The sequence below is a fragment of the Bolinopsis microptera genome, chromosome 1 (genome assembly GCF_026151205.1).
Source record: "Bolinopsis microptera isolate Bmic1 chromosome 1, MBARI_Bmic_1.0, whole genome shotgun sequence".
Lineage (NCBI taxonomy): Eukaryota > Metazoa > Ctenophora > Tentaculata > Lobata > Bolinopsidae > Bolinopsis > Bolinopsis microptera.
Genome location: NC_087072.1, coordinates 17,414,854 through 17,559,032, shown reverse-complemented (window position 1 = coordinate 17,559,032; position 144,179 = coordinate 17,414,854). Strand labels below are relative to the sequence as shown.

Here is a 144,179-nt window from a genome sequence, read left to right as displayed (position 1 = left end):
CAAATAACACTGGCGTTCTATATATTAGACACTATATTGTATCATGCGCACGTATCACATTACACCCCTTCCAATCGGACAGTCGGGCATTATAACTGATAATACTCTCTCACTCTATCAGGCCGCGCAAACCCCCTCACTACGTTCGGGTGTTATCATGCGCGGCCCTCAGAGTGAGAGAGCATTATTGCGTTATACAGGGTGGGCCTCAAAAGTCTACCCATCCTTATCTCTTAAAATTGTAACACTGAGATCTCACTAATTATTTTATTTCAGAATGGAAAAGCGCCATAACTTACGTTCTGATTAATATTTTTGATTCAAATTTTTAGAGAATGTTAATCATAATTAGACACAACTTCGTGCTAAGTTTTGTGTGAGTCTGAGCTCGTCTGACAAAGTTAGCTCCTGAGTGTGCTAGCTTTAATTTCTCACCCAGAACTGTTTACATTGGTTAATAGAAACCACAAAAAAAATCCTGGGTAAAAAAATAAAAAAACCACCGATTTATTTATGTTTTACCAATTCTATTCACCATGATACATCGCACATTCCATGTTATAAGAAGAACGATATAAACAAGCAGGAAGGATCATCTGTGATAGTCCTTATCAGTTAAAATATAGAGAGAATGGAATGTGCGATGAATCCATGTGAATAGAATTGGTAAAACGTGAATAAATCGCTGGTTTTTTAAAAAATATTTATCAGAACATAAGTTATGCCACTTTTTGTTTTACAAATAATTAGTGAGATCTCAGCCTCATACTGTGTTGTGTTAATGCAATGTAAGGATTGACTTATTCCAAACACAAGGAAAGATGTTTTCCTAAACTATAAATTTAAATTTATGTCCATAAATTTATTTCGTGCGACCATTGCACTAACGGTCGCCAAACTACCTCAGGTAGTTGATTTAAGTCAATACTTGAATCATCACCTCACAGTAGTAAATTACTCGGTTTTAATTAGGTCCTCATTTTACGAGGTGCTCTCTCTAACTCTAATTATCTGCCTGAGCCATGATTTACAGCATCTTTCAGGGAATCAGTGCAATTAGTTTAGTAATCGTACCTAATAAGATTTCGGTCACTCTCAAAACAGTGCAATTAGTTTTGTAATCGCACCCCCTGGAACAAAAACCGGTGCTTAATTATGGAATTAATAAATGGCCGCCAAATAGGTCAAAAGTGGAGTTATATCTATAATTTACTTCAACGAATTGCGACCTAATAATTTTTCTGCTTAACCACATGCATTATAAAATTCCTCAATTTCAACAATTTTACTTCCAAATACGGTTGAAATTGAATGGCTGTGACGTAAAATATCAAATTCTATTATATCAAATCTCACTGCATTTATTTAAATTTAAATCGTTGACCACTAAGTTTGCAAATATACTTCAGTGCTGCAATTAGTTGTAATTCTGATATAATCATTTAATTCATTTGAATGCGCCCTATCAGCTTCACTTGATCATTTGAAGGATCCGCTCTTCTACAATTTTGCTGTCGACTTATTATTATAATTCTATGTTTCCACATGAAAATATTCCTCTTATTATAAGCGGCCCACAATCGAATATTGCAAAGAAAAGGTTTACCTAATGTGATTGTCTGTGAAAAGAACTGCGATTTTTAAGGTTCGTAGGTAAATGTTGCCAGAGATCCAGAGGGTTATTAAAATGCCAGGGGCGTTATACAGGTCGATGGTCGATGATATAGGGTGGGACAAAAGTCAGTGTGCAAACGTTGGCCTTAATAATAATAGCTCAGTCACTGAGTGCCCAATTGAAATAATTCTTTCCGGTATGACTTACTACCACCACTGGTTCGACGAATTTGTCAAATCGAAAAATATTCGTGTTCATTTTTTTTCAAATGAAGGTTCATTTTTGCATTTATTTGATAGTTTGGATAGTCGGATCGAGCTAAATTTTATTGAATTGTGTTTGGACATTCAAATTACGTTTGTCCTGAAAAAATGAGAGTTTTAGTTTCTCAGATGACCGAGATACGTAGCATAACGAGTTAATTCATCACGTGATTAGGTGACCCCGTTAACCACCCCTTTAAACATTTCGGGAATCGTTAAGGCTGCCCAATTAAGGTGTCGTGTCACGTTGTGATCACATACCTTATCGGTCACAATTATCACGGACAACTTTTTCACGGACATAATTATTCGCGGACATAATTATTCACTAGGTAGGTAAAAACAAAATGTTATTTAATATCTTCCAGTATGTTCTTATCTGTTGATCCTTAGGTTCAATAACCACAAAAAAAATTTCAAGTTCCAACTCGACCATTTTAGTGGTCCTCCGGCCACACCCATATTTTTCATCAATTTTTAACAGGTAAAATTCGTTATATCGTCAATTTAGTCACGAAGGAGTATAGAAGGATTTCTAAATGTATATTACTTCAATACAAACAGTAGGAAAAGGTTAACTTTGGTCGAGGTTTTAGGTCTCGCTACGATGTCGGGAAGTTTAAGTTCCCGCATGGAGTTTGCGCGGGATTCATTGCGCAAAAACCGAAGGTCGTAGAGACATGAGACCTTGACTAAAGTTAACCATTTTCCACCATGCCATTTGTATTAGCGTATGATACTTTCAGAACCCTAAACACACTCCTTCATCCCTAAATCGGCAGTTATGTGAATTTTGCCTGTCAAAATATGTCATGTTTTAGTTTTACTGATATTGTGGACATTTTTGGTGATTTTTTCCATTTCACCCTTTTGTAAAAAAGCAATAGTGTAGTGAAAGGTTATGAATGGTCGTTTTTGCAGAAAAACGTGGATCCGGATTTTGGAGAACGATCAGGTAGTTAGGTTTAAATATGTTGTCATTCCTTCCTTCCTTTCGTTAGTTACCATGTCAACTTGCCGCGCGCACCGCGCGACGATTGCTTACGGAGATGTGGTGTATACTGTATAGCTAGCCTTTGGTCAATGAATGCGCGGCGCGAGTGTATTTAATGTATACTATGTAATGTATAGTATTAGGTAATAGGCCAAATTTGTACGTGGCACGCGTAGTGTACTGATGTGTATAAAACATGAGTATAGTTTACTTTTGCTTACAATTTTTTGAATCACAGATACAAGTTAAGTTCTACGGCAATTGAATTGAATTTCATTTTCAAGTGTTTCCCGTATTTAAAGCATAATTTATCAATATTATTATTATGAAGTGAGCTGATTAGAGCTTATACTTATAGTTATAGTCAATGGAAATCTAGCGTCCGCCAAAACGAAACAACGGGCGCAATTCTTGTTTAATAAGTGTTTTACTCTTTTTCTGAACTCTAGAATGTGACTGAGGAGTGATTATATTTGTCCTAGTATACTAATAAGCTAATATAGTAATCGGCTACACACATATCTAGTATCTACGCATATGTAGGGACACACACATTAAAATTAATGGAAATAATTACCGAACTTTATTATTTACGGACCTTAATGCCTCAGACATCATTTTCACGGACATAATTATTCACGCTAAGGTCTTCAGCGTGACAGTAATGTCCGTGATAATTATGACCGATAAGGTAATCCCAATCAATTTTTGAACGAGATACACAAAATGCTTCATAACGTCGTCATTTCTAATTTGTTTTGCCTCAGTTTTTCAGATCAGATGCAACATTTAATAATCTACCGTCTCTGAAAAAATTAGGCGTCCAGCATGTTCAGAGAGAACAATATAGGTGTTTTAATATTGAATGGACGTGGTTTAAAATATTCGAATTTTCAAATTTTGGCGACGGCATACTGTACCTTCTTTAACAAGAAGGTACAGTATGCCATTTGCAAAGCAACAGCTCTCGAATATAAAATACGGCGGAGGTATAAGACCAAACGTTTGCACACTGACTTTTGGCCCACCCTGTATATTTCCAAAAAAAATTCTATCATTCTTGTATTGCAGTAACCATATTCTAAATATCTGATATTATTCTGCTCAGTCTAACTAATTTCTGCGCAGGTTACAGGCCCCAAGTTGGTTGATAACTTTAAGTTTTAAAGGTTTAATCTCAAAGATTGGTTGTATTTCTATGGATTTGCCCGTATGATTCTCGTAGACAGAATCTGACGCTGTATAACTATATTAGTTTTATACTGTGACCAGTCCTGACCAGTCTGTTTCGAATAAGTATGGCTTTATGAGCAACGATCGCAAATGATAATGATATTGATTTTTTCAATTTGCTGGGATTTGTTTACAGGTTTTGAGGAGCTTTCCGGCATTAATATGATCAATATGACGGGCACCACATACTGAATACTGATTATAAGAGAGTAAGGAATAGTTATGATCCATGCCTTTAACTGTATTTTCGCAAAAATATTATATCGTATTTATCGTATTAAAGTGACATTGAGGAAGAAAGAGAAGAGTTAAGGAAGAAAGAGAAGAGTTGAGCACATTAAGCAGAATTTAATTCTATGATTATTTCACTGACCAGGACATTTACGTTCTAAAACACAAAGAAATATTTAGTTGGTTATGACAAAGCAGAGAAATTGTTTTGGTCTAAATGTTTCACAATGGAAGAAGGCAACTGTGACCATATTAGCACAAAATACGGCATGTAAAGTTAACCTAATCTTTAAACATTTTTGATATGTAGGCAATTAGTTTTACCCTTCCTCATAAATTTGGTTGAACCTTGATTTTTAAAACTTGACGACAATGACTCTATTGACTGAAGCCACACTTAACGATATTGGTGATACTGCTTGTTAATAATCAACTACAAAAACTGATCAAGCCATCTTATCTTGTTTTAAATTTGATTCTATAAATATTAACTTCTATTACTATTAGTGACTCATACTTAATACTTATTGGGGCAAAACGTTATTTTCTTGGTCTATGCGCATAACTTAAGCTTCTTTACTTGTAACTTAAATCTTTATGAGCTTTTAAATTGCATGACAAATCTTTATGAGCCATGATGTAGTCTTCAGGGTACTTCTAAAATTAGAATATAAGATTAAATATTAGTGTCATTAATAATCCTTATGAAAAGTTTCTAATATAAGATTAAATATTAGTGTCATTAATAATCCTTATGAAAAGTTTCTAATATAAGATTAAATATTAGTGTCATTAATGATCTGTATGACAAGTTTCTCGGGGGACCTACATACATGATGGACACATGACTGATGTATTCATCATACGTAAAGGTTATTATTCAGTATAGGAACGGTAGCTTGTAAACTCCAGCTGTCCTGACCTCTCAATGGAGGCACCAGAGCGTTAGCATTATTGTAGCGAAGTTTCACCACTGACCCCACCTGCCCCATAGTGTCCCACGTGGGATCCAAACTTTACACTTTGTTGGATATGGTAATGGTAGTCGTCCAGGCTTTGACGGAGCGTTTATTCTACTTTTGGTGTTCTTCGTACGTTTATGTATTTACGATTTCTTTGTCTTTATTATAGTGGCATTTGGAACGTACAGTTTATTTTTTACTGAAATTATCATTGATTCTTTATCCTTTCCACTATTTTAACCTTGACGACCAAGACTATACTTCTAGTAATTAACTTCATTTATCAGTCATTAGTGTCATGATCTTAGTGCATGTTTAAATCGTTCGAATTTTCAACATCATAACTGAAACTAACTGAGTAACTGAAACTAAAAAACGTATATAATTATATACGTTTTTATTGAAACTAGCCATAACGGAGTTAATCTTAAAGTAAACAGAACATTTTTATTCTTAGTAATAATTTATCATTAATAGCTTCAATATTCTATAGACTTACCATATAAATTCTATTAAAATAAGTTTGGGATAATAAGATATGGGCCATATCTGACTTCGATACGGCCTTCATACTTTCATAGGCCCCACTACACGGAGGTTTGATATGGAGGCATTATATTGGAACTGTAAAGAGGGTGCATGGACTAGGTATCACGAAGGCCGTTTGGAGGCCGTTCATGGAAGCCTTATGGAAGTCATATGGAGGCCGTTTAAAAGCCGTAATATGTAGGACATATGGAGGCCGTTTAAATCCGTGTGGAAGTTATATATAGAGGTCATATTATAGCTGTTTGCCCATTATCTCCCTTAAGGTTTAAACAGTTAAACTTAAGATCACTCAATACTGGTATTTTTGTACGTGTACGGTGCCGACTCAATTTGAAGAAATTCAAAGCTGAGTCTAATTTCATTTGCGATCGACGCGACATTATAGTTCAAGTTGGTCACCGATTAATATCGGTCCATCATTCTTGTGTGATCACTGTTTGACCGTCTGAGTGACTGCCTTTACTTTAATTATTGCCTCACCAGACAAATAATAATAGCTAATATGCCATCAGTTATTCAAAAATATACTCAGACACACTTGTAGACACACATGTAAATAATTATAATTTAGCACAAATGCTATTCGTTAGACTATTCAGTTATATAATTCAGTACTGAGTGCTACCAAAATAATATTGTGTATTTATAACCCTTTACGATGATATGTTCTGATTTCTGTAGTATTATAGTAACGTCAGAAGAATCGAAAGGACAAAGCTATAAATGCCAATCATAAATCTTAGTGGACAAATGGCGCGACATCACCAGTTGAAATTTAACTCCATAATTCCTGATATTGATTTTACTATTATATTATTTTATCTGGGGAGTCAATATGTCTCTGACGAAGTATAGCAGCTCGGACTATCAAGTATCGCTATGTTAACATTTTTAATTTTAGGTCGCACCTCACCAGTATCCCACCAGTCTATATAGTCACACGTTTTATATATCTGGTGTCATGAAAGTAATACGTTCAGTATTGTGGGATGATAAATTTAGCGTTAATAGTGGGAGTCCTGTATTTATAAACTTGCATTTTTGATAAACGGTGTTGGTTTGGGCGTTTACTTTTACGAATTTATAACATGGCAGTTTCAAAATTTGATTTAAACTGTCAAATTCAGTGTTTCTTTAGAACCTCTTGCTTGAGGTTTATTAGATGTTAAATCATCGGCTTTATTTCTTTACATTAACCCGCAGTGTCTGTCTAGACGATATATTTTCATTTTAAATACAGGACTAATACCTCCATCATATTTCGTCAAGAAATTAGTCGATAAACTTGGAAACAGACATATAATCAGTGGAATGGCTTTAAACGTTAATAAAACTGCAAAAATTTGCATTTCTCGGAAATTTAAAGTAGTACCACTACCATAACTAATTGTATAATATAAATACTAAATACTAATAGGGGGTGCACGATCGATAAAATTAAAAATAAACTTGCTCGAATTTTCAAAATTTTTGTACCATTGTTTTCTAGAGACTGTGAGAATTTTCAAAATTTTTGTACCATTGTTTTCTAGAGACTGTGAGAATTTTCTCAGTACCAAATTTGTCATACCTTTTTGGAATGATCAGTGAGTTTTGCCTAGGTGCCATATTTAATGGTGCGCGGCTTTTGGAGCAAAAGTCGCGTAATTTGACGAAATTCGTTGATTTTTGTCGTATTATTTTGTCATATCTTTGGTTCCTTAAATTAGATCATTCTGAAAATTTGTGAAGACCTTTCAATAGGGCTTTTACAACTGTCCGTAAAATTTGGTGGATATCGGAGTTGATATAGTGATGAAAAAGGGATAAAATGGGGCAAAATACGCTGCTTTTAGCTGTAAATGTAACATAATGTCTCAGTCTGATGGTTTGATATGCTCTAAATTTTTCGGACAGCTTTTTTGTAAGTCTATGAGTAAGCTGACCAATTTTTGTTAAAATTGGATCAAGGGAAGGTTACTCAATACGCATTTGTTTCAAGAATTTTGTGCTGGCCGAAATTAGCGCTAAAAAACCATCCTACAGTCGGTACGCGCGGCTCGAACTGTCGATGGCGCACTACCTAATATAAATAAACAGCGTATAGATCTAATAAACGAGATCACCGCAATCAGCATTCAGCACTATATGACAGTAGTAGAAGTAAATAAGCCTACAGGGAGGAGACCTACAAGCAATGACAGAAACAGGAGAATAAAGATTATCTGTAAACATGCGTTTATCGTTTGCTTCTGTAACACTTTTATCAGCTAATATTAATATGGATTTTTGTTGCTAAACATATCATTCTGAACTGCATTATTACTTGACATTGTAAACCGATCCAGTTTTTCATGGTTTCCAGGTTTCTACCACATGTTCAATGACAATTTACAACTACACAGTCTTCTTCATAATGATAGGTTTGAAGAATTCATATTAGCCATTTTATGCACTGGATATATATTATATGATTTTGATTTGATTTGAGTTGAAACTTTGACAAATAGTACATATTTCAAACTATCGACCTATCTCACTACTCTCATGTTTCTCAAAAATCTTTGAAAAAATTATGCAAGCGCGACTATTAGATCACTTAAAGACAGAGAAAATCCTATTTGACTCTCAATACGGATTTCGGGCTGGGCACAGCTGCGAACATGCTTTACTAGAAGCCCAAAACCATATTCACAGGGCACTAGAAAAAAAGCAGGTCACAGCACTGCTTCTATTGGACTACAGCAAGGCCTTTGACATGGTTGACAGCAGTATTCTTCTGAGAAAACTTGAGCACTATGGAGTTCGGGGGTTGGCTTTATCTTGGTTTCACTCATATCTAACCGATAGAGAGCAATACGTGAGCGTCAACAACTGCAAGTCCTCTCACCTCAAACTTAACTACGGAGTACCACAGGGCTCCATTCTCGGACCAATTCTGTTCATAATCTACATCAACGACCTTCCTCAGATTAGTAATTTAGCTAAACATATTTATTTCGCTGACGACGCAAACCTAATAATAAGTACAGATACATTTGAACAACTTAATGCATTGGTGAATGAGATTCTGACTTTGATAATTGATTGGGCTACTAATAACGGGCTCAAATTAAATGCTAGCAAAACTAAATATATGATCTTTACAAATAAAAAAACTAAGGATATAGAAATCTACATGGGAGGTGAGCGACTAAAGCAAAGTTATCACGAAAAGTTTCTTGGCGTGATCATTGATACTAAGCTAAATTGGGCCCACCACATTAGACATTTAGCCACTAAAGTATCTAGAAATGCGGGTATTCTCTACAAACTCAAAGGCTCGGTACCTAACAAAACACTCAAGTTGATATACAACAGCTTTGTTCAGTCTCACTTGTACTACTGCTGCACAGTTTGGGGAACAAGATCGCTAAACTCCGTTAAAAGAGTCTTCTCGGCCCAGAAAAAGGGCATTCGCGCTGCAGATAACAAATACCACCGCTATTTTTATGACAAAGATCTGAATAGCACACCTTCACACACAAAAGAAATTTTCAATAAACTAGAAGTATTAGCTTTACCGAACGTGATAGCTAAATGTATATTATGCTTAATGCACAAAGTTTATTCTAACACTGCACCACCAAATATTACAAGAATGTTCATTGTTTCAAACTTAAACGCACCTAGAAGAGAACCTGAGTTCTTTGCAGTACCATTTAACCGTTTATGTAATTCAGACAAGAGCATTTCTTACATTGGGCCTAAGTTATATAACCAAACAGTCAACATTATTAACAAGGACATAAAATATGTCACCACTTGCCTACAAGACAAATTCCTAAATTCATTCAAGTCTACAGTCAACAAGCATGTGCTTACTGCACAAGCACATAAACCGGATGACAAGGACTGGGACAACTCAAATTTCGTACTTTTAGAAATTTAAATAATTTGGTACAACATACGTTGATCATAATAACGAGCAACAAAACTTTAACCTCATAACAAAATATGACTATCTTCGAGCATTTTTTACAATGCTATCGAAACCGCGCAATTTCACTGTCATTTACAACTTTTAAAAGATAAAAATATCACCGCGCATTCTTCAGTACCTGTGTCGCTGTTCTAAATTTATGTCAAGAGATAAGAGTTATTTAAAATTCTTAATAGTACTATTTAAATTTGCTAATAGCATAATCATATTTTATACATTATTAATACTTTATACATTGTGTGCATATATTTATATTTGATTGTAATTAAAGATTTTAAGGCGTTAGTGCCGAGTAATGCCTTCGGGTAGTGCTCCTCAATCAATCATATACAATACAGCAAAGAGAATTTAAAATAAATGACACCATGCATGCAATATGCTGTGTAAAAGTGGTAGACCATATCGTAGAAATACTAAAAGCATGTGTAAGTGGTACAAGTTCTGGGGGTATACGTATTACAGGTAATTTTTCTACCCCCAGACTCACTAACACCACCTCCATCTAAACACACAAAATTAATCTAAAACACACAAATTTATAATTATCAAAATAAATAATATACATGTTACCACGATGCGACTGAAGATGCGGTAGCAACAATGCATAATGCGCGGCATTCGTAACACTAACACAGCGCTGAAAAGCATGGCTACACGCTATATTCTGCTTTAATTTCGCGTAATCCAATTTCGTATATTCATTGAGGACCACGCAAGGGCCACATCCTGGCGACAGAAAGTAAATGTGATTTAATAGATATAGTTCTATTATACTTGTTATATTCAGTATCGTGACCGATCTATCAGTGGCAGGTGCCCACCTATAAATATCATTTGCATTCCTGGACTTAGTTGGGGTCTGTCATTTTGTCCCAGAAGTGTTTTGCCAGGTTCGCCTTGAAAGTTCCAGCATCACTCATCTCTTTAAGGTCAGTCGGTAGATCATTCCAGACACTGTGTGTTCTGAAGAAGAAGCTTCTCTTAAAAGGGTGTGCCTTTGCTTCCACAGTACATTTCAGGGAGAAGTTGTCGTGTCTGTTCTGTCGCCTCTGGTTGATATCAGGCATTTGAGATGTATCAGCTTCATTATATCTCGAGGGTTGCCTTATATTTGAACGCAATCTACCCTGTTCACTGGTTGTTATCGGGGTTAAATAGGATGGGAGCTTCAGTACAGATTGGCCATTGTATATCTGGTGAAATAATAGTAAGTCTGTGTATTCAAACTTCAGCTCCATTGGCAACATGTCTAGCTCTCTTAACCGAGCCAAATATTTTATGTAATTATAGTGATGATCCTGTTCGCCAAGGATCCACTTAACTGCTCTGGGCTGGATGTTTTCAACTTTGTTATTAAGAACTACACTTGTTGGTCTCCAGACAACACTGCAATTTTCAAAAAGGCTTCTAACCAGCGCTAGATAGAATGCCATTTTTTGTTTACGGTCCTTAATAAACCGTAGAGTTCTTTTCATTAGACCTAGACGTGAACTAGCTTTCGTACAGAGAGCGACTAAGTTCTCCTCCCACTTAAGGTCTGTTCTAACAAAGACCCCGAGGTCTTTCTCGCTTTGGACGAAATCTAGTGCCATTCCATCTAAGGTGTAGACAAACTCAAAGAGCTGGAAGGTGAAAAAACTCAAAATTCCCTTTTCGCTTATTCTAGATATAGAAAGCACCTTGCATTTATTTGGGTGAAACTTCATTTTGTTTCTTACTGCCCAGCAATACAGGGCATTTATGTCTGCTTGTAGGATCTCATGGTCTCTCCAGCCCAAGATTTTACGCCATATTTTGGTGTCATCAGCGTATAGGGCTATTTTTGTACCTTCACTTAAGCATTCTGACATGTCGTTAATAAGGAGTACAAAGAACAGAGGTCCTAAAATGGAGCCTTGGGGAACCCCTGATTTAACATTCTTAAGTTCTGAGTGGGATCCCCCAATTATAACACACTGTTTACGGTCTTTGAGATAGTTCATTTTACCAAAACCCATAATCATGGGTAGAGTGGACCGCTGCCAGTGTCTCTCTTTCCCAAACAAAAGGAAATGATATTAATTTAATTGACCGTTCTCAAATGCAAAATGATACCGAGAATGAAATCGGTCGCTCGCTTTTCCCATTCATTCACGGCTTACGAATTGTAATAAGTTTCGATTGATTACATCAATCAGATGCTGTTGCGTTCGGGTCGATACCTACTACCTAGTATTTCGGGGTAAGGGTGGTAGTTATTACTTATTGAATTAGCTGAAGTTCTCGGTATCAATATCATTTTGCATTTGAGAACGGTCAATCAAATTAATATCATTTCCTTTTGTTTGGGAAAGAGAGACACTGGCAGCGGTCCACTCTACCCATGATTATGGGTTTTGGTAAAATATCATCTCTTTTTGATTATAATGTCAGGGTACTTTATAAAGTCGAAATATAAACTAATATCTTCATTAATAAGGAGGAAGTTTCAACGATTTCGAAATTTTTCCTTTAAGAACATTTCCTTGTGTTTAGGTAAGCATATCGGTCGATCACTGACTGAATATGCCACTTAATACTCATTCAAGTTGGCATTAAATTCATATATAATGACATTAAACTGTCGTGGCAAAGCAGAATTTGTTGGAAATCACGAATGAGCAAAATTCTCAACTTTCGCACGTGCCAACAGTTCATCTCTCACAATTTTCTCAAAAATTTCATTGCAAGGCTGGTGAGAGCTAGATCATAGATTGGCCGATAATTTTCAACGAAAGTTTTGGGGCCTTTCTTATGCACAGGTACTACGTTAGCCAATTTCCATTCAGATGGTATCTGACCTATGTTATATGAAATTTTTAAAAGGCTCTAGAGTGGATATGCAATACTATCTCTACAGTTCTTTAAAATTTTGCCATGGATGCCACCTGTACCAGCAGCTTTATTATAACATTGACGTCTTTTAGAATTTTTCGGATTCTGCTGGTACTGAACTCAATGTCGTTTACAGAATCATTACTGTAGTCAAAATCAATATCATAGTTACTCGCTTTTGTATAACGTTGCGACCCCCACGGTCGTTTCACTATGGTCTTTATCGTCCTATGGTATTTATCGTCACGTCCTATGGTCTTAATCGTCCTGACGATACAGGGGAAGCCGCGCACTTCGTGCGCGGCGGGTCATACAACGTATGACAAACTCGCTTCAGAAAACTGTTCGGCAAAATATTCATTGAACATTTCAGCTCGGTCTAAGAGATTGTTTCTAAATATGCCGTTAAAGTTTACTGTTCTTGGTATGCGAGTAGATTTTGACGCCGATTTTACATGTTCCCAGAATTTCTTTGATATAAAATCTGGATCATCATCATCATTAAAATTTGAGATCATTTTTTGGTCGACGAAATTTTGAAAATCTCTTCTACATTGCGAGAACTTTTCATAGTCCTCTGCTAGGCCTGATCTTTTAGATTTGTCCCGCAGTTTTTCCTTTTTGAGACACAGCTGATAGGTGTCAGAGTCAAACCAGGGTGGCTGATCCATTATTTATAATCTAATATCGTAATAGTTGGGATTCGGTTGTGTATGTGATGGAACAGGATTTTCTTAAAACGGAACCATCCTGTTTCTGCATCACAGTTAAGGTGATCATCCCATCTAACCGATTTCAGATCATTGTTCAGGCCGATCCAGTCTGCTTTTTTGTAGTTTAGGATTTTACGTTTGATAACCTTCTTTCTAAACTTCATTTCAACGGTAAAGGTTATCCCAAAGTGATCTGAGGAGCATATCTCATTTTTCCCCAGGACCACAGAATTTTCAACAACACCTATCATGTTACAGAAGAGAAGGTCGAGGACCTTCCCTTTCCCATGAGTGGGTTGGTTTATCAGTTGTGTTAAGCCTAGATCATTGAACAGATCTATGAAACGGCCACCAAGAAGTGTGGGGGACACATCATCTCACCAGTTAACTTCGGGTAGATTGAAGTCCCCAACTACAAAGTGGGCCTTAAACTTCCTCCGGCTTACCACATTTCTGAGGTGTTTCTCAATTTCATTAAAATTTTTCTCGCCTAGGGTGCCAACCCTATAGCAGGCAGTTATGCAGTAACATGTGTTATTTGATTTTAGGCTGACTGAAATAATTTCAGCCCTACATCGATCTTGTCATTTTCAATACTGATGCCAGTCTTGACTACAATAAGGACCCCACCCGGCACCCCCCCCCCCCCCCCCCCCCCTTCCTTCGAAACTTATTTGGGTTATCAGGATCCGGGGAGTGGGATCTTTTGGATCTATCCTTCTGATATATCTTGTAGATGCTATCAGGGAGGATCTCATTTTCCAGATGATCTTTTGAAAGCCAAGTTTCAGTAAGAACAATAACATCAGGCTTGTCTTCATAATTCTTAGATTGGAGCTCCATTAGTTTACCAGCATCCAGTGGCATGTTTTTGGATGCTAGGCCACTAAAGGGGACAAGCCCTCTCAGATTTTGGTACATTACCTTGAGATGACTTAAGCTATTGTTATTATCTGGACCTGGGTTAAGTATGCTTGTATTGCAAATTACAAGCAAGACTAAGTTAAGAATGGTTGTCCAGATGGTGAACATTTTATTTAGGTATTGATGTCCACTACACTTAGCAGAAAAATAATGTCTAGGACAACCATACTTAACTATCCATGGAGCTATTCCATTTTTCTTCTTTGAATAGACGATCATTAGGACTACAAGAGTTGCACTGTTCATAAGGTAGTCCCAGTCATTGGTCAGGTGTAGTCCGATATTGTAAGAGCGATCATGCATACGAAATGTTAGGTCTGAGTTTTCACATGCTGTTTCAATGGCCCCCGCCAGTAACAGACAGATCATATACACAAGATCATACATACTGTATATTAAGTTGGAGACCCACTGGGATTTTTGAATGATTTCAATGATCATTGGTGACAATTTGGACGGATCGAAAATTATTTGCGATGTTTTATTTAAAGGTTGAAAAACTACAAAATTCTCAAATTTGGGTTAATGAACCTTGTTTATTTCAATAAATTCGTTTGGCTCCTTAAATACATAGTTAAAAGTGCCATTTGGTTTTCTAATCTGGGTCATATCCCCGTTCACAGGTTTTCTAATCTGAGTTATATTTCTGCTGGTCTAGTAAAAGCACTAAAAACAGATCTCTTGAAGAGTGACAGTCCTGCATGGAAGTGCCATGCTCAGAGATATCTGTGGTCAAGAGACATGTGTAATCGCTCGGACGAAACTGTCATGACAGATGATGAATGTTTAACGTTAATATGCTTCATCACTTCATGTTTATTTCGTAACTTGCATTATTAACATGGTTTAACCTTAGACGATCATTTTAACGTCACTCCAACTAAATTATCCGAACTTTGACATCTTTTATTTATTAAAAATGATAATTTTACGAGCAAAAACTTAAAAGCTTGATAAGTAGTAAAGTAGTATAGTACTTGCTAGCTTCAGACGGATCTGTCATTTTAGTTTCGTACTATTTAAAGTTAAATACAATTCACGAGACTGTGTGTGACAGAAACAGGAGAATAAAGATTATCTGTAAACATGCGTTTATCGTTTGCTTCTGTAACACTTTTATCAGCTAATATTAATCTGGATTTGTTTCCCTACTCTTGCCGAAGGCAAAGCAAAAAGATCGTAGGGAATAAGTAATCGGGTTTGGATATATGAGGTGGACCGACGGCGCTACGTTGATGACAAAAGTCTGCTCCTTCGCAATATTATAGACCACTCCCCTATAATTATGTGTATGGGAAGCGTCTGTTATGCTGCGCGCGACGATAGCCATGTGTTAATTAATTACAGTGAAGTTCCTTTTTCGCAAAGTTGTTTTCCGCAATTTTCTGGATTCATTTATTGTTGATGCGCGGCGCTACATTGGTCAAATAAATCGTCAATTTTTACCATGCACGAATCCCACTCATTTATTTAAAAAAACATAGTATTTTTGTTGTTGCTCAACATACCTATGATATTATGATGACCATGTCTGGACTGCATTATTACTTGACATTGTAAACCGGTCCAGTTTTTAATGGTTTCCAGGTTTTTACCAAATGTTCAATTACAATTTACAACTACACAGTCTTCTTCATAATAATAGGTTTGAAGAATTCATATTATCATGTTAGCCATTTTATGCACTGGATATATATTATATTGTATATACATACTGTATATTAAGTTAGAGACCCCCTGGGGTTTCTGCATGAATTCAATGATCATTGGTGACAATTTGGACCTATAATGAGAAGAACGTACGGTACTGGGCTTAAAGTACGTACGGTACAGCAACTTTTAAAGGTACGTACCGTACGGGCCCTATAGGGAACAGCCTTTTTTGAAAAAAAAATGTAACTTTTTTCAAAGTCAGTGGAGTACTTGCAATGTTCCTTTGGCTTAAGTATTATCATAATTTTATTTGAGGTAGTAGTCGAAGAGAAACATGAATTATTAAGATAGTAAATTAACAGTGAGAGATAAAAATGAGCAGTGACAGATAAAATCAGTATCACATTTTAATGTGCTCATTGGAGTAAATAAATACTAGTTTTTCAGCAAGCTGAGGCTTCAGCCTCAGCCTTTCTTTATTCATAAGATATTCGTAATCTCTAAAGTTTGTTTCACACAATGAGGATGCGCTCAAAATCGCGTAAACAACATCTGCCAACTTGTTCAACCAACATAGTTGATAGTTCAAGCCGCCAATTATCCAATGTCATTGTACAACTGCTCTAAATCTAACTGCCGATGCGTCACTACTCACTAGTATAGTTTTGATTGACTGTAATTCACGCTTCGAAACTTGTTGTTCGAATACACAGTTTCCTTTGTTCTTACCTAACTTAGGATTCGATCCAGTCATTCGATCGTATTTAAAGTTATACGGCACTCAGTAGCCTGTAAGAGTTATACTTATAGTACATTAATTACCGTAACTTGAGTTATCGCCGTATTCTCTATCACAGCACGAGTAATTGCAGAGCTAGAGGTTTGCAGGTATCCGTGTACGACACTTCAATATCGTACCCGTGTATTTCTTAAGTACCGTGTACGACACTTCTTTATCGTACCCTTGTACATTTTAATTACCCGTGTACGCCACTTCGTTTATACCGTACCTTTGTGAGCAGGCAGTATTTACCATTGGTACGCCCCGGGAGGACTGATCTGGTTGCCAATCGTATTTTACACTATACTCCATAACGTCTTCGGGTATGAACTAAATGTAACCCCTTGCGATCTTGGTCAATACCCACGTTGTCGTTAGTTGTTGCGGGAAGCACATGTTTTGGCAATATTCCACCACACAAAGCCAACTATATCGTGAACATTTTGATGCGGGCACGTGATTTCCTGTTCCCGTATATTTGGTATATTTTTTAAATGCGGTAATTTTAGAGAAAAAATTACTGTCGTAAATATACGACAGTTGTAAACTGTTCCCGTCGTAAACAGGACAGTTATTTCGATAATTCTGACGTATTTAGGATCACCTTACGATAATTAAATTTTTGCTTGGAAAGCTTCCAAATAACAAGGTTTAAAATATCATTACATTTGTTAATCTTCTACAGCTTTGAATTATTTGGCCAGTTAAATGTTTCTCCGTAGCTCTAAACATAAAGGTCTGATCAGATTCTTTGCTCTGTCCATCAACTCGAGAATTTTACTAAGAAATGAAAATTTCTAGCGTAAAACGGGGAACATTCCTCCGTAATTTATCATCTTAGATTGATCATACCCTCTCTTAGTCTTACTACACAAGTACTGAAATGAAGAATCTGCAACAGTGACACTTTAAGGAAGTTCAACGGCAACCATCTGCAGTGTTAGTGTGGTCATACAAGCGGGACTGTCGTGCTTGACAATACATTTCACACAATTCATTTTCTTCATTGCATGCACTTATAGCTTTATAGTGACCTAGTCTGTCGCTATCTGGCTTGACATAAGGTAGACGTTTTTAATCTAAAGTAAAGGCTGCATTATAATGTATGAGTAATATTGCATAATGTATAATAATATTTTAGTAATGTGCGGTTTTAGGAGAGGTTTGTAGTCCGTTTAATATAGTTCAGATGGTAGTGTGGGTAAGTGTAACCTATTATATAACCTAACATAACCCATACGGCATACATGTAATCTGATTCAAATCGATTATCGGGTTGGACGGCTTTTTTAGAGCAGATTACATTTACAGCTTAGCTCGTGGGAAAGCGGCGTAAAGTATGTACGTTTTGCAGATCATGTTTCACTTTTTGACGATAAACCTGACAATTTTAACTTCTAAGCAGGTTACTTCATGTAATTTATATACTTATAGGACAACGAAAACTTTATCGACGTTGCCGGTCCTGTTTTTCCGTTTACTGACAAAAGTTCTTAAAGACCATTTTTGAAATTTTAGATTCTGTTATCCGAATTTTTAGGTTAAGAACTGTCCCTGAAAACCATTAGAAACCATCAGAACTAATCCCTGGCCCCAACATGAACAACATCTTTTAGAGAACCCCTACAATGCCAAAATTGGCCAAAAATTTGACTTATCTGTTTAAAAACCTCGAATTTTGGAATGGATTTAAGCAATTTTGTCAGAAAACAACAGTAGCCTTTACAAATGTTACTTAATAAACTTTACAAAACAAATGTTTTACGTTTTCTAATCTACTACAAAAAGTCCATGTTTAATGTTTATTGTCTATTCCTTCACACGTTTATTGTGTGACAATGTTAAAATGTCCGTGCCGGCCGTATTTAGGAGATATCTTATCACCTAATTAAGAAATCGTTATGGGACAAAGTTTGCCTAAAGGATGAAACGATTATCTTAACCATCAAGGCATCAAGTGTTTATGTAATTTCCAAATAAACAAATACCTAAATTTTTGAACTCAGAATTCTTATTCTTATTTTGATTCAATTGTTTTGTCAATTGGGTGTTAAATTGTTTACGCTAAATTATAACATGTTTTATGACTCAGGTTTTGTTATTAGGCTTTTGGAGAATCAGGTGTTAGTTAATAGTTTAACTTACTTCGTCAATATTATATGGTCTATCTTCGTTCAACATATTCTGAAGTAGAAAGTTTCAAATAAAAGTTGATCAATACGTCATGGCGAAAACTTTGGACTATGTATATTTCCTCTAAATTGCATTTGCTTCAGTTTCTGATGCGACATAAGATTCTGACACACATTATCAAAGTGACAACCTTTGCTGCTCAGCATTTTATGATTGTTAAGGCTAGTACTAGTAGGCTGCCTTTCGCTTGTCTAAACACTAATATAACATATAATTGCTATTAAAGATTTTATACCGTGTGATCGGGGACCAGGATCGCATTAAACAAAGTAGCTCGCAGTTACCTGGTTACGAGATTTTATCGAGTATCCAAGACAGGCAGTGACTTTAAAGTGCCGTTTTTATATGCGTCCAGAATTTTAATATTTGAAATCCAGCCGACGTTCCATTAATTCTAGCCAACCTTGTAACCACGAAAAGCTTCAAATGTGCTTAAAATGTCACACCGGAATGCAATTTAATCTACTAGCAGGAACCCGTCTAACCCTAAAGTGGTGTCAAGACTCGAGAGACTAAAATAATTATTACCTATTTAATTCGCGTTTTTGACACCACTTGGGAGTCCAAATTTTGGGCACTAAAATTATTATTCCTTGGCCAATTTTTTATTTTTTCATGCTGATTTGAAGGCCATTAAAGCATTTAACCCAGTCAAAAAAGTTTCTGTTGTATTTCAAAGGATTTCAAAGGATTTCAAAGGATTTCAAAGGATTTCAAAATAAAATGATCATTACAATAAACATTGTGTCGGATCTAAATTTTAAAAAATAAAGATAAAATGAAAGTCAAAAACGAAAAAACCGAAACCTGTCCTGAAATATTCACGGTTGACGGTTATAGTCTAAAGAGTTTAAAAACCGAGCTATTCTAAAAAGGAATGTTCATGACGCGAACAACCAGTCCTTTGTGTCCATGCCTAAGATCCACACATAAATTCCACACTAAATCAAAAGTGTGAAACGCACACGAAAAATAACACACTGTCGGATCCGCGTTTCGCATGTTGAGTCCGTGAGTCATGTTGTAGGTCCTTCCTTTTCTTTTCTGTCACTCGGGGGGAACCTCCGCTTGTTCACTTTACTCAAGAATCTGGCAGTTTCTCTGATCAATAGGATATCCTTGAAGAGGTCGGCAAAGGTCTCCGCTCCAGAGGTGATCATGGTTCTCGCCTGCTGACCTATGTTTCGCCTCAGGTCGTCGTAAAGCGAACAATCCGTGAGAACGTGTTTCTCATCTTCAATGATCGGCTCAAACATTGGTAGTTCGGCCAGTATACCGACAGCTTCAAGGTCTGATGAAGAACAGTGCTTACAAATGCGACTGAGCGGATTTTCACGGTTGATGGCGTATCTACCGGTCTCGATGTTGAACTTATGAGCACTCATTCTGAACTGCGCCAGCCGCTTCACCTCTTCTCCACTGAGCTGCAGGTTCAGGTACGCTTCAGCTGTAAATTCACTTTTGATAGTGTTGTAGAAACTGAGCTTCCGGTTGTTTTGCCGCTCCTCGTTCCAACAGTTAATAAAAGTACTACGTAGTGCTGTTTTGAATTGGTTGGGGTAGGTCAACCTGCGAGATGATACTGACTGAAGGCTTTGTCGGAGATCTTCTATACCTTTGTACCATGGCAGATTGAGTGTGCGTTGTTCTATGAACGCCTGTCTGGCTAGACTTGTGCAACCAGCTCTGTCCATTTGCTCAAGTCGGTTGAAATACCCAAATACTTGCTTTGATGCCTTTATCACTAGGGGGCAGCGGCCTGTATCACCCCAGTTGTATATCTTTTACGGTTTTTGCGGAAAGTTGCGTTAAAGTTGATGCCGTGGTGTCAGTAAAATGGCACAGATATATATATATATATATATATATCGTCTCGCTTTATATATAGTAAGATTTGTCCAACGCCTTTTTTTTTTTATCTAAAAGAATAAAAAAAATTGTGTGCGTGTGTTTTTATATTTATTTTGCTACGGCGCATGTGAAACCCCAGGGCATCCAGCACCGGAGAAGCTGAAATGACACTCTCTGAACCCTTGGTGCCGCTCAGTTTTTGCCTCTTGGCTGGTAAGCCGAGTCTTGATCGATTAACTCAGCTTCTTCGGTACAACACAGACCGGAGGGTACTATTAGCCGCTTTGCCGGTGGTATCCTCCTGGTGTCCTGGGGTTTGGCAGGTTCCTCATTTAAAAAAAAAAAAAAAAAAAAAAAAAAAAAAAAAAAAAAAAAAAAAAAAAAAAAAAAAAGATTTGTCCAACGCCTTTTCGAAACTGTATCTTATTCGAATTTCAATAAAACTGCATGTCAGTCACTGTCATTTAGGCAGTTCTGCAGAGCGTTATTTGATTTGATCGAGCAGTTGCATTTAACTGTAAGACTGTAATAGCCTTTAAAAATTGTTCCGATTTCCATTTTGTTATTTTGCTTATAAAATTAATATAGATGCAGAATGATTTTCACCCATCAATATTCAATACTCGAAATTTCCATTTTTAATCTAATTCTCTCAGGAGATGTAAGAAAGCAATGATAATGAACTATCTGTAAAATAGTACGACAATAGAGCACCACCTCTAATTGTATGCAAGGAATATTCATATTCAATAGAACACAACAGTCGACTTTTAGCGGCGGTAGTTTAAGCCTTTACTTCCTAAATCGTTGTTAGAACTTCGGGGTTTGGAAGGAGGAAGCATATCGATATGGACAACATTACAGTGAATTATTTAACCTTTACAGACGGCCCCACAGAAGCAGGTAAATCTCTTCTATAATTTTACTTTGATTTACTTAGATTTGATTTTTAGTCGAATAAATATTATAAATTGTTACATTTAGATGAGTGCACTGCCGTTCCCTGAGAAAAGGCAGTAAGTCACATCGATGTCATTTTGAGAAAATGGGAAAAACGTGTTTGCTGTTTTTTAGGTAATTTTACTTGCATAAAAGGGGTTAATTTTGACGTTTATGCGTAAATAAATTATTGTCGTATGTCCTCAACAGTAAACATGCTTAAAAGCATAAATTCACCAACACTGATCTATAAAAACCATTTTTCTCCAGAATAACTAAACTATTTTCCCATCCGCATTGGACTTACATCCTTTTCTGAGGGAATTGCGGACTTACTGCCTTTTATCAGGATCGATTTCAACCGATTCCTCTCTAGAAAGGCAGTAAGTCCATTTTTCCTCAGATATAAAAGTCAACACAAAAAATGCAACATTTCTATATTTTTGATCATATCTTTGCAATATCATTATGTGGGCCTCCTGTGCATTGCAAGTGTGTAATATTGACGAAATAGTTTTTACAGCATCGTATTCACTATTCAGCTCGGTCAGACGCATTAATTTGGGTAAAAATATTTGAACATACAATATTTAAAGCACCAAATTTTTCAAAAAATGTTTCAATAATTCACACAAGGGGGGACCCTTGTGTTCAGGTTCAAAAATTTGAAAATAATATTTCTTTAAGTTTTGAAACATTTGTACTAAAAATATTTTTAGTTAGTACTGACCTGAATTAGCCAATGTGGTTTTAAAATGTGGCGGTTTTTCGGGCATCCCGTCATATTTTTAACGGTCAATATTTTACCCACCATGATATTAACGACTAACATGTAATGTAGTTGATCAACTCTACTGACGAATAGAAGTATATTATAACTGCGTTAACCCACCTTAACCGAGTAACTGCACCATTGTGCCTTAACCAGACCTTAAAGTGGCCTTCAACGAAGTTCAACTTGTTAACCGACCTTTATGTTATGAGTTAGAAGGTTAAGCTGTACCAAGTTGCATTTTATACTTCAAGAAAGTTTATACTGGGATTGCGAATAATTTATTTTTGGATATATCTTACTATACTTAAAAATTAAAGCGAGACGATATTTATATCTGTTTCCATTTTACTGCCACCACGACATCATCTTTAACAAAACTTTTCGCATCAAATGTTTTTATTGCCCTTTGAACAGTATGAAGAAATACAAATTGGGTAAGGAAAAGGTCCCGAAATTAGGACCCCCAAATTGTATCAAAATCACTAAATAAATAAATATCATTTTAGCTTAATCAACTTGTTAATACAACTTTAGGGTAAGACGGGTTTCTGCTAGTAGGCATAATTTGCGGTCATAAAAGCATTTTACAGTATAAATAGGTTTTCCGGAAAATAATGCAGCGTAACATAAATAAATAAATGATAAATTTGATCGGCATTAAAGTTTGAAAATCACTGCACTTGCATAAATCCTGGATATAACAATGATGTTGTTCCTATATATAGGAAAAATATAATAAAGTAACTACCTACACACGAGTCAAGACTGTTCGTGATCATGGCCTAATGGATTTTAGAGTGTTTTACAAAACAAAGCAGTCCAAATAACAAAGAAATGAGTGAAACCATTCGTAAGCAAGCTCCTTGTGATAGTGTTATTGACCTCTTTTCTCATGGACTCGTCAAGAAGTTGGAATGACAGGCTAGAAACGCCTACAATTCCATGGTCACACAACTTTTAGAGCTACTTGAATCAATCTGTACCACACTGGAACAATTCTGTGCCGTTGGTAAGCCTACACCTTCTGTAATTATTGAGCACACTAATGGGATGCTGGATGTTGAGCAAGTTGTGGTAAATTCCTGACGAAATACACCTTGGGTGACCTGCATTCCAAACCCTTTGTTGTAAGAAACAGTGATGGTCTCTCCGGGTAGGAAAAATGGTACCGTCTCCTCAAGCGAGATCCTCTCATCTCTTACACTCATATTCTTGCATAGGATATTGTGTAGTGTTTTGAGCTTGTTGCCAGTCACAAGATCAAGGAGGGACATAGGTCTTCTGTTGAGGAAGTTGGTGGAATCTTTGATGGGAATATTGATTGGTTGAAAGACAGGATCATACTCGTAGAGTGACCAAGAATCTCTTCTCTCTGGGCACAGCAGAAGATAACTATTTTCATTTTTACAAGACTTTAAGCAGGCTGATCGGGATAAGCCGTACAGAGCCGAAAGACACATGTTTCCAAACTTTTCCTAAGAAGGGACAATTTACCATTGCTGAGCAATTTCGCAGGATGAACTAAAAAACAACTGATATCCCATGGACGAGGAAGGTTTGGTTTCTGTGTAATTCACCTCAGCACACATCTTCAAATCAGTCCTCAGAAAAACAACAGCATCCTCCTGGCCCATCTTAAACTGACCCTGCATGTTTATATAGGACCATTCAACATTACAGTCCTTCATTCCGAATATAATATGTGATGCATTGCTAGCTTCGTAAACCAGAGTGCTCCTATTTTCTCGGTACAAAAAACACTCGGATAGCCAATCTAGGTCGAAGGAGAACGTCTTACATTCGGCTTCATACTTGCAGTATTCCTGGCATTCGTTTCCGGGGGTTACAATAAATCGCCGAAAGGGCTCCGAATATATAACAGCTGTGTTTATAACAGCTGTGTTTATAACAGTTGTGTTTATAACAGCTGTGTTTATAACAGCTGTGTTTATAACAGCTGTGTTTATAACAGCTGTGTTTATAACAGCTGTGTTTATAACAGCTGTGTTTATAACAGCTGTGTTTATAACAGCTGTGTTTATAACAGCTGTGTTTATAACAGCTGTGTTTATAACAGCTGTGGTTCCCTCTTCAGCGACTACTACCAAAAGGATATTTATTGCTGTTGCAATCATTGTTAATGTTAGTTTCTTAAAAGGCATTTTTAATCCACAATCACAAAGTCAAGGAATCACAAAATACTGAACTGAAAAATGTGGACAGAAAAGGCATAATCGTTCAATTTCATGTTGCCACTTATGTGCGCTTTTTGACTTTCCACGTGGCAATGACATGGCATGTTCCATTATTTTATGATCTCAATATTTTCTGACATCGAGTTGTTTTTTGTTTCAAGATCTCAAAACAGGGGATATAATTAAAATGCTTCCTTGAAGATTAATGGACAAAAAACTGTTTTGGTCTCGTGACAGCCTAGTAAAAGTAAAACACGAGTTTTATGACATGGGTTAGGGTAAGGTTTGTGGTTAGGGTTGGGATTTAGGTAAGACTATTGATTCGTTCGACTGAAAACCCGTACAAACCCGAGTCAGGTGATAATTTTGGGCGATCGAAATAATATGAGCCCAATGAAACAGCAAGAAATCACACCTATCCCCTAAAAACTGCATCAGCTTACCATTTCCACGCAGCATGCTGCTGTATTTTAACTGAAAGAGTTGATAATTTATTCTCAGCTGGTATATCTTATGTTATAAACACATATTCTCCCAGTTACGGACTATCTTCCCCCTGGATGGTTGGAATACATCTACTTCTCCATTCACTTAATCATATTCCTCGCGTCATTGATAGGTTGATAAAACAGATTAATTAAAAGTTTCGATCTAAGTTTTATTAATTAGGGTTCATATTCGCTTGAGGAGAAAGAAAAATGGAGAGTTTTTAAACCTAATAGAAGATGTAGTACTTATATATATAACCTTATATATTAAAGTCACTATTGAGACTATATATAATAATATATATAACCTTATATATAACCTTATATATAACCTTATATATAACCTTATATAATATAACCTATATAACTTTATTGTGGATATGTAGCAAATAATTCAGGTTTATATAATGGCTATTTTCTTCAGGTAATTCCTTGGCAGTGCTGTCACTGATATCCTCAGCTTCACAGTTCTATGTGTGGTTCTTTAACCTCGTGTCAGCAGATCTGTTAAAGACGTGTATATGTATGCCTTACACCCTCTATCTAATATGGTAAGCTATGATCATAATATAATGTATAGAATATAATATATAGAACTCCAATTCAATGCTGATTTAAGTACCTGAAAATGAAATTTCTAAACAATGGCTATGGTGACCATAATATGGTCATAATGATTGCTTTCTAGCGTTGAGTTTTCCTCGGATTAACTTAAATGCACTTACCCATATTAGTGATATTGATAATTCAGTCAAACCATAATGAAAGCTGATTAATTAGATACCTATAACTCATACGTCTTTTGGCAACATGCCAATCTACATTATTTGCTACTATACTCTCTCCTACTATCTATATTATATTTTAAACTTGACGAAATTTCCCCGGCAACGGGGACATAGAAGAAAAAACACCGAAAATCGACCTCAAAATGACCCTCTGGTGATGCCAAACCCAGCTCGCAAATGGAGTTGAAACCTCGCCATTTTTAGCAGGGTTGTAGAAAAAGGATAGGAATAGGCTATAGCATTCTTAGAATTTTGATTTAGGCTTTAGATTTTTTATAATAAACGTCGAAAGTGAGGTTAAATAATCGTTAGAATAATGGCGTTATTTTAGCAAAGGTTTACTGCGCTGTTGCGTAGCAACGTTAAAATGCACGTGCGCGAGCAATAACATTTTAACTACGCGCGTTGTTATGCTGTATGCTACGTCATAACTTTGCGCAGTTAAACATCACGTGCCATTTTAATTGCCTGGCAATAATTCAATTGACTGTCATTCTCGATTGAAATATCTTCCAACGATTAACATATTTTACTCATCTGTTGTTGTTTTTCAATGCCCTTTCTTGGATCTAGACCTGCTAAACGGAGATCTCTGCACAATCGATTTGCTGTGAGAGTTAAAGATATGAAAAAGAACTGCCTAAGAACAGTTGTTATAGTAGACAACAGCTGGATTGTCCCTTATTCTCCGTTTCTCTCACGACAGATGAACTGTCACATTAACGTTGAAATTTGCAGTTCAGTCAACTCAATCAAATATATTCTAAAATATACGTATAAAGGAACTGACAGGGCTACATATAATCTACAAAGTCCGGGTTTGGATGAAATATCCGAATATGAGAATCATAGGTATGTTTACTGTTCTTCGTTGAGTAATTTTCATTTAATTGATCTGGATCTTACACCATTATATGTAAAATTGCTATGATCTTTATAATTTCTAATTTCTAATTTTTAGGTATTTGGGGGCTAAATCTAATGAAGCCACTATGGTCATACTTGGTATGGAACGAAACGGTCACCGGCCAACAGTCGTTACATTAGACATACACCTCGAGGGGGAACACCAATTCATATTCAATCCAGAGACTACTACATCCCAGTCCATGGAGAACAGTAACCCACCCCCTTCGAAACTTGTGGCATTCTTTAATCTCTGCTCAGAGGACTTATTTGCTTCTACTTTAAAATATCACGAATTCCCCGAGTTTTACACCTGGGGAAAAGGAGAGTGGAAGCGTCGTCAGATTGGTGGAAGGAAGATGTATCAGACCGACGATTCTGTAGTAGTCCACTCAAATACTATTGGTAGACTCTACTCGATGTCACCAAAAATTGGTGATCTTTACTACCTCAGACTGTTGTTGGTTCATCAGCCAGGCCCAACGTCATTCGCTCACCTCAAGACAGTTGACGGTGAGCTACTGTCAACCTTCAAAGAGGCTTGCAGAAGACACGGCTTATTGGACAACGATGACCACATTTTTGATGCGATGAACGAGATTAGTGCTACATTGTCTGCTCTAAAACTTAGACAATTTTTTGTTACGGTCATCTGCGCATGCGAACCGTCTGAGTTCTGACCCCCTATCTCTGTGGGAAACATTCGCGGATAATCTCTGCGAGGATTTATAGTGTCCTTTAATAAAATTTTCGACTACAGCGGATTTCAACGCGCGGTGTTATGCTGTATGCTACGTCAGAATTTCACAACTAGCTCACATTTACCCTCATGACGCTATATACCTATATATATTTATAACTTTGGTTGTGATTGAAATTTTTTGATGCGGTAAAAAGTATCGTTTTGGGGCTATATGATGAAGAGAAATTAAAACATAACTGATGCTTAAAATTTCCTCGAACAAAGCTTTCGACTAGCGGCGGGTTTCTAGTACTATATACTGGCAACTTGGTCGTTTAGCTCCGGACAGTCTATGCAACGTCTATGCAACGTCCATGCAACAACAAAAGAACCGTCTATGCAACGTCTATGCAACGTCCCTGCACAATGAACACTCTATGCACACTCCCTGCACGGTCAGTCTATGCAACGTCTATGCAACGTCTATGCAACGTCTATGCAACGTCCCTGCACAGTACCATATGAACACCGGCTACTAGCCGGCTACTAGCCGGCTAGTAGCCACTTTTATAATAACAGCTCCTCAACTTCACATTACCAACCGGCTACTAACCGGCACTTGAAAAGTGGTCACTAGCCGGCTACTAACCGGCTACTAGCCGGCTAGTGACCACAAAGTGGCTACTAACCGGCTACTAAGCGGTCACTAGCCGGCTATTAGCCGAGCTCTAAAGCAGACCTACTAGTAGCCGGTTCCAAACCGGCTACTAGCCGGCACTTAGAAAGCGGTCACTAGTCGGCTACTTACTAACCGGCTACTAACCGGCTAGTAACCACCAAGTGGCTACTAACCGGCTACTAACCGGTCTGCTTTAGAGCCGGCTAGTGACCGGTTAGTAGCCGGTTAGTAGCCACTTGGTGGTTACTAGCCGGTTAGTAGCCGGCTAGTGACCGCTTTTCAAGTGCCGGCTAGTAGCCGGTTTAGAACCGGCTACTAATAGGTCTGCTTTAGAGCTCGGCTAATAGCCGGCTAGTGACCGCTTAGTAGCCGGTTAGTAGCCACTTTGTGATCACTAGCCGGCTAGTAGCCGGTTAGTAGCCGGCTAGTGACCACTTTTCAAGTGCCGGTTAGTAGCCGGTTGTTAATGTGAAGTTGAGGAGCTGTTATTACAAAAGTGGCTACTAGCCGGCTAGTAGCCGGCTAGTAGCCGGTGTTCATATGGTACTGTGCAGGGACGTTGCATAGACGTTGCATAGACGTTGCATAGACTGACCGTGCAGGGAGTGTGCATAGAGTGTTCATTGTGCAGGGACGTTGCATAGACGTTGCATAGACGGTTCTTTTGTTGTTGCACGGACGTTGCATAGACGTTGCATAGACTGTCCGGAGCTAAACGACCAACTTCCCTATATACTATACTCTCTATCTTTAAAATTTTTCTACAGGAATTATAAACTCTACAGAAAGATCGCTCACCAATCTCTCATCGGGGATCCTCCGTTTTGTAGAGAAGAAGGGTGAGTCAAAAAGTGTTAAAATTGTAAATAACTAGTTTTATATTATGTACGACAACAATTGAAAATCATGAGAAGATTTTCAAAAAGCAAAATTTCTGATCACTATTGACTTGACTAACAAAAGATGACGTTCCACTTATTAAAAGTATAACATCGTTTTTATGGAGCTCCGTTTTTATTAGGTCTATTCCGAGAAAATCAGTAACGTTCCTTCAAACGATGTTTTTAAACTAAAATGCTAAACAGCTAATTAAAATATCCAATCAGGGCAATCTTCATGGTATGCATGTTGGTTTCACTGCTGAGTAACATGTCCATTGCCGTGGACAGAGTCATTGCTATAACTGCACCAATGTTCTACGCAAACCTTCAAAAGAGAATCAAGCCCCAAATTCTTTTCCTTGCCACCTGGATCTTCAGCATCACGCTGGCTATAGCTCCTGCTTTACACGTTAACACGTAAATACATATTTTAAAATCATTATTTAATTCAATGGCGAGGATATCATTTTAAATTCTAGACGACATTGTTTATAATCCTTGTATATTTATACATAGATTTTACAAATTTTAATAATCATTTTAACTGTTTAGGTACGTGTACAAGCCATTTGTCCCGAACTGCTCCCTTGAGCTACATAATCATTTGCACAAGTACATGGACGTCTACTGGACTAAAATAGTGGTGGGAATACTGTACTCCCTGCTATTCGGACTCCCTATTGCTGTGGTGTGCACCAGGTAAGTACTTAGTTTAGCGATTATATCTTTAGTTGGAAAAGGAAAAAACCGCTAAAATCACTTATTCTCACTGCAAATCATTGTCACATTAAGAAGATTAAATATTTATGTTTGTGTTCTTCAAAATGTGACATTGATTATCCTCAGTTGTGCTGTCGTAACGTACAAGCTCTACAAGAAAACCATTATACCGTCAGAAGATGGGATAACAAAGAAAAATTTAGGTTAGTGCCAGATAGATATTTGATATTAGTTGTAAAACTTCATAAATCAAAAACTTTAGACTCATTCCAATAACCTGGTAAGGGTAACTTTTAACTCACTGATTTTAACCCTCGATGTCTCTATCTAATCAATTTTATTAAATATAATCAAGAATTCCCTGTAAAATATAACCCCTTGACAGGGACGACAGCAATAACGAGCGTAATTTATAAGTATCTTCGAGTTGTAATGTGTTCTTAATTTGGGAAACAAGCAAAAAGGTTTCTGGTCTTGAAACCATTATCAACTCTCACCACTTTTTCTTAGACTTTTTAATTTTTCCGTTGATTTACATTCTTAAACCCTTGAGGTTTTGAAATTGCGTCATCACAGATTCACATTGTCTAATATTATCCGACTCTTACCAAACACCAGAGAAGAAAAGTAGAGTGATGTCAAACCGAGGAAGCATGCAGAGCAATGGGTCAGACGGAGAGAGCAGGCTTACAAGACTAAGTTTGGACCAGACCGCTGAACAGAGCCAGATTTCAACTATTCGTTCTTCTAGCCGTACTTCCAGTCCCGCACTAGGCAATGATAGCGGTATAAACTGTACATTTCAGATGCTATAAACGCTGTGTTCGAAATGATAAAAGAAGGACGATGTTTTATCTTGATCTTGCATGGCTGATGATTTATGGAAGTTCGACAATTTACATGATTTATGCTGAACTTAAACATTTATAATGCGAATATGTGATGATCAGAGTAGCTTATCAAATGAAATGTTAATCTTGATCTCTCGTTGTATTGAGTGATAAACGTTTAAAATTTTAAATAATTAAATCATGATTTTAAGTGGTGAGAATGTGATCGGTTTTAAAATAATGTCACCAAATAGATATCGGCAACCTAGCAGTTTAGAAGTGTACATCAGACGATTCCGATGTTGAGGAATGACAATCCACTTATAACAAGGAGACTCCTTGAAGTTTACCATGGAACTGATTTCAAACTCCTAAAAGAAAAGATTCTCCTATACTTATAGAATATCGATAACAGCGCAAAATACAGACAGCGAGGAAACTGAAAAGGACATGATGATCTACTTTATTTGTGATGATAATAAATCAAGAGGCTTGCATATAATGAACATATTGACACGGGTGCAGAGTCGAGTCTGTACGGAACCTAGTAGTTTCAGATCCTTGTTTAACTTGCCGTACAGCAAGGTCATCCACTACTTTAGCCCGGCGAGGCACATAACTCCCTCTACAACTCCATATCAAATGTTTCATATATACTAGCCAAGTTCACAAGATATATCCTTGTGTTTGAGAAGAGCTCGTTAGAACTGCTTCCTTTCCCTTCAGTATCCCACAGTCTCTCGAGTTTCGTAACTGCCAGAGAACTCTCTTAAACAATTACTAGACTCGGTGATTATAAATCAAGAGGCTTGCATATAATGAACATATTGACACGGGTGCAGAGTTGAGTCTGTACGGAACCTAGTAGTTTCAGATCCTTGTTTAACTTGCCGTACAGCAAGGTCATCCACTACTTTAGCCCGGCGAGGCACATAACTCATATTTTGGTAGAACTGGAGGTGTAATATGAAACCGAGACACATAAAAATGAAGGCGGAGAGGGTGAGATGGTGGAAGTAAAGAACATCATAATCATACGTCATGATTCCTGCAGTGTCATTGTAAAACATAACATGCCTCTAGTCTCATCCTGTTTTATTTTCGATCCTCAGACTCTCGAGAGTTAGTGAAAAAATCACCATGTTATCTTTCAATTTGTAATTTGATACTATTAAAATGATAAACATTTGTTTTCAGATAAGTCTCTGACCAGGACAGATGTGATTGTATCTGAGGAGGACAATATGGAAAGCAAAGCAGAGAAAAGTTTCATTGCTTGTGACAAAATGGAAATGCTTCACCGACCGGAGCCCCGCCAAATGAAGAAACAGGGCTCTCTCCTACGGCGACAAAAGCTCCAGGTTTATGTTATACTTATAGTATATATAGTTATACTACTACTACTACTACTTATAAGAATTAAAGCAAAGAATGAATTAATATTGGTACGTCCATGATAACACTTTCATCACTATAGAAGCCCCATTTTGTATTAACATTTAACACAGTGTATATTCTTCAGAAGAGAGCAGGGTTAACTATGACCCTAGTTGCAGCAACGTTTTTCCTTTGTCACGTGTGTCTTTTCACTTATTGGGCATTCTATGACAGTGGGATCTACAATGGCTGTTCAGCCTTATCCAAACGAAATGAGGATTGGAGGTAATTTTTCCCATCTGAATCCCTCATTATTCATTTCAATTTGTTTTACCCATGCAAACTTATTTAAATTCAAATGAAATACACTTGATAAGGTGTTGGTAACAAAATGTTTTCAGTTACGGATCGTGCGTAGTGTTCCACACAGCCATCATCACCCTGGTCTACCTTAATGCCCCCCTCAACGTTATCATATACTACTACCGGTGCTCTTACCTCCGACAGAGAATGCAGGACTTTTTGGGGGTTTTGGCAAATGTGCTTTGTTTTCCATGCTTATGGGGGAGGAAATTTGCACGAAAATTGTTTTGAACATTTTCACATTTTAATTTATTGACGCTTGCTGAATTTTTGTGATATTGAATTTCATGAGTTAATAAAAGGATCGGGGTGTTTGTTGGGGCTCGAAAGGAGAATAACCATCATTTTATTTGATAAGTACACAGATAAGCTCAATACTTTAACGAAGTTAGGAAGTTGGTTAGTTGCCAATTTTATTAACGTCAGAGACACGATTGCCGTGATTCAAATTAAATGTGATCATATGAAGTAGCTACGACAAATAAATATTTGAATTGTATTTGTAAATAGCAATATGTATCATTTAACAATTAATCAATGAAGATCTTGATGGATTAGGTAAAGTATAATAATTATTTTTATAGTATGCACGAGATTGAGAGGGTATCCCAGAAAGTTTCACATTTACCGCCGGTGCAATACAATTTGTATATCGTGCTTCAGACTAACGCTCGCTTACTTCTGGCATAACATCACAATAAATTACCCAGAATTCCTATTATAGTATTATATTTATATGGGCACGTGTGCATTTATATCATAAAATGTTACATGTACTTGTTAGATAATGAAATTTCGTTGTAATTTGGCTGAATGTTTCGATTCAAAACTATCACATATCAAATGTTAAACTAAAATAATCATTTAGAATGTTTCCAAATGAAAATCTGGTATTTGAGTTATTAGTATTATGATTGGATGATACAATTTCTAGTGATAATCATAAATCTGTACACTGTAAAATGTAAGGCTTTGCGTACCCTCAGGCCTCAACACGTTCGAGCTGCGTTTCCAATAAATGCGCAATGTAACCAATAGCTTTGCCAAATCAGTGTAGTCTTGCCAGTTAGATCTCTGGGTGGGTATACTGGTCTAGAAACCGTAAATAAGGGGACATTCGTCAACTGTACTCACTGCCCTACGTGTGTCTATTATAAACTGTAGATTTACATTATACATACTATCGAAATATGATTATTTGGGTATTCATTTTTTAGCTGTTATTGATAACCTCCTGAAATCGTTTCACTGTTTTGTTGTGGGTTGGTAATCAAAACTGCATTTCATTCTAAAAATGAATTGTTCAAAAAAATTAAACCAAAGTTACTCATGGTTTAAAGCAGTGCACTGCTTTATGACCAGACACAGGAAATTGTTATTGATTCGTAGATTGTTAGATTTTATTTCTGTTGAATTGGGACATCTTTTTTAAAATAGTTTTTAGCTATATCAGTATAAAATGATTTTTAAACGGTACCTACGCTTTTTAAAATGTTTAATGGTGAAAGACAGGACAAAATAAAGTACCAAACTATGAGAAATTCGAAAAATAAAAATATCGAGTATCTTCAATTAAATTTCAGTTCTTGAAACATTTCTTTGGTACGTAAAGCTTCTTGTGAAAAAATACCACATTTTATTTGCTTCTTTTTCATGCATACAGCTGCTCTAATAAAAGCGGTTTGAGACAGGGGCTGTCACTTTCTTATTTCTTCTCAGACTACCTCAGATTAGTTTCTGCTAACTTCCTTGATCGCTCAGCTTGGATAAAGGACTGTTAAGGGACACGACGAAGTTTTACCGTCGATAATTTAGGTCCTTTTATGTTTTAGTGTCGCCGGAAGTGCCCATTATAGAGATGTTCAGGTCATCTTGAGGGTTTATAAGTATGTTGTGTTTGCTGCAAGCTAACAATAAAACGTTCGGAGCCTTAGCCAAATGATGTATCGGACAGTTTACGAAAAATCTTTCTAGCGCTAAAAATATGCTAAAAAGTCAATAGTATTTTTTACAGTTCACTTCACCGGAACTTTGGATTCTTGGAGCTTGGGCTGGGTGTGCATTTGTTGTATGGATCTATCAAGGGAGTCTTGGACGTGCCAGCATATGATGAACATGGTGATTGCAGCTGACAGCTCAATTCCAGCCCACATGAAGTACAAATATAACTGAAATAAGATCATTATTTGAAAAATATTTAAGTAGATAAGATTTGGTTTCTTTAGTAAATTGCACCCTCTATACTTCTATAGTTGTTGATAATATCATGCCAGTAATAACACAATAAGAACACATGGGTTACAACAAATAGCCACAGTACGTTAAAGCAAACCACTTACATCACGATCTGTGACATTAGTGAAGATTATTGTGATGACGTTGCCAAATGCGTGGGTCAGGAGGAAGAAGGAACTACACACTGATTTTGTGGAAGATGGTGCCTGAGGTAAAAAGAAATTAGACTTCTGTAAAGCTTGTTACAGAAAACAAAACGAAATATTGAATAAAATAGTAGATGTCCCATACTGGACTTTCACAAAGTTGAAAAACTTTCGAAACTCATTCACGTATTTAATACGAGAAAGATGCGGTGTATTTTATGCGTCGGCCAAGTAATGCAGTTATTTTATTACTACAGCTAGTTTCTGTCAATATTTAAACCTAACGCTACACAGTTTCAAACTTAAAACTTACGTAAGCATAAGCAAACTCTAGCCCAGTGACGACTGTAAGTACTTCACCACAGCCGATAAGGAATATCTGAGGAAGTGTCGCCAGAATGTGAAGCTGATGTTCCGGATCTAAGGTGTCAAGTGTTCGTTTGTCATCAACGTTATCTTCATTCCAAGTAGCTACCCGCGCCTGGACAATAAAAACAATAAAAAATGTATGTGTTTTGTTTGGGAGTCATTATTTGCGTCTCTGGTACCTTACACTATTTTCTTACGGCTACGCCGATAAACAATTTGATGGTGAGGGATTTCAGTTTATACCTCCATAGATAACTCCACAAATCCACAGACAACGAAAGCCAGTGCAACAAAAACCATTCCAGCCACCATTCTAGATGTAGCTCTGAAAACGGTTCATTAATAAAAAGAAACTTATATACCGAAAAACTTCCTTCTCTGGGAAATAAGTTAAATTAAACTTGTCTTAATAATATCGGTAAAGGTAACCTGCGAATTGAAAGTTACTCCAACTCACCTGACTTTGAGTCCATTTTTTCTCAAAAGTGGATAAACAACTCCCTCAAAAAACGGAAGAAGGCTCAGAACGAGAAGGGGATTAAAGACCTGCATCTGGTCCGGCTTGATCACTACGTTACCCTGAGTATTATTGATCATTAGACTGACCTTTTAGACAACGTTATTTGTACGGACTAAAACTGGTTTGGGGATAAAATCTTAGATGAAGAATTTGAAGACTCACAAGTTTCCCATTCATTCGTTTGGCTTGAATGATCCAACGGCTGCCTTGTTGTGAATACAAGGCCCAAAAGAATGGTATAGGTGATAGTACAAACAGCACTCTGAGTAGTTGTCTTGTGTCTTGAACCTTTTTTATCTGCAAGAGTAAATAATCGTTGCTGAAAAAACGTTAATTAAAATCAGCTTAATAAATTCTGGAATAATTGTAAGTATCTCAAGATAATTCTCTTCCTACAAACCCCGAAATTATCTTCCAGCATTTTTCTTCTCGTCAGCATAGCCTGAAACCACGACAATCAATTAAAAATCTTGATTCTGATGAACTAAATTAAAAGAGTTTAAACAAAATTTAGCTTCTCCGGTGAATACAAAACATGATGCTGTTGAAATTAATAAAGAATTCACCCAGATGACTTTGGAGTAATCAGTGATAGGGTTACCAAGAGGTGGTATCTTCACATACCATTTACTGGCCAACACAAACGAAATTACTGCCAATATCATGAAAACAGCAGGAACACCAAATGCTAATGGAAAGCAAGTGGTTTCATCCATACATTTTGAGCCTGAAATTGTAAGTAAAAGCCAGAAATTGAAATGAATTGTTTTGAACCTTTTACTAAATAAAATAATAAATTCAGGTATTCGTCATTTAATTGTATCAATTTCAATCATTGCAGGTTTAATGAATTTATTCGGAAAATGTATTGATTGATTTTTTGAACGAAATCGTCAAAACTTCACTTACTCCGCAGTTCAGGAGTAATAAACATTGCCAGTACTCCGCCACAATTGATCGAGAAATAAAACATCGAAAAGTAACTCTGAAGTTTGGTGCCCTGAAAAACGAATTATTATAATACTCATTATAATGCAAGCTGTGAAGTCACTGTGTATATGTGTGTGTATGTATCCGCACTGAAATGGGGGGGGGGGGGGGTACGAAATGAAGGGTTCTTTCAAATTTTTGGAGGGCGTGAAATGGAGCGTTCAACACCCAGCTGAGAAGGGGTAGTTTGAATTTTATTGTCTCAAAACGGACTTTGAATTTTAAAGCAGGACTAATAGTCTGTAGGACAGGCATACCGCTAGTTATTATAATTCATAAAGAATCTTACTTTTCTTAAGATATGCAATAGTAAAATAAATTTATAGAAATACATTTATCAAATTGTACCTCAGATTTTAAGAACTGGTCTCCTCCAAGACTAGAAACACAAGGTTTTATCCCTCCTGTACCCAGGGCAATGAGGTGCAGGCCCAATATAGGGCCCCACAGCTGGGGCTGGTAGTTTGCACTTCCATCCTGTGAGGTTGTTATATCCTCTGGAAACCATCTACCAACAGAAGTTACTGCCATGACAACGTTCCCAACAACATAAACCATTGACAAGATGAGAATAGTCCTGTGAAATATCATTTACATTAAATATTAATATACTTGTACAGTATAACACACGTGTTCCAGTTGTCATTAAAACTAATGATGAGGAATGACCCAGGTTAACTTGAAGCTAATGAATATCACTATCATGTGATACCTGAGTCGTGAGCTTGACAAGGTAGTTAAACTTATTACCGGTATTTTCCAATAAAAGCATCCGCGACCAGTGCTCCTAGGAGAGGTGTGAAATAGCTTATGGCTACGAACTCATGGTACCAAACGGTTGCTTGACGGTTGGAATACAGCAGCTTCTCCGTCATGTAGATGGTTAGAATAGCTGAAATTTTTCTGCAGAACATATTCATTATATAAGGGAGGGGGTTCAGGCCTCAGGGTTGGGCTGCTTTTTAAATAATGGGGGCGCAATAATAGCCAAGGGTATCAAACAAAATATCATAGATTTAAAGATAAACTTGCCATTTTAGAAAGAAATTATTTAACAATCTTAAATTAGTTTTATATTGATCTCACTTTGCATGCCATAGAAAGAGAATCGTTCACAAAACTCATTGAATATGATGAATGGTATAGTTATAGGATACCCGCATATCTGAAATTAGTAATTGTAATACAAATGAGATAGCAATCGCAATGGTAAAACTATGTATGATAGATAACGTGTATAATAACTGTTGCATAAGTATAACTTGGTCCTTAATTGAACGAGGGTCATGGAACAAAAAATCAGCACAGATTATAGTTAATAGTATGTATTTATTATTTATTGAAAATTGTATTATCATCTGAAGATCTGACTAAAACACAACCAACTGAAATTTAACATACTCGCTTGATGGGCTGCTTTTCAAGTACATAAAAATCACGTGACTTTTCCAATTCTGATGGCTCCGACGCTGAGGCAATAATATACATCACGTAACTGGGAAACCAGATTGCTATAACATATAAACTAAGTCAGGCCGGCAAATAGGTACAATATGCCAGCCGGCTATTAACCGGCTAATACGTAGTTGCCCTAAGGGCAGTATGTTATGGTATGTAGAGTAAAACTAGACACTGTGCTTAGTGTTTTCATGACTTAGGGTGCTAGGCTGGCACAATACTGATAAATTTCAATATTTGGAAACTTAGTTTTATTATCTGAAATTATTTACAGCTATATGATTGTAAACAATGTGTGGAAACAATATGAAATATAACTATAACTTATAAGCAACATAGATCGTTACATTTCCCAGAGGAGACTGTGCCATAGTTTTTATTATCTGATTCTGATACTAGAAGTGCGTCATCTTGCGTCTCCATGATAATATTACTCTATTAATATTATAGACCATTCAAGCCACTGTAATGAAATGATATCAACAAACATAACAATCTATAGTATGATTGCATTCATGCCAATTATATGTACTAAACGAATTAAACGGATTTGTACTATATAGACATAGTAGGAGTTCCTTAATAAAACTTGATTTTATGATAATATATTATTGTTAAAACAGGTTCAGACGTAACGTAACTTTTAAGTAGAACAGTTAAAGAAGTAAATATAATTACGTGTTTCAATAATTAAGTGAAGAAAGAATATTACAGTTTTTGGGATGAAAGATTTAGCGTAAAAATCCGCGATTAGAAACACATAGAACCATGTACAAAATATGATAAACTATCGAATCAAAAGTCAGAGTATTGAAATCAGGTGAACTACATGACACAACCAGTATTTAACATCCTACTAAATGAATTATCAAAATAGGAAGTTGTATAGCAGCTTTGTGAATAAATTCCCGGAATATGGAATAATGGATTCTTAGAATTTTGATACGAAATAAAATAGGGTCGGGGAGGGATTCACATGTAATATGTACTACAAAACTGATTGGTGAGATTCTGAGAAGTTCGGACTAATATTGTGTTGCAGCGCGCTGCGCTATCAACAATCAAAATTGATCTAGGCCGTACTTCGATGGCTGAATCCAGCAAGTTAAGGAATTATTACATACTCATAGTCATACGCTGATAGATACTCGTATCAAATTGGATGTGATTTCGGTGGAGATATAATGCCCGCCTATTAGTATTATATTATAAACAATAAATGATAAATATAATGGTATGCGCACATTATTATAAAATTAAAACCAAAATACATTTTAAATTTTACATCGCACCAATTTCTGGATTTGGAAGTAAAATCAAATATTTTAAATTTATGAAGAAGAAAAAAAAATCAAAACAAATTTCCAAAAGATTTACAGTTTTGTAATTGTGTCAAACTTGACACACGCTGTAACCCCCGGCGTGCACGAGAGGTATACAACGTGTAGCAATGTCAAACTACAAACTAAAAAGACGAATACGATTTTTAAGCTCATCAAAAATATCAACACCTTAGCAAATCCAAAATCAAAAATCTGAATCACCCCATGATATATGAGGTTTGGGTAAAAATGTATGAAATGCTTTTCGAGGAGTTATGGGCAAACACATGTACTTTTAATTTTAGTTTTACCTGGGGACCCCAGGCTATAAGTATAATGTTCATAAACATAACGCCAAATAATTTAATAAAGATTCCGCGGCGGAATGACAGGCTGAGCGCCGCCCAGTAAATGTGTTTTGCCTTTGGTTACGTGACAGGCTATAGTAAAACCCAAATTCGATTGTTTAGTGCTCGGGTTCAGGGTTACTGTTAGTGTTAGGGTTCCGCGCGGTTAGAGTTGATGTGTGATGTGATTAAGGTTATGGTTAGCTTTGGTTACTGTTAGGGTAAACCGTAAGGGTTGGGGTTAGGGTTCATGTAAAACCGTTTTACTCGGCTGCAAGTGCAACACCGTAAAAACGCGAGTCACGTGATAATTTTTGGGTGAGCGGAATTATATGAACTCCTTCTGGGTCGCAAAGCGGCCTGGCTCCGAAAAAGTAGTCGAGGTTGGAACGTGGGACAGTTCACAGTTGCAATGTGGACTGACAGTGACAAAGACTTAACTGCAAAAAGTCCAATTCGGGATTCTAGTGTATAATAACCTATAATTATATCAGTACTTACATTAAAAATGTAAAATTAGAAAAAAATGTAAAAGAAGGATCAGAAAAAATGTTTTGTCAAACGTTGATAATTTATCGATGAATAACCGGTTAATAACAAAGTTGTAGTATAATTAGAAATGAAAGGAGTGGATGGAATGTTAAACAACATTACCGGGAAAAGTACAGTATATTACATTCACTTAACTTTAAGCATTAAGTGTTAAGACAGAAAAAATAGTTCCATGGACTCAGTTGGAATTGAGGGCCTGCGTTAAAACAAAGAATACTAACTTTGCGAGATATTGTTTATATACACGGAGTCAAACTGAATCTGAATCAGTTAATCAATTCATCTTGGCGTTGCTTGTCATACGTTGTATGACCCGCCGCGCACGAAGTGCGCGGCTCCCCCTGTATCGTCGAAGCGACAGTGGGGGTCACCACGTGATACAAGGCGTTGCGGACACTGGCGAAACAGTGTAATTTTACCGAAGTATCTCTATCAGCTGCTGTTCATGGGGAAGAGAGCATTAGAACAGCTCTTATCAGTGGGCTAAGGGACAAGCAAATTCGGCAGCGCCTGATGGAGGACACTAAAAGTTTAGATGATACCATCACTCTGGCAATCAATCTCAAACAATGAAAAGTATAATGGTCCTAATCTAAATGGTATTGTTAAGGCTTTAAGGGAAACGATTCTGGACAGGATTCAAAGGATCATGCGGTTGTAGCTGCCACTCACGGCAATTCAGTAAGTTCTAATTTGACCAAAACCCATAATCATGGGTAGAGTGGAGCGCTGCCAGTGTCTCTCTTTCCCAAACAAAATGCAATGATATCAATTTGAATGACCGTTATCAAATGCAAAATGATACCGACAATGAAATCGGTCGCTCGCTTTTCCCACTCATTCATGGCTTACGAATTGTAATAAGTTTCGATTTATAACATGTAATCTATTTCAATTGTAAATGAATGGGAAAAGCGAGCGACCGATTAAATTCTCGGTATCATTTTGCATTTGATAACGGTCATTCAAATTGATATCATTGCCTTTTGTTTGGGAAAGAGAGACACTGGCAGCGCTCCACTCTACCCATGATTATGGGTTTTGGTCAAATATCATCTCTTTTTGATTATAATGTCAGGGTACTTTACAAAGCCGAAATGTAAACTCATAACTTCATTAATATTAATAAGGAGGTGATTTCAACAATTTCGAAATTTTTCCTTTAAAAACATTTCCTTGTGTTTAGGTAAGCATATCGGTCGATCACTGACTGAGTATGCCACTTTATACTCATTCAAGTTGGCATTAAATTCATATATAATGAAATTGAACTGTCGTGGCAAAGCAGATTTTGTTCAAAATCACGAATGAGCAAAATTTGAACCTTTCGCACGTGCAAACCTTGAGCGGAAGTTGCGTGCGCATCCAATATTGAATCACCGTAAATTTTTGCATCATGGTGTTTTATATATAGTTTGATAAGCATGGAAAGTTTCAAAGTATTTCAAGAAGAACTGTTATCACAACGGCACTCCAAAGTTGACGAAAATTGGTGAAAACAGTGATTTTCAGTGATTTTAGCAATTTTCTATCAATTTGGGCGTGGCCCCACGTGTGCAACTTTTCGATTTTCAACTTTAAAACTAGCCTATGACACAATTTAGACCTTTAGGAAGCAAAACTGAGCTCCACAACCCAAGGGATGGTGTAACACCAGAGAATACTAGAACGTAAAATTAGCGTTTTTATAAAATTATTCTTTAAAAAAGCACTAACTTCAATAGCGAATATCTTTATGAAGGAGCAAGCTAGAAAAACTTTCCGGTAGATTTTCAGAATGCTTGAACAATTATCTAAGGTGAAAATGTCCTCAGATTTTGAATAAAATTACTTCTTAATAGCGTAAAATCGATTTTAAAAGTGATTACTTTGTCAAAAATCAAGTTTTAAAAATGGTTAACTTGATGACGTCATCAAGTGGTGATGACGACGTTAAATTACTTTTAAATGTAATTTAAACTAAAGTCTAAATAATTATCTTCAAGACCTGAGGTCCGAAATGGCTGTATCTTTAAAGCTTTTGAATCTACGGACACCTAAATATAGCCTATAATTGACTGGCAAAGCGTCTATCCCTGAATATATGTATATATATATATATTTGACCAAAACCCATAATCATGGGTAGAGTGAACCGCTGCCAGTGTCTCCCTTTTCCAAACAAAAGAAAATGATATTAATTTGAGGAACCGTCCGCAAATGCAAATTGATACCGAGAATGAAATCGGTCGCTCGCTTTTCCCATTCAATAAGCTTTATTACAATACGTAAGCCGTGAATGAATGGGAAAAGCGAGCGACCGATTTCATTCTCGGTATCAATTTGCATTTGCGGACGGTTCCTCAAATTAATATCATTTTCTTTTGTTTGGAAAAGGGAGACACTGGCAGCGGTTCACTCTACCCATGATTATGGGTTTTGGTCAAATATCATCTCTTTTTGATTATAATGTCAGGATAATTTACACAGTCGAAACTTAATAAGGAGGTAATTTCAACGATTTCGAAATTTTACCTTTGAAAACGTTTCCTTGTGTTTAGGTAGGCATATCTGTCAATAACAGACTGAATATAGCACTTTTTACTCATTCAAGGTGGCATTAAATTCATATATAATGCCATTTTAATATCGTGGGAAAGCAGAATATATTCGAAATCACGAATGAGCAAAATTCTCACCTTTCGCACGTGCAAACTTTGAGCGAACGTTGCGCGCGCATAAAATATTGAATCACCATAAATTTTTGCATAGTGTTATTTAATATATAGTTTGATAAGCATGAAAAGTTTCAGAAGATTTCAAAAAGAACTTGGATCACAACGGGACTCCAAAGTTGGTAAAAATCGTGAAAATAACAATTTTTAGTGATTTTAGCTATTTTAAATGAATTTGGGCGTGTCCCCACGTGTGCAACTTTTCGATTTTCAACTTTAAAACTAGCCTATAACACAATTTAGACCTTTAGGAAGCAAAATTGAGCTCCACAACCCAAGGGATGGCCCAACACCAGAGAATACTAGAACGTAAAATTAGCGTTTTTATAAAATTATTCTTTAAAAAAGATCTAACTTCAATAGCGAATATCTTTATGAAGGAGCAAGCTAGAAAAACTTTCCGGTAGATTTTCAGAATGCTTGAACAATTATCTAAGGTGAAAATGTCCTCAGATTTTGAATAAAATTACTTCTTAATAGCGTAAAATCGATTTTAAAAGTGATTACTTTGTCAAAAATCAAGTTTTAAAAATGGTTAACTTGATGACGTCATCAAGTGGTGATGACGACGTTAAATTACTTTTAAATGTAATTTAAACTAAAGTCTAAATAATTATCTTCAAGACCTGAGGTCCGAAATGGCTGTATCTTTAAAGCTTTTGAATCTACGGACACCTAAATATAGCCTATAATTGACTGGCAAAGCGTCTATCCCTGAATATATGTATATATATATATATTTGACCAAAACCCATAATCATGGGTAGAGTGAACCGCTGCCAGTGTCTCCCTTTTCCAAACAAAAGAAAATGATATTAATTTGAGGAACCGTCCGCAAATGCAAATTGATACCGAGAATGAAATCGGTCGCTCGCTTTTCCCATTCAATAAGCTTTATTACAATACGTAAGCCGTGAATGAATGGGAAAAGCGAGCGACCGATTTCATTCTCGGTATCAATTTGCATTTGCGGACGGTTCCTCAAATTAATATCATTTTCTTTTGTTTGGAAAAGGGAGACACTGGCAGCGGTTCACTCTACCCATGATTATGGGTTTTGGTCAAATATCATCTCTTTTTGATTATAATGTCAGGATAATTTACACAGTCGAAACTTAATAAGGAGGTAATTTCAACGATTTCGAAATTTTACCTTTGAAAACGTTTCCTTGTGTTTAGGTAGGCATATCTGTCAATAACAGACTGAATATAGCACTTTTTACTCATTCAAGGTGGCATTAAATTCATATATAATGCCATTTTAATATCGTGGGAAAGCAGAATATATTCGAAATCACGAATGAGCAAAATTCTCACCTTTCGCACGTGCAAACTTTGAGCGGACGTTGCGCGCGCATAAAATATTGAATCACCATAAATTTTTGCATAGTGTTATTTAATATATAGTTTGATAAGCATGAAAAGTTTCAGAAGATTTCAAAAAGAACTTGGATCACAACGGGACTCCAAAGTTGGTAAAAATCGTGAAAATAACAATTTTTAGTGATTTTAGCTATTTTAAATGAATTTGGGCGTGTCCCCACGTGTGCAACTTTTCGATTTTCAACTTTAAAACTAGCCTATAACACAATTTAGACCTTTAGGAAGCAAAATTGAGCTCCACAACCCAAGGGATGGCCCAACACCAGAGAATACTAATTCACAACTTTTGTGTTTTTATAAAATTATTCTTCAAAAAAGCACAAACTTCAATAGCGAATATCTTTATGAAGGAGCAAGGTAGGAAAATTTTCCGGTAGATTTTCAGAATGCTTGAACAATTATCTAAGGTGAAAATGTCCGCAGATTTTGAATAAAATTACTCCTTAATGCTTTAAAATCGATTTGAAAAGTTGTTATTTTGTCAAAAATCAAGTTTTAAAAACACTTAAATTGATGACGTCATCAAGTGATGATGATGACGATAAATTATTTTTCGATATAATGTAAACTAAAGTATAAACAATTATCTTTAAAACCTGTGGTTCGAAATGACTGTATCTTTTATACTTTTGAATCTACGGACACTTAAATGTAGGCTACAATTTACTGCAAAAGCGTCTATACATATATATATATATATATAGCTTCACGACAATCTGTTGTAAAACAGGGGTTCCAGAAAACTCACTTCCCGATACTCCTGCAACATGAAATTTTTTTTACATTCGATTTGGACAAGGTCTAGACGCTCTGCAAAGTTTCAGATCTCTAACTCAATTTTAACAAGGTTTTTAAGGCACCTGAATATGGCGATTTTGGGTTTTTTACCTAATTTCGTATAACATGCTGGCGCGTATTTTGCGCAAATTTCTTAAAAACCTCCACATAACTATTTTTTATTCCTGTCATCTTTAACATTGAATTAGAATGTTTTGAACTTAAATATACCTGCTGAACTACTTTCGATGAGTCTTAATGCCTGGAAAACAATAAAGGGGATATAATAGTATAGGGGGTACATAGTGTTGTGAATATAAGGGCAACGGTTATGCTTGCCAGCATTGTGATCACGACAATCTGTCGTAAAACAGGGGTTCTAGAAAACCCATTTCCCGATGCTCCTGAAACTTGAAACTTTTTTTGCAGTCGATTTGGTCAACGTCTAGACGCCCTGAAAAATTTCAGATCTCTAACTCAATTTTGACATGGTTTTTAAGGCACCTGAATATGGCGATTTTGGTTTTTTTACCGAATTTCGTATAACAGTACTGGCGAGTATTTTATGCAAATTTCTTAAAAATCTCAACATAACTATTTTTTATTCCTGTCATCTTTGACACCAAATTAGAATGTTTTGACTTCCGATAAGTCTTAATGCCTGAAAAACTCCTGCCGGAGTGCACGCTTCGCGTGCACGAAAGAGGCTTCCGACGTGTACCAAAGGGGGTGTAAAGGGGTTATAAAAGTAAAGGGGGTATAATAGTTAAGGGGGTACAATAGTAAAGGGGGTACATAGTATACCCCCAATAAAGACACCGCTCGTGCTTGCCAGCACTGTGATATAAAGTGTGGATATTGTGGTCATGACATACGGTTAAAATGCTCCCCTGACGAGATTCAGATATTGGCGAAAAACTGTCTCGATCACGTGATATGACCGTATGAGGAAGTTAGTCTAATTTCTCGTTAGGGTTAGGGTTTCAGCAATCAGCATATGCAATTTTGTTAGGGATTGGGTTAGCTAGGGTTAGGGTTATGATCAGATATTGATAAGAGGGTTAGGGTTTCGAATAGTTGTTCAGGGCCAGCTAGAGAACGGGTTGAAAAAGTCACGTGACAGTCGAGTGTAGAGTGATAAATCATGATTCATGTTCACGTCAATTATAAATTATACGTAGGGACATCATTCATTTGTTGTTTGTTGAATTGTTTAATGATAATTGTCGCATCAACGTGAAAACAAGATAATTTTTAAAAATCTTCGTTCAGTTTTATTTAGCTTGAAATTTTGACTGTGACTAAAAGTGCATGTATTGCAACTAGACGCTCATGGATTTCAGAAGTTACTGTAGTTGCACCACAAGTCCGTGACATGGGCTAATTGATAGGGTAAACATGTATAACTCATTTGTTTCACCATGGCTATAAGGAACTTCTAATTTTACCTGGGGACCCCAGGCTATTTTGTTCATAAACATATACAGAATAAAGATTCGGCGGAATGACAGGCTGAGCGCCGCACAGTAACCTCTAATTTGTAGCGCGATGCACTACTGGGTCGCGCGCGCATCAAATAATGCTTCTCGCAACCACCTTCGGTAGATCGGCGAGATGCACCACTGTGCCTCACCGAGCTGCGAAGGATTGACATCGTGAATCAACCTCTAATCAGGTTTAGCCGATGAGTTTAACATCAAGCTTCATTAGACTTTAGTGTACCACCTCATGAACACAAGTAGTTGCGTTTAGTTGAAAAATAACGCTCCAACTCTCAATAATATCCTCAACTAATTAACACCAGTGTCGTGAGATAAGACTGATCACTATCTCGTTTATACCTGTGATCATCTCATCAGTCGGATGCTAATTGCTCGCAAAAAGGTGAAACAGGATCCAATTGATTAAAAATGGTCCTCGGTGATTAGACACCTTGTTATTTGAGTACAATGTAGAAGGCCAATCAGTACACACTGATAGTAATATGATTAGTACTTCGTTTAGTGTGCAGCAGTATTAAAGCTGTAGTTGTGGTAAAATACATTAGTGTTACTTTGATAACTTTGCCTACATTTGCTGATAGTGATAACATCGTTGATTTACATTTGTCACCATCATGATGCTTGATGTTTTGGACAAGTGTTTGATTAGGAATACTGACGGAGGAGTGAAAAAGTTTTTTGATATCGATCACTCCAGCTGCTTTGGGGTGAGACTTTTTTCTGGTTGTTTCAAATGAAATAGTGTTGTAACTTTTTGGTGAAAATTTAACATATAAATACAAATCACATTCTCTGATAAAACCAATAGCTAGTATCGAAATGTAAATCCTGAAAGCTACAATTCATGAAATTCTCTAGAGAAACAATGAGTTTGTAACATTAAGTTCACGCAGAAAGAATCGGTAAAAGAGAAGGGAGAAGGTGGGAGCAATGAAAAGTTTGAAGAAGGTACAGTTGTCGGAGTGGACAAGGTAAAATCAGACACATACAGAGTTCAATTCCTCCTCAAAACTGGCTTCATTCAGGTGCGAAAAAATTAACCTCCCGCATTTCGCATATATTCTAGTGTTCCTCATTATCCTTTCATTGTTGCAAGTCATTTTCACGTCCAAAAGTTCGTACACATTTGTTTCGAAACTGATAGTTTTTAAGACCCTGACTTCTAAGATCGTTTAACATCATTTCCGTTTCAGCTGGTGAAAGAAGTGCCGTCTCGTCTGCCGTTTCTAATACCGGATAAAGGTTGGGCTGTCTGCACTCCTACCAAACTGCATAACAGGTGCGGCTTCTGAAATAAAGTTGGTATCAGAACATTATAATGATTACAACATTATCATGATTATTCATATTGCACGTTCTTCCAATGGAACACGATTATATGTACTTAAATAAACATCGAACATTTCAAGTTTGATGATCTATTTTTGTAACTATTAAAATTAAAATTAAGTTTCCGCAGAGTAAGCAGATTACAAGTTCGGGACAAAATAGTCTTCAAGGTGGACGGAGATATGCCCCAATCTAGAGGATCTCTGAAACAGAGGTTGGACAGTGCTATGTTTGATGACTCAGACTTCAAAACGAGCAACCTCCTTTTTCCTCCTCTACCTCAGATAACGAGAGAAGCAGACACCACCTCTTCCACTAACACAGCCTCTTCCACCAGCACAGCCAAGTGAGTACTCCTCATGTTAAATTTCATCCAGCGACTCTAACGTTTCCGAATATTATTTGTGTAGAATTCTAGCGAACACCGCTGTCTAGCAGTTCTAAATTTCTAACATGACGTGTTCTCGTTGTCTTTAGGTTGCAGTTCGTGTGTTTCTAGATCCATATTCTCCACGTGGTTAGGGCCCTTATTTCTGATAGTAGTTGTCCCCTTAGTGGCGTGGACCACGCACGAACCAAGTGCGTCGTGGTAGGGGCCCGACAACATAGCTGCAAAATCTTGCAGAGCAAGCGAGGTTACCAATTTTGTGATTGGTCGACAAGACGAAGTGTCATGCTGCTTACTACACGTGTCTTGACACGCGGTCACTCTCTATTGTTCTTTTGCAACTATAGAGATAATTGTCCGCTGATCTGGATTCAGCACCCCCTACAAGCATAGCAGTAGGAGCATGTGAGATTCTAACAATCAGCTGCTCCGACTAACAGTGTTTTCAAATTAGACCTACAAACCATTCACTGTAACACTATTTTCAGGGACCGGAGGGAGATTAAAGGAAAGCTCATGAGCCACATTGTAAGCTCAACCGTCACTACTTCTAAGGAGAGAGAGGAGTTGGTGATGAGCTCCAAAATGAAACGATCCATCCCCGGTAAGTAGTGTCCCAGTGTTTCGAGCATGACAAAAGTCATTAAATCATAAGTCCTGTTCGAACGGGCGAACAGCAACTTGACTCAATGTCTTTAGTCACACCCAAGGTTTGGCATATGCAGCCTCGTTAAACTTGATCTGAAAATTTCAGGTAGAACAAGATAGTAATAATAATATTTCTGGTTGTGGTTGTGATGATGTTAAACATAAGTTAGGTCAGCAGGTGTGACTAACGACTATTTTAAGTAAAGTCAGACTTTGTGTCAGCTTCATTTAAATTTAGCAGATAAATAAGTATGTGATATCAAAATAACCCGTTATCTTACCACAGGTGACTTCAGAAGTTCTGTGGAGGCTGGTAGGACAGGAAAGCATGGGCTGACGGATCCTAACGATAGTACCGTATCACAGAGCAGCAACATGTCACACACGGAGCACGTCCCAAATGTTACAATCATTCGCCGGTCCCAGATCCCACAATCCCTTGTAACACCCCTCGTAACACCTTCCCTGGTAACGCCTTCCCTGGTAACACCCTACAACACTTCTTACCCTGTAACAACACCTCCCCACAGTTCCGGAGAGTGTGATGTCACTTCAACTCACATCACTCCAGTCCACTCCATCGACCAATCACATCCCCCTATTCAGAACATTGACCAATCACAGCCGCCTATTCAGAGCATCGACCAGTTACGAACGCCCATTCGGAACATTGACCACTCACAGTGGTATTTATCACGGTACGCAGCAAGTTTGGACGCGACCCCCACCAACCTGCACACCCCCACCAACATGCACACCCCAACTAGCAGCTTCCTGAACAGGACGGACGTGGACCGGACTCCTGTTAACTTTGCGGAGGTCCCTACTCCTACACAAGATGACCTGGTCCACACCACCATCCTCCACACCCCCATCAGACGTCGTGTTATCAGCAAACCAGCCGTCTCCACAGTGACCGTCAGTAAGACGGTCAGTATCCCCGTCAGTACGGAGAGAGAAGGAGAGAGGAGGGAGGAAGGGGTAGATACTGAGTCGGAGTTAGGACTTACTATCTCTATCAGCACTGAGTCTATAAACGTAACTGACGACTAGTCCGTCAAAAAATGGGGTCTTTTTAAAGTTTTGAATGTTTTGCGTTTACAAACTCTATTAAACTTATAAAAGTTATATAATAAGGTGTTGGCTATGTTCTGTTCTTGATATTTGTAGTATTTTGTTGTGAATTATAGTAACAATTCGTATTATTCTGTTATGCAAGCTATTTGAAAATTGCTCAATGATTCCTTGCAAATGCTGGTAATACAACTACCAGAGATAGGTACAATATTTACCTATAGTTTTCCTAGATTTAGTGCTTAGTCTGTTAACCAACTCACCCTGTAGTTACCCTGGCATTTTTATTTCATTTTCATTTGCAGCTGTTACACCAAATTAGATTGGTTGCATTTAATATCGTTGATAATTCCTAAGTGAGATCAATAAAATGTCTTACTGATGACCAGGCTAAATTATTTTACTTCAAAAATGCCTATTAAACTTACTATGGGTTCTGGGTAAGAAGGAGGAAGTGATACGTTAACGATAACACAACTAGTCCTAGTTCGTTCGAACCGCCTTCCTGTAACCAACACGGCAACGATTCGCATATTTCTATTTCAAACCGTGATCGGGTTGTGCGGATCAATGAGCTGGTACCGGAAATGGGCTCGAGGAGAGAGGACCCCTCCCAATACCAATCGCTGGCTGCTAGTTCCCAGAGAGGCTGATTGATATCATCCGGCCTGGTTCCTGAAAGCGAGACCACCAACTCCCACCTTCATCAACCAATTATCTCGTAATCTCATTAACAGTGCAATCAGGCAGCGACGATAAATCTAGTTTAAGCGGATTGATTGCGCCGAAGATTAATTATAATTGGGTTGCGGTCCGAGGAGGCAGCCTCCATCGCATTTCCTGAGCGAGTCCAGGATGAGCGACAACTTGGCGGAGTCGACTCACCTTCCTACTCACACTACACTTATTCAGTCTTTTTTTTGCTTGTTTACTTTAGTACTGCCCTAGATTTTTCTAGAATTCTCAGTTTCAGTTAAATTCAGAGTCGCAACGTCAGACTCATTAAAATCGTGAACGATGGCACTTTTGTTAACACCAAATAAAGAGATCAAAACTATTATAGTTAGATAATGATTGATGTTGCTTCAATTGTAACGGTCATTTGGCTTAAAACAGTAGAGCAGTAGACGCTCTAAACTATAGTCCACCGTAATTACTGATAATTATCAATAATTTTAGACAAGTAGTGGTCCTGTAGGCAACCGAACAGACCTCTGTACTCTAGAGGCACACTGCCAATGTAGGTATATCCCAAACTAACTCTGAGTTTTCATTTAACAGTGGTCTATGAGTTACATTGAACTATTTTTCAATACTCCTTCTGCCTAATGGTCTGATGTTGGCGCACGCGCAAAGTGAGAGAGCTATTGTCTCGCAACAAGTAGTAGCACTAGTAACTACAACACCTCAACAGGAGGAGACAAAGAGCATGCTATCACTGGGGTGAGAGGAGGTGTATGTCCGGACTCCGCACTTGTAATACGTTCTGCCATTGTCTAGTAGTTTTAAGAACACACTGCCAGTGGTGACCTCTCGTGAGTCGTGATGGTACGATTTTAAAGAGGTCATGGCCGCATTTCTTATAATAAACTTAGCCAACACTTACAGTACACACCCATCTACCCAATAGTGCATAGGCGTTTTCCAGACACGCGTGACTCTTTAAATATATGTGAACCATCAGCACAGTTCAAAGTTCCATTTATTTTTGATCCTTTTACGGTTTAATACTGCCTCCATGACATACAACATATAAAACATAAAAAATTTGTCTGTAAATACAAAGTCGTTTGGAGCTGCATGGTCCAATAGTAAATAACAAAACAAATTGATCGTTCGACGGAATATGCATTTTCAGTATCGTTCACAACCACCCTTTTTCGTTTTAACTTATTAAATATCCGAAAACGCTATGTTGCTTCGGTGATAATGATGTAAAGCGTTTTATGTTCGTTGTTTGTGCGACCCTGGCTCACAGGTCACTTAGATTAGTTGATACGTATTCTAGAACGGTTTTATTCTTAGCTAATCTTCATAAACAAAGATATAGTAGAGACGAGTAAATAGTTAGATCAATAAAAGCAAGTCGTTAAACTTATCACTCAACACAACAGAACAGAGTTGATAACATACTCCACTGATTTTAAACAGCTGATCTCAGGTCTTACTAAATTTAAATACAATGACCAGAGTCGATAATACAATTATCAACTGGCGAGATGAAAAGTCAGGTAAGACGCTGGTGTGGTACCCGGAGGCTGGTACCCACAAATAAAACCAATTTGTGGATGACCGGACATTTGGTGAGCATGACCACCCTCCGTCATGCGGAGAGCGCCTGATATTTGAGTAGCGTTTTTTATTGTTGAACTCGTTGTACTTGTAGAGCAGACTCGAACTTGAATTTAAATTAAATTTTCCGGAGAATAAGGCAGATAGTTTTTGGTATAGTGTTCGTAGAGTTATTGTTCCCGTTATATTATCACCTTGAAGCGGCGTAGACTGTAGAGGAGATAGAAATCAAGAAATCTAAAATGTAGCAATTATTCTGTTATTGTGCTTTTGAGTTTTGAGATTATTATTGGAGCTAAGGTTACAAGTGGCTAAGAGCAGGAAGCCCTGTGCTTGATTGGGTGCTGTGTGGGAGAATTAAGCGACAGTTCTAGGATTCCCGCTTATTGCTCAGTGATGACAAGGGTTTCGAGACAAATTATACTAAAATATTCGAGACAATTATTGCCGCTGGGGATTATGATCAGAGTTTTACCAAAAATAATTGTTTTGAGTTTTCTTAATCGAGCTCTTACACCATACTACATTGTCAACTTTCATAACGTCATTAATGACCATTCCATTAAAATTTTATAGATTCGTCTTCGCCAAATTTTTCAACCACCTCCTCAACTCCCTACGGATCTCTGTGTCGGCGATGACTATAAGTAGCAGCATAACTGTTAGCATGCATGATCCCAATCAACCACTAGGATCATCCCCCACCAGATTCTCCTCCTCCTCCCTTGTTTGCTGGAGAGGGTATGTGCCCCAATTTGTCACCAGTTATTACCACCAGCCACTAGCTTCAGTTAGTCCACTTAACGTGATTATAGTTTTGCCACGGTTCACTAACCTTCAGACACCTTATATCCACTATTTTGGTTCATTTTTAGTCATTTGATAACGGATAAAAGTGCCATGGTATAACTAAAGCTGTTGAGTGAAAATGTGAGGAAGAAAGGATAGATTGTGGAGGTGAAGGAGGGGGCGGTTAACAAGAGGACAATACGGCCCGCACATATGTCAATACCATTCGTATAATTGATTGATCACCATTTGTCGGGAGAGTCTTTAACTCGCGACATGATGACTCTCTATTTTTGATCCATAGGCGGTTTTTGGGGAGAGGAGATTAGGGAGGTTTGATTGGCTGTTGACTGACATGTGACAGGAGGAAGTCTTCTGATAGGTCAGCTCACTCCCGAGTAACCTCTAATTTGGAGGGTTCACAATTCAGGATGCCGGGCAAAGTGAGACAGCGTGTCGAACCTCTACTAAGTTGCTTAATTGTTAAAGCAGTGTTCCTATTCCCGATTCCGTTTACTGTTAGCAGTATTTCGGATTTGAGTAGGCTATTGGTGGTAGCTCACGACTGTTGGCACACAAACTGATCAAGAGCGGATCCCGGACATCACACAGTCAATATGAGGTACGTCCCCCCCCCCCCCCCCCCCCCCATCACCACCCCACGTCCCCCACCAATATTTCTTCATTTCTTTTGACAGTTGACAGATTAGCGGGTCTGAGGGCGGGCTAAACCACTGGTCTGAGTGATAATGAAACCAATAGGCATAGTCCCCTCACGTTTCATACCTTAATCTATGATAGGCTCTTGGTCTCTCCGCTAACTCAGATCGTGTCGAATGATTGTTCGGTTACATTTACTTTGGATGCCGACTCTTGATATCGCTTTGAGTTTGGCTGTAGCTCAGGTTTAGAATTTCGAGTTTAAACTTCATTTCCTTTTGTAGTGCCGTTTCTCACTTGTCCATTCTAATTTTATTTCCGTTTCAAAATATCTCCCATCTTTTGGCTGTTTTGGAGTCGTCATTACGTGTCTCCGGGCTTATCTCCACCGTACTCCGCCCACACAGGACTAACTCAGCAAGATAGGTGAGTGTCAGGCCAATCTGTTTAACTTAGTCTAGCTAGTTTAACACTAGTCTTTATTTAGTCTTTATCTGGAGTAACCATGGTTCAGTGGATATTAAAATGAATTGACATAAGATCTGCATGTACGCATAGAATTGCCGATAAATTTGGATGAAGACAGGCTAGTTAAAGTTTGATGTGGTATAACTAATGGCACATGCAGAAGTTCGCATAAATGACTGCCGACTCCAGCTAGGAACCACAAATTTTGCTCTTTTTTGTCGGTCGTTTTTTTTCCTTGCCTTTTTGCGTAGATGAGTATCGATTAAGAAGTTAGTTTCCCATTTAGCCATTATAATATAGACCACGTCACATTCATACAATTATAGACGAGTTCTTAGATCTAGATGTCGTTTTACAACCTTTATCTAAGTTAAATGTTGATGTTTGACTACTTGAACGGCACCAGGTTTTGTAATGTCAATGCTATTCGACACCACTTGCGGTGACGCTGTTTTGAGTTTTGTGTTCGTCTACAAGTACAACAATGATGTGAAGCTGAAAACATATGCCGAGTGAAGTATGTTATTAGCGTACATTAAGTGCAGTAGTAATATTAACCAGCTCCAACTCTCAGTCTGAAGAGACAAAGCTGGTAAATTTAGGAAACATCAAGCTGGCAGGCCATCTCCACAGTTAGTACTGCTTAACACTACAGCTCGTACACCGTGATGAAGCGGGTAATTCTCGGTTAATGCAGCAAAGAGGATTGGTACATCTGGTGAAGGGATGTGTAGCCGGTGAGGCCGATGATTGACAAAGCAGTACAGGGGATCTCACAGAAACCGTACTGCCGGAACAGTCTAGTTCGTTGTAATTTTAGGATCCATGCCATAGAAGAATGTTCTGATGGTTTGGATCTCACGGTTCGCACCGCGGCGTCGTGACCAACTAAATAAATGTTTCACCATGGTAACAAAAACAGGCAAAATACATAACTTCAAATTGACACTTAAGTTGTTATATATTACTTGAGTAATCCGAGAGTTAGGGTATGGAGGGGGAGGTCGGCCAGGTACCACCAGAGAGGGCTGGTACGCTAATGGTGGGGTGAGTTAGGCCAGGAGGACTGGAACCAGTGGTCTCCAGAGCCTGCACCTGCTGTCTAACCTAGACTACCCAGGCACCCCGGTCAGCGCTCACCTCACTTCGGGGGTAGCGAACCTACTCACACGTTTGTCGGCCAGAATCAAACAAGAAAGGACCTGCTATTGCTGGTTTCAAATGTTGCGAGCCCTAAATTACTACCCTAATTTGATTCCGAGCTGACCAGAGTGGGGCTTTGAGGCGCTTTCTCTTCTATCTCTGAACATTTTTAGGCTATTTTTGTCAAAATATTCCCTGAAGTTGGCTAATGACGTGTTGGAAATTGGGGGCGTCAAAGAGCGGAGTACGGGCACGTGCAAAGTACCAAAACGTAGTAATTTGATAGAAGAGAATGGTAACGAGGCATCGGCCCATGACGTTCCAGTAGCCCCTGAGTCTAATCCGCAGCGATAAGGCGTTTTGAGAGGATGTTCCGATTAGGATCACGTGATCTAGCCACGTCACGTGATTGATACGTCACGTGATCTAGCCATGTCACGTGATTGGTTAGGTCACGTGATTAACTACAGGAGCGGGCAGTTTGACAACTCTCCGAGGGCCAGATCCGCGCTCTGGTCTAAGCTGTACCAGTATAATTAGCGGGGTCCGGTGGTCTGTACCCCTAAAGAAAAAGATATGATTATATCGAAGCGAGGTGAGTATGTACCAAGCTGCCCCTGTCATAGACCTGCACCGTGACAGCCGTCCCCTCGGACCACTCGCCTTCCAGGTCATCTTCATCATATATGCTAATAATATGAACAAGCCTTGCAGGTTACCGTTCGAAGCTTGAATATATTCCCTAATTACCTTACAACCGTAAGACTCATCACAGATCAAATTATTTTGGGTAGTTTAATGAATTGACGTGCAGTAGAGCACGCTTTTAAGTTCGTTTCTCAGTCAGCTCCTTTAAACAATCATTATCCTGCAGTAATTGTAAAACAGGTAGGTATCTGGTTACAATAAACTATATGAATAATTAGGGCGGTCATAGCGGCCCCGGTCTGACCGCCCTAAATTCGTACAGTCACGTGACATTTGGTACGGCCTGTAAATATGCAGCCCACGTGACCAGTTCCGTTTTCATTCCTCCAACTACAAGTCATAGGTCGTGTTGGGCAGATTGTTTTTGTGGAAGTGCAGGTAGGAGTGAGTTAAAGTAACAGTAGTTAGGACCACTATTATACTGCTCAGTGCTCTCCCCTGTACACAGCTACCAGATCAGGGTCTACACGGGCCCGGGGGACTGTCGGCCCCCTTTGCTCTTCAGCTCATCAACCTCGTATAAACTCTAAACAGCTATTCTACTGCTCAACGGTCATTAGCTTTCTTTATTAACAGGCGTTTTTCAATATAGTGGTCAAATTCTAAGCCTACAGCACGAACAGCAGGGTTATTAGTCTTAGCTTTACGACAGTGGTCCTGGTCACAGTTCTTCAGGCTGTACTTTTAGAGTCGTGCGGACCTTGTAGGGACGTTGTGGGGACTTTGTAAGGACCTTGTAGGGACCTTGTAGGGAACTTGTAAGGAAATTGTAGGAACTTTGTAGGGAACTTGTAGGGAACTTGTAGGGAACTTGTAGGGACCTTGTAGGGACTTTGTAGGGACCTTGTAGGGACCTTGTAGGGACCTTGTAGGGAACTTGTAGGGACCTTGTAGGGACCTTGTAGGGACTTTGTAGGGACTTTGTAGGGACTTTGTAGGGAACTTGTAGGGACGCGCCACCTACTTCACTACCCTCACTTCTCCACAGGAACTATATTTGACGTTTACACGTTCGAGCTCGTTGTATGGTTCTCTTTCCATTAAATCATTGTCGCTTTGTTAACGCGAGTTGTTCTCCAGCGTGAAAAGTGTTCACTGTTTCTGCTTCGTTGAGTTTGTCATTTGTGCTGTAGTTTAAAAGTAGTTCTGAGGGAGACCCTAGAACCCAGATCAGATTTGCAGACTAAATCGTCCATGTTGTTTTGAAATAGGTGCCAGTTGTTACTTAGCACGATATATTTGTATTCTAAAGCACGACAAGAATGTCTGACTCTGACACAAGATTGAACATCTCCAGTCGACTTTATTGAAAATTTTGACTTCAAAGCTAAACCTAACTGCAATTGTTAATGAAAAGCCGGATACAGTAAGGAAACCTTTACCCTAGTATCGTATTATTTATTGTCAACAACCAAATACGGCCACAACTCGTAGAACAAATAGAATAAATAGAAATTTTAAAACTTCTTTCTTAATCAAAAGTTGTAAAATAAAAGTTGCAAAACTAAACGGATTGTGAACTTTGGCCACGAATTAAAATGCACGAAATAAACAAACCTCCCCATTTAAGCTAAATTAAAATTCCTTTAAGTTCACACAAAAGACATAAGTACTCGTCTTGTAGCTAACGTTGCACTTTTCCTTTGCTTTGATATAAAATATGAAATGACAGAGTGGCACACACAGTCCTTAGCACAAAGGGGCTATTACAGGCGTCACAACTCTGGGAGGAATTATGGCAGCTAGTTGTAACATATGACCTTGAAATTAGAGTTATTCACGATGTAATACCTTGCTATTCGCTTGCCTGAACTTACACGCCAACTACTTAAGACGGCTGATACATAATTCTGATGAAACGGAAAGCAAACAGGAACTTAAAAAGATAGAAAGTTAGTAGGCACTAAATACAATTTCATGAGATAACTCCTTACTTATCCAATATATTGCCCCATTAAGACTATGATCAGTCCCAGATACGAGCTCGCCTAAAGTTGTTCATACTAACTAGTACAGGAAAGTTTGGCTAGGATATTGAATTCAGGGTTTGAGCGATAGTATTTAATTTTTTTTGATACCGCTCCCAACGGTCAAACCCTTTATGGGTAAAGATATACTGAAATACAATACATAGCATGCAATTGAATAAATGAATAAATCATCTATAAAATGTGTTAATTGAAACTATAATCATAAGCATACTAGTAGTATTTAATTGGAAACTTCCTGATTGAAATATTAGTAGTAGTATAGTTATAGTAGTAGTATTAAGTATAGTTATGACTATTGTTCCGATTCGTGATGACGTATGTTAGAGTAATACGTAGATTTATTGATTTGTATAGTATAAAGTGGATTTTCTATCAGAATGAGAAAGGTGGTTCAGAAATATGGCTTTAAGATTAAATGTTTCTAAAAAGACAGCATTTTGGAAGTCAAGACTTGTCTAGACAAACATGTTGAAGAACCAAACCATGCTCAATTGAAATTCAGTGCCCAGAAGTCATATATACTTTATAACAGTTGTGTTCGGTACTTGCAAAGCGTTAAACTCCTCCAATACCCTTCCATCTCCTCTCTTTTAGCCACAAAATTAAAGCTAGTTTAAAGCTAGTGCATGCCGGCTCTTGGTGTCATCTCTCAACTCCGCAAAGTTATTCTACGTGATTATTTCGCAACCTGTGTTAAACTTCCTCACCATACAGTTAGAAGTTCCAGAACCCAGGAAGAAAATTGGGAGTAGGGGTAACTCACGCTGTGATGGTGTGTAGTGTTGAACAGTTTGGGTGTTTAACAGGTCCTGTTGCCGTGCAGCCGAGAGCGCGAGGGTACGGGTCGTTTAGAGACCCGGCCAAGTCAATGGACCGTGAGATATGAGACTGGGGGTTGGGGGTGGGTCACCCCGCGCTCTCCAGCAACAAATTAGTTTCCTTTCTTGCCTGGTTTCCCCCACCGGCTATGATAGGTGTGTGGAGGTTCTAATGGACTATCTATTACTGTCCTGCATTGCGTCTAGTTCCTACTATGGGGGTAACTCACAGGTTTCCCCTGCTACTTATATATAAGTACCTAGTTTTATACAGTCAAATAAATTTGTATTGCTGCCTCGGTCCCGCGCTACGGTTAAGCAGTTCTAGTGCTATTCGGGACTAACATTTCAATATCTCCGTCGCTTTTTTCTGATGACGGTCATTTTCCTCAGCTGATCTTGCATTTTTTAAACCTCCAGAATGGAAGGAGTCCAGCATTACATTTACCGTAATAGAGCTGGCCGGATCTGGGAGGCAGGAGCTGAGAGGCAGGACGCTCCATATTAACTCATTACACCTCCCTCACTGACACGGACACCTCCCTATCCGCTATATTATAGAGAGCAGTTAACGAGTATGATCTGACTGTAGATCTAAGATCAGGTCGTACCACCAGGTCAAACCTTGGACCGCGTGGTGCGGACAATTAGTTAATAGCGGAGTTATTAGATTGTAAAACTGTCCACTAGAAGGAGTAGTTTTTGATCTAATATTTGTAATTTTGATGGGCTTATCATCACACTGATATATTTATACGTGAGTGTAGTTTTTTGCGCGTATTGTGATGACCCGCGTGCCCGGTTGCTTTAGCACACTCTGAGAGCTCACTACCCGGCTACTTCCACCTCACTACCGGGCAATGACCAACACGTTATTAGCTGCTTACTAGTGTTAGTCAGTTCCACTTGTTACCTGTTGTTTACCTTGAGTGAGCCGATTTCAAAGAGTAGCAGCTCTGCTGTGAGAAGCGGTCTGACATTTGATAAGGGGTACTGCGAAGACACGGACCACTGACTAATGGACCGTATGGTCACTGTACTGCTTCCACTCGGCTAGTTATGACCTAGCACGGCCTGCTACCAGTACCCCCTCTACCACATCTCATACGACAAACTTGTACTGCATTAATGATCTGCTATTATTCAAATGAAGCCCATGATCAACACCTCTGGCATTAATCTACCGTGTTGACATTTGATGGTCAGAATTCTAAATTCTTGCTTTCTAAACTCGACCTTGCCCGAACACCTTTGATATGCGACCAGTTGTAATTAGTTTCAAATACTTAGCTCCGCGACTGACTATCAGCTGCTACTTTTGCTCTTGTTCTGGGCGACGGCATCTTTAGAACAGCTAGTCGTTATACTTGTACAGTTGCCCAACTTTTTTGTAATTCCGACGTAAAATTAGCAACGAATTTAAAGCCATGTCGAGCGATGCCAGGTTAAAGTTTCCGTAGTTCAGCAGCGGCGAGAGTTCAGCTGCAGCTGAGAGTTGTTGCATGCCCAGGGCGAGTGTGAAAATACCGACCCTGTGAATTACAGGCTCATTGGTAGTGAGAGTAGTGATCTGAGCTCGCATATGATTATCTAATAACAAACAAACGTGTGAACAGTTCCGAAAGACTGTAACATAGCCCTGGCATTTAGAGGGTCTCTACACATAGTCTAACAAGTGGTACTAGAGGGGAGGTACAATGGGAGTCGCCACACTCCACAGCGAGCAACCATCATAACAATTCACGCCGACAAATGTTGTTCTATAGCAGCTAGCGTCCACCTTGTTAACCTGAGCCCATTCAGGACCTGGCCGCTCCGAAAGACCCGGCTCATCCTTCAACCGCTCCATAGCAATTAGGGGTGACGCCACTTGGGACCAAGGATCCGATAAAATAAAGAGGGCGCCCCGCGGGTTGTTATAATCCTCAGTGGGTCTGTTCGTCCTACTCGCTACCAGCTCATCTGAAGCCATCACCCTCTCACTCCCATCTTGTCCGATACAAATTACTATGCTACCGTCTTATGCCAGCTGGATCAAAATAATTCTACCGCCTGTCAAAAAGGGATCTAGCCAGCGATAATAACAGGGTTTTTAGGGCGTGTTTTGACTTTGGTAAAGTAGCTCGAACTGCTAGTCTCGCTTATCATTGCTTACACATATTAAATCAAAGATTAGGGTTGCCACTTGCCTTGTTACTTTTTACAGTTTGGTATTTTGTTTCACTTTTAAAACACTCGAGATCTTGAGACGTGTAGAGTTAAAATACTTGAGTATGAAGTTGTAGTAATTCTCGAGATTCCAGAGTACCTCAGTCGTTTTAAAACTCGTTGTCATGCTCCGAATCCTGGCTGAAAGTCATAGCCCCGACTGCACAATCCTCTCCCCCTCCACTCTCGTACTAATGATTGATTATTTGGCACTTGAGAACCTTCCTAGGGTCCGTCCAACCAGTCTCAATAGTCATCTCAAAGGTACAAAGTAGTCCATAGGGAGGTGCGAGGGACTGGCCACGTTCAGATGTTGTAATGCTCAAAGGGAAAGACAAAAATTTAAAATGGTGAGAGAAACCTGACGTTCAGTATCTGGTGAAAGGTACTCAGGACAGAGTCTAGAGCCAAGCCTAAGAGTATACAATTGGAGTAGCACCTCATGTGATCTAAAGTTAGACCTCGACCAGAGTTGCGTGACTCGTACTCCGAGCAAAGCTGCGTGACTCCTTCTTAATTGTAAGATTCATTTTCTCACTATCAATTCTCTGAAGGTTCTTTGTTGAACGTAAAATATGAGTGATTTAAGAGCCATCGGTCTGGTTTCTCAGTTTTGATTATCTTTCATTTTTAACATGATGTTTAATGATCAAATAAGATCTTAAATCAAAGAAGGGGACACAATTTAAGAGTTGCTTTGCTAAAGGTCGGGGTAAAAGCGGTTCTCATTGATTTGTTTCATTAAGTTACCGACACATCAAATATGCGGCTTAATGGTTTAACACAAACAGGCAATTTCTAGCCCTTTTTCCTAAACAATACACCCTTAATAAACGGAATTATACTCGATAGATTAATAATAAACTTAGTTAGCATTATTGAATTAAGTTGACAGTTTCGCTGTGTGTTCCACCCTACGAGTGGCTGGATTTGGTCACATGACAGTATGATAGACCACATAACGGAAGCAAGAAGGGAGTTAGGCTCCCTTTGAAGAGGGCGGCGTTGCACAGCTCCACACCCCACACAGCCCCTGCACCACAGATCACACTACTAAAAAAGTAAGCAGTAGTGATAATGAGTCAAAAGAGAAGTGCCCAACACGGCTATATATTCAGATGTGGGCCGTCCTACTTGCTCCATATATCATGTGTTAGGTTGCGTGAAACGGTCATAATATTTTCGATGTACTTCGTTTGGTTGCGCGGCTCAACTGGCGGCTTGTCCTACGAGTTCTCTTCAACAAGGTGAGCCGATTGAGCAGCAGAATAAAATTATAATCCCCCGCCAACCTTTGAATCGGAGTTGTTCTGATCGTCGTCCCGTCTTCCGCTTTGTAGTGACGTTTAATAGTAGCTAGTACTTTTTGTTCTTGTACGGTTTTCACAGATAATTGGTTGTTCATGTTGAGGTGGGAGCCTCTAATTATGGAATTTAGCCGGTTACTGATATTTAGAATCCTGATTAAAGGCTCGTGAACCGATAAGTTGCGATTTACTTTCACGAGCACAAGGTCTGGGGTCCCAGGTACAGGTACAGTCATGACTTCACCGCACAATTTTATCGTAATCGTAGATTCCGCTGTCCAATAACGTGATTTTAAAGTTCGTTCCTATTTGAGATCAGAGAGTATAGGGGGTAAAATATTGATAATGAATTAAAAAACATGACACCAAGTTCACAATGAAAATACAGACTGAATGAGAGAGAAAGTCTGGTACTTGAGAGACCAGGCTTATCTGCAATAGCCTCCGGCTAAACTTTGTTAAAACCAAATCTAATTAACAGGGTTGGTGGCAGTGCCTATTTACTGTGGATAACAATTATGATTTTGATATATCGAATAAGCCTCTCAATAAAGTAATAATGATTTTAGCGATAGCGGCCTATCCTGTTAATGACATTGTTATCCAATTATTACAGATTTGAATTGTCTTCTTCCTCACCCTCTCACGCTGCCTGCAAGTCATGTCCAGGTCATTAATTTCCCGGCAGTTCTTCAGTAACGTTCAGTGGAAACCTGGTCATGTTCTAACTTGAAACATTGGTCTACAAGTGCCGCGTTATAATAGACCATTGATAGGGTGGTCCAATGTGTCCTAAGTGTTAAAACAGGTCTGCAATTATCCGATCTGTATCCCCACTACTCGAATTAGGGCTGACCACCGTTTTAAGGCTGACATGTCCACAACTTCTGCACTGTCGTTCACGTGTTTGACACTCAATTTTAAACCTCTCTCTCCCCATTATTTTTTAAACCTCCCCCATTTATTTTAACTTGTGTTTGATAGTACTATTGGTTGTAACGTTTGCTCTGTCTAGGAGTGTTCTGCATGTTAAGTGTATCTGGATTTATGGAGCCGCTGCCCAGGCTGTATCTGCCCACCACTATTGATAACATTCGACACTTCTCTACCCCTGTATCAATGGCAAGTGAGTACCAAAACCCAATTACTATTTGCTGTTTTGTGCCATTATCAATTACTGTTCTTTTAATTAGTACTGTTTACTGTTTACTGTTTAGTGATCGCCATCTTTAAAGTGAGTAGCAATTACTTTTGTATGTTTGTCTACGTTTAAAGACAGTAGAAATGACTGTCTTTTACCTTTAAAATGAGTATCATTTATCGTTTGTGAATGCTTGAAGTGAGTACGGCACTTGAGTATCGGTAACTGATTGTTTTCGTTAAAAGTGACTACCTGCATTTACTGAGTGTTTACGCTGGAGTCAGGTGTAATTACTGCTTGTTTACGTTAAAACCCCATCACATAATGTTAGTTTAACTGAAAGTGTGTGTTGTTAAGCCTGTTTGCCGCATGGCTGCCTCGCTGCAAGTGTCCTAACAGTGCCAGTAGTAGTGATGATGATGAAAGTAAGGTGGATGTGCGCTAATTGTACCGTGTGTGCTGTCAAACCAACTACGGATCCTGTCACTATGTCTGGTGAACTGTGGCCCGGAGTGTCGTGGAAAGTATGTGCTGATATGAAACAATTATCGGAGGTCTCCGAGAGCTTGCACTGTTTTAACAATAAGACACGATAGTAACGATATGATGTGTTGAGTCCTGCCCAGTATGACTTCCCCAGAATTACAAAAGAAAGCAGCGGGCTTTGTATGTCAAGTACGTCCTTGGTTGGTTTCAGCTTCTTTAAACAGTTGAGTTGAGCGTACTGGTGAGTTGGTGCTGGTTCCGTCTGTCATGTTGCTACAGTCGGCCCTGCTCGGTGGAATAACGTCCGGATCACGAGAACTCACCATTTCAGACACAGGAACCCCCGAGAAGAGGCTACAGTCAAAAAGAGGAGGAGATTCCTCGCCTTCTTCACCCGCTTCACATGCTTCTAGAATGTCAGGTAATGGTTTACGTATTTTTAAAAGAACTGCACTCGTCTGTTTTTATCAGGTTCGGGCCAATGAATATAACCTGATCAAGTCGCCAAAGTATCAATTTTCGATTAACTTGACGCAACAATAAGCTGTTTTAACACTGTACTGGGAGAAGATAAGGTTAAACACGGCAATTGTTTCCAGTTTACTGGCTACCAATCCAGCCGGTTGCACAGAACAGTCGAGTACTAGTTGCTAGGTGTACAGAGCGATTGCACTTGACAGTTCTCTCCTTATCTGTTAAACTGTACGTCGGTTCTAGTTCGCTGCTCATGGTATGCAGCATCTCCAGCTTGTAAAATCACATTCCCAGCTTCTAAAATCACCTCCCCAGTTTCCAAAATCACCTCCCCAGTTTCTAACATCACCTCCACAGCTTCTAACATCACATTCTCAGGTTCTAGTCCCGTGAGCTTGACGATGGTGACACCACCCTCCTTCAGTAGCAGTTCCTTCAGCGAGATGGGATGCTCTGATATTGGTAAGGGTTCCTTTAGATCTTTTTAATAGACTGTCATTTCTTTTTGCTGTAATGGAATCTTTTTTAAACAATCCCATAAATTAGAGTCTGGCTGATTCTAGGGTTGTTATTTTTGCGATTATAATTACTTCACGGTACATGAGTTTCGAGGCGTAAGGCTTCGTTAATCAAGTTGGGTCGGTGTAGGGGACAATATAAGTGTTAAAAGTACCTTGCTGCGTCACCAGTGCCATGGCTATAAAAACAGACCAGTGTCATTAGGATAGCTCCTGGTACGGCTGTCCACTCTGGGATACCCGGTAAATGTTACCAGTATCTCACGGGGGTCCCTGCTCGAGCAGCTGGGTGTTTATCATCTCTGTAGCATCCCGGAACTTTAAACCTTACAACTGGTGAAGTAGCGCGCGGTAGGGAGATAAGGGACGGGGAGTTGAGTGTGCTGTCTGCCCGCTAGAACGCAGTTAGACGTAACCACCAGCTAACGACCTGTGGTATACAAGTAGCGACTCTCTTAGCTGTGTCTTAATCAGTGAGTGTCTTAATCCCAACTCTAACTTTAACCTTACTCTGCAGGTCGGTGTCAGGATGGCAGAGAGATTAGATTCAACTTTCTGTCCAACAAAGGATTTCAGGTAATTATCAATTTCAATCTTAATGTAAGATTTTGCAAGAAATCATGATTTCTGCTGCATGGTGTCTGTTTTAACTGCCCTAAAGATCGGACTTAATTTTATCAGACATTGCATTATTGAACCATTCTTAATGATTATAGGACTGAAAAACATATCTTTGCTGCAATTTGTCATTGGGGATATTGTCGATCAATATCTTCGTAATTTCTCAAAAGACTAATGTATAGATGTGGATTCTGGTAGAGAGGCATATTTGTTTACCTTGAAGAGCAAGGAAATGTATGGTGTGAAATGTGCATCACCTCCCAATTATTCTATGGTATAATTGCATAGATTGATAACGTGTTTGATCACCTGTCAATTTTAAGGTGAACGAATATGCCTCATCTCCCCACCAGAATCCACATCTATTGGTAGTGACGTGAAGATGAAATACCATAAGTTAACCTGCCAATATTTTTCAGATAAACCGCCCGAACGGTTTCGTTTTAGTGGGAGCAAGGTCGCCTCAGTTGGGAGCTACTACGCTCTTAGCAGTGGTGGACAGATCCTATCTTCCAGATGAGGAAGGACGAGCGTCTCAGGTTGGTGATAAACGGGTGATTATTGATGGGTGGGTGATTTAAATCATCAGCATAAGAAATTTGTTAACTGTTGCCTTTTAATTCTGCATGCTTTTAAGTTTGAAATATTTGACAAAAATGTTATCGTTAGATCGTCAAGGTCGTTTGTTCGAACTGTAAGATTCGTCACCATTAAACTATTAACTTCCTGTACCGTACATGCGTGACGGCATAGTGTTCCTAAATTATCGGAGATTCAATCCTGACCATTATTATTCTTAAAAATCCCGACTTATATCAAAAATCACTATACTAATATGTCATGTAAATAAAAACTTTAGATCAGCATATTCCTAGATATCAACTATTTTAAAAGATCGCCAGTACTTTTAGTAAGATGACAGCTATTGACTATTGTTGACCTGTAAGAAGGACGCTGATCAGGGGACTATTAGCATTTAGTCGGGCGACCAGTCACCTAGAACATTACAAGTCCCGTGTCTAGATTTGACAAATGAAATAGTTATTCTTCTGCCTGTGTAGTGCTTCACGGGGTGTTGTAAGGAATCCTAGACGTACCACAGAAGCGAGACTGTACGGGCTCGTTACTACTGATAGTGTCGCGTGTGTGTGTGTGCTGCTTGCCTCATACAAGAATATGCTAGTAACCATCTATGAGCCTCCTACATTGAGCTATCACACAACTCGTGGTAACGACCTTGAGGGTCATTAGCAAACGGGAATGTTTCGTCAAAATAAAACCCATATTTCAGTCTATAATAAACCTATAGCTGGGTGTAATGAGACGGGTAACCAATTATGAGGGACTAAACGCCTGCATGTTTCAGGGATTTGTCGGGGATTGCGTTGGATGTGGAAGAAGATTCCGGTTTTTCACAGAATTCTCACACCACATAAACCTGAAACTAGCGACCCAGCCCAAGAAACAGAAACATTTGAAGTACTACATCGAGACTACGAGTAATGGAGAGCTCATACGCGGAAAACCTTTAGGCTGGAAAGGTAGTTCTTATAGAACTGTGAAACGAGACAGTAAGATCTAGTTTTCTCAGGTTTTGTTGTATATTACACATCTGTTTGCACATAATCCACCCTACAGTAGGTTAAATATGTCGGACTAATCCTACGGTACAGTAAACTAACTGAACTGTCTCGCTCAGTGCTGCCGGAGACTCGGAGACGATCACGAGCAAGCAGTTTCCTGGACATCCTCCCCGGCTCCCCCAGCGTCTTCGGACCACATCTCAGCGTACCTTGTCTTCAGATCTCCCTTCCGACGCAGGTAAACTCATTTACCGTCCTCTAAATAGAATCCCTGACTTGCAAGTGCACCAAAAAATTTCCATAATAAGTTAAGTGAATATGTTATTAATGATAAGGGGCTAATGATGGGACCCCCTTATCGACTAAGGAGGGAATGCCAGGAGCGGACTGGTAATCTAAGAGTAAACAGAAGGGGCCGAGGTGCTCCACTCTAAGTGTACTAACTTACCAGCACGTTTAAAAGTGCCACATTGTACTCACCTCCTCCTTTATTACAGCTCCCTCAAAGCACAGTTTACTCCTCCTTTGGACTTCCACCGCCGTCAAAGAAAATCTGCTGGGAAGGATTGGACCCAGGGGAAAGTTAGTCATCTAATATGAATTATGATATTTTGAGTTCCCTAGAAATTATAGACTTTTCGGCAGGCAGAGCATTACACTTTCAAACACATGCCAACCCTGTCACCACCTGCTCCCAACAGGTCAATGATCGATCAGGAGGCTGATAATGAATTTATTTCAGTATCTACACCGTCAATCCTACCGGATCCAATCAAACACAACACACCTACTGACATAGCACTCCCTATCATCATGGTCTGTCAGAAGGATATCCCCGTCCTCTCGAACACTAGCAAGATGTTACCCGTCTGCTTGTTGTTGCAAGGCACTTTCGTCTACGATGGAGGTAAGCAAATGCTATGATTAAACAATATTATGATAATTAGAATGAATCTTTTAAGTTTGAAATGATCTTAAAGTTTACTGCAAGTAAGGAGACCACCCCAAAAGGACCATTTTAAAAAGCGCCCCTGCTCAGGTCTAGAACGAACGAGTGTGTACAACATGCAATCCCCCCATCTCCCGACCCTCCTAGCTATCCACTACTTCGCTTCTCTCCTCCCGGACACCCCAATAAGAAGAGAGGATGCTGATGCCTTCATAGACTCCGCCACACGGGAGCTGAACTCTAACGTTACAGCTGATCTGGCGCTGAGAGGTGACACCTACTCTCAGTCTCAAATAGCTAGCTTGGCTAGGCTTGTCAGCTCCTGTTCCAACGGCAAGTTAGATGTTACCTTCTGTAGCAACCTGACTGACGGGATTGACATGGCTTATAACAACATCAAGAGTAAGAAACAGACGGATGAGAGCAGAATACCCGTCTTCACCTTCGTTATTCAGGTAATTGGTCTGTTTAAAAGTGCTTAATAATAATTGATTGATCAGCTTTTATTATTTTCTATCCCAGTAAAACGACAATGAAAGGGATTCATACCGAAATTTACATCTCGAGTCTTAACCACCATTCCTTAGAACGAGAAGTTCTGGCAGCCGGAGTTTGTAGTGATAGTGAGTGGTCCAGGACACCTGTGTTCTCTGGTCTGGTCTGTTGGTGACGAACTGGCCGAGGATGATGACCTATCAGGTATGATATTTCGTCTCAATTTGTTGTTGAAACTCCGAGGATATACCAGTGAAATGCTGACGTCATCACCGTTCAGTGACGTCACCAGTATGACGTCACCATCACTGTTTCGTGACGTCACCAGTCCTGTTCCAGATGAGGAAGAAGAGATAGAGGAGGAGATAGATGTGGTCCAGGAAAGCAGGAAGGACATTAAAGCCACGTGCTCTTCCCCGCTGAGCGTGTCCTTTGGAAACGCTGACGAGCTCCTACTCATGTTAAAACAGTTCCGATCAGGGTGAGTTCTTATCTTTGAGCCGCGGGCCAAGCACATGGAATTTCAAATATTCTAGATATTTCTACCACGTAATTATTATTAATAAAATGTTATGCTGAGGAAACTGTTTTTGTGCTGCTCATTGTGCACGGTATAATTTAAAGTATAACTTAATGAAGTTGTCGTTCATTAGCTTAGGGGGGAAGTTCCAGTCACCGTTCAAGAGCGCCCACCAAGTCATGAAGAAAGAAGCGATCGTAAACCTGAAGCCTGAGCTGTCCGTTATTGTGGACACTATTGTGTTATGTTCCTTGAGGTAATGCATGTAGTCAATAACTGAGTAGTGTTTAGTGCTAAACGCATTTACCATGGTAGACAGTATTTCTATATAACTTTTAAAATGGCTCTCCTCACTTTGTCGGAATAGCCCAGCGTTGATTTTGAAGCAAATATTTACCAGTTTTCTGACTTTTCGTAAAAGAATTTATTGGAATTCCCCGTTGAATACTGACATGATCTGTTATAACACTAACAGGAACGTGACAGCAGAACAAATCCAAGTTGGAGAACAGCTCTTTTCTACTTTCCGAGCGATCGGAAACAAATCATCCAATCTTGACCTCTCTCAATTTACTAAGGTTTGGCAAGTTCTGTAATTCCGGCTAATTAAAGGAAAATAATTCAATTGCTATTTATTGACAAATTCGTGCCCGGTCCGATAAGATAATGGACAGATCAATTCCTTTAATTTGATTTTAATTAAACCGTTCGAAGAAGGAATTAAATAGCCAATAAGATTAGGCCCAGGCCTTGTCTTAATTATTCTCATCAAATCAAAGTGGGTCAAATCTCCTTTCAGTACTGTCGATGACAACACGTCAGAATCAAATTAAAATGTGACAAACGAGACCAGCCTGCTCCTTAGTTGGGATCAATAGATGGGTCGGACCATTAAATACCACCAAATATCACGAAATATGTACCATAAAATACCATAAAATACCTAGTTTAATCCGCTCCGGAAATAACCTCATCACTCGGCCGTGATAATATTAACAGTCCGTTATAATCCTAACAAAGAGTGGTCTAAAAATGACAACATTAGATTAGATTAAGTAATTCCTCAGATTCCGATGACGTCCAGTTTTATTAAAACTTTCGCTCATGACATCCGATTCTTCTAAGATGAATTTTAGAATTATTACAGCTCCCTCCTTCTCAGATAATAATGTAGGGTTTATAACATCTCTCTGCTCAGATAAATGCAGGGTTTATAAGTTTATAACATCTCCCTTATCCTCAGATAAATGTAGGGTTTATAACAGCTCCCTTCTACTCGAGTTACGTTCAGACAGTGGAACGAGTTCTGCATTCGGAACTCCTTCAAGCACTCTCAATAGAGGATGCACCAGACTTCGCCACAGTCGAGCAGTATGTGTTCAAAGGTATGTAACTCCCGCACCACCATCACCCGAGCGTGGCGATATAAATAACTTGCTTTCTTTTCGATAAATATCTTTCAAGAAGCTTCCTAAATGTGACCCTGGAAATCTGTGGCCAGCTCAATACAGGCTGAATATCTGCAAGCCAGATAAGTTCGGAAGAGACGCTCTTAACGATAGGTTCACAGGTTGTAACCAATTGCAGGTGATAGTGACCAGAGTGATAAGTTTGAGAAGTTTCTAGAAAAGGCTGAACAAACCAAGAACACACTTTGTATACTGGTCCACGATGATGCTCACATTCAAACCAACGGTAAGTCCGGGGTCTATAATGAAGGATTGGAATAGTCTGAGAAAACACTTTTATATATTCCAGTAATCTAATGCTATTTTGCTACCACCAGACCAACTTTGTTGGATAAGGAGTCCACAAAATTGCAAACTTCTAATGATCTCTTACTACAGATGGTACAGGACAGGAATGGGTGAATAACAAGAGAGTTTTACTAGCTACTAACATCATAGTGGTCCAAGTAACAGCTACACCCTACTGTCTCCAGTCCATTGCTAGCATGGTCTCCATGGACCTGCCTCTAAAGAACGAGGTCTACTGGTCCAGTATTCCCGAACAGTACTGTGGTCTTGAGGTTGGTTATTTGGAAGACTTTCAGGAATGTAAGGAGGTCACGAAACGAGCAGTTATCCTGCACTTTTGTTGCAAATTTCCCCTACTACTTACAAACTAGACACTTTTTGTCAGGATATTCTTTGATAATTTAGGGGTTACAAAGTCTCATGATATTCAGATTGTTGCATATTTTTGGGCTGGTACTAGAACTTAGGTCAGATTTTAATAATAAACCATAATTTGCTGATAACCGATAACCGATTGTTACAGTTCTATAAGAACGGCCGAGACGATGTCGCACAGTCTCCTTTGATTAGAGCAGACGCTACATTTGATAGGATGGTGGTCAAGAAAATGATCAGGTTTGAAACAAGATTATGATTAAATAGGGGCTATAACTTCTTTAGAAAGATATTTTTAATTATCATCTGCTCGTCCAAGGGCTGACTCGATTCAATATTTGCTTGTTTTAACCAATATAATCCTGGGTGATATTGGTTATTAACTCTAACTCTCCCTACCAGTGATCAGCAGTCAAAACCAGTAAGTTGCCGGGTAAACATCCTGACCCGGCACTATTCAGCAGCCATGGTTTGCGTGTGCAGTGTAAACTTCGCAGAGAGCTTCACAACTACCGAAACCATGCAGGTCCGTGAGCAGTGAGGGTCGTGTTATATTTCATGCCGTATTCTAGTTGTGAGCTGGAAAATTTACATTTCGGAATAACTGCCATTATTACATGTTTTATTACATGTTTTAACTAATAGCCGGGCTAGTTTAACAAGGAATTAACTTTAAAGAATCCCGTGACCGCTAAGTACTGTTCAGTATTGTCCGTAACCCACTACCTCCCCCCAGGTAGTGCACGAGCTGATAGAGACCCCACTCAAGAACCCTTCTGGGCACGGAGTAATGGTGGTTCTCAGAATAGCCAGTGAAAAGCTCGGCCGTCTGGCCCACGAGAGGTAAGTCTCCTGGAAGGGCAGGGAAATTTGCGAAATGAGAGACAGTAGTACTGATAAGGGGGCAACCGGGGTCCCATAAGTAATGGACTCCCAAATACAATAATCTTTTATTTAGACAGTAAGAGTGGGCTAATCTCTAGATAACCAGTCGATTTGTTAAAACTTGCAAATTTTCCCAGGATATCACTGGTGCGAGACAGCCTGGGTCTGACCTACAGGTTTGCAGTTATCCTAGACACTGGCAGGAATTTCTACGACATTGACGACTACTTCCTCTGGAGGCTAAGGTAGACCTGACTAAACAAACCATTCATGTCAAATTATCACACGTACGGTAATTTCTTATTTGTTAACGGTCTGGAGGAATGTGAATCATATTGAATAAACCCGATAACAATATAGAAGTTAAAACAAGCGGCCCCCTCCTATATCCCACGCTCCCCGATCAGGCATTGCCAGGAGGGACGGAGTGATGAGTGGAGGCCTTGCAGACCTGAACACCTTGCCAATCTTCCTTGTCTGGTCATCAGAACTGGGGCTATCAGATCTGGAGATACCTTCCCTTGGTAAGTGGGTTCAAATACTATCATTTACAACGTATCACAATCAGATATTTGCAGCTAACTTACTGTTTTTTTCTGTAGAAAAACAAGGTAGCTGGTGTATTTATCAGTGGGAATTGGTGTAAGACACAGTGTAGAATCTGTAGATTTAGGTAATTGGAGCTCAGAGTTTAGTTGTTTTGATCTTCCCCTAAGAATGTGTTGAATAAGACTCGGTGACGGATTCCCCAAATTTTAAATGGCTTGTGGAAGACCAGATCACCACGTGGTGCAGTCCAGCTTTGCCAAATGATCGGTACCCACGGTAAAGTATGTTTCGTGACAGGTTATGACTAGAATGTGTGGCAGCAACTGTCTTGAAAGTGACAGGTACCGTGTCCCATGTCCTTTGTCTCGCTCGACTGCCAAAGTCCGGAAAAATGCATGTTCACGGTGATGAGTGAAAGAAGCTTGTTGAATGTCGCATTTGAACGGTCATCCTCCCCTGCACCGTCACGCTAAGAGATCGGGATACTAATTCTACTAAATAAAAACGTAGTAGACTTAGTTAGGCGCGATTTCATTAAAAAGTGGAGCCGATGACAAGTCCTTTGAGTTTAGGAGTATTACCAAATTACATATACAGTTAGGGATCGTCAACTATCAAAATTTAGGATTCATTTGAGCTGGCCGGCATCATTAACTCTAGATTTGTGTCTAACAGCCACAGAGCACACTAAAATTCATAACTCTTCAAACATCGAAATTAGCATCGGAAGGTAAGTCTGATCTGAGAACTCGGTCATTTAAGTCAGGACGACCGTCCCTATCTGATGTTGTAAAACTGATTACAGTCCACCTCTACAAGTAACCGCTATCCCGCTAATCCCACAGTAACTACACTCTAACCCCATGTCTTGTGATATGTCACGTGACAGCTTTATTCCTCCAGCTCGATGCGGTACTATGACATGAGGGCCTTCTACACCGTCACTCAGAGCAGAACTATTCTGGAACAGGAGATTGGTAACCTGTACGGCTACAGTGCACCCATGGAGGCCCTTTTCATCAGACCTAGATGTCTTGTTCCGTCCCAGGTGAGGATAAATTTCCATAAATACATTAGATCAAAGCTATTTTTGAAGCCGTTTTACCTTTTAAACTCCCAATATACTAATATATATCGTGTGCATTATTTTGTTTTTACTTTAACGCCTTCTGATAAAGGCTTCCTTGAACTAGGTAAAAATTGTACGGCTCGTGTGTTGTGAATATACGAGCCACTAAAAATTAAGCAGATATTAAAATAAACCTACCTGCCAATTGACACTTGAACAGTTTATAAACGGTATCTTCCGGACCCTGTTAGACGCAGGAGGGAGTGCAGAACCACAAGGCTCGCACCCTAAACTCATATCTTTTTAATTCAACAAAACACAGCCCGTTGAGAAGGGGGCTGTTTGCCCTTTAATTTGAGCAGTGAACCAGCTCCCGACAGCATGAGCTGGCCCAATAAGGGAGGGGGTAGGAAGCAGCTCTATCACTGTGCTAATTAGCTCAAAGAGCAGTTAATACGACCTGCTAATTCCCCGACAAAAGAGTTCGGCAAATAGACTGGGTGGTTGGTTCGAGCAGACTTGATCGGACCACCTGCACGGTTACCTAGTAAAGTGTGTCGCTAGGCGACCAGTGAAGTGTGTCACTAGGCGACCTGACCTACTTCACAGGTTCTTCATAGGTCAATGTTAAATGGCTCATTGGAGAATAATTCGCTCTGATTTCTCGGGCAATAAAAATTCCGCCCAGATGAAATGAAAGTGCTGCTTTTAATTAATCTAGACTTAAGCTATTGAAATTTGTGAAGAAAAAGGCACACGTCTGGAAAATGGGCTCTTAAAACCGCCTATCGTCTAAAAGTAGAATGTCTTTTCAAGTTGACACTAACTGGAATCACCCTCAGGTCTTACCGTTTTTCGAAGACAGCGACTTACCAGGTCGGAGTTTGATAATGATTCCACACCTGAACTGCAAGTGGTTACAAAGACAGAGACCCCTCCTGAAACCATCCTCTTCCTCTCCTGAACAGTCTCGTTACTACAGGTCTGTAGTCCACTCCTTTTCTCCTTTCCCTTCTCCTCCGTGGTCGGCATTGCACCAAAGAACCTTGAATTATGAGTGTGACCGCCTCGGCAAAACCTTAGAGTCGTTCATACAGGCCGGTAGGGCTTCAAATGTTCCACTTTCGCGAAACAACTCCCCGGTACATATGATTGACAGTTACCCTATATTTCAGAGAGTTCCTGGTCTCCCTGTCCGACATGGAGGCACTGGACACAACCGGAGCCACCAGGACTCACCCCCGCCGTATGCTGCTCAGTGGACCCAAGCAGATCGGCAAAACCGGAGCTGTGTTCCAGTTCCTTGGACTAGTCCAGCAGTTTCTCAAGCAGCAACAGGAAGTCCAGGTATTATTACTCAACCTTGAAAAACCACCGAACTGCAGCAAAAATGCTGCTTTTCTAGCGTGAAATGTCCGTTTTTTTGCCACAACGTTCTGAAAACGATGTTAATGTGCGCGAGCTAACTAAATGCTTTTCATCAACTAATCAAACTCTGGCTACCAGGTGTTATCAGTCCGGGACCCACGTGACTCGGAGGAAGAGCCTGCATCAGAGTTCCGAACTTGGCCTACCTACACCACCATCAAGTCTCAGTCCATGACGACGGAGCAGAAGGATTTCAGCGGAGTGACGCGGGGAGACGTGGTTAACGTGCAGTTCACCCAACTAACAGCGCACAGCTCCTACCACTTCTGCGACACCTGCAACACTTATCGCATGGGCTCCGGACAGCGGAACGCTTTTATCTACAAGCTGCACGGGGAAGAGATAATGTTCTTCATCCCTGACGATCACCTGAACAAGTTCTTCATATCAGTGGACTCTCAGGGTTATCTGCAGTCGCTGGTGATATCGGATGTGGCAGACGATGGTACAATCAACTCCCCTATATTTACACCTAGTCGAGGCAGACATGATATAGGTAGGCGCTGGTACTATAGTACTAGGTGGGGGGAGGCTGACGAGGGGGGAGGTCTATAGTCTATACTTACTTTTGGGGCTTTGTTAACTGCGTACACGTCTAGGGGATATTTTTTTTCCTGTCGTGATGATATATTATGCATTAGATAATTATTGAAAATTATATCATGACACGTGGTATAGATAAGTAATATAATAATTTTCATTCTATTTGTGAACTTTATTTTAAGAATCTACGATTGTAAGCACAACAAGAAAGTTTCAAGTAGGTATTTGTAAGTCTTGAGCTCACAGGTAACATTATTGCAGCGCTGTTAAACCTACATCATACGCTGGAAGGAGTATCACATACACACATAGTTGTTGTAACGAAAACAGACATGGACCTTTACATCACCAAGTGGACCAATCATATCATCATGGTTCTCCCAGAGTCTGCAGAGAGCCAAGGATTCGGTGTAAGTTGTTACATTTCATTATTGCTTTTCATGAGCCAGGTTAACTTTCAGTGTGGTTTCGGCATTAGTTTTGTCATATTCTGTAACATTTACTGTAAGAGTAAGATGTTGAGCGGTCAGATCATTGTTCCGCGCTAACAGGCCGATGTGGTCACTCTGTCCTGCTCTAAGAGGGGTTGAGTAAGACAGCTCAGTTATACGGAGTGTTAGTCCTCTATCCCAGCACCCTCGTACTCCCCCACCAGGATTGCATACGAGTGAGCTATTTGCGCTATGTGAAGTTTGTCCGAACCTCTGACCCGGGCCGGACACACGGCGGACATTAGCCGGGGCTCGCTAGTAGAGCGGCTTGCTAGTAGAGCGGTACGTTAGCCAGGCCGCTGGTCACCCGCCCAATCCATTACCTGAGCCTCTCCGCAGATTGTATGGGCGAGCTGGGCAGGTCGTGAGTTAAACCTGTAAATTAGGTGTACCGATTAACGAGGCAGCAGCCTGGCTCCACATCCCCCTGCTCTTTAGTCCCTGTCTTTCAGCCGCCCCGACCTCGCCGCCCCCACACCACTTTAAACTCCCCTCCGCCGACCCCTCATAACCATCAGGTTCAACACATACCAGGTCATAGGAGACCTGACGTAGGACATGCTCCTAGCCTTGCCAATCAGCTATATCACCAACTGTTTCTATAGTAAGAACAGCTCCTGAATTAGGGATCGAACAAGCCATTAACAGATGTGACGGCTCGGGGATTGGAGCACCTTTGAGTCCATCACCCTCTCCCTTTGTGAGACCTCCTGTTATTACAATTTATGTTATTAGCTGCACTGTGAATTTTATTTATCTAAATTGTATGACCACCCGATGATTGGTGGTGGATTAGTCTTGATCTCACATAGTGCCATATGCGAATATTATTCTAATGAATTGGCAATTAGTCCTTCCACACGGCCCCCCTCCCTGCACCAACTAAAGACATCAAACTTTGAAAGCCTAACGGCCTATTACCGTTTATCTTATTATGAATTGGCTATATGTGACAAACCAACTAGTAACCCACGACACCGATGAAGCGGTATCATCGTCAATGATATAATATTTCAAATTTTAATTTCCCCATTTCACACAGCTGTTAAATAAAGAACAACACGTAATAAAAACGTTTTCCACCACCACAGGTATACAGGTACTGGATCAAAAAGTTCGCGGAACAGAATTACCGGTATGAACAGAGCCGAAAGTCTGAGCGACCCATGTGGCCGTTCGTGGCGGTGATGGAGGACAACTGTGCTACGTGGACCATGACCAAATGTGCGACTGATAATCAGAAAATAAGGTAATTGAGCACTCATGTGTGTTTTAGTGTGCCAAAACGTGTGATAAAACGTGTGATCCAGTGTGCCAAAACGTGTGATTTAGTGTGATAACACATCTGTCAGGGGGAATATGCGATGCTTGATAATTTCACACCGGTCACTAACATAAACTCCAGGAATCTTATATTTTCCCTTTTTTCAGATCAGTAAAAGGCGTCTCGTTGTACAAAGTGCTGTGCCACATAGAGAAGACGCCCGAGGTTGCAAAATACGCCGCCCTCTACGCCTCCCACTGGGGCATGAACATGAAACACCCGCACTGCTTCGATAGGTGGGTCTACTAGTCTACTCTAGCGACCTAGCGTACTTCTCCAACATATCTAACGCTATTATTTGTAGAAAATAGACCAAAAATTTAGACAATTTAGACCGAGAAGCTAGAAAAATGTATCTTGCCTGGTAAAAAAGGGACGTGTTGCTGTGGTGGTGATCGCGAGACAACTAGACATGCTAACAGCTCTTACTTCAGGGGGTATACCAACTCGTTACAGCTCATCAACGTTGACCTGACGAAAGGGATGGACTTTAACAGGGACAGATACATGAACGATGGGTTCGAGTTTTACAAGCTCGCCAACTTCAGCGGCCTTACTACCTGCCGATTTAATATCTTTCAAGTTCAGGTGAGGCCGGGAATTGAGATATTGTTAAAACATCAAACAGAAAACCCGATTGAGTCATAACGACTTCAATTTGTAATCCCTAGGGCTTCTACTTTATAAGTTCGAACAGAAAACCGAGGGGGTTTCAAAAGTCGTTCGATAATTTGCCTTAATTTTCCAAGTTAATATCAATCAATAGCCTATTAATGACGTGTTAAGTTTAGTTCGCTATATTAACAAATAGTCTATATCCCCAGCCTCTCAACGCCTTCCATTTCAGTTACGTTACCTAAAATCAGGAGGTGAGAACTTCATCCTCCCTGAAAAGGTGTTACCACTATCAGTATACAACCCGGCAGACGACACAATAGGGGTAGGTCTATCTAGCTGCTTTATACTGTGATATACTTTAACACGAGACTTATTATTGAGTAGCTGATCACGTGGTGTACTTGATGCATACTTTTTGTACTATGCTATAGTTTATGAATTGGTAAAGTCAATTTAAGTCTGAAGAGCCCTGTTTCATTGTGGTTATTGTGGTGCCATGTGTTGAGAAAGATTCGGCCAGATCCCGCATCTAATTCAGGCAGAAAACTCCTTTGAGAAAGTCAAACCTTTGGGCTGAAATCAGCAGTGCTGCTCTGTTCTAGTTTACAGGAGGACATTATCCGCTTAGAATCCCAGTCTAGGCCATTACACTACAGTAGGGAGGCGACGGAACAAATTGGGCCGCACTCCCTGTGGGACTAGGAGTCTAGTCTACTGAGGGGTGGGTGGTCGTGCACCAGATGGTTACAGAGCACCACCACCACCTGGCCGTTACAGGTGCACTCTCACTACCTAACAATCTAACTATCAGTACCCTCACACTTCATCTTACAGGTCACAAAGCTGATAACCATGCCAGATAAAGCGGAGACGTTCGTGCTTCCCGTCCCATCACACTATCTATTAGAGTAAGTAATTAGTTAACGTCTTTTTTCAAGACTTCATAGACTTTCAAGAGACTTTGTGTGTCCTGGTGATTTAGCGGAAGGACAGTGAACTCTCTAGTGTTTATACTGCCAATATGTTATAGATGTGACGCAGTAAATTTGTTGGTGTAATTATAATTATCGTTTGAAGAACTTTAAAATATGTTAACGGGATCTTACACAAATGACGTCACATTTTGAGGGAGTAGTTTAGGGGAAGTCGGAACATGCATGACGTCATGTTAGAATATTGTAAAACAAGGGGATTTAGGGGCAGGAGCCACCAAGCACAGATTGGAACCTTATTTATAAACGCATCCAAACTGATACTGTTTTTTAGTAATCTGTTCTGCGGTGACAGAATTATGACTTAAATCCAATTTTTTTTATTTAAAACTATTACTAACCTGGTTTGCCCGATCAGGTGTTTCCTGTTCCAGGGAGCTGCAGAGATCCTGTTCAAGACGACGGATCCAGGTCTGCCCATTCTACAGATAGATTGTTATTTTAGTCTGGGGAGCAAAGTCTCCACCGTATCAACTCTATCACAGGTAATGTCTTGAAGAGGTCAATTATTAGCATTTGTTGTTCAGGTTAAGGCCAAGGTTAAGGGTAAGATAGTGCTCATAGATGAACTTTGAAATAATTGGTAGTTTGCTGAAATTTTCATTAGCCATGAAATATCACCGACCCAGGAACAAAACATATGTTTGATACTGATAGTCATGGACGAAGTGGTTGTGACTTCTATTAGTTAAAGTCAGTGTATATCCTTCTATCTGTTTCTTACTGAAGCTAATTTCAATTCTTCAGAACATCCCGAAGTTAGAGTCAGAGACTAAGTTTGGCGGATTACTACTATATTTCTCAGCACAGAGGCTAAACCCTCAGCAGCTAAAGGGGCTTAACTTTGTGAAGGGCGCTAAATTATGTGTAATCGCAAGAGGTAAGAGATCAAAGTAAAACACTATATCTTTAATTAAGAAGATAAATAATTTAATAATCATAATTACAGTTGATGTACAAATAGATATTGAACACGTTGTTACATATAATTTAAAATGATATTTCGTTATTTTGTGTACACTGTATACATACTGTCATGTTAATTAATGTAAAATATAAGTCATGAACATAATATAACATAGAAAACATCTAGCTGAACACTGTGCATAAAACTTCAACAGTAAAGCCTTTTCAAAGTCATGATCATTAAAAACCAGAGATAATACGTCAAGTTTCCCGGGAAATTTTAATCAAAATCCGTCAAAAATAGTAGTCAATCTAAAAACAGTTAGCAGCAAACTAAGCACTCAAAAATCTCGCAAATTTTAAAACATTCCACCCTGTCAGATCGAGAAGAATTAAGGGAGGAAATCCTACGGCTCGATCTCGAGGAGAACTGGAGATTCCGGTTCAGAGACGAGTTTAAAACCAGTTCGAAAGACAAACCTATTTACTTTTTAACAGGAACACACGTGTAATAGTTATCATTATAATACCCTAGATTTTATCATATTATTGTGTTTGTAATGTACGAATCCAAGATGACTGAGCTTTGAAACAATCATTTCTAAAAACAGATTTTGTTATTTTCCGATCGAATTCACCCCGTTTCACTTGATCAAACGACACTCTAACTCATAATGTCATTCCATCAAAGCTCAGAAGTCAGGGATCTTTTGCTCCAGATATATTATCTAATAAGTGTTACGTGTTCTAAGCATAAGATATGTATCTAATTTTAAATTTACCCCGGTCTTTACCAAAAGTGCCGAATATTTGTGTGTTACCGTGACGTAATAATGACGTCACCTCTTCAATGTGGTATTATCCCGGCGTATTCCGGGAAATTTAGCCAACTTATTTTTATTTTTGTAATTATTAAATTTATTTCTGTTTTATTTTCAACTTCTAATAGATATTGATTTATAACAGCGTTTAAACCAGTTTCAAATTCCTGTTTTCATGAGTCTCGAGATCTTTTAAAGCAGTCAGCAACAATGCTACACCACAGTATTTCCGGGATCTTTAATCCATTTTCAAAAGTTGGCTGAGTGTTGACGCTACCCAGTACCTCTGTACCCTCAATAATTGATATCAGTTCATCCAGTCTTTCTGAAAGCACTATTTCCCTTCAATCCCGTCCTTAAGATCACCCAATTCTCAAGGCAAAACATTCCTCACATTTTTGTTGAACATCGTTAACGAATACGAGTATGTAATTAGAATGGGAGAGAGCCAGAGGCGAGAGTATCAGACCTATATTAACACTCTCCTTACTAGCCACCACCAGCTCCTCCTCCCTGAACTTTACCAGCTCCGGCTTGTTACACTTCAACCTGAAAGTCTTGCTCGTACTGTACGGGTTGGTGAAGGAAATGTTCTTGTGGGTCGGACTGACTGTGTTTATGGTGGGGATCTCGTAAGTTTTACTGACGACTGGTAAGTTAGCGTTGGTGTGCACCATCCACCGTTCAACTACAACTCTGTTCTTAGTGTCCACTACGTTTACCATGTAATTCTTGGAACCTGTGTCTGTAGGTTCGTAGAGCAGCTTCACTTCTTGTATCGTGCTAGGTAGCAACATGAACTCTCGGTCTGGCTCAACCTGGGGGCGGTGGTGTTTTAGTAGGGTTAACCTTGTGGTTATCTGGGGTATTGTTGTACAGATCATTCTCAAGCATGCATTATATCATAATATCATAATATGTAGTGTTTTAACGTGCAGGGTCAGACCAGGAAATAATACCTTCCGTAAATCATGTAATTCTAGAGAACGTACTTTAATGTCGCTATGAGGTTAAAGTTTGTCGTGACACTCGCGTTGAATGTTAATATATATTTGATTTCGTAACATCTAATAATGCTATGAAATCACTCCCATAATCATTAAATGTGGTCAAAGTTGAACTAAGTGTAAAATTCAGAGATTATTATTATTCATCATCGTTATAAGAATGCACAGTAAATATGCCATGAGTTTGTGAAAGTTTCCAAACAAATAGCTCCCTTTCTCCAGATTACACATACCCAGCTGTGTGGTGAGGTAATGTTATATTCCACAGTGTGTTACATCATAGAATGTAACCTTTGGGAAGCCCATAGACTTGGTAGACTACAATAATTGCCAATTTTACTATAATTAGTAATGCAAATATATACTAAACCTAGCCGAATATATACGAAACCTAGCCAGCTCCAGCCAGTGCCCAAAACCTTACAACCAATTGTTAATAATAAACAAACATATTCTTGCAATTACATGGTCCTTTAATCTTGAGTTTCAGTAACTATAACAACTCCTCTCTCTCTCTCTCTCTCCTCTCTCTCTCTCTCTCTCTCTCTCTCCTCTCTCTCTCTCTCTCTCTCCCTCCCTCCCTCCCTCCCTCCCTCCCTCCCTCCCTCCCTCCCTCCCTCCCTCCCTCCCTCCCTCCCTCCCTCCCTCCCTCCCTCCCTCCCTCCCTCCCTCCCTCCCTCCCTCCCTCCCTCCCTCCCTCCCTCCCTCCCTCCCTCCCTCTCCTCTCTCTCTCTCCCTCCCTCCCTCTCTCTCTCTCTCTCCCTCTCTCTCTCTCTCTCTCTCTCTCTCTCTCTCTCTCTCTCTCTCTCTCTCTCTCTCTCTCTCTCTCTCTCTCCCTTTCTCTCTCTCTCTCTCTCTCTCTCTCTCTCTCTCTCTCTCTCTCTCTCTCTCTCTCTCTCTCTCTCTCTCTCTCTCTCTCTCTCTCTCTCTCTCTCTCTCTCTCTCTCTCTCTCTCTCTCTCTCTCTCTCTCTCTCTCTCTCTCTCTCTCTCTCTCTCTCTCTCTCTCTCTCTCTCTCTCTAGTGCTACAGTTCTAGTACTACAGTAATTCTAGACTGGAACTTGTCTGGATTTGTACCTACTACTTTGTATTTACCAACAATTATTACAAAGTTAAAAGCTTTATGACGAACTCAGTAATAATGAGTTTCAATACTTTTAAACAAAAATACCTCTCAGTAGGAACTTACAGAGTTAGGAAAATGTTTGCCCCGCGGTATTTTACTGCATGCCGTTCTTAATTACAGTCTCAGAGCATAAGTTTTAAGGGGAAGGGAGAGAAGGGAGGGAAGATTTGAATCTTGCTTTCGAGATAACGCATAGCAGGACCGGTCACGAGCAAACTTTTAAGAACCGGAGTGTCCGCCGCGCCAGCGCCAGTGCCAGTACGCCCAAAACCTCCCATATTTCATGTGTCCCTCGACACTGGACTGGTCGCCAATAAGAGCTTATGACGCAGGCCTGCCGTTGTAAAGCGTGGCTATTCTTATGGGAGCTGCTGGTGTCCTGGTTAGGAGAAAAATAGGGCCCAGTTGTTATTGTGAGCCAAAGTTTTTGTTTTCCTGCTTAAAATTTCACATACTTCACATACCTTGTAAATTTAATTAAACAACATTTCATTTGCATTTTGCAAGGCATTGTGAAATTTCAGTCTGAAATTGGATTAGGATGAAATTTCCCATTTTCGGCGAATTTAAAGCGCACAGCTGATTTAAACCGGGCTTTCTGTACAAGATTGCTTTGTGCTTAGATTTCCGGGTAGAGTTAGTTTACACGAATGACGAAGAGTTATGAGCCCACATCCACAAAGGCGGCAAACCGGCAGATAAACTGAGAGGAAACGAGGTTTTGGAGGAAATTTGGTGCCAAAGAGAAAATTTTTAGAAGCGAAAACCTGATTTTTTAGGGCATAAGAACGTTTTTAGGGGGAACATTGGTATTGGTATTGCGAGGAAGTTTAAACCTTTCTGGTTGTGGGGTTACGAGGAAAGAGTTGGGTATAAATGATAAAGCTATTTTTCAGGTTTAAAATCAAAAGCGTAAAGGTACCTGAAGTAGAAAGTAACATTACCTGAATGACAGTAGGATGGGACGAGAAGCAGGTAACACAGCGCACAGAGTCAGTTCCTCTGAGGATAACAGGGAAGCGGGACTGGCTCCCCACCACGGCGCTCATATCGACACGTTTCAGAGAGTACAAGTCTACCTCCCAGATCTGGTAGGGTCTGTAACAATGCTTATCTCTGTAAAATAAGGGGGACTGTTAGCAGTGTGCAGTTAGACTTAGAGGGTAGGGTTCAGGGCAAATCCTGTCGAGCAATGTTACTCATTTCAAATATTTCAAGGGCAAAATGGAACAATCAACTAATCGGGATCATTTTAGGCTTAATCTTAACCCACTGTCAGTCTCCCATGATATGTTTGATCACACTCCTAAATACAGCTAATTTGTGTTATGAAATCAGATTTGGGCATCATTGAACGTGACAAAGCCTAATTTTGATAAATTACACTTATTTTGACTCTAAGACCAAAACGCTTTCTGCGAATTGTACGCTCATATCGTGATATATAAGTATAACCTCGTGAGCGCAATTTACTAAAATATTACTAAAATATTATTAAAATAATCGTTCTGAAGAAATTCTTTAAAGTTGACCGAAGACAAGTTTCAAATAATCGAAATTTTTGCTGTCATCTTTGGGGATCTTTGGGAATCGTTTTTCCCGCTCACAGTCATCGGAGCTGTTGTGCAAGACAATTATATTCAAGCATGTAACATTCTTAGATGTACGTCATACAATAATATGCAATGTGTAAGACTGCTGACTCCCTTCTGATCCGTAATTATTCAACTGGGGCGATTAAAAACAATTACATCGGGTGCCAATAAAACTACAGTTTTTAATTTATAAAGGGGTTTGGTGCCTCGTGTTTCATGGGGTATTTATTGGTCGAGCTTCTTAAACAAAGGAGAAAACAAAGCTATTGGTATTTAAAGCTTTGTCAACAACTGGTGTTGAATTCCCCGGAACTCTGGCGCTGCAGCAAACTGTCTGCAAACTGCTAACGCCACCCAGGCACCTTATTGCGGTTTTAAGCGAAACACCGCAAGACGACCACGAAACCACCGGGTTACCTTAAACTTGACTATTACCAGTAATTGGCTCTCCTCAAATTCAGTTTATTTTCGACCAGAGATCAAACGACAGTACATTCCTGATTCTGTTTGGGCTGATTCTATCTACTTGAATAAAGATAATAATTAAGATGGACATACCTAAAGCCACAAGCTATCAGTATCGTGCGACCTTAAACCCAGTAAACCGCACTCCGCAGTACCGCATTACTCCCATCTTACCCCATCTCGAAATATCACTAGCTCGTTGACGTTAAGCTAGAAACGGTGAGATTGGAACTGTTCACGTGACCGGCATTTCCACGTGTCTAGGTGTTTCAAGTAGATATGCGAGATTATTACCGCAACACGAGGAGCACTACAAGATCTTGGTGGAACTAATTTGATCCCAGATATTCCTAAGCCTCTACGGCTTTAGCCATAATTCAACTCTTTCCTTAAAAAAGTGATGATAAATAGACTGTGTGAAACTGAGTATTCTTTGTTTTTTGTTTTTTCGAGTCTGATAAATGTTTAAACTGAAATCTTATCCATTTCTTTACAGACTCGAGTCTACCAAGAAAGAAACAAAAATTCAGTTAAAACAGGGAAATGTTCTTTGCGTTAAATACGGGTTTTGGGAATGGAAGCACAGCACAATAAATACTTTATATTGTTAGTTGAAGTGAGGGCTTAAATGAGTTAAACTTTACTTCGAATCGCCTTCTGAGGACTCCAAATGAGAGCTTCTAGTTGCTGCTAATCGGTTAGTGGCATGGGCAGGCCGTCCACATTTTTAACAGTAGTTATCACGACTGTTATGACACGATTATTGAAACTTAAAAGCACGGGATCGTTATTGTGATTTTAACACGACTGGCTTCCTGAGGCTAAGGCAGAATGTTTTAGAATCCTGCCGTCGGTCGAACTAAAATTAATGTTCTGTTGAAGCAAGCTGGGATGCTTAAACAAGGGGCTGCTCAGTGAACTTGTAGGTTTTGTAAATTAAACTGAACCGGCTGTCTCTTCAAATCATTAGATCGAAGTTCTAGAAGTTCCTCAGGTTAGTAACATTGCAACTACTAGTACTACGGGAACTAAGAGTAACATTGTAAGTTTAACACAAGGTTCTACCCACACTTACACGTATAACAGCAGTAAAAGGGACACCATTTCCGTAGATTTAGGAACAGGAGCCTTGAAGTAGATCTGCCCCTTCTCATCTACCCCACACAGTACATTCTCATTGCTACACTTGACACTCAGGTCCTCGGGTCGGCGGGTATTGGGGGGTTGGAGGGTGTGTTTAGCGAAACTGTTCTCAGCCTCGTAGAACATGAACCGCTCGTTAATTATCTGACGCTGCTGCTTGAAGTGGAGTTTTATTAGCTGCACTGGACTGTTCACTGTGTTCGTTATCTTCATCTGAAGAAGATGGGATGTAAGAGGGGGTGCGACATAAGGAAAAGTTAAAATATTGGCATGAACACCAGGGAAATTCTTTAAATAACCCTTCAAAGCTTGGCTGAAGGTTAATTTACCGCCTATCCATTGAAATTTCACGTGTAAATGTTGCAAATATTTGGGATAGATGATCCCCCTCCCCCAAATTATCTCGTCCCCAATAACTATATACCGTATAGCCAAATTCCTCTTTGGTAGCATTGGATGAGTACACGAAGGGAATGTAGATATCCTCCTTTGGCCGGAGTGTGAACTTTACTGGTTGGGTTGAGGACTCGAACACATCAGGATCCAGAGGGGTGGTCACATTAAACAGGGACTTGAGAGCTTTACATTCCATACTGTTGTATACTAGTCTGGGGATATTTTATCAGTGTGAGTGCGCTTTGATCAACATTATAGAATCTTCTCAATCACCAAATACAAAACATCGTATTACCCCTTTATTTACTATTTTGGTTCTTGATGGCGACAGAATAATCGTGTATTTGAGTTCCATTCAAGTTTAGTTTTCGGGTGAAAGTGTTGTATTGGCGCAGTTGTTTTAGGAAAGAAATTAATTAATAACATATCTTATATCCATTCATCAGATTTCTTATCGTTGGACATAATGACATACTAAGTTTAACATATCACAGTAGATGGGCAGTATCAAGCAAAGCGCGCTCTCAAATTGTAAGATAAGCGACGAGCTCTTGTCACCACCTCAAGCCTCAGCTGATTCGAATGTTTTAAATAGGATTTGCTTCTGCAAGCTTATTATTCCATGATTAAAAAAAGAAGAATATTTTGATTTACTGTTTTAATATCGTTTGATTGTGTCGATAGATACTATTACTCTTAGTAAACGATTCGTTTAAATTTCGTTACGATTTTCACAACTCAACACTTCACCGGTCTTGACATGAGTCATGACAGGCCGAGAAGCGTGCTTTTAGTTGAGTGTTAACACTCATCTTACCTGATATCAGTACAGTCCCAGGATATAAAGAACTCCTGGGTAGCAGTAACATTGGGGTTACAGAAGTGCACCTCAAAGTATGTGACAGTCCCGTAAACTGAGTAGAGCGTGTGGGTAACCGTGATGTTAGCCACCAGTCCTCCTCTGATAACGTCGTTTATTATCTTGTTACGGTAGTTCTTTACCATGGTCAGCTGGCCGGACCTCAGTGCCTTGCCCTCGTCACGTGATATGATGTAAGACGCGTCTTCCTTTCTCCTGACCGCCTCCATTCTCTCCATCTTCCTGTAAACACATACCAGGGTTAGCTACATCGCCATGTTACCGTGGTTACGTAGTGTCGCTACTGTAAAGTAGTGAGGGAGTATCACGTGATATCGGGGAGGTCAGACTCAATATCACGTGATATCGGGGAGGTCAGACTCAGTACCACTCCGATACTCAGTCTGGTTCTTATCAGGATTCTCTGGTTTACATGATCAATGACCTGAGACAAGTTGCACGCTTTGTTAATCAACCGACGCGTCAGGTTGCCATGTTTACTTGCCATGTTACTATAGTTACTAGCCAGGTTACTTTTTACTATAGTTACAAGTCAGGTAATCATAGTTATAAGTCAGGTAATCATAGTTACAAGCTAGGTAACCATAGGGCTTAAATGAGGTACCATGGTTACTTGTCAGGTTACCATGGTTACTTGCCAGGTTACCATAGGTTCCACAGGTACCATAGGTTCCACAGGTACCATAGTTACACGCTATGTTACCATAGTTACTAGCCAGGTTACCATGGTTACTTGCCAGGTTACCCCTGTTACTCACCTATTTCTGGTTGCTTTCTGTACAGTCTGAGAGGAGAGTATTGATGTTAAGTTGTGGTCCACAGTAGAGAGGGGTTTGGGACGGACAATCAGTTCTGTTGAGTTGTTCTTATCCGTGCAGTCTATTATTGCTGACGTTGTCAGGTCCTTGATATCTGGAGATATGGGACTGTTTCACTCTAATACTGTTACAATAGTTAGTGTAATGATATAATGTTACTAATGTTACTAAAGTTACTAAAGTTACTAAAGTTACTCCCTTGCCTTGCCTAGGTCTAAAGTTACTAAAGTTACTTAAGTTACTAAAGTTACTATTAATGTAACTAATGTTGCGGGATATTATACAGAACTACAGCGTTCCTCTATTTCTCAGACTGTGCACCCATCTAAAGTACTGATAGAGACTAGGTACTTACCGTACACATTGGAAACAGAGCCAATATTAGCGATCCTGAGGTGTAGTTTACCGATGTTGTCACCAGCGTTCAGAATGTTGAACACTTGGGTGCTTTGGATTCCGTGCTCTCCTTGCCTTGCCAACCGCTGAAATATTTAGGTGGAAGAATGTCAATTAGCTGTGAAATCTTAGATAAAGCAGATAGAGATGAGTGATTCCTCACTCAGGAGCCGATATCTGGCCAAATAAGTAAATCCAGGTGATCCAGTCACCAACAGCCAACATGGTAACCATGTAGTACCTACAAATTGTATTGTTGTATAATACCTTCAGTTTTACAGTGACGGACCCCTCATGAAAGAGGGAGTCAGCGTTCCACATGTCGATGATGCAGGTGCCGTTCTGAATGTGATGGAGAAAGAGTGCTGGCTCGTTAGCTCTCTTACCTGGATCCACTTCAAAACTGAGAGAAGTTTTAAAGTTAGTCATGAGGTGACTCTAGTAGCTGGACTTCTTTTATTATTGCTAGTGATAAGTTAGATGTTAGACAGATCTCACAAGTCTACATCTAAATTTACACCTTCTTGAAAAGTACAGAACTCTACACAGTGTAATTAAAGAATTAACATAGACTTATAATAAAAGTATTTGAGTCAAGGTGATCAAGTTAGCGTGTGTACACAAGATTGTAAAGTTAATATATAATACTCTAATTTAAGAACCGCACCGCACCAAACCACGGCTCAGTTCAGCCCCCTGGTCAACAGATCACACTCTTAGCAGTACAAAAACACAGTTTACATGGGGCCAGTTAACATGGTCAAAATCTAATCTCCCCCGGTGCCTAGTCACGAGCCCCAATACATAAGCGAGAATTTATATTACACACGTAGTATAATGCTGAGGTCAATTATCTCTGGAACACTCTAATTGTTGTTTGTTATTTTGTATTGAAATGAGGGAGCAGTCCGGAGCCGGCGGGATTATCCCCGCTATACCCCGCTAGTGTCGCTTACACCACATTTAATCGCAACTATTGTTTGATATGCACTATTGTTTTGTTGTGTTACTGGTATCTCTCAAGTGCGTGAGCCCCTCTTCAGAGTATTGGGTCATACTCCGTGTACAGAATACCACCGGCCTGGCCCCCACCAGCGCCCAGTTCAGACAGCTACAGTCCGCTAACAGCACCAAGGAGTGGCAGTGCAGGAGTGGAGCTAACCCTATCACCTACCCGGTGGAGGGTGGAGACCAGGTGATGCGAGCTAAGAGTATAGACGTGGAGGTGGGAGGGTACGTGGTGGAGTGTCTGGGACTGTACGTGAGAGTGGTGGTGGGACAAGTTGTCCCACTGTGGGACGGAGAGAGGGAGCAGTGTCCGGGCTACTTGTCCAGCACCACCGAGCTGGAGAGACAGGACAGTGAGGGGAAGCAGTACTTCCATTTCAGTCCTGCTACTCTGTTCCACGTGTACACCAGTAAACCCACCAAGGAGTGTTCTACTCTGGAACCTCTTAGAGTTCCCCTACCCAGGATAGATCTCAAGTTTACAAATGATACTCTGGTAAAGTGTAGGGTGCTCTCATCTCGGCTGGACTTACTTACGTGTAACATGACCGTCTCTGGACCTCAATCCGAGGTCATTGCCCTAGCGGTGGGCTCTAAAGAGGTCAGCATTCCTGGTTTTATTTGGAACACGGAGTTGGAAACCATCACGTGTTCCTGCGAGTGCCGCATGGTACGGAGCTACGCTGGTACTGACCCTGTACGCAGTGCTAAAATGGACTTTATTTGGAGGGTTAACTCAAACGACTCTGTTAGACACAATACTCTGGGAGTTCACGGGAAACCCGAGACAACTCATCCGAAACAAGGGAATCTAGATCAATCCGGAACAAACTCCGATTTAGACTGCACAAACCATCTGATCGTCATATGTGGGCTCAGTGCCATTCTGATGGTCGTAACAATAGCCATGATCTTTTTCGTGGTGAAAACAAACAATTTAAATAGAAGGCTAGATCGGCTGATGAAAGCGAGAACGTATAGACCACCTCCAAGACGACCTCGGACACCACCAAAACGAGACTCAGCTAAACCTTTTGACTGTTACGATCACCTTCACCACCTGAGTAGCGAATGTCACCATTACAACACTGTGTGTCTAAAAGTTTCGGAGCTTCAGAAACATGTGAAACCTGCTGTTTATCAGCGACTCAGATTCGAAAGTTCGGGAGAGCCTCCCGAGCAGATGGCTACAGTGTGACTATTTTACTGTTGAAACTTTATAGTGATATTTTGTAATGAACTGATCTTACTAGGTCTTAGGTTGATAAAACTTGATTCGATTGATGTTATTAGGATTTGTTGACGTGTTTCTCAAGATTTTTACACAAAACTATGAAAATATGAAAAAGTGAGGATGTAATGGAAACAAGTTTCCCCGACTTTTAAAGTAACCTGTAAGCATGTTAAGGTGAGATGTGATTCTCAGGCAAGACCAATGCAATGTCAGCCAATATGTTTTGGCAGATGATTTATTTTCTTGAGTCCTAAGTTATTAAAATTATTTGTTAAAAAGCTAGTTTATTTGAACACTGCGTGTTTTGGTGCGTGCATTTCTGATGATAACTTATTTCTTCTATTTATGACCAAAATATCTACTGAATTTTTCTTCTTCTTATTTGCTGACCATGGTGATGCTGTGCTACGAATGACCAATTGAGAAATATAAACGTTAATAAAGTTAAGACATAATACCCCTATTGGAGCACTGCACATCGATTCTTCACCCAAAGGTATGGAATATCAAACAAACCAAGATTGTGACGTCTACAGTTTTGAGTGGTCAAGTGGTCACGAGTTCACAGTGCAAGAACAAGGAACGTGCTATTTGATGTTTCAATCCTGGTCTAAATGTCTGAACTAGAGTTTGTGGCAGTGTCTAGCTATTGTGTGGGCGTGGCAAGTCCCACCCCTGCGTGTTACCAGATACACCTCGTGTTAGAGCCGACCAGCCCCGCACCTTGTGAAATGTGAAAGTTCGGAGAGGGGCATTACACACAACCTCATCAAATGTTTCTTTGTAACAATATCTACACTGTCTTTAACGCAACATAAAATATGCTTACATTACTATTCAGTGATACTTTAAAATCACATACAGGACCCAAAAACCTGTCCATTGACCTTCTCCCTTGATAAAATGTTTGCATCTGGCACTTTCACATGTTTCTCCAATCTCCATGTTACGTTCTAAAACAAGTTCCATCTACTCATACTTCTCAACACGGTGGAGGCAGTAAAGGCTAGTAGTAGTATAGTATATATATACAGGGTGGGCCAAAAGTCAGTGTGCAAACGTTGGGTCTTATACCTCCGCCGTGTTTTATATTTGAGAGCTGTTGCTTTGCAGATGGCATACTGTACTTACTGGTTCGAGGATTCCGTCGTCAAAATTTGAAAATTCGAATATTTTAGACCACGCCCATTCAATATTAAAACACCTATATTGTTTTCTCTGAACATGCTGAACGCCTAATTTTTTCAGAGACGGTAGATTATCAAATGTTGCATATGATCTGAAAACATGAGGCAAAACGGATTAGAAATGACGAAGTAATCAAGCATTTTGTGTATCTCGTTAACAAAATTGACTGGGTGATTATGTGACACCGTGACACGACACCTTAATTGGGCACCCTTAACAATTCCCATAATGTTTAACGGGGTAGTTAACGGGGTCACCTTATCACGTGATTAGGTAAACCAATCACCTGATCACACGTAATGAATAAACTCGTTATGCTTCATATCTCGGTCATCTGAGAAGCTACAGTTCTAATTCTTTCAGGACAAACGTAATTCGAATGGCCAAACACAATTCAATAACATTTAGCTTGATCCGACTATCCAAACTATCAAATAAATGTGAAAATGAACCTCCATTTGAAAAAAATGAACGCGAATATTGTTCGAGTTGACAAATTCCTCGAACCAGTGGTGGTACTAAGTCATACCAGAAGGAAGTATTTCAATTGGGCACTCAGTGACTGAGCTATTAAGGCCAACGTTTGCACACTGACTTTTGGCCCACCCTGTATATAGGCAGTAATAATATGAGTCTAGTTTTCTTGCATTCAACTCACAGTATGGCTTGCAACATACCCCCTCCCCCCGCCAGCTCACTTCAGTACAGCAACAGCCCCCCCCCCCCCCCCAACAGTAACCAGTTCGAACAATATAAGCTCCTTAGTCCTCACTACCAACAATACAATTCTGCTGGTTTTAACTTGTCTCGCAGATCTCTTTCATCAGGCTCCTACCACTGTGCACTATTTTCTACAATATTGTACAAAACTGAAACAAAGCTATTTATAGTTTTACCTGGTCAAAGGCTGGAACTTTAGGTCATAATTATACCTTTTGTTTTACTTTTACTAGCATATTGTCATATAATAAGTTGCTTAGAGACATGAAAAATGCTTCAAGCTAAATTATAATTTAGAAACGTTTGTAGTTTTACACCCAAACACCAGAGGTTGGCATATATCCAGTAGCTAACCGCCACCCCGTATATGTGTTTGGAGCAGGACGTAGTGTAGTTAAATTATCTAGCTGATTATAATTAACAAAAACTATCCCATGCACAATCTTCTAGTATTCAACCAGAGACTGGCACGAATCAATAATGGAAGTCCTCAATCGGATTTAAGATGCAATACCGATCCAATTATGGACAGTGCGACCTCAAATTGGCCTTCCAATGCCTCATAGTCTCCGATTGAAAACAAAGTGCTTGTCACAGAAAGTCTTGATTGATTGAGGCTGCACGCTTGGATTGAGCATTTCGAGTGTTTGCGTCTTTCGCTCACAGTGACCTGGAAGTGTCTTAGCCTTTCTGTGAAACTTGTCTGTTTCAACGTTCGGCAGCATACAAATGATCGATGCAACAATTTAGACTCTATACTAAATTTGCTGTCTAATTTTTGAAATATTTTGATTCATTCGGATCTAAATGACCACATATTGAAGATACAAGGGCGATAGGAACAATATCATCATCTCCACATAGATAACCCCAGCAACTTCCTTCAGGGTTGCCATACCCCAGAGGCAGGCAAAGCATCCTAATGCTATCCTTTCGTGGGCCATCTAGGTCCAGCCCCTCTTTTTTTAAAGGAACAATATCGAGTGTGCCCAATATCTTAACACTCATTCGTAACATTCATTCGTAATACTCATTCGTAACTCTTATTCGTAACACTTACTCGTGCCACACAAGAAATAAGTTTGTTACTATTAGTTATAAACGTCTTACACCTGTACAATCTCACTTAGGCTCTAATATACTGTCCTCATGGCTGTAGAGTGTAGACCTGTATATGAGAATTGGGAACACAAATTATTCAACATAATTAGGGTTATTATAACAATATGATACATTGTTAAAACATGAGCCTATGTGGGTATACAATATACCCACAATTATTATGATTATCATTGACTGCCTTGCTAAGTCGAGGTACTTATGTCGTATCATGTCTTACAATGTACATCCCAGTGGTACGACTGGTAAAGATGGGATTTAAAAGTGAAGGCACGTCCCAGATAATGAACATATGAACCATCATGTCATCATGTTATCAGATACACAATAATTTGCAGACCAGCAATGACTTGGGGGCTGTTTTTTATGGATTTTGTATATAGCCTTCTTAAAATAACCTTATCCGACAGATTTGAACATCACAGACCCAAACAAATTGATAAAATATATAATTCCACAGAGAATTGGTGATTCCCTACCTGACACTACATCCTGGTGTTTGATCGGAGTTCTGGAACTTATACAAAATTGCGGGAAGACTCTGTTTGACTGGATAAGCAGTCAAGATGGGGGTTGTTTCTGTAGTGTAGCAGTAAAACTGGACCGTAAAAAACATGTTCCTGGGGTTAATGTTCGTAAATTTGATCTGCTTTCAAACAACTCCTAAAATAATTCAACATAACCCGAAATCACTAATCAGAAACACAACTGAAGAATATTACAATATGTACAATCGTATATTAACCAACCTTACAGCCGTCTTGTTGAAGGAGACTGCAAGAAACTGAAAGACCACTGTGTTACAAGTTCTAGGATCATTGTTCTCCAGAGCTGAAGAGTAGATGTAGTGCTTGGAGAGGTCCAGTTCAATAGATGGTCGTCCATCACAGTCTACAATGTCAGGGAACCCAGCGTTGTGTATCTGAGCGTACGCTGCTTTCTCAATATTCTGTGGGTGCTGGGGTGTCACCTTCACAAATGATCCAAAATAAATATGAAGTGTTGACTGTTGGTGGGAAAATAATTAATTTATATAGTCCGAGAGTCTCCAATCTCCTAGCGTCCTAAGATGGCGTTTCTCTTGTCGCATATAATAGGAGATGTCAAAGTTTCAAGAATCGTCAAATCAAAGAATCATCAAAGTTCAAATAAGCATCTATTTTAAAAGCGAACCTGTACACCGATATCTTGCTGTACGGAAGGTTTTATGTCAAAATGAGCCATGTTGTCTCCGAGAAGCGGCTCCATCTGTCTCCCATCTGTTTCAATTGCCACCTTCTGCTGTCTTGGTGCTGTAGCTGGAGTTATAACGGGGATACTGAAACTCTCCACAGTTTCAGTCAGGACGCTCTTAAGGGGCGCTCGCTCCTCTGGATCAATTTGAATACCCGTGTCTTGAAAGGTAAGCTCTAGCTTGGCGCTCTGGTAGATCATGTCCGCCTGGTGACATTTAGTGAGTCAGTACTGAGTCAAGTACTCATTCAAAACCAACACTTTGTCAGTGCTGAGTACTCACTCAAAACCAACACTTTGTCAGTGCTGAGTACTCATTCAAAACCAACACTTTGTCATTGCTGAGTACTCACTCAAAACCAACACTTTGTCAGTGCTGAGTACTCACTCAAAACCAACACTTTGTCAGTGCTGAGTACTCACTCAAAACCAACACTTTGTCAGTGCTGAGTACTCACTCAAAACCAACACTTTGTCAGTGATGAGTACTCACTCAAAACCGACACTTTGTCAGTGCTGAGTACTCACTCAAAACCAACACTTTGTCAGTGCTGAGTACTCACTCAAAACCAACACTTTTAGCACATTTTTCGTGTAAAATCATGAACAGATTATTAGTCACTAACATTTAATTAATTTGTGCGGGAAATTAGAAATTAAAAAGCCAGCAACATAGAAAAAGTCGTAGCTAAAAGCAAAAGAGTACGATTAATACAACTATAGAAGTGGTTAGCACACTAGAGTGTTAAATATCTCTAAACATACTGGGCCCGACGGTAATAGTGGGCATGATATAATACTGGGCCCGATAGTAAACCGAACAGTAATTAGAACGGTAATTAGATAAACTAATGACAAGTTACCTCCTGTTTTATAAGTTTGAACATCACCACAGCGTCTTTGTTAGCGTTCATCTGAAGTATTTATATTGGGTAATACCTGTGGTAATAGCAGCAGGTTTTACCAGTAACCAATAACCAATAACCAATAACCAATAACCAATAACCAATAACCAGTAACCAATAACCAATAACCAATAACCAGTAACCAGTAACCAGTAACCAGTAACCAGTAACCAGTAACCAGTAACCAGTAACCAGTAACCAGTAACCAGTAACCAGTAACCAGTAACCAGTAACCAGTAACCAGTAACCAGTAACCAGATTTAATTGATCAAGAATATTAATATTTCTAATACAATGATTTTGGACACGAAGGGAAACACACAACGTAATGCTTGAAATCTTCGTAAAACTACATCATTTAATTAGAGCCTGTAAAAACATTTAACTTTAAGATAAGCACTCTATCAAGTAAAATTCATAGAAATTAGAAGTTAGAAAGTTAGAAATTAGAAAGTTAGAAATTAGAAATTAGAAATTAGAAATTAGAAATTAGAAATTAGAAATTAGAAATTAGAAATTAGAAATTAGAAATTAGAAATTAGAAATTAGAAATTAGAAATTAGAAAGATCATTACAAAATTACATGTGTCAGATCCCAATCAATGAAAATTCAACCAAACAAAAAACATAATATCATAAATAAAGAAATGGTTTCAAAGTGTGCACGGAATATGGACACTAAGTCACAGCTTACTTTTAGGAAATCTTTCACGAAATAGATTATAAACAAAATGTCAGGTCTCAACAATGTAATCCTCATTAAATAATTTACTGAATTGACTATTTGTGAGCATGTTGTGAGGGTCTGTGCTGTTTCTTTGTCTGATCTTCTTGTAGACAGGACATTCTTTAAGCAGGTGGACTTCGTCAAGTCTTTAATTATAACGTCATATATAATCATCATAGTTTATTAACTCAAACGTAAAAATTGGCAGGAAAAATCCAATCAGTTAAGATTCGTAGCATGTAAGTATTTATGAACATTTATAATTATAATACAATTATGGATTCAACATTGAACGATAGCTTACCCAGTTTTCGCAGTTTAATGGATCCTGTTTTAAAGGGGGTATCTAGTAAGGACAAATGAGATATAACGAACGATATACCTGATCAGTGATCATAACCATGTATCGTGTGAACTCTGATTGACCTTATTGGACTATATGTTTTGATAATGTATTAGCTTATGTAGGATTTTTTCCTTTTCACCCTTTTGAAAAAAGGCAATAGTGAAAGGTTACGAATGGAGGTTTTTGCAGAAAAACGTGGATTTTGGAGATAGCAGTAGGCGGGTCTGAATATGATGTCATTCCGTCCGTTACCATGCAACGAAAAAGTTGCGCGCGCGCGAGGATTGCTTGCGGAGATGTGATGTATAGATAGCCTGTGATCTATGAATGCGCGGCGCGATTGTGTTTTAATGTATATGATGCATGTAATGTATAATATTACTATTAGGTAATACGCCCAATTTGTACGTGGCACGCATAGTGTATTGATGTGTACACGAGTATAGTTTACCTTTGCTGATAATTTCTTGAATTACAGATACAAGTTAAGTTCTACGGCAATTGATCTGAATTTCAAGTGTTTCCCGTATTTGATGCATAATTTATCAATATTATTATCATGAAGATTGAAGTGAGCTGATTGGAGCTTATACTTAAATTTATAGTAAATGTGAAATGGAAATCTAGCGTCCGCCAAAACAAAACAACGGGCGCAATTCTTGTTTTAAACTTAAAGAGGTTGTAAACTCTTTAGGGCAATGCCTTGATAGAAACCATAGTTTCAAAATTTAGTATTAACAGAATAATTCAGCTACTAAATTATCAAAACATGTGTAAATCAAATATATGGCTTACTTTTCACCACAGCACAATGTAGTACCCTATTAACAGCCGTACTACTTTTATCATAAAAGTTTTATGAATCCACCAACTTCGATCCGGTATAATAATGTAACTTGAGGGACGTTGGACGACCTTGTGTCACCTTTCAGATAATTTTGTCCAGTATAAAAACAAGCGCTTCATGAGTAATTCTTAGATAGAAAACATGTGCGTTGTGTACGAACGTTGAGATCTGCCAGTCAAGTATGTAGGTTACTGTGTCATTGCTATGGAGACGACCAATCACAGGACTGGAAATTTTTAAAACGCGCGTCTCAAATGTTGCCTAAAACTTTAAATTTTAAAATGGTCTTTGCGCGCTACGTTAAACTCTATGTGATCACCGTTTGGAAGAGTTCTTATTTTAGTGATGCAATATATAATATGTAGCATAATTTAAATACATGGGTACACTTCTTACCGGCCCGAAGTCACTGGTAAAGACCAGCTTATTCTCTGCATTAAGACCAGGTCCACCAGTAATAGGAACTTTAAGGATAGTACCAGAGGGCGGCAGATGTTTGTTAAGCGACCAAACTCCCCATCTTAACGATATGATGTGTACTTGCGACTGTCTCATTGACGATACCAACTGTAAGAAACATGTTTGTTTTATTTAAATGTGGTGGTTCACAAATACAGTAAATATATTACATCTCAGCTCGGTTTAGAAGCCGAAACAGTCTCAGTGAATTGTGAAACAGAATATCAAAGGATAGACGCTATCATCGACTATTTCATGTTCAAGGTTCAGACTTCAGTGCTTACGGTTAAGTTAGTAAAGGATGTGGGAACTTCCAACACATACTCCAGAGAGAATATCACGTGATTTCTAGGATCCACACCTGCCAAACTTATCACTCCCTTCGACTTCAAACTCTGTAATTCCTTAAGTGTCAACGGTTAGATCTTAACAGATAGAGTTCACCGTTAATTAGTTTAGTACAAAATTATATTAAAAAGACTGAATGAAATAGTAAATAAAACTGAATACTTACTGTGTTGTGTATATTTTCAAGATAGACCACTTGAAACTGGTCGGTGAAGTTGAGACCGTTGTGAATACTTGCTTTCAGCCGCCTCTCTTTGATTATGACCTGAAAATGATCGATATAAAATGTACACCTTTTAATACATGCTTTATTCTGCGAACAAAGTAAAGTTCTCGGCCTACACTTTGCTGTGCCCAAATTCTGGCAGACCTCTGGTTGGTCCAGATTAATGTTTCATGACTGATCTATATGCCTGGCCACTCTGGGTCCTAGCGGGGGGGGGGCAATGGCATAAAATGGCATAAAATGGCATAAAACGGCATAAAATGGAGATTAGAGACTTTTTCTATGGAGAAAATGGAAAAACCCTTGAGTAATTTTCCATTTTATGCCATGAATTTTGATCATCGAATTACGTTTGTGGCACCTTACTTTGACACTAACATGTTTATTTTCGCATACCAGGCTACTCAACACTCATACCAAGCTACTAGAGGCCAAGATCCCTCACCCCCTCACCCCTCACCCCTCACCCCTCACCCCTCACCCCTCACCCCTCACCCCTCACCCCTCACCCCTCACCCCTCACCCCTCACCCCTCACCCCTCACCCCTCACCCCTCACCCCTCACCCATCACCCCTCACCCCTCACCCCTCACCCCTCACCCCTCACCCCTCACCCCCCCCTCACCCCTCACCCCTCACCCCTCACCCCTCACCCCTCACCCCTCACCCCTCACCCCTCACCCCTCACCCCTCACCCCTCACCCCTCACCCCTCACCCCTCACCCCTCACCCCTCAATTAAATTGGCGCCACAGCACATGAATAAAAATGTGCATTTTAACACTGTTTCTATTGCAGTGTCTGACAGTTTGCCACAATCCAACAAATTATAGAGATCTTCCTGTATCGATTTCACGCGACATAATTAAGTTACGAATATGGGAATTCCGAGCCCTATTCTTATATTAGTGTTTCTATGTGATAGTAAATGTGAAATGTTTTGACGATTAAGTCGGGGACACTTCATGATCCCTTTAATTTGCTTAGACTGAAGAGAAAAAAGAAAGAATTTATTGGATCAAAACACTAATAGACAAAATACCATTTATTAAATCAGTTCTTTAATGAAATATTCAAAAGATTCTTCAATTTTTTATTAAAAATGTGTATGATAAAAATTTGTATAATATATAACTTATAAATTTGAAATCAGTGGCAACATGACCGTTGAAGATATAATTAAGTACATTTCAAGCTGTATAAGCATGGCCTGACACGCTGTGTCCTGGGTCAGTGTGTCTTGTAGCTGGACCTTCAGTTGCTTCCGTCTTAGGAGTTGATGGTTTGGCAGTTTCCTTTCCCGACATGCAGTTGATATGGACATCTTCACTGTGTCCACAGTTGTGAGTAGTCCTGAAAGTACACTTGTCCCAGTCCGATGTAGTGCACTTAACATCGTCCAGTTTAATACTCAGACTGTCCTGAACTGAGTAATGCAGCCCCGACGCCCAAAGAGCCAGCCCGTGAGGTCGCCCCATTCTCTTGCAGATAGCATTAGCAGAGAGGGTAGTGAAGTAGTCGTCACACACTGTTCCTCCGTTATAGAGGAGGAGCCCTTCTGAGTCCTGCCAGCTCACTACATTACCATGTTCATCTACTATTTCAAACTCAAGGTGACAGTCTGTGATGGACGTGGAACCTGGGTCAGAGACTGTATCAGCAGGACAACTAGAACAGGAAGTGGCCTCTGTGGACTTGTATGTGTTAGCTCCACATTGTTCACAATGTCCACTGAGGGTCAAGTAGAAGCCTGCCTGACAAGGTGGGCACTCACAGGCCTGCTCATCTCTAGCTACCACAATCCCACTTAGCTCGCACTGATTCAGCTGCAGACACTTGTCTTTTACTCTGTCGCACTCCGACCACTCCCCCCACACACACTGAGACTTCTGCTCCTCTGTCATGACTCTAGTACACTGGTCCTTGTTGTAGAAGGTCTTATCATTGTAACACATGGCATCAAACGATGTCTCTAGCTCGTTCTGTGAAGCCACCTTGTTAGCTTGGAGCAGGATGCTGGCTAGCTCGTGGAACTCATCGAACACATCTATCTTAGTTACCCTGTCCATCCCAGAGACCCCCTTTAGCTCAATTTTGTTGACATCGATAGTCACCCCTAGTGCCACTATCTGGATCCCATCCTCATCCCTCATTTGCTTAGCGAAGGGGACTGGGGACCCTCCAGTATTAGACTTCCCGTCTGTTATAAGTAGAGCTACTTTCTTGTGGCTAGCAGCAGCTTGTAGCATCTGTCTAGCTACCTTCAGAGCCCCGGCTGTGTTAGTGGAGCCCGCCCTAAACTCTAGCCTGCCAGCGTGGAACTGGTCCACAACCCTGCAGATACTGTTCTCACAGCAGGGGTCTACTTCTACATGCACATCAGTAGAGTAGGAGATAAGGCCTGTACACACTTTCAGCTTAGAGTCAGCTGCTTTAACTGCTAGTATCTCCAGCAGAGTCTTCACAAAGGACAGCTCCTTCTGGTAATCACTATACCCAACACTCCCAGACGAGTCCATCACCACCACTACACTCAGGTGACACTTGACAGCCTGACAAGGTTCAACTCGGGGGATCTGCTCGTATTCTGTGGGCATGTAGAACATACCTTTCTGACCAGGAGCTGACTGGGCGCTCATTGAACTCAGCTGAGCAAATGAGTAAGACTTGCCGGAGTAGGCGGGTTTCCTCGGTCCACGTGGTGGTGGGGTAGTAGTAGTAGGTTTAGTAGTTCTCCTCCTAGGTGCCCTGGTACCATGGCTACCATACTGGCTGTTACGTGGTCCTGCCCATACCTGCATGTGACCAACATTATGAGGGCCACCTGTTTGGGTGGCATGCGCATAGCCACTTGTTCGCCGAACACTTGCTTGGGCAGCATGCACAATGCGCAATGCACTTGTTCGCCGAGCACTTGTTTGGGCAGCTTGGTAAGCACGGGTAGCTGTAGCTGCATGGGTAGCGATGTATGGTGAAGTGTGTGAGTGGTGCTCTGTTCCAAAAGTCTGAGATTGTGAGACAGAGTCAGACTCTGTAAGACTCTGAGAGTCTCCAGTATCAGTAGATGAGAGGTCGTCGAAAGATTCATCTGCAGCTTCAGTTCTGTCACGCTGCGGTTCTGTCACGCTGTCCATGTCTGCCAGGATGGCATTGGCTTGAGTCACATCAGGGGCTTGAGTCATATCAGGGGCTTGAGTCACATCAGGGGCTTGAGTTTCACTGCCAGGTGTATCGTCTCCTCCGAATATCGCAAACTGTATCGCATCTGCTGCCTCGTACCGGTTGCCGCTTGAGGTTGTTAAAATTAGGTACGTGATATTCAAGCTTAATTTAAATCAAAACGAGTGTACTACCCTGGCCAGGTGCAAAGCCCATAATATTTACTAACAGGCCAATCAATAACTTAACTAATTATGTAATGGTAGTAACCAAGATGATGGTTATGATGCAGATTTAAAGGTTTCTTTAAGTACAACAAATATCGAAGTCTCACCTGCAAATATTTGCCAACACAAGGAGTACTACGCACTGCAACATGGTTCGGAATGAAATGAAGCACGATAACAAATCAGATAATTTGCAATCAGTTTTCTCACTTACCTTCAGATACATTAGTATCTGAAGTTACGCTATCTGGTCCATATTGGTTGCCAGATATTTTATATTTACCGGGTCAGGTGGTTTTAGCGTATTAATTTCCTGTTGCAGCACTGAGTGACGTTTCAATTTAGGTCAAGTTCAAGTCTTCTAAGTTTTTGTTATCTTATTCGCACTTGTTAGGGTGTCCCAAAGAAAAAGCCGTTCAGTGATTAGCGTTAATAACTCTACAAGGTTGGATAACGTAATTTAAGTGTGCAGTTATTGGCAAAATCTTATTTATATATAAAGCGAGACGATATATATATATAGTTACCATTTTATTGACACCAAGTCATGACCAACTTTAAGTTTTAACACGACTTTCCGCGAAAACAGTGACAGATATACCATTGAAACATTTTTGACTGGGTCAAATGGCCTTTTGACCAGTATGAAGATATTACAAACAAGGAATAAGAAGTTTAGGTCCAGAAATCTAACAATTATGACACCCCAAAGCGATGGCGTCATCATTAATTGGAGATAAGCAGTTGATATTACCATGGTAATTGGTAAAACGATTCGGATACAATCGAAAAGTGACAAGTTGAAATTTTACGAGAGTTCTCAACTTGTTAGATCAAGAAGTCTCTTAATTAGAGTTAATTCGTCTAATTGAGGTCCCATAGGCACAGTCCCTACTCTAGAGTTTATTAATTGAGACAGCAGGTGGTTAATTCTGATAAATTATACGAACAGATTTTTGACGAAATTTAAAATTATAGAATGGGATTTGATGAAATTTCCCAACACTTTTAATAGCATGTGTTATATAGCCAAATAAATTCATATAGCCAAATAAATTTATATAGCCAAATAAATTAACTTGTCAAAGTTTGATGTTTTCAAATCTTATCATACCTTATCAAACTGCCTAATATTAGTGTTTTGCTGCTTTGCGTCTGTCATCAGCAGAAAGAGAAGATAATCTTCAAACTTCTTTATATGAGCTCCGAATGATACCTGAGTTTGTCACATTTAGAAATATGTGTTGGGAAGGAGTTAGAGGACTCTTAAGGCTCATTCTTACACCAGCTCTGACAAAACAATGGATTTAAAATGTCTCTAATATCACGATGATATGCCATATTCGAAGGAGTAATAATAATATAAACCTCAACTTCCTCCAGGAACAGAGTGACAGGGGCGATGGTTCTGTTAATCTTGCTGAGTTGTGCTGGGTTGTGGAAATAGTTGGAAGGTATGTGGGAGGTAAGGCCGCGCACTGCACTGCGCTGTGTCAGTGTCAGTGTAATACCCACTCCTTCGTTGCGCAGCAGTTGCGCATCTGAAACAGACTGGTTTCAGGATATATCAAGTTGTTTCGATCCCTTTTAATAACGTTGGGATCAGCTAATGTTCCCACCAAATTTAACCCTGTTGGTATACATAATATAATATCATTATATGATAATACAGAGAGCTCTTACTAGCCACTGATGGTTCCTTTAAGAAGAATATAGCTCTCAGGGAACCGTGGTAAATATCCATCTTCTTGTTCGTCAAGTTCTTATCCAACATTTTAAAACAGGTCCACCCAACTGTGCTTTTCTTGTACGCTCCATCTGTTGAAAACTCATTCAAACCGTATTCTTAAAACAATGTGAACAAACAGAAGTTAGCGCAATAGAATTATGCTCCTAACTAAGAAAATGCACGAATGCATGGTGAAATTAAAACTGTCTAGTTAGATGTTAAAAGGGAACATTATCCATAGCAGAGACACTCACCAATTTGAACTATTTCTAAAAGAAGTATCGTAGAAGTTGTGATCTCTGAATGGAAAACTAACTCCTGAAAATTATACTCTTTTCAAATATTTGTTGCCGTTGGTAATTGGTATGCACCTTAATAATGAGAAAGTGGGATGTGTCATTTTACTATTATTAGATATGAGATGTCTCTGTTCAATATGAAAAGAGACATATAATCTATTATCTAACCTGGTTTATCACAAATGGAGGGGGTAGAGACAAGCTCTTCCAGGCAGAACCAAAACAGCAACACTTAACACCGTCGTACAAAAGTAAGGTTATCTCCACATTACTCTGAAAGTTCCAATTGTTATCCAAATGCTGTAATAAAGTAGTGATATGACTATTCTAACATGAGATACAAATTTATTTATTCATAATAGTAATAATTTTAAAATATTTTTGTTGTAGGGTCATTTTGGCATTTGCCAAAATAACAATTTTGGTCATAGTCTAATAACACTTTATTACAACAATGAATCGGTGGACACAGTAAAGATAGACGACTGATAAGAAAGGACCGTGAAGAAGGACGTGGAGAGAGAAGAATACGAAGGGAAGACGAAGGGATGCGCAGAGGAGATCGCGAGAAGTGGAGCCCTAATGGCAATAGACTTGAAACTGTTTAGATCCTAATCTTGATTAACGTTGGTTTCTATATTATAAGTTTATATATGCATGTCAGTATTTGTCCAGTATGTTAGGCTAGTATTTTAGGGCATATATTAGTGTACGACATTTAGTACAGCAGGCGCAGGGTAGTACAGATAGTTTAGTTTAACACCTCTGTTTTGGCTATAGGAGGATAGTTTAAGATATTGTTTAGAGCAGAGAGTTTTGGGGAGCAGAGAGTTTATTTTAACATCTCTGTTTTGGTTATCAGAGAGTTCAGTTTAACACCTCTGTTTTGGTTACTAGAAGGATAGTTTAGGAATTGTTTATAGATTGCTAGGGAGAGTGGGAGATTGTTTATACTTTCTGGGGATACTTAAGAGTGGGGCTATTGAAGGGAGGTTACCCTTTTTTGGTTGGAATACAGCAGGAGTTTATAGTTAAAGACCTAGGACATTTGAATTATTGAGTTATTATATTGAGGAACATTGAGACATTATATTTACAATTCTTAACCACTTATACAAATTTTAGTACTTTCCCTTGTCACCTTCCTGAACCAAATTTTTAGGAAAAGAACGTTTTATCATTTTCATAAGCTTGAAAGGATTGATAATTAAATAATTGATTGCATTTAATTGTATTTGTAATGATCATACCTTTAATTTAGAGAGTCCCTCGATTCGGTGAAGTTCCAACACATAAGGTAGTGTAGAACCTTGATTAAATTCGATGTGGCCCTTTGACTTAAAGTTCACACCATGCCAATCTGCCATTAGCTCATTAGCTGCTAATGATTATGTTTTTCGTTACATGTTTAGTTGTAATTTGTTAGCACTTTTCTAAAGCTGGTTATGAGCATATTTAATATTTAATATTTAATAGTTAATAGTTAATAGTTAATAGTCAATAGTAAATAGTAAATAGTTAATAGTTGATAGTTAATAGTTAATAGTCAATAGTAAATAGTAAATAGTAAATAGTAAATAGTCAATAGTCAATAGTTAATAGTCAATAGTCAATAGTCAATAGTCAATAGTCAATAGTCAATAGTCAATAGTCAATAGTCAATAGTCAATAGTCAATAGTCAATAGTCAATAGTCAATAGTCAATAGTCGATAGTCAATAGTCAATAGTCAATAGTCAATAGTCAATAGTCAATAGTCAATAGTCAATAGTCAATAGTCAATAGTCAATAGTCAATAGTTAAGGCCAGAGGGGGGGGGGGGGGTAAAAATCGTGTTTTCCATAACGTTTTTAAGTTTTTGTGTAACACCCCAAAGAACACCTGTGTCTTTAAACGACCTCAGGTTATTATCACACAAAGCAACGCAGTAAACAATTAATTTTTCCCTTTCGACATTAAAACAGTGAACCCATTTTGCAGGTTTACTACCACAATCAACGAGATTTACCTTGGAGTAGTGCTGATTAGAATTGAATCCTGTAGTTCTAGCATATTTTTTTTTATCTAGACACTTATTTTACTTCGGTGTATTCCAACAGCCACAATGTTACACAAGTGCAACCAGCCAATTACAGGAAGCCGAAGGATCTTTTTGGCCAGTGACGGTTAAGGTAGTGTGTACCATACTTTCTTCGTCCGAGACTTTGCTGCAATGTGCAGCTCCTCATTTAACCCTCACACCCGATTTCTCGAGTATTCGGCTGAGTAGACCGGGGGGCTGCATAGACCACTCATGATCCTTAGCTGAACGTCGACGACGTTCACCCCACGACCAGGCAGTCAGTGGGTTTCGAACTCGCAACCTAACGATTGTAAGACAGGCGTTCTAACCAACTGCGCTACCTGGCCGTTAAAATATATAACCTCAACATATCATCATGACTTGGTGTGTACAAGGAATCGCGGATTTTGCCGATATTATCCAGAAAATAGTAAATAGCTGTCTCTAGTAAATAGTTCTCGTTAAATAGTAAAATTTTTGGAAATATTTCCGTAGAAGCTCATTTGAACAGACAATTATAGACATGTTCAACTAAGTCCCACGAATCGTCCAAAATTTTTACATCAGAGCTGTTTTTTCTGTAGTATTCTAGGAAAGCACGTAAATCAGCAGAATCATAAGAGTCTTCAAATGGAACTGGTGGATCTAAAGTGGAAATAAACTCCAAGATAGTGTAAATCGAATCCGATGTGTTCCTTATAATGATATTAGCAAATATCTCTAAATCTCTTTTGTCGAACTTCTCTCCGTGTAAGATAGTAATTTGCCTGAAGACAGTTGGTTTGTCTGATTCAGGTGCACCCATTAGCAAGATAACAATTTTATAATCATCATTTTTATTATAGTCCTCAGTTTTTACAAGTGCACATTTTGACTGATATATCGATGTCGACTCGACATTGTCGAGTTTATGCAGCCAGACCTAGTATCGTTGGATTATTGCATCCTGTTAAAAATACTGTTTGTTACATTCAGTCCTCACTGAAAGTTCATATAATTGAGTATGATAAATGTAATGCAAATACTTTCAAAATTGACGAATCTTCCTAACTCTCATCTAATTCAAATGATTCATCCATTAGTTGATTACTCTAAATAAAACCCGTATAATATGGAGGAGTCAATTTTACAGGTTATTTACAGGTTATTTACAGGTTATTAACAAAAAAGATTATATCAAGAAAAATCAAAGTAGGTAACTTTCAGCACAAAACTACACGTAAATAATTATTGTACAGTCTCTGATCAAGATGATACTTTTGTTATATAAACACGCAAAGGACTATAGAGTAAAGATACACTAAATTAAAGTTCACAACTGTTAGGCGAGTTCTGTAAAAGATACCATGGCATATCACGTGAAACAAGTTTACACTTTTTCAATGCCTCATATTAGAATCCCAACATCTGATTGTTAATATTAGAGTAGTAAAGTTGTAAAGACGGAGTGTACTGAATAAAGTCTGGATAAAATCTTCTTAGGTCATTGATCAGATGATATTAAAAAGAATCTCAAGTCACACTTTTTAAAGTCATTATTCCTTTTTAGGCATTGCACCATTCTCCAAGAAACCTATAGCATCAACAACATTGGTCTCTAAGTCAGGAGGTAAATCAAAGGCTTTTGGTTTTATACTGTCACAGCCAAATTCTTCTGGTTCAGCAGATAGTTCTGTTAATCGTTTAACTGAAAAGGTTGGATTTACATTATTATATAATATAAGTTATTATATTGCTTTAAGTTTAATAATAATATTGAAGTGTAAAATTGTTTCAACTATGATTTCCTGGTATCATTTTGGTATCATTTTATAGGTCAGATTAAATTAAACCAAAACTAATATTTATTATTAATTCAAAACATTAAATCCATTTCTCAGCTTATCTTTCTTTTAAATGAGGCGCTATACCTCGGTTGTCTCACCTATATCATTTTCAACAGAGAGGACTTCAAGTGGACTCCAATACTCAAACACTGTATCTACGAAGTCGGTACCTGACTCAAGGTTTGCTATCTTATCTTCAACGAGCGACTGATGTATGCGCAGTTCACCCTGACTATCTTTTCTCTGAAATACTAATGATCAGGATCGGATATCCAAGTAATACAAATACTCGGTTTCACAATGACACTAAGATTTTGGGCATGTTCAGATTACTCACCTGGACATGTTTTCATGCGGAAACGGAATACTGGAGATAATAAAATTATTAGTTATTATTTCAGTTAACTTTATATCGGATGCAATAATTAATGGTCTTCATTGACGTCTCCGGTCTCAGATATAAAACCCGCTTTAAAGGCTGGATGATTCATGAAGATTTTAGTCTTACGTTTCGACCAAAATTTGAAACAGTTCTTGTCTACTGATGATCACACATCAAGGCTTCAACAAGAGTATTCTTAATTTAGTATTATCACGTTAGCATATTGAAGAAAATATTCAATCTTGGGCTTCACAAACACTTACAGTTTACAGGTAACGTAACGAGTATCTCATTACATAACTCATATCATCTGCAAAGAAGGAACGTTGCTATGGAGATATAAAGATTGTTTTTAAGTCTAATTAACAAATGGGAAGCCTTCTTGATAAATGTTGCACTTTATACTGTACAAAATATATTTGCTAAAGTACTCAACGACATTCAACACTTCAATACAACGAAAGGTATTTTATATATTATTCACAGTTATGTCTAGACTTACATGATCCTCGATTTGTAGATTTATACCAGATTCTTTTTGTCTCAATTGTCGCATGATCTTATCTGTAACATCGCTAACATTGGCCATGCTGTGTCCGAAATCACCTTCAACTTGCTTCATTCCAGTGTCCAATGTAGATGTCATCTTTTTCAAATTGTAAGCTTTTCGATTGAATGCCGGTTTGAGGTTATCAAACTTCTCTTTAAGAGCAGAAACTGCAATAGATAATTCCTCATAGATACAGCCTTTGTGATTTGCAAGAGCGCAAACAGTACAAATTGGGAGTTTACATGTAAAACAGAAAAATTCCAGAACTTTTTTTTTGTGATTTGGACAGTGCTCTTCTCTTTTTATTGTGCTCACGATCAATGGAGCATTCAAAATCTGCTTAAATGACAACACCTTGTGGTGTGATGTTGCTCTACTCCTAACATGGAAATCTGAAATTGATTAAGTCATTAAATAAGTATAGAATGTACAGAAACAGGACCAAATCTAAATCCTCCTGCCTTAAAGCTTTATTGACAGCTTATGATGGAATACCTTCTGAAAACGTAGGTAAATGGATCAGCATATTTTAGATCAAAAGCTACTATAAATATTCCTTCCCTTTAGTTAAAAACTCCTTGTCTATATATAATATATAAATGTTTAAATGAAGTTTAAATGTTTAAATGAAAAATGACTGGTTTATTTGAAACTAAGTAACAAACCTGTATGTTCTTGACAGTAATTCTCATTGCAGGTTAGGCATCGTAGACCAGCTACATTATTACATCCAATACATTTCAAAGATCCACTCATCTGGTTACGATAACACTGTGCTATGTCTGATAACATGTGTACATATGAATGAGTTCGAAATGTTTCAGCATCTTTTCCAACAGAGTGATTCTTGCACGTGGGGCATAAGACTTTATTCTTGTCGGAATTTAATTCTATTGACATGTTGATGCATTCTGAGCAGAGGTTGTGCAAGCAATTCAAAATCTTTGGAATTCTGTTTGGTGTAAATTCTTTGAAACATCCTTTGCAGGTAATGTCATCTTGCAGCTTATCACTGCTCACTTCACTATCAATGTATAGAGCTTTAGATCTTGTCCTTTTGAGCTTTGACTTTGACATTGACCCTAGAGATTCAGAGAAATAATAATTAAATAGTATTATTTAAGTCCAAAAAATAATTCAAAATTCTGTCTAAATTGACTTTATAGTTGTTTCTGATAGAGGGGAGTGATATCTATCAGATGTTTTTGGTCCCATGGAAAAATATTGCTCTTAGCCGAAATTATTGGCGGTCAAAGGTCAGCGCTTATGTGTAATTGTATTACGCGAGCGATTTTCAATCGCGCCCTGAAAATCGAGTCTAAAAATCTATCTTCTCCTAAATTTTTTGAGCAATCACCCTGAAACTTTCAGGATATGTTCTAAGGACCATTGAAAAGAGATTGTCGGGCCAGAATTTTGAGATAGGCCTTGGAACATTTTTTATTCCATTTTGAAAATCTTGGACCTGAAAAAATCGTCAAAAAACGAGGAAAGAATAAAATTGCTTCTCAAACACAAGGATATATCTTGTGAACTTGGCTAGTATATATGAAACATTTGATATGGAGTTGTAGAGGGAGTTATCTGCCTCGCCGGGGTAAAGTAGTGGTTGACCTTGCTGTACGGCAAGTTAAACAAGGATCTGAAACTACTAGGTTCTGTACAGACTCAACTCTGCACCCGTGTCAATATGTTCATTATATGCAAGCCTCTTGATTTATAAATCTTATGAAATAATTGACTATTCCTATTTATGAAGGTGTTGAACTAATGTTCTATTTTATTGAAATGGTTCACAGTTGAACTGTAAATTTGTGAACAGATTCTAGATTTATATTTTTCCATCAACCTTTTCTGCTAAAAAATGAGGATGAGTGGGGTAGGTAGGTAGGTTTCTCGTGTCAGGTGTCAACTGTCAGGTCTCATAAAGGAAAACATGTGCTCCTTCATAAATGTAATTTATGTACACATTGCATAAAAAGTGAATTTTGGTAATGCTGCGCCTTACATTCCAGCCAGATCCAAGGGATATAACTTCATTCAATCATAATAATTATGAATTTAGTATTCATTATTATTATAGCTTTATGTGAAACAGAACATAAAACTAAATTTTAAGAATAACAAAATATTTGTCCAGTGGACGTAGTCATACTGTAAATTAATTAAGTGGTAACTCGGTAATCTGCCGATGCACATCTGGGGCACACCTGGGGCACAAACTCGGGCACACCTGGGGCACACCTCGGGCACACCTGGGGCACAAAGCACACCTCGGGCACACCTCGGGCAGAACCACCTCGGGCACACCTCGGGCACATCTCGGGCACATCTCGGGCAAAATTCGGGCATGGTAATTGGGAAACCTTGGGAAAAGAACCTGGGCACATCTCGGGCACACCTCGGGCACACCTCGGGCAGAACCACCTGGGGCACACCTGGGGCACATCTCAGGCACACCTGGGGCACATCTCGGGCACATCTCGGGCAAAACCACCTGGGGCACGGTCATTCAGGCAATATGAATTATTATTTATTACTATGATGATAGATATCATTATTTATTTTACTTATATTGGTGACAGTATTAAACTATATGTATGAGCAATATAATTTTCAGGGACACAATTTTATTATTAAAAAAAATTATTTATTAACGAGCAATTGAAAAATACGATTGATCTGTTCGTAATGTATCTAATAAATTTAATAGGTAAGCAATATTATATTATTAAAGTATCAATCGGAACATCTCATAACCATTAAAAACTATAAGTATTACTGTAACTACAAAATAAATCAGTATATCCTCTTGGGAGGGAGTGCTTCTCCTGAAGCGTGGAGTGTGCGAAGCACAGTTTGGTTCCGGTTGCAGATATCCCTGGCCACTGGTAGAAGGTTTTTAAGCGTGGGATTTATCAGCTGGAGGAGTCCATGTCGGAGAGAAGGTAGGTCAATCCTCGCTGCCTCTGCTATGCAGCTCTTCCTGCCGAAAAAGGACTCAGATATCCCTCTGCAGCGAGTGCCTCCTTCTTCGTAGCACCATTCCGGACACGTGCCAGGATCCTGTCGTACTTTGAAACTTCTCCGGTCGATGGTGAAGGTGCGGCTCGAACCAGGATAATGGGCCGGAACAGGACCGGTGGGAGCTGTTAGCGGGAGCCGGAACAGGAGCGGCAGCCGGAACAGCAGCAGGAACAGTAGCCGGAGCTGGTACAGTAACGGAGCCGGAGCGGGAGCGGGAACTGGAACATGTGCTGAGGTTACCGGAACGACAGGTCGAGGGGAGGAGGAGGAAGAACCACAGGTGCTGTAGGAGCAGCAGGGGTGTGAGTGGGAGGGGGAGACGGTCTGAGGACAGGAGAGGAGTGTGTATCGCAGGGGTCTATCGTAACCATTATCTGCGTACCGTCTGGCTCGTTACTCTGTCCACTTCTGACTGTTCGGATGCAGTGGGGGCAGGTGAGGGCTGGGATAACAGGAGAGTAGGAGGATCGTGGACACACTGTGTTGATATGACCTCGTGCGCCACAATGACTGCAAGTTGGGGGAGGAATAGGTCGGGATAGTCGAAGTCCGGATCGTGTAGGCATGATGAGTAGTAGTAGATATGTTGTGGTAGTAGAACGAAAACTGGAATGAGGAACCTATGTGATAACAACCTTTATACCCGAGGGTTTCGGGATCAGAGCTTGTTAATTCACGGTTCGGATCGCATTGATCGCATGGATCGCATGGCCCAACAAGATGGTAGCCATAACACGATAACATGGATCACGTGGTGAGTATTTGCAGCCCCTCTCACGTGACGCTATGGCAAGAAATCAAAATGCCTTCGCCTCATCGACTGTTCGGTGGTAATCGGAATGTTTGATCTAGTTATGTGACGCGATAAGAAGAACAACAAAGTCTTGCGATCGTGACAAATATAAGGTACTCTTCTGTGACGTCCCAGCAAGCAGTCAAAATTCCAGTCGAGATATATAAACATGAGCAAACAGCTAATACTATCATTCGATATGGCTCTCACTTTCCTCTCCTACGAAGATCTCAGAAGAACTGGAGTCCTCTCTTCAGAAGCCACAGCTCTACAGTACTGCCTCGATGTGGAACTCCTACGTCCTAACCGTTTCTGTCCAGAGTGCCACACCTACATGGAGCTACGATCCTGCGCCTCCACAAAGTACAGCGATGGCTACTGTTGGTCCTGTCCTGGCGGTCAGCACCACCTCTCTGTCAGAGCAGGAAGTGTCCTCTACCACCGCAACATTACCTTTATCAACTTCCTCCACCTACTTTGGATCTTCGTCAACGGTACCAGCGTTGCTGATGCAGCCAGAATCCTGTCGATGAACGAGAAAACAGTGCGATCCCTTTACAAAGCTATTCGACAGTGTATGGTGGAGGACCTTCTCGAGAACGGAGCAACGAGGAAGATTGGAGGACGCGGGCACATCGTGGAGATCGACGAGTCGAAGTTCGGCAAACGGAAGTACCACCGTGGACGACGAGTGATCGGGAAGTGGATCGTTGGAGGCTACTGCAGAACTACCGGCGAATGCTTCTTGGTGGAGTGCACAGACAACAAACGGAACCACCACACTCTTCTTCGTCTAATCAAGCAACACGTCGCTCCTGGGACCATCATCCTTACCGACAAGTGGAAGGGGTACAACGCCCTCCGACACCACGGCTACACCCACTTGGTCGTAAACCACAGCAGAGGCTTCGTCGACCCCGTCACCGGTGTTCATACGAATACATGTGAGGGCATGTGGTTTCACGCCAAGAGGCACATGCTACAAGGACACGGCAGGACGCGAAGAGACTCCTCAGCCCTCTACATCGCCCTTGCTGAATTCATCTGGCTGAGAAGGAACCACCTGACCCGCTCCGGCCCTTCCGTCAGAAGATATTTTAACCAGGAGCTCCCGCAGTTAATGCGTAGAATTTTTGATTAGAATGTGTTTAATAGTTTTGTGAATATACCGATTGATTATGTAATATATTGCTTACAATTTAATGAAATTATTATGTACAGTTATGGACAGTTTTTCACTTGTTCGTTAATAAATAGATATTAGATATGTGTCTCTGAAAATTATATTGCTCATATATATTATATTGCGATAGTATAATACTAGTATAATACTATCGCAAATATAAGTAGGTAATAAATGATATCATTGAGGTTAGTAGCCCAGCCATAATTCATTGCCCTGAATGACCGTGCCCCAGGTGGTTTTGCCCGAGATGTGCCCGAGATGTGCCCCAGGTGTGCCTGAGATGTGCCCCAGGTGTGCCCCAGGTGGTTCTGCCCGAGGTGTGCCCGAGATGTGCCCGAGATGTGCCCGAGATGTGCCCAGGTTCTTTTCCCAAGGTTTCCCAATTACCATGCCCGAATTTTGCCCGAGATGTGCCCGAGGTGTGCCCGAGGTGTGCCCCAGGTGTGCCCCAGGTGGTTCTACCCGAGGTGTGTCCGAGGTGTGCTTTGTGCCCCAGGTGTGCCCGAGGTGTGCCCGAGGTGTGCCCGAGTTTGTGCCCCAGGTGTGCCCGAGGTGTGCCCCAGATGTGCATCAGCAGATTACCGAGTTACCAATTAAGTAAAACAAAATTTACTGGGTGGCACTCAGCCTGTCATTCCACCAAATCTCTAATATTTATCAATGAAACAAGAAATTTTCAATGAAACAAGAAATTTAATTTTTAGCACATTTTACAGAGTAAAGAGATGTAAAACAATTTATAAAAATATAATGCTCATTTGGTGTATGACTTTTTGTCCTTGACTGTTAGTTTGATTTTGAAGGGACAGGCAACTAACGGGGCAGGGAATGTGCGTGCCTGAAAGCTTTTGCACACACCAAAACGCTAGTTCAGTTGAGTTTTTAGAGACAGGGCTCATATGAGGATCAGAAGAAAATTGTTAGCAGACGTTAGGGGTTCTGTTTGTGTTTGTTACTATGGGTTACAGTCTTGTTGTGACAGAAAGTCTACACTATATATATGCCTAAGTTTAAATTGTGTAGTTTGAGGATATAAGATGCAACTTTAAGATGGATATTGGAGAGCTGTTGAAAAATTATGTTCGTTGTATCAATGGTTATAATAAGCTAATATAAATATCTTAAACTATACAGTGCTAATTAAAAATTTCTTTATACTGCATTATCAAATTAAATGTTAAAAATTCAAAAATATACATTCATTTTATTTTATTAAAGACTTTCTCACACATACTTTTCTCACAGAACAAGACTTGGAAAACACTAGACTAGGGGAATTTCGCTGACATGTGTGTGACCAGCAAGTAGTGATCTTTCGAAGACAATATTGTTGCAGTCAAAATCTTTGATTGTCCAATCAAGCGGGGCGTGGCTGTGTTGATTATTTAATAGTGCACGTTTAAGCTTTCCCCGCAAACACATCACACTCATGGTAAAGTCATCCATTCTAATTTTTGGAGTAATCATGTTAAAAATTTTGGTTGATCTTGTATTATGGTTATCAGGTGGGTCAGCCTGACAAATAAGTAGGGTCGGCTTCCTTGTCGAGCATGTGTAGCCTTCATGTAAGGATATTGGAGCACGAAATTTCATTATCTTGTAGAGCTCGAGGTAACAGTGGTATGTATAGAGATTTTGGATAGCTAGGATATTATTATGTTTGAATAGCGGTTTAGTATGTTCTTTTATGAAAAACTTGTTGTTAAGTCTTTGGTGCCCTATTGGTCTGGTACGTGCACAGGTCTTAAACTTATCAAGGTAAGCCTCCCTATCACCGAACATAACCCTAAGACAGTACTTCTGGGCGGTAAACAGAGAGCTTATACGATGCTTCGCTGCCCCACCCCAGACAGATATACAGTAAGAGAGATGGGATTCAAACAAAGTATAGTATAGTTGTTGATGTAGAAATTCTGGAAGGGAGCAGCGAAGTCGACATAAGGTGGAAGTGGAATGATTTAGATTTCGCTTAAGGGCTTTAATGTGTTCTTCCCATGAAAGGTTTTCATCAATTATAACTCCAAGGAATTTAGTGGATGAAACTTTTTTTATCGGAAAGTTGTCTATAGTAAGTCCTACTTCATCATCTGATAGAGTCTCTGACTTAGAACCTTTCATGGGAGGCTTGAAGTGTATGTAGCAGCACTTGGACATATTTATATGTAACTTATTTGCTCGCATGTAAGACTGCAATGATGAAAGAAGCTTATTTCCACGTTCATAGGCCTCACGTTTTGTTTTTCCTACAACAAATATATTGGTATCATCAGCAAATGTAACAAATGATCCTAGTTTAGAACTGTTTGAGATGTCGTTCATGTAGAGGAGAAATAGGAGAGGTCCAAGTATTGAACCCTGCGGGACACCAAATTGAATAGATAGGGTGTCTGATTTTTCTCCCACAACTTCGGTGTATTGTAGTCTATTTGTTAAGTAGCTTTTTATAAGGTTATTTGCTACTCCTCTAATTCCACAGCCCTCTAATTTTATAAGTAGTGTTGAATGGTCGATAGTGTCAAAGGCTTTGCTTAAGTCAATGAATATTCCTAGAACATGATTCTTGAGTTTAAGAGATTTTGTAATTAAATCTACAGAGTAATTGACTGCATGAGATGTAGAATGGGATTGCCTAAATCCAAACTGTGTCTCCGATATGGCTCCTTGAGAGCTAACAAATCCGTATATTCTTGAGTAAATGAGCTTTTCGAAGATTTTACCGAAGACAGACAGTGTGGATATAGGACGGTAGTTCTCAATTTCTTCAGGGTTACCTTTCTTATATACAGGTGTTATCTTACCAGTTTTCAGGACATCTGGAAATATACCTTCGGCCATAAGGATATTGAAGTAATTTGATAAGACAGGTGCAATTATATGAGATGACTTTTTTATTACACTTATTGGAATGTCACTAGCTTTGCCGTTTTCAAACTGATTTATAATTTTCAATATTTCGGTCGGGGAGCAATCTTCTAGCATAATAGTTTTTTCATTTCTTTTATTCAGGAAGTCATAAAAAGTTTTCATGGGTAATATAGGCATGCCATGAGATAGGTCATTAAGCGTCTCATTCAGCTTGGGTGCAATAGAGACAAACCAAGCATTGAATCCATTAGCGATTGTCCTTCTATCAACTATTCTTTGATTATCAATGATAAACGGGGGTTTGGTTTGTCTCTTCTTCTTGCCTCTAAGTTCATTGATAATTTGCCAAGTTTTCTTGCTGTTTTCACAGTTGTTGAGGATTTCGTTGCAGTAATGCGAACGTTTGGCAGCTTTAATGATGGCTTTAAGCATCCTACGATAATTGCTAAATACTTGGTAGAACAAGAGATTACCACCAGGGTTCTTATTGGTAACAGTGTCAGACCACTCCTTACGTAGTTCATGTTTTCTTTCTACCGACTGGATGATACCGTCTGTAATCCATGGGTTGAGTTTCGGAGTTCTTTTTGTCACTTTTGGTACTTCCAGTTTACAGTGTTTATCAAGTGTCTGGTCAAAACATGCCGTAAACTCATCAAATTGTGTCGAAGGAGTCAGCTGGTTTACCTTCACCTCAAGTTCAGTTACAAAACTTTTTAATTTGGAGCTTGAGTAATCATAATATCGGACATGTTTCTGGGGCTCTGTATTGCGAGGGGTCTCTGCTGAGGTAAAGGTAAATATAGGGGCATGCTCACCAAGCCGCTCCTCGATAACACCTGATAAGACTACATTCTCTATTTTATTTGTTAAAATGTTATCAATACATGAACTTTTACAGTTTTGACGAAAATGTGTTGCAATGGATATAGTCGGATAGAAGCCATTTCTGTACAATGTATCCTCAAAGAGCTGGGAACTGGTAGAAATATTAAGTATGTTTGAGTTAAAGTCGCCCAACAAATTGACAGTTTTTCCATTTAGCTGTCTTGCAATTAACTCCAGCGTTTCACAAAAGCTGTCAAAGCAGCCATTTGGGGGTCGGTACATGACTCCATGAACAATTTTGCAGCCTGCGCTATCTGTGGTTTCAACAAAGAGGCTTTCAATATTTGGAGTACAATGTGATACTTTTTCTAAGACCACAGTGTTTAGATTGTCAGATACATAGAGTGCAACACCAGTGCCTTTCTTCTTGCCCGCCAATGTTTCCCCATAGAATCCTGTGTATGCTGGAATTTGATACAGACCCTGCTGCGCAGGATCAGTATTGGTTTCAGCAAGGCCTATCATATCAAACGAGTGTCCTATACTTCTGAGCTCAATCAAGAAGCTATCAAAGTTGGATGCATTTCCATCCACATTGTAGAATAGAGATGATAACATGGGTTTTTTTAAGGAATTAAGCTGCTTAATTGCATTTAGAAATTCAATTTTAGAGTAGCGACGACAGCGTTCAAGTACAAGGGAATACGATGCAATCAGGGTATCCTCCTGGTTCCTATTTTCATAGAATCTGTCAGAGTCATAAGATTCTTCATTAGATGGAAATGGATAGTATCGTTCCTCTGCAGAACTAGCACACTCGTAACACATCCACAGACCATTTTTGCAAGAATATTTGGCAGATTTGAAGCATTTGGTATGGATTGCATTATTGCAGTTTTCACACTCCAGTAAAGGTTGTCCAATGTTAATAGATCTGCTGCATGGGCCACACACATCTTTAATCAGTTTTATATTCATTTTTACTAAGTGGGGTTGTTAGACCCCACTGACTGGTTGTGTTTTCCACGTCTTGTCCACTCTTGCCTCGCTCTCACATACACCCAGTGCTTCACACATCTCACAAATTTTGCAATACCATAAATACCTAAATGTATATCATCACCACTTCTGGTCAGATTAGTGGCAAGGAGTCCACTACTGTCCAGAAAGTGGCCAACTCCAATGTGCCATACAGTCTGGTTAAAGTTGGCACTCAACAATTCATCGACTAGTCGGTTGAAGATCATGATGTTCTTGTTCATTTGGGGCAGTCTGGTTGGGAGGACTGCGGTGACAAAGAGTTTGATTTTAGGGGAGAGCTTTTTTATCTGTTCAATCTTCATGCGGAGAATGTCAACCAGCTGATAGATTGCATTCTCTCCTCTAAGGTTGTCTACTCGAAGGTCATTTGTACCACACACAATAACAGCATTGCTGTATCCGATACAGTGACATGGGTCAATCAAACCAACTTTGCCCGCCTTAACTCTTTCGCCAGGGAAAGACTGACCCATAGTACCAACACCGCTCCCAAACTTGATAGTTTTGGTGTTGGAATCTCCAAGTATGATGGTGCTTCTTCGAAATTTTTTGTCAACTGTTCTAAGGGTAATTGAGTAACGTCCTATGGACGGGGTTACCTTGGTCTGTTGGGTAGCTTTAATACCATGTTTGAACCATGCCTGTGAGGAACGTGTCATGATATAAACTGAGTTTGATTCCAGGGACATTTCAGTGTTTTTTGTGGGTGTTTGTCCTTCGTGGATGGGCATGAAACTTATTTTTCTGACCTCTCCTATGGAAATTGTGGCTATGTCAGAGTCAGCGAGGATCTCTGGCTCGTCATCACAGTGAAAGGGCAACATACTTTCCTCTGCACCGCTGCTTGGAGGGAAGTAGTTTATGAGCACAGAGTTAGGCCTGTGCGTGAGTTTGCACTGAGACGTGACTCTATCAATGGCAGCTGTTAAAACTGATGGAATGGCTGCTGATGACGGGGCATTTGAGTCTCCAGAATAGTTGTAGCTTTCGCCGTATTTGAGGACTGCCCTTCCATTCATCTGGCTAAACTTACCAGAATCTTTGCTCTCAGTGAGAAATCTGGATACCTCATCAAGCAGATCTTTGTCCAAGATGTCTACTTGGTAGTCCTTTATCGGTGGCTGTACACATTTAGGGAGAGCTACTGACGGCTTACTCTCTCGTTTCACTGCTGCATCATGGGTAGAGGCGAGATGATTCCTTGATTTTTGGAAGGAGTGGATCTCTTCACTCAGTTGTGAAAGTCTGGCCTCCAATGAAGATATCTCCACAGTGGGTATGCTGTTAGATACAGCACTCGAGATGGCATCAGATACAGCTTGGATGTTTTTACTGTAGTCAACACTAGACTGGAGAGCTTTATCAAATTTAGACGCGGTGCTGCTGTTTGGTTTGGGATGAAATGACGTGAAGCACCATGGACATTCCCAGTACTGAAGGATGGCATCAAGATCAATCTGACCAATCTGGTTTGATCCCTTCAGGTTGCTGCAGGAGGCGTGCCAATGCTGAGAGCATCTGCAACATTTGAGAAGCCATTCTTTGCCCTCGGAGCTTGCTCTACAAGGGCAGTTACCTTTGTTGGCACGTTGCGTTGGACTTGGTTGATCCTTTTCTTCTTCTTCTACATGGAAGGGTGGGAATGGTTTGTAGATAGGGCTCATAGGGCTCTGCGGACTATCTTTTAGGCAAACAGGGTCTATTACATGGCTAGGACTGATTTTTAGGATGAGAGATGAAGGTGGCTGTAAAGTTGATGGTCCCAATGGAGAAACAGTAGCCTGCTTTGCAGCTGACTTAGTTGGTAGACTGTTAGATCTTCGTCGTCCTGAGATGTTGGCTGCAGGGTTCTTTAGATTAGCCTTATTGGCGAGAGGGCTCTTCCTGTGAAGAGGATTAGTCACTTTAGGAGAATGAGGTGGAGTAGCCTTAGCCTTAACAGATGCTGCAGGAGAGGCGTTTCTGGGCGAGCGTCTGGTTTCTGGTGGTGGTGGTGGAGTACTCTTCATGACTGTTGATTGATCAAGGGGATGTGCTGAGTGCCCTCCAGGCTGCCACCACCGGCAAATTAGCTGCACCTGAAATGAGTAGATCATGGGTGGACGTCTGATTTATAATGGAGAAAGGGGACATTGATTACTTAAAACTTTATAATATACCTAATATTTAATTTTTTCATTGAAAATACCATAAAAGAGAATTGATTTCTTAAGTTGTTGAGTGCTTGTGGATGTTTGGGTAAGGGAAGGTGGTGGATGTTGTTGATTTGATTTAATTGGTGGGGTGGATTATGGGTTGATTATAATGCAGACTAGGGTTGGGTTTTAAAGGGAGTAGTGGGATTCCTGGGTAAGGGGACATTGTGGAAAGTTGGTCGAGTAAATAGCAATTGTAGTCGACCAGCTTGCCACAAAGGGATTTGGAGTAATATAACAAGTTATGTAACAAGCAAATAATCTGACTATCGTCATTCAATAATACAAGTTACAGGGGTTTAATGCATCGTTATTCGTTTAGATTTGAGCAAGAAACTTGTATTATATAATAACTATCCAACGAAACACTGGGACAAAGATACATATACAGTTAAATATAGTTTGCTAATCAATATCAATCAACAACACTTATCCACACAACAAATAACTTAAGGAAGAGACCAGCCAGAAGCCAGCAATCAATGTCAGGAGCTTTTGGGGAGGGGCAGTTTATGAGAGGATGGTGATTTAATGTGTGATGCGATGTGGAATTTCATAATCTACTCATCTTCAGTTGGAGCATCATCGCCGGCAGCAACATCCCTTTGGGCACCTTCGCATCATCCCCCAGTGATCATTCTTTTACTCAGACATTGATTGCGGCTCCAAGGCTCGATCTACATCCTCAAATTATTTGTTATATAGTAGTGTTGAAAGTATTAAAAAAAAAAAAAAATAAAATTTATGAACATTATAGCCTGGGGTCTCCAGGTAAATATTATATTCAAACCAATTTTTTCTAAGTATTGTGATCGAGTAAGACTCGCAATAACCTGTGATATAAAATTTTAATAATGGGACTTAAAAAGGCAGTTGATGGAAATTTAATTGTATTATATATGTATATACATCCGTACCATTTTACTGACACTAAGGCATCAACTTTGACACGACTTTCCGCAAAAACCGCAAACGATATACTTTTGAAACTTTTTTGGCTGGGTCGAATGCTTTTATGGCCTTTTTGTTAGTATAAAGAAATACAAAATTGGTCAAGTAATAAATAATTTTGGTCCCGAAAAATGGACCCCCATTCCTAGCGGGAACCTGTCTAACCCTAAAGTGGTGTCAAGAGTTAGAGACTGAAATAATTATTACCTAATTAAATCGCGTTTTTGACACCACTTGGGGATCCAAATTTTTGGCACTAAAATTCTTATTTCATGGCCAATTTTGTATATTTTCATGCTGATTTGAAAAGCATAAAAGCATTTGACCCAGACAAAAAAGTTTCAGCTGTATATCGTTTACGAATTTTGCGGAAAGCCGCGTTAAAGTTGATGCTGTGGTGTCAGTAAAATGGCATGGATCCATCCATGCCATCCATATATATCGTCTCGCTTTATATATAGTAAGATGAGATTGTCTAATTTCTTAACGTCTCTTGACTTCTTGACACACTTTAGACTTTTAGAGAATCACAGGTTCCTGCTAGTATCTATAAAGTATAAACATTATAGCCAGCCTGGGGTTCCCGGCCCAGGTAAGTTAAAATAGGTATAGCCTTTATATTGTGAGAACTATAAAATATATACGATAATGAACCTTCATTCGAAAAATTGAACATGAATATTATTCTTTGATTTACAACATAATCGATAATCCTCATAGTCATACCAAAAAGAGTTACCTCAATCGGGCAATCAGTGACTGAGCTATAAACGTCGATGTATGTAACGTTAATTTTGGCCCACCCTGTATGATAGAGTGCTGTCAGAGATGGAGGGTTCGTGACTGCGTGAGGGTGGAGTGAAGGAGGTGAAAAAATGTTTACTGTACAATACCATTGAAACTAAAAATGTAGGCTTCTGATGTAGATGAAAAGGAAATGCCGGATGATCTAGACTTATTAAGAGCTGAAGCAATCTTGGGAAGGATGTAGGGACTACGGGTGGAAGATGAATAATTGATATTCCAACAGCATCTTGTTCCCTGCATTGTGCTGATTCCGGGAAGCATTTTGTTTACGCTCTCATCATTCTGTAGGATGAGATATCGTTCATTTAAAATTGGGTAATTATAGGCCTGTCAAGGATTTCAGCCTAATTAAGAGCTGATCAATTGCAGCTAGTTGTGCCATATAAGGGATAACTGAGGTCACGTGACATTCAGTCCTATCACGTGACCGCTAATCCTATCACGTGACCTTGATTCGTAAAGCCTCGGGCACGTGATCACATTCGTAACGTGTCGTATGCCGACTAGGAGATTTTGTGACGTCACCAGAGCTGAAGCTACTTGATCAGGCCTTATATGGAATAATATCGTGTATCGGGTGTAATTGGACCCAATTAGAGCAGCTGAGCGCTCAATTATAGCAGCATCTGGTACCACCTTCTGAAACCCAGCAGACAGCTGGCCCAGAGAATCGAAATTAGAAGGATTTTTTATTGATGGAAATCGAAGCGGAAACCTTGTAACCCTATGTTTTCGATGACGCCGAACAAGATTAAACAGGTTATAATTGTCCTACTCTCGTGTAAATTGCTCTAAAACGTGATTGAAATTGTAATGATGCTATCAATTGTAATACAGTTTTTACATTAAGCTGAGCGGCGTAACGGCTGGCATTCCTGGGCCGCACTCATCCCAGATTGTCATTCCGCCGCAGCTTCAATTTATCTGGATATTACAGCCTGGGGTCCCCAGGTAACGACTGGAACCGCTATATCTGCCTAATCTCAGCTATTGTAAATAACGAAGCCTGTGATCCGCACATCAGGTATTGACCACATTGAACGGGCTTGAATCGAACAAGCCGTGTTATTAATATTAAAGATATTAATACCAAAAATCGTATTACTAGATTACCTTCTTGTCATTTGTGCGAAGTGCGTACTCTTTATACTGCAGTTTGAAGTGCATTACAGAGTTAATGTTATGTGTATTATACAGTTACAGTTATGTAACTGTTGCACACAGTAAAACTTACTGCGATCGCGCTGATAAGAAGTGAACTGATAAGATTCGAGTAAAATTGCAACGTAACTAAAATCAATGTAACACCGCTATATGAATAGTGATCATTTCTCAAATAGTTTTCTCAATATTGCAATGAAGTTGTCCGATTTTATTGATGGAACGTGTGACAGCCTTCCATGTCACAGTCCTCCGTCAAACAAGGACATCCTTCGTTTTCTTTTGAGCCACAAGGAAAACCATGCGACTCATGTCGATTTAATGCTCGCCGAGGTTTCAAGTTTGATATTAAGTCATTACAGTACCATCGAAATGTACAGGCAAACGGACTTCTTTCAGCCTTGCAATATTGTCAAGTGAGTGCTAGTGTTTTTTAGGTATTTACCCTACAGCGCAGGTTGTTCACGATACATCAGTCCGGTTTCAAACATATATTTTCTGCTGGGGGAAAATAAGAGAAATATAGCCGATCGATCTTTCATAAATTAATCTACAGATGTTTGAAACCAAACCAATGACCAATGTTTCATGAACAATCTGTAGTTGTACTGTATGCATATTTATATTAGGTTAAATAGTTCGAGTATCACCTCGCCTAGGTCTTATCTGAGATTTTGAATAAAAATTGCATAATATAGTTTTTGCAATTTGAATTAATTATCATGCCCCCAAACTATTGACTGTAGCTACAATACCCATTTACGTACATTTGTGCCAATCATCACCTTTTTCCAGACCAGAAATTTGATGAATATTAAGTATTAATCAATTTTGCTAAATATTTAAATCGTCACTTTATGAAATGAAACTAAATTTAGCCATATATTCTGTTCCTGATAAGTGATACTGTAATAATTATACTCATTACTCAAGCATTCAAATTTCAGATGCACGCTCAGATCAAACTGCGTCCTCTTATTGAGGATGGGGCTTATCATGTTTTTACAAGCCTCACACTCAATAATGACATACAACTTTCGCCAAAAGAACGAACAGCAGTTTTGAAGAAAGTTTGTAACAATAGTTACTTCGCTCATCCTGAAGCAATTATTGTTTGCAGTCTCGGTGAGAAATTAGTACATGTTTTATTTTAGTGGATATTTGTTGTCACGAAGCTCTTGTTACAGTTTAGTTATTTAAATTGTTCACCTTTGTCCCCGCTTTTGGTTCTGTTCCTTTAAATAAATGTGAATGAAAATACTCCTCAAGGTGACGCAGATAGAGCTGTTCGGGAAAAAGGCGTGGCTCTCTGCAGGCAGCTTATAGAACTAGAGCAGAAGGGCATGAACCGGACAATACGCCCGAATGGAAAACCGCGGATATTTTGCAAGCCAGAGATTAACTGAAATGCAAAATCGTACCTTGACCTTGTCATTTACAACACTGACATCGAGGATAAAGATCCGGTGAGAAAGACTAAGTCTTTCAAACCGTACCATTTATTTGGTCTCTGTTACAAAACTGCGTGCAGTAAGTTCATTTCAAATTGTATTTACTATGACGTAACTATTAATATTATATTATTGTATTAATAAAGTGATTGACATACGTTTGTATTCAAAGCTATAAGGTCAAAGTGAAAACAATACGGATGGTATTGAATTTAAAAAGGAAAGTTTATGATAACAAGTTATATTTCAGAAGAGCTGAAGTGGGCTGCAGTCACTATTCCATCGGTAGTAAGGGTGCATCCCTCTGATCCTGATCAATTCGACAGGTTCATAGAATCACCTTTGGTGACGAAATATCCCTGCCACCAGCAAGCAGTCGAAAGAGCGGTGGCACTGATGACAGAATCAAAGCTGAAGTGTGCTAACAAAGACATGAAAGCAGGACACCACATTGTTGTCTCTGAGGAGAGGCAACAAAATCCAGGAAAACAGAGGAAGTTCAAAAAACTAATGAAATGATTTATTAAAAGAGAACACTCGTTATATAATATTTTGTATGATGTTTCACAATATTGAGTTTATTCCCGAAAATTTCGAGACTACTTCTTTAAAATTAGCTTTCTCTGGATGATATGCAGACTGCAGCGAAGAAATATCAAACAGTCATAAATATGTTAGTGATTCCATCGCTATACTTCGTCCACACACTGAACTTAGCAATCTTGATTATAAGTATTAAACAATGCAATATATATATAAATAGATTTTAATTCCAAGTGTTCGTAGAATAATTGAAAACGTAGCACTGTAAATGCGCCAGCTATTCAACTTATGATAACTTAATCAAATTGATGACATTCAAGTGCATTTTGAAAAAATTTACCCGATACTATGATATTTTTTATAGTAATAACACGACGTTCAATTCAAGCCCATTCAATGACTGATGTGCGGATCACAGGCTTCGTTATTGACAATAACTGAGATTAGGCAGATATAGTGGTTCCAGTCGTTACCTGGGGACCCCAGGCTGTAATATTCAGAAAAATTGAAGCTGCGGCGGAATGACAATCTGGGATGAGTGCGGCCCAGGAATGCCAGCCGTTCAGCTTAATGTAAAAACTGTATTACAATTGATAGCATCATTACAATTTCAATCACGTTTTAGAGCAATTTACACGAGAGTAGGACAATTATAACCTGTTTAATCTTGTTCGGCGTCATCGAAAACATAGGGTTACAAGGTTTCCGCTTCGATTTCCATCAATAAAAAATCCTTCTAATTTCGATTCTCTGGGCCAGCTGTCTGCTGGGTTTCAGAAGGTGGTACCAGATGCTGCTATAATTGAGCGCTCAGCTGCTCTAATTGGGTCCAATTACACCCGATACACGATATTATTCCATATAAGGCCTGATCAAGTAGCTTCAGCTCTGGTGACGTCACAAAATCTCCTAGTCGGCATACGACACGTTACGAATGTGATCACGTGCCCGAGGCTTTACGAATCAAGGTCACGTGATAGGATTAGCGGTCACGTGATAGGACTGAATGTCACGTGACCTCAGTTATCCCTTATATGGCACAACTAGCTGCAATTGATCAGCTCTTAATTAGGCTGAAATCCTTGACAGGCCTATAATTACCCAATTTTAAATGAACGATATCTCATCCTACAGAATGATGAGAGCGTAAACAAAATGCTTCCCGGAATCAGCACAATGCAGGGAACAAGATGCTGTTGGAATATCAATTATTCATCTTCCACCCGTAGTCCCTAGAAGGATGGGGTCCCAGAGGGAGCTATATTTAGGGGCATGGTCAGTTTTATTCATAGAAAGATAGATAGAAAGGAAACCTCTCTCATTTCACAACTCCCATCTAATGACTTCATATCAAGATCCACCAAAATTTGGAGCACAATTGCACCTAAACTTAAGCTTTTTGACTACTCCTACAAGATTAGTCTTGCTAAAAGTCGCCTGAAAAAGGCACTTCTAAAGCTGCAACATGCTTATAATGATTCAGCATGGACTTCAAGCGATTATGACATAATGCAGCTGTCATTTGAAAGCAATCCCCTTCAACAAATTTAATCCAGTGTTCTCGGCCCACAGGTTCCTCCTATTAAAAAATTTTGGTAAATGTGTGCTGACTCCACCACCTATGTATTTAACCTAATATTTAGTGTATTACAGGTAGACATTGATTTAGGTAGGTATTTTTCTCTTAAGGTAGATATAATATTAAGAATTTAGTAAATTTGTGTATTACAATCCTAATTTTGGCTAGATCGGCGAGATGCGCTACTGTGCCGCGCCGAGCTGCCATGAATTGACATCGTCAATTAAAATAAATTCTACAATCCTAATTTTGTATCGTAATGGAGACCGGTGCCCATACAAAACATTTACTATGTTGCCGTTTGGTGTGAGCAATAGCGAACAGCACGCACACTCCTTTGCCCCGTCAACCTATATTTAATCTATTTAAAGAGTGTCAACCATACTACACATTGAATTAGGATTCCTTTAAATATCAAATTGATTTATTGTAAACTTGTTTACTCTGTAATAAATGGCATAAAATTGAATTTTTGCTTAACTGAATTTTTGTTTAACTGAGTAAGTAAGTAAGTTGTAACGCGATGCACTAATGGGTGGCGCGCGCATCCAATAATGCTTCTCGCAACCACATGCTTCGGTAGATCGGCGAGATGCACCACTGTGCCTCACCAAGCTGCGAAGGATTGACATCGTGAATCAAGTAAGTAAAGATTATGACATAATATAAACACCATCACAAGTGTTTACAAAATATCATTGCATGCACTAAATAGAAAAATAACTTAAATAAATATATTTTTCCATCAACATTAATAATTACAATTAAATAATTTATCAAATTCAATTTTATTAATTAATAAAATCTAATGCATTATATATAAATAATTGATTAAAACTTCCCAGTGGAATAAAGATTAACAAAACGCTTCTTTGCCACAAAAGGATAAAACCAAAGATCTCCTAGCTTATTGCTTGCTCTAACCAGAGCCCTCTCGCATGTAGTAGCGCGCGACCGCCGTAGGCGGTCACGCAGTATATAGTACGCGTATACACATGGCTATGTGAAGCTTATTGCTTAAATAACTAGACTGGGTCCTTCAATTTTCCCTAAAACTTCATTTGAAACATTCCAAAAATAAAAATCATTTACACTGTTTGCTGTTTTTTAAAATCATTTCTTTCTTAAATCCTTCCAATCTATGATCTAACTTTATAAAACTTAAAACTGTCGAGCAGTTCTTGACATCTGGAGGGAGTTTGTTCCAATAAGGAATGACTCGCTCCGGAAGAAAAGAAGACTGTTAGAATAATTTTTTTAAACATTTTGATACATTTTTAAAAGATTGTATTTGATAAATAATTAATGTTGGTGGGAAATATTTATTATATATTTTTCACATAATGCAATGATATTTTGTAAACATGTACTGTGTGCATAGCATGATGATGTGATGCAGATGTCATAATTTTTATTTTACTAGTTACTTTGACCATGGCCGGCACCAGCACTTACAGGAACCCGAAGGATCGATAACTAATGCCAGCGACGGTAAAGGTATTATTGATTATAGGTATTATACCTCACTTGCTTCACTTTGCTCAAGCGCGTCCGCATCATGGCGCGAAAGCCCATGGTTAGGCTCTGCTGTATAAATCATGTACACGCAGCTCCTTATAATTATTTAACTCCCACACACGACTTCTTGAGCATTCGGCTGAGTATACCGGGGGGGCTGCATAGGTCCATCGAAACAGCAACGCCGCTCACCCCATGGTTGTAGCGCGATGCGTTACTGTGCCGCGCACTCAATGAGGCTTCTCACCGCGACATCTCTAGATCGGCGAGATGCGCTACTGTGCCGCGCCGAGCTGAGATGAATTGACATCGTCAATTAAACCCCATGGCTAGTTGTAGGTTTATACCTTACCAGGACGCGCGCTGAGTTGGACTCGTCGACGGTCCTATAAATATTTGAAACAAATATTTTACGAGTATCACCCGTTAACATGGATAGTAGCACAGGCGGGGATCGAACCCGCAACCTCGTGATTGAGCAGCTTGTATATATTATCACGGCCGTAAGGTAGGTCGACTAACTAAACGAACTGCACCACTCAGCGCAGAATGACAGGCTGAGCTGTGAGCGCCGCCAAATATAAACTATAATGCTTATTGCTTAACAGGTGATACTCGTAACGGTTGTCATACGTTGTACATTGTATGACCCGCCGCGCACGAGTACGCGGCTCCCCTTCACCATAGTGAAACGACTTCACATAGCCATGAGTCTACTGCAAGCTATGTGAAGCTACTGCAATTATGAATTAATATATAATATCCTTGTATCCTTGTATCCTTGTATCCTGGTATCCTTGTATCCTTGTATCCTGGTATCATTGTATCCTTGTATCCTTGTATCCTTGTATCCTTGTATCCTTGTATCCTTGTATCCTTGTATCCTTGTATCCTTGTATCCTTGTATCCTTGTATCCTTGTATCCTTGTATCCTTGTATCCTTGTATCCTTGTATCCTTGTATCCTTGTATCCTTGTATCCTTGTATCCTTGTATCCTTGTATCCTTGTATCCTTGTATCCTTGTATCCTTGTATCCTTGTATCCTTGTATCCTTGTATCCTTGTATCCTTGTATCCTTGTATCCTTGTATCCTTGTATCCTCGTATCCTTGTATCCTTGTATCCTTGTATCCTTGTATCCTTGTATCCTTGTATCCTTGTATCCTTGTATCCTTGTATCCTTGTATCCTTGTATCCTTGTATCCTTGTATCCTTGTATCCTTGTATCCTTGTATCCTTGTATCCTTGTATCCTTGTATCCTTGTATCCTTGTATCCTTGTATCCTTGTATCCTTGTATCCTTGTATCCTTGTATCCTTGTATCCTTGTATCCTTGTATCCTTGTATCCTTGTATCCTTGTATCCTTGTATCCTTGTATCCTTGTATCCTTGTATCCTTGTATCCTTGTATCCTTGTATCCTTGTATCCTTGTATCCTTGTATCCTTGTATCCTTGTATCCTTGTATCCTTGTATCCTTGTATCCTTGTATCCTTGTATCCTTGTATCCTTGTATCCTTGTATCCTTGTATCCTTGTATCCTTGTATCCTTGTATCCTTGTATCCTTGTATCCTTGTATCCTTGTATCCTTGTATCCTTGTATCCTTGTATCCTTGTATCCTTGTATCCTTGTATCCTTGTATCCTTGTATCCTTGTATCCTTGTATCCTTGTATCCTTGTATCCTTGTATCCCTCAAAGACGGCAGTAAAGGAGTACTGACACGGAATCCATCTTCACATATACAGAAACACGGCACTAAGTCAAAAAGAGAAGGAGAAGATCCCACTCACAATCCTACTCACCAAATATAAGTACAGGAATCTTGGACTCGCAGGAAACCATCAATGATCAAAGGTGAGGAAGCTTCCTGAAACATATAAATGATGCGATAGTTTGTTAGTAAGAAATGCTTTTAAAAATGCGTGTTAACCGTCGCAGCCATTCAGGAGTTATTTAGCTTTGTGCTCCTGTCTAATTCCTTCCGGGTTGGCCAACGCCCCAACAATCTTGACTAAGTGTCTGGAACTTTAGAATCAAAAGTTGATACTTTCGCATTCTCGATGGGAGTAAATCACATATTCTGAAATTTTAATACGTAAGACTAAGAACTCGGATATAAGGCGTTCGATAAATGTTTTTTTTTGTGTTATAATTTCTATTTTTATTTAAAACTTAACTCCGTGCCAAACGGGAAGCTCCACGATCTGCAAATGATCTCATGACTTACTATCATTACCTCGTCATATTTATAGTATAGCGTTTGTATCATTTAATGTGCATTCTATAAAAGCACCCTTTTTAATAACCTTAAGTTTTAAGCTTATCGCTGTTCATTGTTCAGTTGTTCAGTTGTTCAATAACCACTTAATTGTGTCAGATCAATTATGCTTGTCATCAATTAATCAACATTAATTGGGTAGATTGGTCCGCTGCTGGTATCTCTCTTTTCCAAACAAAAGTAAATGATATCAATTTGAATGACCGTCTGCAAATGCAAAATGATACCGAGAATGAAATCGGTCGCTCGCTTCTCCCATTAATTTACAATTTCAAATGTAATAGATTGAGAAGAACTACCCGAAGGCAACTGTACTCGGCAATTTAATGATTCAATAAACATCAGCTAATTGGACACTGACTATACTGCCCTTATCCCGAAATACTAGGTAGTAGGTATTGAGGTAGTAGGTAGTAGATTGATGGAATTAATCGAAACTTATTACAATTCGTAAACCGTGAATGAATGGGAAAAGCGGGCAACCGATTTCATTCTCGGTATCATTTTGCATTTGCAGACGGTCATTCAATTTCAAATTAATATCATTTACTGTTGTTTGTGAAAGAGAGACACTGGTAGCGGTCCACTGATCTACCCAATTATGGGTTTTGGTCAAATTAGCCTCTACTAAAATCCTTTTTAATTGTATCGGTGGAGTTGCCAACTTTCCAGACTTCGCAAAATTCCAAACTTAACTACTTCGGTGCTCTAGTAAGATCAAATTGTTTAGATCTCTTTAAAACTGCTACTTGCCAGCTCAGTAACAACCTTTATCTCTAAGTTTGTAAAGATGTGGAATTTTTAGCGATGATATAGAGAGGTGTCAAAACATGAGCTGTTTCACAACATTTGTAACAGTTGAGCACTGATGCTTAGTCTCATGAGGCCCTAACTAAACCTAACTAAACCCGGAGATAAAGTTAAACGCCCTGATATAATACATTATACATTATACTCCCTGATATAATACATTCAGATTTTTAAAGGAATTTTGGGTTTTACTAACTTTTTACAATTTTTAGGGCTTATGTCACTGAAGATGACGGTTTGCAACATGTTTGACGATAGCCTGTAAATTGATAGTTTGATCTAAGTATTTTCATCTAGCTTGATTGATTCAAAGGGAAACAAATTCCTACATTATACAGTCAACCAATTGAAATATTTACCAATAGTTAGTGATGTTATTATTATTTCCGTCCTTATGCGGAGTATGACAACATCTTCAACTCACAGTCTCACTTATCATTAATCTCTCTATCGGTGTGTTGATAGTTTCGAACCACCTAGCAACTAGTGAAAAATCACAATGGCTACGGTTTTCGTCAAGTTGACTTTTTTATTGATTGTTTTTGAGCTGACTGCTGCAAATGACTGCAAGTGCAATCTTTCCAATAAACAAATCAAAAGTAAGGTAGAGAACTACGAAAGCAAATGTCTCAATCGTGGTAAGACTTCCCCAGCTATTAAATCATATATTTACAAGCAAAACTAGGGGGCATTTTGGCACGTAATTAAATAATTATAGACTGTTCACGACGGACTTAAAATTTGAAAGGTCATAACTCATAAATATGAACGATATGGCCTCAATTAACTAATACTAATAGTCCACACAATCAGAATCCATGGTAATGTTCAAATAAATTCCGATATTAGGTTTAGTTTTGCCTCCAAGTCCATCAGCCTTCAGTTTTACTTCTATCGAACCATTTTATTTAAAATAATACACCCAGGATTTACCTCAAACCTTGGGTGTGCTTCCTCATCTGAATTGAGATTGAACAATAAAGAAAAAAAGCAATGTTCTGCTATGGAAAGAAAACTGGAAAGCTGTAACTACAGATGCAAAGCCAAAGGTGAGTAAACTTTATCCCTTAGATTAATGGTGCAGATCATGAAAACGACGTACCTCGAATCAACCCGCTAATTGCGACGTTACTGTGTCTGTAGTTTCCACTTTTTACGGTCATCCACAAAGTACACCTAATTGTAATAGATTTTTAGTGTTGTAATTAGTTTTTTAAACTAATTGCAAATCTATTACATTTGATTTGAATGCGGGCTGAGTTGGACTCGTCGACTTTACAGGTATAATATGGGGTCCGGACTTTACGGCGCAAGACTCTACGGCATGAGACTTTACGGTGGGTTAGGGTTAGAGTTAGGGTTTGGGTTTGGGTTTGGGTTTGGGTTTGGGTTAGGGTTTGGGTTTGGGTTTGGGTTTGGGTTTGGGTTTGGGTTTGGGTTTGGGTTTGGGTTTGGGTTTGGGTTAGGGTTTGGGTTTGGGTTTGGGTTTGGGTTTGGGTTTGGGTTTGGGTTTGGGTTTGGGTTTGGGTTTGGGTTTGGGTTTGGGTTTGGGTTTGGGTTTGGGTTTGGGTTTGGGTTTGGGTTTGGGTTTGGGTTTGGGTTTGGGTTTGGGTTTGGGTTTGGGTTTGGGTTTGGGTTTGGGTTTGGGTTTGGGTTTGGGTTTGGGTTTGGGTTTGGGTTTGGGTTTGGTAAGGCCGGTTATTGTTAGGGTTAGAATAATGGTAAGGGTTAGGGTTAAGGTTAGAGTCTCACGCCGTAGAGTCTTACGCCGTAAAGTCCCGGACCCGTATAAATATAATGACCGTTGTAATGACCGCTGTAATGACCGCCAGTCTAACTTTAATTCTTTTCAGGTGTCACTGCATCTGGACCGGCTATAGCAAGCGACGGCATTGCTGCAACCCTTACTTGCAGACTGTCGGATGTCAGTGCCAGTATGAAGTTAGCCATGACTTCTGGAGCAGTCAAGTGGAAGGGTGGTGATATAAGCGGCGACGTGAGTGTCACTACCAGCGAGTATACTCTGACCAGCGGGGACTACAACACCGCTCTCCTTACACAAGTCGACACTTTCGTCATCTCCACCGCTGTCTTGGCACGGTTGAGTGGGGGGAGGCAGGTGTTCACGTGCGTGTTAACTGTGGATGCCAGTGATATGGCAAGCGATACTCATTCCATGACCGTTATATCCCCTGGTTAGGATTACTTTTTTATTTCATTATATTATCACCTTATCAATTAATTATATAATTATTTAGTTGATTTTTTATTTATTATTCCACTAATACTCAAGTAATAAGATATTTTTGTAAGATAAGATGTTTTCTTTAAATTGTTGTGAATTTATTGTTAATTATATGGTCCCCATGAATATAGTTGCCAATCAATCATATTTGAATCTTTTAAATAGGAATTATTATTGCAAACTCACTTGAAATAAATATCTTCCTGCAAAGTGTAATTGTAAACCAATGTTAACTTAAAGTGTATAATTTTAACGTTAGACTATCATTTCTACATTTTAAACATATTTCTACATTTTAAACATATTTGAATTTCTACATTTTATGTATATTTCTACATTTTAAACATATTTGTTTTCTTCAGTTATTCAGTTAAACCCAAGCATATCGTCCGGGAAAGCAACGGGAGAGAGCTTTACACTGACTTGCGAAGCGACGTACGTTGCGGGAGTGGAGTGTATCATCTCCACCTTCTGGACCAAGGACGACGGAAACGTTAATCCTACTTTAACAACTGAAACAACTTACCCCAATTATAGTAAAAAAAGAGGCAAAAGGGTACGTTTGACCTTCTTTTTACCTTCACATAATTAACATATTTACTTAAATATGCTAATTATGTTAAATATTTTTTATACAACTTTGATAAATAAAACAACTTATTCCCAATCAGGTGATGTAAACTCGACCCTCTTTTTATTCCATTTTGTTGATTAGATTTAGTAGATAAATTGATAATTGAAAATATCGCCCGTGCTCAAAATGGTGCTTCTTAAATATGTTAAATATTTTAAATATTATAAATATGCCAGGGTGGCCCAAAAGTAACTACCCACACGCAACCCTTTAATAACTCACGTAATTCGTCTTCAAATTGCACCAAAATTTCAGAGATTATAGATATGGGTCAAACGTAGATTTCCTGAAAGTTTCGTAAGACACGCCCAATTAACCATCGGACAACACCACCTAATGAACTTCATTAATACACGCTAACGTCTTACTCTTGATCAGATTGAGTGACGAGATCACTGATATGATTACCTTACTCGGGAATATTATAGCGGGTTAATTTATGACTGGGAAAATTAATGACCGGGAAAAATATGGCGGAATTTTCCAAAACCCACCAAGCATCAAAATGTATTAATATTAGTTTACCTTACTCGGGGACATTATAGCGGGTTAATTTATGACTGGGAAAATTAATGACCGGGAAAAATATGGCGGAATTTTCCAAAACCCACCACTTTATCCCAGTCATAATATTCCCGAGTAAGGTAAGTGCAAAAATCACTGACTGAGTGCTCGGATCACGTATCCGATAAATTTTGAAATGGTCATAACTCAGTTCTCATTTTATGAAGACAACAGTGAAAAAGAGGGAGTGTCACGCCACGCCCACTGTAATTGGGTGTGGCTTACGAAACTTTCAGGAAATCTAAGTTTGACCCATATCTATAATCTCTGAAATTTTGGTACAATTTGGAGACGAATTACGTGAGTTATTACAGGGTTGCGTGTGGGTAGTTACTTTTGGGCCACCCTGTATGTTAATTGTTTTAAATATTTCAGATATGCTAAATGTGTAAAAATCCTTCAGGTCAAGTCCACACTAACTGTTAGCTACATGCAAAGTACCTATTCTGGAGAATACAAATGTGGAGTTAACTACGGTGGAGATATAATCTACAGTACCGCTACCACTATCAACGTAGAAGGTAAACTATTTCCAATAATGGGTCCAAGAGGGCATTCCGCACCAATACCTGATACCTGGTCGCGTTAATTAATAGTTAACTGGGAGCTGATCGGTCAATCTCTATCATGCTTTCTAGTCAAGTTATATGCTAAACATGCTAAATACGCTAAATATGCTAAATATGCTAAATATGCTAAATATGCTAAATATGCTAAATATGATAAATATGCTAAATATGCTAAATATGCTAAATATGCTAAATATGCTAAATATGCTAAATATGCTAAATATTTTGTTCTCCCTAGGTGTACTATACTTCCCAACACACGCACTCGTGGCTAACGGGCAAGCTCTGACTATTTCAATCATCACCGTTACTGGCACGTCCGCTAAATCCGTTGCTTGGTTCAAAGACGACCTGGAGATGGTACCTACTGCTAATGCTGCGTACAATATAACAACGGTAACTAGGTGGTACCTATTGCTAATGCTGCGTACACTATCACAACGGTAACTATGTGGTAACTAGGTGGTACCTATTGCTAATGCTGCGTACACTATCACAACGGTAACTAGGTGGTAACTAGGTGGTACCTATTGTTAATGCTGCGTACACTATAACAACGGTAACTAGGTGGTAACTAGGTGGTACCTATTGCTAATGCTGCGTACACTATCACAACTGTAACTAGGTGGTAACTAGGTGGTACCTATTGCTAATGCTGCGTACACTATCACAACTGTAAATGACAGGCAGTGTTATTTTAGATTACAGATCCCAGCAAAAAATGTCATGTGGATTATTTTGTTTATCTCGATTCTATGATGTTTTGCATCTCAAATATCAAGTAGACGAATAGTTTGCCTTATTTTTAAAGTCCTATATTTCATGTTATCGACAGAATTTCCAATATTTGATAAGAAACTCCTAAAATAGACGGACACAACAGTAGACAGCAGTAAGATAACAACCTCCAAACTTGTCTGGACTGGGGTTGCTGCTACCAACCAGGACAGCACTTTGCACGTGGAACTATCCTCAGACGCGCTCTTCTTGAAGAGCGCCGACTCGCTTGTCAACGTTCTCGGTTTGTGGAAATCGTTGATTAACTACTGTCAAATGTTACATTAGAAGTAATTAATTTATCGATTACAATTAATTAATCAGAAGTAAATCCACACTCAAGTATTAATTTAACATTTCTCACCCACTCCCTCAGAGGTTTACACTCAGCCCCAGGATTACAAGATACTCCGAGGAATTGATACGTATATCTACTGTTCGTTTGAGGGACCTCCTCAACCTTCCATCACATGGCAATCCCACACGTCACTAACTTCGTGAGTTACAAAACTTATCGGCGAAGATAAGCTGTTGGTTTGTTATTCAAGTAGTGTGTGTAGAATACTACTGTAACTAGTAGTAGTAATGTGTGTAGAATACTACTGTAACTAGCAGTGTGTAGTAGTGTGTAGTACTTAATTAGAAAACTTAAATAGAAAACTCCTCAGTACGGGAACCGACGTGACAAACGGGGTTACACAGATCACAGCCCTCGAGCCAACCACTTCTCTAACCGTCTACCAAAGCAGGCTCACTGTCAACGCTGACACGTCTGCTTCTCCTTCTTATTGGTTAGTTTTCATGTGGTAACTCGGTGGTAACTCTGTGGTAACTCGGTGGTAACTATAAGTATATAGTAACTAGGTGGTAACCAGAAGTTTATGGTAACTTGGTGGTAAATTGGTGGTAACTAAAAGTATGTATATGATAACTAGGTGGTAACTAGGTGGTAACCAGAATTATGTAGTAACTTGGTGGTAACTTGGTGGTAGCTAGAAGTATATGGCCGGTAACTAGGTGGTAACTAGGTGGTAAAACAGCTGTTTTGTGCAGGAGCTGTAAAGCAACTTACCCCTCTTACTCTGGAAAGTACATTTTTACTGGCGGAGAGCTGAACACTAACGTGGCCTGTCTCACACCCATTGGTAAGTGTTTGTTGGGTGGGATAGCAACCTGGGCTACTATAAGTAGTACTAGTACATAGTGCTTGCTGGGCGGGATAGCAACCTGGGCTACTATAAGTAGTACTAGTACATAGTAGGTATGGTTACATTCGGCTGGTATCATCTAATAATAGATTAATAAATTAGGCGATAATAAACTTTCATTATCCTTACAATAATCACCTCTCCGACCTTGTGGCTTGTGATCACGTGTCCCCAATCAGGTGTTACTGCGGTGTATGGGCCCACTACCCTGACTGTTGGTGCTACTGCCACCTTTACTGCTAAAGCGGACAGTCCTCCTAAACCACAATTTAATTGGAAGTTTAACGGCTATAAAGTATCTATTAAAAAAAAGAAGAAAAAAAAATGGACCACCCAACTCTCTTCTACTGAGGTGAGGGCTTAGGCCTTAGGTTAGAGATGGAGGGGGGGGAGTTCTCTATTGGGGGACCGGGGTTATGCACTCTATTGGGGGGAAGCGGGCGGGGCGGGGTAGGTACTCTATTGGGGGAAGCGGGCGGGGCGGGGTAGATACTCTATCGGGGGGAAGCGGGCGGGGCGGGGTATGTACTCTATTGGGGGGAAGCGGGCGGGGCGGGGTAGGTACTCTATTGGGGGAAGCGGGCGGGGCGGGGTAGGTACTCTATGGGGGGAAGCGGGCGGGGCGGGGTAGGTACTCTATTGGGGGGAAGCGGGCGGGGCGGGGTAGGTACTCTATTGGGGGGAAGCGGGCGGGGCGGGGTAGGTACTCTATTGGGGGGAAGCGGGCGGGGCGGGGTAGGTACTCTATTGGGGGGAAGCGGGCGGGGCGGGGTAGGTACTCTATTAGGGGGAAGGGGCCGGGCCGCGGGGGTATGGTACTCTATTAGGGTAGGGGCGGGGCGGGGTAGGTACTCTATTAGGGGGGCTAGTGGTAGGTACTCCATTAGAAGAATAAACGTATTCTGGGACGGTATTATTTATCGTATTTTTATTGAACAATACTTTAGATTATTTTAATGTATGAAGCTCTTCATTATGTCTAGTTTTTATAACATTATTACTGACCGACCTTTATGTTCAGTACCAGTATGTTTACATTAAAAAGAGCATGAGTGTAACGGATACTGGAGCTTATGGTGCTCTGGCAGTTTACTCAGACTACGGAAAATCATCACTGGTGACAGTCAATACTAACGTAGTCAGTAAGTACATGTTAAATATCTTAATAATCTTAATGATCTTAGTTAAACTTTCTAAATATGCCAAATATGCTACAATTTATTCACATATAATTAGACATTAACTCCATTATCTCACTCTAACTCCAACTCTCTCTCAGATGCATGTGCTCGACTTGCAGCCCCGGATAACGGAGAATTAGTATGTGATCCAACATCCTTCTCTACATCTGCAAACGCCATCGGCTCCTCAGTCACTGAAACCATGGTCACGTGTACAGTTTCGTGCAATAGTGGGTACAAGGTTAGTGTGCCAAATTTACTGGCTTTTTGCCAAATATTTTGTTCGCATTTCATTGTTGCTCTTTTTCCTGTGAGCTTTAACTACAGTAAACACGTTCACAACATATTTAGTGATGATATCATAACATTTAATTAATTATTTGGTTATTATTATTTAGTTAAAATTATTATTAGTTATATTTTTTATGTTTTAATTTTGTCTTAGCCTTATATTGAGTTATACTCTTGTTCATTTTACACATTTGCTCACATCACTCACAGTCAGCCACTCTGACATGGTTAACCACCTTCCTTGTGTTGTTGGTTAATCATATGAGCGGGATATAAATATTTCATTTCATTTCGTTTCATATTATAACACTCCAAATATTTCAGCTCCAGAATTCCCAGACCACCTTTACTTGTACGGACGGAACATGGGAACAGAACAGTATAGTCAACCCTTTCAACAACGTGAACAAATGTCTCAGTAAGTTATTGAAAATTTTTCCGAAACTCATCTCCTTGCAGAATAAATTTGCTGTGTCTAACATACCTAACATACCTAACATACCTAACATACCTAACATACCTAACATACCTAACATACCTAACATACCTAACATACCTAACATACCTAACATACCTAACATACCTAACATACCTAACATACCTAACATACCTAACATACCTAACATACCTAACATACCTAACATACCTAACATACCTAACATACCTAACATACCTAACATACCTAACATACCTAACATACCTAACATACCTAACATACCTAACATACCTAACATACCTAACATACCTAACATACCTAACATACCTAACATACCTAACATACCTAACATACCTAACATACCTAACATACCTAACATACCTAACATACCTAACATACCTAACATACCTAACATACCTAACATACCTAACATACCTAACATACCTAACATACCTAACATACCTAACATACCTAACATACCTAACATACCTAACATACCTAACATACCTAACATACCTAACATACCTAACATACCTAACATACCTAACATACCTAACAGTAACATACCTAACATACCTAACATATCTAACATACCTAACATACCTAACATACCTAACATACCTAACATACCTAACATACCTAACATACCTAACATACCTAACATACCTAACATACCTAACATACCTAACATACCTAACATACCTAACATACCTAACATACCTAACATACCTAACATACCTAACATACCTAACATACCTAACATACCTAACATACCTAACATACCTAACATACCTAACATACCTAACATACCTAACATACCTAACATACCTAACATACCTAACATACCTAACATACCTAACATACCTAACATACCTAACATACCTAACATACCTAACATACCTAACATACCTAACATACCTAACATACCTAACATACCTAACATAACATTAAGTGGGCAATTCCAGTCCAAACCCTGGAAACATGACATAAAAGATTCGTTTTTACTTGTTTGAATGAAAAGCACTAATACCTAACATACCTAACATACCTAACATACCTAACATACCTAACATACCTAACATACCTAACATACCTAAGATACCTAACATACCTAAGTAGGGTATAGATAAGGGTTCTGTATGGAGGCGAGGACAATTAATTGAATCATCGTAATTGAATAAACTAAGGCAATGTTAATTGAATCATACACTCGTAATTGAATAAACTAAGGCAATGTTAATTGAATCATACACTCGTAATTGAATAATGTGATACTATCTGACAAAGTTAATTGATTCATACACTAGTAATTGAATAATGTGATACTAGCTGACATTGTTAATTGATTCATACACTAGTAATTGAACAATGTGATACTGGCTGACAAAGTTAATTGATTCATACACTAGTAATTGAATAATGTGATACTAGCTGGCATTGTTAATTGATTCATACACTAGTAATTGAACAATGTGACACTAGCTAGCCAATATGAATGGATAACGTCTGTCACGTGACTTGTAAGGGTGTTTGATATTCTTCTTATCAAATTATTAATGTTATTGTTTACGTCACGTGATTTGCTAGTGTAGATGAAGTTCTGTACGTGATCAAATTAATGTTATCGTTTACGTGTGATGATTATATTTGTTACATTGAAGTTGAGTAGTGAATGAGACACGTGATTTTAGAGATAAAACACCATGTACTTTGAGTTAACCTGTGTTGACGTATCGAATTAACATACTTAAGTAGATTCTGCAAAGTTGCACTGTATTTGATATACTAACGTTCTGTAGCTCTAGATCTAACTCTCACCGAGTTGTAATACTGTGATTACACATGATCATACAGTGTTCTGCAAAAACAAATATGTATTCTGTAATTGAATAGCAGTGAATTGCTGTCAAATAGTGCTTCTGCTTCCTTTATTTCGTCTGCAAGTTGGCTCTCGTTTAAGCTGACCATCTTTGACAGTAGATACTTTCATTTAGACAAATAAAACAGGTATAGAGATCTTACAAATGAATTAAACAATTGGTGAAACTACATTATATAAATATAACATGATCGATTCGAATATAAGTTTCTGAAATGATGTCAGAACATATACCTACAACTAAGGTTTTTCTTTCTGGATGACAAGGATGCCAGCAACGGTGCCTCTCAAAGTCTCAATTTAGAAAGCAGGTCTTGAAAAAGTTGACCTCTACTTGATAAAAGCAGATCTTGCCCATGTCAAAATGAATATTATATGCAGCGAAATGTGATATTTTGAAGTCAAACATGACTGTTGGCACTCATTTTTTGTCACGGCAAAGGTGTCATAAAATTCGTGTTTAATACCACTTTAATGAAATATATTTGCCATTGACTTGATATTGGGTGCATAACAAGCGATTTACAGCAACAATAGAAAATGGGAGGTCCTATTCTAAAAGTCACAGCATCCTTGGTTGGGTCTAGTCAGTCAGCACCCCTGGGTGGGCCTGTAACATTTCAAAAAGAAAAAAACCTTACCTAAAACACTCAATTCAAAATATATTTACTAAAGTCCAAAGAACTTATTTCTAGCTGAATCAGTATTCTTTCTTTTAGATGTAGGGTTGACATAGACTGACACTGAGTCACTATCCATGTCGGTTGCTACGTCGTTATCCGAATCTGAAATCCTGTTAGATAATTTGATTGTGTTCAGCTGAGTAGATGCTGTTTCATTTATTTCATCTTTATCAGCTATAAGTTTTTGAAACTGTCTTAGCACTTTTTCATGTTTATTGATTGTCCATTCCATTTCTTCGTAGAAATCTCGTAGCTGATAAATGGCTGTTTGTAAATTCTCAATAGACGCATCGTGGTTATCTATATCATTTGGATCATGATCATGGATAAGAGGGTTTTCCGATGGTATACTGCATTGTATTTGTTCGTCAATATTTTCCGCTTCCGAATTGCTGCTAGATAAACTTGACGCATAAGGATGTACTCTGTAACGATGACTAGCCAAGCTTGAGGACGTTTTGTAACTTTTGTTGCACTTCCGACATTGGTGTTTTCGTGATTCCAATTCCATATATTAATGATTCGTCAAAACTTGCTGACTTTTTTTTGGACAAAACTAGTTAAATGCAGGCAATGTATGCTCTTGCTAACAATTAAAACAGATCAATTTTGTATAAGATTCGTTGTATTTATAGCTTTAAAAAAGATGTTATCCAAGAAAACAGATAATAACACAACATCACAATATTATATGATCATAATATAGTCGTCATATGATCATCAAATGATTTTCCTACTCAACAATTTTGATGACTTAACTAATGGTGATATCATCACATTTTTATAATGATATGATCATCATATTATATGATCATCATATGATCATCATATGACCGTCTTATGATTTTCGTTCTCAACAACCTTGTGAACAGTGACAAAAAAATGATGGGAGCAAATCTGACGCTCACCATATCTGTATTATATATGATTTCAGCGCAATTTCTTAATTCTCCCGATGTTAGAATCAGTCAACAAAATATAATGTTAACGTAAGGGTAAAACAATATGCATGCATTTTCATTGTTCATTGTCCATTTTGTCCTCACTTTTCATCTGCTTGTTCGGTTACATCCATAAGAACCGTTGAGGTGATGTGTCGAAGATCATGTTGGGTCATCATTTGGTGAAAGTAAGACATAATTATCGTGAAAATTTCTCGAAATCGAGGATTTCTCCT

General features: G+C 39.2%; 8 protein-coding genes and 1 long non-coding RNA gene across 15 annotated transcripts; 5 read left to right on the top strand and 4 right to left on the bottom strand.

Annotated features, from left to right (window-relative positions):
* The first annotated feature begins 21,430 nt into the window (after nt 1–21,430).
* Nucleotides 21,431–32,971, top strand: LOC134811210 (orexin/Hypocretin receptor type 1-like). 3 transcript variants are annotated; one of them, XM_063817971.1, is made up of 10 exons: nt 21,431–21,679; nt 25,224–25,304; nt 25,598–25,724; nt 28,996–29,067; nt 29,335–29,526; nt 29,662–29,808; nt 29,956–30,032; nt 31,857–32,020; nt 32,182–32,321; nt 32,438–32,971. In XM_063817971.1, the coding sequence occupies exons 1-10, from the start codon at nt 21,625–21,627 to the stop codon at nt 32,628–32,630; spliced, it is 1,248 nt and encodes a 415-aa protein (XP_063674041.1). In that variant the 5' UTR covers nt 21,431–21,624; the 3' UTR covers nt 32,631–32,971. The 3 variants fall into 3 exon arrangements, with proteins under 3 accessions (XP_063674041.1, XP_063674058.1, XP_063674050.1); XM_063817988.1 differs by lacking the exons at nt 31,857–32,020; nt 32,182–32,321; nt 32,438–32,971 and adding an exon at nt 30,215–30,329; XM_063817980.1 differs by lacking the exons at nt 31,857–32,020; nt 32,182–32,321; nt 32,438–32,971 and adding an exon at nt 30,448–30,646 and having other exon boundaries at nt 21,534–21,679.
* LOC134825927 (uncharacterized) lies at nt 26,437–27,727 on the top strand. The gene is made up of 2 exons (XM_063838127.1): nt 26,437–26,813; nt 26,923–27,727. Exons 1-2 carry the CDS (start codon nt 26,515–26,517, stop codon nt 27,545–27,547), a joined length of 924 nt encoding a protein of 307 aa, XP_063694197.1. The 5' UTR covers nt 26,437–26,514; the 3' UTR covers nt 27,548–27,727.
* A 1,125-nt stretch (nt 32,972–34,096) lies between the features above and the next one.
* On the bottom strand, nt 34,097–38,591 carry LOC134815534 (solute carrier family 15 member 1-like). Of its 2 annotated transcripts, none has more exons than XM_063824077.1 (14): nt 38,465–38,591; nt 38,061–38,128; nt 37,746–37,824; nt 37,410–37,551; nt 37,008–37,236; nt 36,579–36,669; nt 36,236–36,396; nt 36,070–36,111; nt 35,832–35,966; nt 35,607–35,728; nt 35,393–35,474; nt 35,094–35,261; nt 34,739–34,840; nt 34,097–34,567 (listed from the first exon to the last, which is right to left on the bottom strand). In XM_063824077.1, the coding sequence occupies exons 1-14, from the start codon at nt 38,538–38,540 to the stop codon at nt 34,415–34,417; spliced, it is 1,650 nt and encodes a 549-aa protein (XP_063680147.1). In that variant the 5' UTR covers nt 38,541–38,591; the 3' UTR covers nt 34,097–34,414. The 2 variants fall into 2 exon arrangements, with proteins under 2 accessions (XP_063680147.1, XP_063680153.1); XM_063824083.1 differs by having other exon boundaries at nt 37,410–37,562; nt 38,465–38,582.
* Nucleotides 38,592–47,160: 8,569 nt separating this feature from the next.
* On the top strand, nt 47,161–50,290 carry LOC134811200 (mucin-17-like). Its single transcript, XM_063817960.1, has 6 exons — nt 47,161–47,421; nt 47,608–47,739; nt 47,908–47,993; nt 48,174–48,389; nt 48,920–49,035; nt 49,366–50,290. Exons 1-6 carry the CDS (start codon nt 47,329–47,331, stop codon nt 50,130–50,132), a joined length of 1,410 nt encoding a protein of 469 aa, XP_063674030.1. The 5' UTR covers nt 47,161–47,328; the 3' UTR covers nt 50,133–50,290.
* A 13,266-nt stretch (nt 50,291–63,556) lies between these two features.
* LOC134811168 (GREB1-like protein) lies at nt 63,557–81,246 on the top strand. 2 transcript variants are annotated; one of them, XM_063817922.1, is made up of 35 exons: nt 63,557–63,663; nt 64,496–64,585; nt 65,017–65,100; nt 65,674–65,732; nt 66,197–66,316; nt 67,144–67,318; nt 67,477–67,598; nt 67,858–67,942; nt 68,103–68,267; nt 68,400–68,764; nt 68,897–69,008; nt 69,144–69,285; nt 69,458–69,580; nt 69,800–69,902; nt 70,568–70,709; nt 70,912–71,019; nt 71,172–71,353; nt 71,605–71,696; nt 71,859–71,982; nt 72,193–72,299; nt 72,479–72,586; nt 72,749–72,865; nt 73,794–73,938; nt 74,802–74,941; nt 75,135–75,306; nt 75,466–75,883; nt 76,192–76,340; nt 77,513–77,670; nt 77,853–77,981; nt 78,180–78,333; nt 78,593–78,685; nt 79,198–79,271; nt 79,714–79,840; nt 80,103–80,235; nt 80,643–81,246. In XM_063817922.1, the coding sequence occupies exons 1-35, from the start codon at nt 63,564–63,566 to the stop codon at nt 80,771–80,773; spliced, it is 4,848 nt and encodes a 1,615-aa protein (XP_063673992.1). In that variant the 5' UTR covers nt 63,557–63,563; the 3' UTR covers nt 80,774–81,246. The 2 variants fall into 2 exon arrangements, with proteins under 2 accessions (XP_063673992.1, XP_063673983.1); XM_063817913.1 differs by having other exon boundaries at nt 67,144–67,348.
* On the bottom strand, nt 80,267–122,131 carry LOC134811182 (nephrocystin-4-like). 3 transcript variants are annotated; one of them, XM_063817939.1, is made up of 22 exons: nt 122,117–122,131; nt 105,932–106,059; nt 104,850–104,954; nt 104,637–104,700; nt 104,337–104,471; nt 104,022–104,194; nt 103,768–103,869; nt 99,209–99,307; nt 98,979–99,098; nt 98,632–98,802; nt 96,274–96,324; nt 95,351–95,617; nt 94,927–95,126; nt 94,657–94,797; nt 89,176–89,311; nt 88,868–88,994; nt 88,453–88,606; nt 87,632–87,916; nt 86,843–87,026; nt 86,351–86,631; nt 84,160–84,331; nt 80,267–81,900 (listed from the first exon to the last, which is right to left on the bottom strand). In XM_063817939.1, the coding sequence occupies exons 2-22, from the start codon at nt 106,046–106,048 to the stop codon at nt 81,445–81,447; spliced, it is 3,540 nt and encodes a 1,179-aa protein (XP_063674009.1). In that variant the 5' UTR covers nt 106,049–106,059; nt 122,117–122,131; the 3' UTR covers nt 80,267–81,444. The 3 variants fall into 3 exon arrangements, with proteins under 3 accessions (XP_063674009.1, XP_063674018.1, XP_063674002.1); XM_063817948.1 differs by lacking the exon at nt 122,117–122,131 and having other exon boundaries at nt 98,979–99,089; nt 105,932–106,076; XM_063817932.1 differs by lacking the exon at nt 122,117–122,131 and having other exon boundaries at nt 80,268–81,900; nt 105,932–106,076.
* LOC134821777 (uncharacterized) lies at nt 100,277–102,855 on the bottom strand. Its single transcript, XM_063832547.1, has 2 exons — nt 102,761–102,855; nt 100,277–102,555 (listed from the first exon to the last, which is right to left on the bottom strand). Exons 1-2 carry the CDS (start codon nt 102,802–102,804, stop codon nt 100,458–100,460), a joined length of 2,142 nt encoding a protein of 713 aa, XP_063688617.1. The 5' UTR covers nt 102,805–102,855; the 3' UTR covers nt 100,277–100,457.
* LOC134815801 (E3 ubiquitin-protein ligase TRIM56-like) lies at nt 107,853–110,579 on the bottom strand. Its single transcript, XM_063824393.1, has 4 exons — nt 110,166–110,579; nt 109,453–109,892; nt 108,667–108,811; nt 107,853–108,429 (listed from the first exon to the last, which is right to left on the bottom strand). The coding sequence occupies exons 1-4, from the start codon at nt 110,575–110,577 to the stop codon at nt 108,278–108,280; spliced, it is 1,149 nt and encodes a 382-aa protein (XP_063680463.1). The 5' UTR covers nt 110,578–110,579; the 3' UTR covers nt 107,853–108,277.
* A 15,310-nt stretch (nt 122,132–137,441) lies between the features above and the next one.
* On the top strand, nt 137,442–138,810 carry LOC134811438 (uncharacterized). The gene is made up of 5 exons (XR_010159806.1): nt 137,442–137,568; nt 137,701–137,821; nt 137,993–138,115; nt 138,378–138,469; nt 138,712–138,810. It is a non-coding gene; the product is annotated as an uncharacterized LOC134811438 (long non-coding RNA).
* The last annotated feature ends 5,369 nt before the right edge of the window (nt 138,811–144,179 follow it).

Coding starts and splice junctions, on each gene's coding strand:
- LOC134811210 (XM_063817971.1), top strand. CDS start 21,625: ATGGACAACATTACAGTGAATTATTTAACCTTTACAGACGGCCCCACA. Junction 25,305..25,597: donor ATTCCTCGCGTCATTGATAG/GTTGATAAAACA, acceptor TATTTTCTTCAG/GTAATTCCTTGGCAGTGCTG. Junction 25,725..28,995: donor TACACCCTCTATCTAATATG/GTAAGCTATGAT, acceptor ATTTTTCTACAG/GAATTATAAACTCTACAGAA.
- LOC134825927 (XM_063838127.1), top strand. CDS start 26,515: ATGCCCTTTCTTGGATCTAGACCTGCTAAACGGAGATCTCTGCACAAT. Junction 26,814..26,922: donor TCCGAATATGAGAATCATAG/GTATGTTTACTG, acceptor TCTAATTTTTAG/GTATTTGGGGGCTAAATCTA.
- LOC134815534 (XM_063824077.1), bottom strand. CDS start 38,540: ATGGAGACGCAAGATGACGCACTTCTAGTATCAGAATCAGATAATAAA. Junction 36,397..36,578: donor TATTACTCCTGAACTGCGGA/GTAAGTGAAGTT, acceptor TTACAATTTCAG/GCTCAAAATGTATGGATGAA. Junction 35,967..36,069: donor TGCTGGAAGATAATTTCGGG/GTTTGTAGGAAG, acceptor TTACTCTTGCAG/ATAAAAAAGGTTCAAGACAC.
- LOC134811200 (XM_063817960.1), top strand. CDS start 47,329: ATGATGCTTGATGTTTTGGACAAGTGTTTGATTAGGAATACTGACGGA. Junction 47,422..47,607: donor ATCACTCCAGCTGCTTTGGG/GTGAGACTTTTT, acceptor AAGTTCACGCAG/AAAGAATCGGTAAAAGAGAA. Junction 49,036..49,365: donor AATGAAACGATCCATCCCCG/GTAAGTAGTGTC, acceptor ATCTTACCACAG/GTGACTTCAGAAGTTCTGTG.
- LOC134811168 (XM_063817913.1), top strand. CDS start 63,564: ATGTTAAGTGTATCTGGATTTATGGAGCCGCTGCCCAGGCTGTATCTG. Junction 68,765..68,896: donor TCTTCACCTTCGTTATTCAG/GTAATTGGTCTG, acceptor ACCATTCCTTAG/AACGAGAAGTTCTGGCAGCC. Junction 79,841..80,102: donor CCGTATCAACTCTATCACAG/GTAATGTCTTGA, acceptor TCAATTCTTCAG/AACATCCCGAAGTTAGAGTC.
- LOC134821777 (XM_063832547.1), bottom strand. CDS start 102,804: ATGTTGCAGTGCGTAGTACTCCTTGTGTTGGCAAATATTTGCAG. Junction 102,556..102,760: donor GTGTTGGCAAATATTTGCAG/GTGAGACTTCGA, acceptor AACAACCTCAAG/CGGCAACCGGTACGAGGCAG.
- LOC134811182 (XM_063817939.1), bottom strand. CDS start 106,048: ATGGCAGATTGGCATGGTGTGAACTTTAAGTCAAAGGGCCACATCGAA. Junction 104,195..104,336: donor AAAGGAACCATCAGTGGCTA/GTAAGAGCTCTC, acceptor AGTCTGTTTCAG/ATGCGCAACTGCTGCGCAAC. Junction 88,995..89,175: donor CCGTCACTGTAAAACTGAAG/GTATTATACAAC, acceptor TAAATATTTCAG/CGGTTGGCAAGGCAAGGAGA.
- LOC134815801 (XM_063824393.1), bottom strand. CDS start 110,577: ATGTCAAAGTCAAAGCTCAAAAGGACAAGATCTAAAGCTCTATACATT. Junction 109,893..110,165: donor TTACTGTCAAGAACATACAG/GTTTGTTACTTA, acceptor AATCAATTTCAG/ATTTCCATGTTAGGAGTAGA. Junction 108,430..108,666: donor CTCTGTTGAAAATGATATAG/GTGAGACAACCG, acceptor CAACCTTTTCAG/TTAAACGATTAACAGAACTA.